This window comes from Halichoerus grypus, chromosome 15 (assembly GCF_964656455.1).
Source record: "Halichoerus grypus chromosome 15, mHalGry1.hap1.1, whole genome shotgun sequence".
Lineage (NCBI taxonomy): Eukaryota > Metazoa > Chordata > Mammalia > Carnivora > Phocidae > Halichoerus > Halichoerus grypus.
In genome coordinates, this window is record NC_135726.1 from 1,304,028 (window position 1) to 1,445,253 (window position 141,226).

Consider the following 141,226-nt stretch of genomic DNA (forward strand, 5'->3'; position numbering starts at 1 on the left):
CCCGGCCCACAGTGTCCCACTTGGCTGCTCCGACCACGGACCGCGACCCCCGGGGGCTGGAGCCTGCCGGCAGCCGGGGAGCCAGCAAAAGACTTGTCGGGGCCGCCGGTGTCCGTGGGCCATCGTGCGCCTCCCCAGCCGGTTCCCCGCCCAATCCCTCAGGTGAAACGCACCAAGGAAGCCTGAATTCACATTACAACATGAAATAGCACCAGAAATTCAGAGTAAAATTGCTGATACTTGCAGCGGAGAGCTCCTTGTGAGGAGGAAGGCTCTAGAAAGGGCATCGGCAGAGGCCATGGGACTAGGGATGGAGACCCGGCGACGGTGGGAGCCGGCTGGTGAGCAGCGTTCTCCACGTTCCCGACGGGAACCCAGTCCCCAGCGTTCAAGGTGCACCCAGCGTTCAAGGTGCACCGGAGACCAGCGTTTCTGTCAGCAGCCCGGACAGCAGCCGCCACCACCCCGCGGTCAGAGAAGCCTGGTGCGCCCTGGGGGCCCACAAACAGCTCTCACAGGGGACAGCCCTGCCCCCGCACGCGGCCTCGAAACCATTCCAGCAACAGCAGCAAGAAGACTAAGGGGAGCCTGCCGCCACCTGAGCGCAGACAGCCTCGGCTCGCTTCCCTGCTAGATGATGTGGGGGGAGCCCCGTGCAAACCTTCAGATGAGGCGTCTGTGGCCTACCACGCCTGGGCAATGGGGCACATGGGCCGGGGGCGGCCTGCTCTTCGAGTTCTGGTACCGAGAAAAGAGCTGCGTGGTCTCCAAGGGGCTCACCCTCACCTTCCATCTAGAAAGGGACTGCTGTCCACCCCAGGCCCTGCTCAAAGTATCGCAGTCACAGCCCTAACGCCAGACTCAGAGCGCTTGTGTAAGTCAGGCGAATCGCCACGTGGCCCCCGTCCAACACCCTCAGAGGACGGGGCTCGTCAGCATAAACAGGAGCCCCCGCGTGCCGGGCTGCTCCAAGCCCTGCTCCCAGGTACTCACTCGCGGCTATAAGTTACTCGGGAGGGTCCTTCTTTAACGGGATCTTGAAGCTGGTCAGTCTCTGCCCAAAGAGCTGGCTGAGGACGTCGTTCTGGGACGCGGCGGTCCTGCAGGCACGGGGGTCGGCAGGTTCAGCACCGTGGACAGCTCTGTCCCTCCTGGGGGGTCTGTGCAGGGGTCTCCCCTGGGGGCAGGCCTTGCCCTGCCCCTCCTTGCTGCGTCTGCAGTCCCCGTGGGTGTGTCTGGGGCCTGCCTGCCCTTGCTCCGAGTGCTGGGGTGGCATCGTGCTGTTCTGGCTACCGGGCCTGGCCTTGGTGGGGAGCACACGGCTGGGTGTCGCCTGCTTTCGGGGGGCCCGGGGCGGCTTTTCAGGGACCAACCGGGCTCTCCCCAAGCTCCCCACACTGTCACTCCTGCTTGGCCCCGGGGCCCGGCCCTTCCTTTTCTTCTCGCTGACCTCCCCGTCCTCCCTGGTGCCCGGGCTCCCTCGGGGCCCCTGGTCACCGGCTTCCCTTGGCCCCTTGGGAGAGCCCTTGGCTCGAGGAGGGTGCTTGTCTGGGGCGGGGCCCTGGCCTGGGCAGTTGGGCTTGGCTGGAGTGGTGGCCGTCTCACTCTGGAGCTGCCCGCTGGCCGGCTGGGGCTGGCTGCCCCCTGCTGTCTTGGTGCTGTGCCGTGGGCCTCCACCGCCCTGGGAGTTGGGGCTCGGCTTGGCTTTGAGGGTGGTGGGCTTCGGCCTGTCCTCAGTGCCATGGGCTAGCTGTCTGGGTGTCGGACTGGCCGCGACCTTCTTCGGTTGCACCGGGAACCTGGGAGCTTTGCTGGGGGTGAGCAAAGCCGACCTGTCCTTTGACGAACTCCGGCAGCCCCAAGGCTTGATGGCACTGCCCTTGTGGGAGGGGCCCCCTGTGCCCCCCTCAGGCACCGTGTGGCCTGTGGACACCTGCTTCTCCTTCTGGAGCAGGGAGGGGGCTTCCAGGCAATGGTCAGGGGCACTCGGGGTCCTGCGTTTCCCTGAGAATGGGCCAGTAGCCCTCTTTTCCTCTACATCTTGGCCTCTGGCCCCCGGCCGGGGCACAGACCCCCCCAGCGGGAGAGCCTGCTGGAGAAGAGGACCAGGGCTGCCCGGAGAAGCCTCACCTTCGGACCTCCCCAGGGCCCCATCCGACTTGTGGACGCCTTGGCCATCAGCGGAGGCTGCCGGGAAAGGAGACAGAGCTGGGGGCGGCAGTTCCTGGAGGTCAGAGGGCACGTCGCCCCCTGTGACCGGGTGGCCCACGGGCTCTACAGGCCTCTCCGGGGTCCTGGGCTGCCCCTTGGTCGTGCCAGGAGCCACCTCTGGGCAGGGCCGGAGCAGGGCTGCGAGTGACCCCTCGCTCTGGGGGGGGCTGCGGCCCCAGGACAGAGGCCCGTTGGCGCCGGGCGCCACCACCCTGCGCCGTTTGCTGGGCAGGGTGCCCTCGCGGGCCGGCGCCCTCTGGCCAGGGGCGCCAGGCCGCCGCACGCCGCGGAACGTGAAGGGCTGCTGCCCGCCCCGCAGGTGTTTGTCCATGTGGCGGTCGAACTGCTCCTTCTTGGCGAAGGTGTAGTTGCAGGAGCTGCAGACGAAGGAGCGCTTGCTGATGTGCGTGACGTCGGCACAGAGCTCACAGGCGTAGAGCGGGGTGTGCGGCAGCTCCAGTCCCCCCCGCACCCCGTGCGCCCCGCCCAGGTGCGCGCGCAGCGCCTGGGGCTCCGGGTAGACGCGCGGGCACTGGGGGCACAGGTAGACGCGCTGAGGGCTATGTACCGCCAGGTGGCGCTGCAGCTTGAAGGGTTTGGGGAACCGCTTTCCGCAGTGGTGGCAGTCCCGGGACGGGTCTTTGCAGCCCTGGTGCACGGGGAGGGCTTGCAGGAGCGGCTCGCTGCCGGAGCAGGGCTCCGGGGACAGGCTGGGGGACGTCTTGCAGGAGCCGCTGGGAAGACTGCGGTTCCCGCAGGCCGTCGGGCTGCTGTCAGCCAAAGCCCTGTCTGGTGAGTCGTGGGCAGGAACCTTGGGTTTCACCCTCTCCCTCTGGAAGTCCTTCCCAGGCCCTGGCCGTCTCCCGGACGCCTCTGCGGGGCCCCCGCCGGACTTGCCCATCGAGCGTTTGCCCCCACTGGGTCTGGACGCCTGTCCCGTGATGCTGCCCAGGAAGCGAGCGACACTTGGGCCCCCCTCCCAGTCCCCGAGGGGCCCTCGCGCCTGCCCCTTGCGGGCGAACCGCAGGGCGTGCTCCCGCAGGTGCTCGTTGTACATCCAGACGTCGGCGACCTCCCTCAGGCACATGCCGCAGGCCCAGCGCCCCGCCTTGCTCTGCACGTGCTTCTCCTGCAGGTGCTCCCGCAGCAGCTCGCGGGAGCCGAACCTGCGCTCCACACACATGTAGCAGGTGGGGGGTGGCGCGGGGCTGTGGGCCAGCTTGTGGAGGTCCAGCTCGCCCAGGCCGCCGAAGCGCTGGAAACACACCTTGCACTTGTAGGACGCCCTCCTGGCCTTGGCGTGCTGCTCCCTGCCCGGCGCCCCTCCTGCCCCGGCTGCACCCGCCACCCTTGGGCTCTGCGGCTCCTGGGGGCTCACCGTGGCCCCGAAGTCCAGGAAGCTCGCGCTGAGGACACCCACAGAGTCGTCACAGGGCGTCAGGAAGCACAGGTCTCGCACCTCCAGTTTGGCGCTGAGCATCTCAAGGTCCACGGTGTTCCCGGGAAGCCCGCTGTCGTAGCGTTCTTGTTCCAGGTCAGGGGGCTCTGGGCTCTTGTCTCCTAGAGAAGAGGCCATCCCTTCGGCGGGGGCCTGCAGGTCCAGGTCTCGCCAAGAGGCCGGGACCATGTGCAGTTCAGGAATGTTCTCTGACTGGTGGTCCTCGGCGTGGCGGGGGGGCACACCCTCCGCACAGTCCACCTCTGGGTCAGCCTCCAGGGCCCACAGGCTGGGGCTGGGGGCCCAGGGGTCAATGCCAGGCACCTTGCTGCTCAGGAAGCCCTCCAGCAGGAAGGACTCCGGCAGACCCGTGGCCTCGTCACCCCACGGGTCCTCGTGGGAGAGGCAGAGTGAGCCCGAGTCGCTGAGGTCTGTGGGCAGGCGGGTGGAGGCCAGCATGACGCTGCCCCCCACCTCGCCGTGGGGTTCCAGCGGGGGCGGGGCCCTCGGCTTTTTATAGCGCTTGCCGTAGACACGGGGGTTCTTCTTCCGAGTCAAGCGGTCGCCCAGAGGGAAGAGCTGCGAAAAGGAGGCTTCATCATCAAACACACTCAGAGGGTCCCCGAGACCCGGGCTGGGGGCTTCGGGAGTGGCGCCCGCATGCTCCTGGACCCCGACCTGCGCTTCTGGGTTGTGCAGGGGACTCGGGGGGCAGCTGCCAGTCTCCCGAGGGCCTGGGGGGCTTGCGGGGCGTCCGTGCCCCTCCCCGACTCCTTGCCCTGACCCGCTCTCTGCTGCTCTGCGGTCCCCTGCAGGCTCAGTCCCGGCTGCCCACGATAGCTCTTTATAGACATCCGATGTTCCGGCCTCCCTAGGTCCCCAGCACTCCCTGGCCACGGCTGTCTTCTGTCCCCCCGGCCCGTCTCCAGGAGCTGCCCACTGCATCCCCTCCGCACGGGCCATCCAATCCCCGGGTGACCTCTGTGCTGGCGTCTCCTCTGGGTCTGTGTCCACTGTGTTCTTCGTCACCGATGGCCAGGAGGCGTCGGCGTCCGGCTGGGCCCGCGCTGAGAGAGGGCCGCCTGGAGGCCCCGGGGGACTGGCGGTTGTGGTGGATGGACCCCGGCGGCTTCTGTCTGAAATCACACCTGGACAGACTGGAGGACTCCTCGCCTTCCGGAACCTTCTTGCTCTGGGCTTTCTGCCCTTCTCCTGCGACTTCCCCTCCGACTTGCTGGGGACGTCCTCGGGCGCCCTGCCCCGCCGCTGGCTGCCTCTTTTGTCTGCCTGTTTGGGACTGCGCTTGTCCCTCACCAGCCGGCCCTGCTTCCTGGGCTCTGCAGGCCTCATGTCCACTCCCAGCTCGCCCGGGCCTGGGGGGTGTGGCTCCCGGCTGGGGGAGCAGCCTAGGGTGTCCCCCGCACCCAGTCCCCTGGCCGTCTGAGGGCCTGACGCGTCCTCAGAAGCCTCTGCACCCCGGTCAGGACGCGGCCCAATGGCACAGCCGGGACCACTCTGCGCCTGCCTTGGCTTCTTCCCAGGTGCCCTGTGGCTTTCCTTCCCGGGGGGCTGGCACGCCTGGGGCCGGGGGCCGGGCGGGGTGGGGGGTCCCCTGTGCAGCCCGTGCTTCCTGGCTCTGTGGCGGCTCAGGCCCGGCCTGGAGCGGAAGGAGGCTGCGCACACTTCACAGGTCGCAGGCCGCCTGCCGGGGGCCCGGTCCTCCCGGGGGCTAATGTCTGTGGACACAGGCTTCTGTCTGGTGCCCTGCGGACTGAGGGGGTCCCTCTGGGGTGTGCAGTGAACAGTTCTGAGGCTCTGGGGGGAGCTGGGTCTGGAGTCCCGGGCTGTGCTCCTGGGAGATGGGGTTCTGCCCCGGCGGAGCTCTGTGGACGGGCAGGTGACGGCGGGGTCTGTGGTGTCAGCTCCAGGGGCCGTCATGGCTCCAGAGCGGCCGGCCCCTGCCTCGCGTTCCTGGCAGGCCCAGGAATCTGGCCCCGTGGGCCCCCATGTGGAAGGGTCAGCGGGCACAGCGGTGACACCCTGGCCTTCCCTGTTCCCTGGGGGGTCTGGGGAGGCGGGGCCCGTGGGCATCCTGCTGGGGCTGGTGTGGGGTGGGGCTCCCCCGCCGTGGCGGTCTGGATGGTTGACCCCGGGGCCTCTGACTGGCCCCGTGCCATCTGTGGTGGGAACGTCGGGCAGGGCAGGGGCATTCATGGTCCCTCTCGGGGAGGTGGGCCTCCCGGGGGGAGAACAGGTGACAGAGGCAGGACAGCTCCTTGGCTTCTCCTTTCTGGAACTCTCTAGAGGTCCTGACATGCTGCCTTCAGGGCGGTCCTCCCCCTGGGCAGGAGTGAAGACACTGATGAAGCCAGGCTGGCCCGAGGGAGGGTCCTGCAGGGGGCTGTGGTTCCCTAGGAGGGGGTGGTGAGCCAGGCTTTCCTTGAAGCCACAGGGGCTTGTCCTCAAAGATGGGGGAGCTGCTGCAGGTGGCCCGGCCCCAGTGTCTGTGCTGGCTGGGGTGCTGTCGGCCCTTTGCGGAGCGGACTGGGCAGGAGAAGGGGCTGGGAGGGGCTGCGGGCTGGCGGGATCCCCGCAGGACGGAGCGGCTGGCAGCAGCCCCCTCAGCCCACCCGAAGGTCCCGTAGGAGGGTCTTCCTGGGGCAGGGGCTCCAGGCTGAAGGGAATGGAGGTGGCTGCAGAAGCAGGCAAGGGGACACAGGTGGTCAGGTCCCCGATGGGGGGAGCAGGGCTGTCTCCAGCGAGCAGCGGCTGCTTCTCAAGGCCTGGGCTGGCCGCCTCCTCTGAAGTCCGGGCTTCAGGCCCATTTTGGATGTGGGCTGCTACCAAGGCCGGTACCGAAGATTCTGCATCAGGCGAGGTAGGGCTTGGGGTGGCCCAGGCCTCTTTTTGAAGGCCCAAGACAAGGCCGTTTCCCTGGAGCTGTCTCCTTAGCTGGTCCAGGGCAGTCTCAGCATCGGCACTGACCATGAGGAGGTTGTCCAGCCCCACTGGACTCCCCCACTTATCTGGCTGCAGTCTGCTGGCTCTGTCTTGGTCCTCGGGCTTCTCAGCCTGGCCGAGGGAGTCCAGATGTCCATCAGCCTCAGGCCCCAACTGACATCTGGCCGCTGCAGGGACGTCCTGGGTGGGGCTGCAGGCCACGTCCCCACCTTCCACGCTGTCCCCTTCTAGATCTGAGGGCTCACTGCACCGAGGGCTCTGGGTGTCAGCAGGTGGGGGCCCCTGTGAGCCCAGGGCGTCCTCTTCCTTCCCAGCTGCTCTGGCCACCAAGAGCTGCAGTTGACGGAGGGGGCTTGTGGCTGGGTCCTGGGGTCTCCTGCCAGGACTGCTGTTGGGCACGCAGGCAGGACTTGGGGAGGCCCCCACGGCTACAGACTCCTCATTACCCTTAAGGCCAGGGTCCCCCGCCCCAGCGTGGGGGAGGCCTGCTCCTTCTGGCTGGCCTGCCCTGCTTACAGAGTATCCTTTGGGGGCGTCGCTATGACTGATACCACAAGACGGGGTGGCCCCCTGAGGCACCAAGCCAGGTGCCAGATGGGCAAGTGGGCTGCCAAACGCTTCCCGCTCAGGGGGCTCTTGGCAGGGCCCACCTGCCTGTGAGCAGGGAGGCAGCAGCAGGGCGTGGCTTGGCTGCATCTTGGCAGCCCCGTTATTTTTCGGACGTAACGGCTCACGGCTTGGGCTGCACTTGACTAAGCTCCTCACGTGCAGTGGAGGCTTGAACAGCTCCCCAGAGCCGGGCAGAGAGACTTCCGCGTGGACCCTGCAGTCCCCTTCGGGCTTGGGGGGCCCTGTCTCCGAGACTCTGGCTCTCTGTACTGCTTGGAAGTTGCGGTCGGCCCCACTGAGGGTTCCGGGAGCCCCAGACGCCCCTTCTGAACACGCAGTGGGGGAAAGGGCTGCTTCTCCTGGGTGGGGGGAGGGCCACTCCTCCCGGGTGCTCCCTGGCCCCGCTTCCCTGGTGGCCACTGCTGTTTCTGCCCCTTCTGGGCATGGAGTCAACTCCCCAAGGCCGGTGAGGTCGGCCTCGGAGAAGGTGTCCCTGGGGGGCGAGGCGGCCTGGCGGGTGGACAGAAGGGCCCCTGTGCCCGCGTGCGTCCTGCCCACCTGCCCAGCCGCGCAAGGCAGTTCTGGGGCCTCGGGCACCCCTTTACTCTGCAGCTGACTCTCTAATTCGGCGACCAGTCTTTTGATTTCTAACTCATCTTCGGACAGGTTGCCCATAAAAGTGAGGCCACATTCGCTGAGCTTGCCAGGCAGAAATGGAGGGCTGGTGGCCACTGCCCTTTCCCCGGGGCACCTCCTACTGAACGCCTTTTCCCCCAGGAGGTCAGGAAGATGACCCATGTGGCTGGCCAACATTGGGGACTCCTCCAGCAGGGACCAGCTCTTGTTGGGCAGAAGCAGGGAGCATGGCAGCTCTAACTGGGGTCTCCTTGGGGGAGGGTCTGTGCACACCAACAGGGAGTGGGTGTCTCTGCTTCCAGACAGGCTGCTGTAGGCGGGCGGGTCAAATCTGCCCACAGGCAGCCCCGGGAAGAGTGGTGTGGACTCCAAAGTCAGCGGTGATTCGGCTTTGCTGGGGCCCCGGTGGGTGGCGTAGGGTGTACTCCTGGGTGGTTTTGGCTCGAGGGCATTGGTGTCCACACCGTCCTGGAGCAGGCGCGTGCCGCCGGCCGGCGGAGCATCTGGAGCTAAGGGCTTGGAGTAGAGGTCTTCTTGGAGACAGCCAGGCAGGTCTTTGGATCTGAGGAACAATTTGCTAGGGGGGCTGCTGTAGGGCTGGGGCCCCTTTCTGGCAAGTGGAACCCCCACAGGGTCTCCGTTAAGAAGAGCAGGGCCGCAGCCAAGATCAGGGGTCTTCAAAAAGAGGGCACCCGATTCAAGGTAGGCGGTGTCAGCGGCGTGAGTGACCGGCACCAGCAGCTCTCCTGGTGGGTAGGCAGGGGGGTCCTCTGTGTCCCGGGAGGTGGGTGGCTCCGTGCACTGGGTAGTGCCCGGCAGACTCTCATGGGACACCCGGGGGTCCTCTTTGCCTGGCTCCGGTGGCTCCGGGGCTGGGGGGCAGGGGCTCCCCTCCCTACAGGAGGCTGGAGAAGAGCTCGGAGCCTCTCTGGGGAGTTCTGTGGCATCTGGGGGGAGCTCCTCAGCAGTTCTGGGGTGCTTGGTCTCCCCGGGGGAGTCTAGTGCCAGACGGTTCTCCTCTGGGGTCTTGGCGCTGGCAGGAACCTGCAGGAGATGCTTGGAGGCTCCCTCCTCAGGGCTGGGGGAGCCCCCGACCTGGGTGGCTTCCTGCCGCACGACCGTCCTGGGTTTCTGCAGCCCCCCATCCTCCTTGGGACCTGGGGTCACGTCCACTTCCTTCCGCTTCGTGCCTCGGCGCCAGCGCCGGCAGCCCTGGCGGGGCCGGCCTCGGAGATGGGAGCCGTGCGGGTGCGGCCGCGAGCGGTCCTCCTCCTCGGACTCGGAGGCACAGGTGAGCTCTGGGAGCCCCTGCTCTGTGCTGCTGGGCGCCGGCCTCGAGGGTCCCAGGGGGAGGCGCTGGCCTGGCCGCCTGTGGTGCTTGTTCTTCTGCTGAACGATTTTGTGGATGAGCTCCTTGCTCCACGTGCCGCCCCGCAGCCTCCTCCTCCTGGAGTCCTGCCCCGGGGACAGGCGGAGGCGCTGCGAGCTCCTGGTCTCCGCTGGGAGGGCCTGTCTGGCAGGAGCTGCGAGGCTCCTGGCAGCCGGGGTCCTGAGGTCCCGGGGGCGGGGCAGGGGTGCCTCAGCCCCGGGGCCTTTCCTCCTTGGCCTCAGGCAAGCGGCTAGGGGGCCCTTCCGGCTCTTGGTGGAGCTGCAGGTGTCCAGATCTTTTTGCAACAACTTAAACCGCTTCCCTCTCCTCTGCTGGCTGGCCAGGCCAGCCCCGTCGGCCTCCGTGGGTGCTGGGCCCAGGGAGCGGGTTTTGGGCCGGCTGCGGGCCGGGCAGCCTGCATTCCCAGGGCGGGGGGCCTGGGGCTCCTGCAGGGCGGCCTTGCCCGGGAGCGGGGGCTGGGCTTTGTTCTCCGGCATTGTCCCCACCCTGGTCTTGGGGGGCTGCCCGGCACCAGGACCTCTGGGGCCCGAAGGCTCCTCGTCAGTGAAGACGTCGATAAAGCTGCTGTCGATCTCGGGGTTGTCCGACTGGTACCCCAGGCCGTTGAGCGCCTCGGTGATGAGGCTGTCCAGCTTGGCGTCGTCCTCCGGGTCTAGGTCCGCGGCAGGGAGGGGGAAGGGGGTGGTGGCCAGGCCGGGCAGGAAGCTGGTCCTCAGGGGGTCCTCTTTGCTGTCAGCCCGGAGGTCCCCACCTAACAGGAAGGGGCCCGTCTTGGGGTGGCTGAGCAGGCTGGGGTTCCCGCCAGCTGGGGCTTTGGGTGTAGCGGGGGGGCCGGGGAGGCCGTCCTTGGCCCTGGCCAGGAGCGCGCGGCAGAACTGCCGGTGGCCCAGGAAGGCGGCGAGACTGCTGTAGTTCTGGTCACACTGCCGGCAGGTGAGCAACACGTCCAGCTGGTCCAGGCTGGCGCTGCTCAGGGGGAAGTGGTGGGCGGGGTAAGGGGGCGGCTCCCGGGGGAAGCCCTCCAGCCCACCACCGCTGCCCACCTCGGGGCCTGAGCCTGCAAAGGGGGCCTCCTCTAGGCATTTGAAGGTGCCCTCGGCCCCCAGCCCCTCCGCGGCAGGGAAAGGGAAGGCTCCGGCGGGCTCTGGCTGGTAGTGCATGGGGACGGTGTGTGGGGGCTCGGGGGACGGGTAGGGGCTGCTGGTCTCTGGGGGGTGAGCGGGGCCGTGGAAGAAGGCGGGGGGCCCGCGTGGGCCGGGGGCCTGGCTCTCCTCTGAGCTGGGGTTGGCTGGGCTGCCGGATAGCGGGGACAGCGAGGAACAGGAGCTGTTGCTGGCCGTGTTGGTGGCAGGTGAGGGCAGCGGGGACTCGCAGGGAGAGGCGCCCACCACTCTGGGTGGGGGCAGGCCAGGGGTCGCCCGGGGTGAGACCTGGGACTGGGCCACCCCAAAGAACACGGGCTGGGCTCCGGGGTCCTTCAGCCTGTTGTAGGCAAACAGGCCCGGGGAGCCGCCACCGTGCCGGCCTGGGCTGTTTCTCAGAACAGCCACCTTCTCCACGGGCCCGGGAGTCTTGCCGGCAGCACCCAGGGCTCCCTGGCCGCCCCCCTGCCACTCGGGGGCCCCTGCGGGGAAAGGCAGCTGGCTCAGCACCTCCATGCAGTGGGGGCCGGGCCCGGTGGCTGGGAGCACCTGTGGCCAGGGCAGCGGGGGGCTCCGGGGGAGGCCAAGGCGCGGGCCCACGCTGGCCTGGCCTTCAAAGAAGGCGTTCCTGGTGGTGGCTGGGGGGCCCAGGGGAGGCGTGGGGTAAGGGGCTGCAGCAGGGTCCCACAGCTGGGGCAGTCTGGTAGGCAGGGGCCCTGGGGTGGCCAGCTCCGTGTCCAGAGACCCTGGGCTGGTCCCCACTCCGCTGGCCCCAGGGCTGCCATAGGTCTGCCCAGGAAAGTGCCTCTGTGACAGAGAGTTTGGGGGCCCCCTGGGGCTTCCCAGCCTGTCGTCGTGGGCCGAAGGCGGTCTCTCAGGGAGGGCTTTGGTCAGGCTCTTGTGCAAACTGTCTGGAAAGGTGGCTGTGCTCTCCGAGAAGGGGCTGGGGGCTGGGGGAGCAGCACCAGGTTGTGGAGGAGCACAGCCGAGGTCACTGGGGGTGTCAAGGCCGGGCCGGCCAGGGTAGCAGGCTGGCGGTTGGGGAGCAGGCCGGGCAGGCAGGGGGTAGCCTGTGCCCACTGCCTCCTCTGGCCATGCTCCCCTGGGCTGGCCGAAGGCAAACACCAGCGCTCTCTCCCCGTACTCGGGTGGGACTGTGTCCTCGGGGAACGGTTTCGGGCCGGGCCCATGCAGTGCCTGGAAGGGGTACTGGAAGGAGGCCGCCCTGGGGCCGTCCCCTTCGGGAAAGGGCTCCGGCTTGGCCGCAGGGACCTCGAATCTAGCACCTGGGAAGCTGTTCTCGACAGTGGGAGGCCAGCCGTCAGCCCCGCCGGCCTGGAATCCCGAGTAGGAGGCTGGCCTGCTGCCCAGGGGGGCCCTGAGGGGCGGGGGCCCGGAGGTGGCATTCGGTGAGGTATAGTCGGTGGAGGTAAAGCTGGAGGGGGTCTCCTGGAAGCACCTCTGGAAACTGAGCTCTTCTGGGGTAGGTGGGGCCTTCGCCTCTGGGGGCCCGGGGTCCTCGCCCTGTGGGCCCTCAGGAGTCTTGTCCAGAGTGGGTCTGGCCCTTGAGCCGGAGATGTTCAGATTATAGAGCTGCTGGGGGCTACCGTCTGCCCTGCGGGTCTGCTGAGTGACCGCCTGTGTGTGGCTCCTCCCCGGTGGGGCCCGGGGGCTGCCTCCCTTCCCCGGGGGGCTGCTCAGGGACTGGGTTCTCAGGAGCGGGGCCTTGGGCTCCACCTCCCCGGCCTGCCACGGCTGGGATTCTGGAGGCTCCACTGCCTGGGCCCTGCTGCCCGTGGCCTTGGCGGTCCTGCTGGCTGGGGCACCGTCCTCACCGGGGGGCTGGGCAGGGCCCCCCGTGCCACCCGCTGTTTGGCAAGGCTGCAGGTCTCGGGTCATGGTTGGGGGCGGTGCTTGGCGGGGCTGCTCCCCGGGCATGGCCCCTTCTTCTGGGCGCTGGGAGGACGTGGTGGTCTGAGGGGGCCCCTGGAGAAGCCTGTTCTCATGGTCCTGAATGGAGCCTGCAAGGAAAGCACAGGGTGAGGGGGGTGCTCTGGGGGCTGCACAGGAGCCCCTGCCCTAAGGGGAGGCTTCCCTTTGGGGCAGAGAGGGTCAGAGAAGACCCCTGGCTGCCCTCAAACCAGCCCTGCTAGGTCCCGGCCGGGCCACGAGTGGAAGGGCTCGTGTGACACATAAGCCCCCCGACCTGCAGAGCCCCCACAGCGGGGGCCATCGGCATGGCCTGAGAGAAACCCAGGGAGACTGGGGAACAGCCCAGGGAGGAGGATGGGGCCGCCTTCGCCTGCCTGGAGCTGTGGGAACTGAGGAGGTGAGGCTGTGCTCGCAAAGTCTGTCCCTGGCGCGGCTGGCCCTGCCTGGGGGACCCTCTGGTCAGCCCCCAGAGGGTGGGGCCTGCACATGCATTTCCAGGCAGCGCCAGGCTCCGCTGATGCCCCCTGCCTGTGCGTGGAGACCTGCCCAGGGGCTGCCCCACTGAGTAGGGGTGTCATGCCTGATTTGGGGCACAAGCGCCCCTCAGTCTCCTGGGAGGGTGCTGCCCCCAACCCCAGAGATCCCCCCATACCCCATCACCCTCCTAAGCAGCAGCCTCACCCCCTCCTCTGGCCTGCTGCCTGGGGCCCGTCCTCCACTCCCCTTTCCCTCTGGGACTGGGAGACCTTGCGGCAAAGGCTGACGTTTGTCAAATGAATCTGTGATGCTAAGAGTCGCACTGTGCTCCTTCTGAGCTCCGCTGTGGGCTGGGGCACTGAGCACTTTCTTTCAGGTCCTTCTGTTCTCGCGCTGGCTCGGGAGGCCAGAACTGGTACCACGAGCCCTGGGTGATGGGTGAGGAGTGGAGACAGGGGCCTCGGTGCTAGTGGGGGGCACTGGGTCCCTGGGATCCCCACAGGGCCCCATCTCCAGGCTGGGTGGTGCCACACACGGTCCACACACGTGCTCAGGGCCAGGACCCCGGTAGAGCCCCCTGCGCTCCAGAGCGGCGTGGCCTGGGGAGGGGGCAGGGCCCTCCTGGACGTTCCCAGCTCGGCCACTGACCTGCCACGTGACTGCCGGCAAGGCCCTCAGCGTCCCTGCCCCTGGGACATGGTCTCAGTGGAGCCCCCGGCTGGTGCAGAAGACATTGGTGGCTGTGCCCCAAGGGCAGAACGGGCCCCTTGAAGAATGTGTGCTGTTGGTGTGGTTTGCTGACTAGTTGTGTTTCCGCGGAGCCTGGGCCCCAGGTCTGGGGTCTTGCCCAGGTCTGGGGTCCTGCACACAGAGGCTCTCACAGCTGGGGGAAGGTCAGCTCCCACACCCTCGACCTTGTAGGGATGGTTCATGGTGACTCCCCCACCAGGTGGCCCTAAGGTTCAACGGTCACATAAGCTGGCTCGGTGCCTGGTACACGGGGGCACTCCCCAGGGCGGGCCGGCACCTCCCTGAGCCTCAGTTTCCCCTCTGTGCAGGTGCTTCCCAGAAGCTGCCTGGGGTCTGTGGCCCCCCAGGCTGCGGCACCACCTTGGAGCAGGGTGACCTGGGCAACCTATGTGGGTTTTTAAGGGGGAACAGAAGCTGCTGGCCCAACAGCCCACCTCCTTCGGGGCGCACGCATCACTATGAAGGCCAGCACCCCAAGCTCTGCTCAGAAGGCTCCCTCTGGGGCTCTGGGGAGGAGAGGGAATTATTACTCAAGATTCTGCCTTCCCTGTGGAAGGACCGTCCCAGCCTGTCCCCCTGCCAGCAGGCTTGGCCACACGGCTCGATGTGGCCACTAGATGTGAGCAGCAGAGACTCCTGCTACGGCCGGGCATGGACTGCATCCTGCTGCCTTTGCGGAGGCCGAGGTTGCACGCGGCGGCCAGGCTGCTCGGTCATCTCATGGCATCAGGGGGAGCAACCTGGAGAAGGTGGTAGTGGTTTGCTGGTGGGGGTGGCCAGCCTGGGGGCACTCGGGACACAGGCAGGGGCAGGGCGGCTTGGGGCCACGTAGAAAGGGTCCCGTGTCCTGGGAAGGGACCGAGGGAGCTGCGTCAGGTCACAAAGGGCAGCGTGGCCTCTGCAGGATGTGCAGTGGGGCCCGCGGTGAGCCGGCAGCCCACCTGGCCAAGGGTGGCCCTGCCCCTGTGCTCTCTGACCCAGGCCAGGGCAGCTCTCCAGGTACGCCCCCTGGCCGTCGACGACGGGGACACCCCCCAGCCGGAGCGTGGGCCCACTTCCAGGGTGGCGGCCCAGGAGCCAGCCCTGCCCCGACTCGGAGTGGAGGGGCTCTGGCCCGGGGGACCTCCCCTCCTGAGCTTCCCAGACAGCCCAAGGGCAGGACTCAGGCCGCCCCAGACCCAGGCCCAGGGCTTCAACTGCAAAGGGCCTCACAGCCCACGGGATCAGGTGTGTGGATGGGTAAGGGCCTCTGACCTCATGGGCCTTCCTCACAAGCCCCCGAGCCACTGGTCCCTGGGACACTGGTGCGGAGAAGGGGACGGGCCTGGGCCTCCCCATGGCTTCCAGAGATTTCCAGCGGGTGGCAGGTAAGGCCCCGCAGATCCAGGCTCCAAGCCGTGCCCCCCGGCAGGGGGAGCAGGTGGGGGGGGGCCAGTGGGCCCAGCGGCCCTGGCTCAGATCCCTGCCCCATGTTGGCATGCCACCAGCCTTGCTTAGCCTTGGTCTCTCCATCCGTGACCTAGAATCTTCTCAGAGAGTGAAATAAGCCAATACCTCTTCATAAGACATCTAGCAGAAAGTGTGTGCAAACCCACACATTTTCTGGTTAAAACCCTAACTGTTCCATCGCTGGCACAAGCGACATGCAATGAGGACATCGCAGAACGAGGGGCCGGTGTGCCAATGCCCTGCCGTCCACACCCCCTCCCGTGCCCAGGGCTGTGGTTTGAAGCCAGGGGCCAGCCCCCCACGGCGGGGTCCGGGGGAAGGTCCCTTGGGGAGGCAGCGGGCAGCCCTGTTACCGCAAAGTGGGGTGTAGCCGGCCGGGTGTGGTGGGGTGGGATCTGGGGCGGGGCCAAGGGCATCTCCGGAAGGCCCGAGGGACAGCCTGACCGCAGCCAGCTGTCCCCGGCTACGTACCTGGGGAGTCAGGCCGTCAGCTGGGTCGCCGTACAGGTGAATTTCCTGAGGAAGGAGGAGGTCTTGGCTGCCGAGAGAATGGAAAGCGTGTCAGGATCCATGTGGTGCGTGGCTGAGGAGGAGAGCCCCCCTCCCCGCCAGAGGAGCCCCCTGCCCAGCGCCGTGCAGAGCCTGCAGGGCTGCTACCAGGGTCGCAGCGAGATGGGTGAGCTTGAGGGGCTTGGCCCGGGGGTCCCTGCAGGGCTGGCGGTCAGCCACCTGCTTCCCCCCAAGGTTTGAGGAGTATTTTACATTTCCTTCTTTTTTTTTTTTTTTGAAGATTTTATTTATTTATTTGACAGAGAAAGACACAGTGAGAGAGGGAACACAAGCAGGGGGAGTGGGAGAGGGAGAAGCAGGCTCCCCGCAGAGCAGGGAGCCCGATGCGGGGCTCGATCCCAGGACCCTGGGAACATGACCTGAGCTGAAGGCAGACGCTTAACGACTGAGCCACCCAGGTGCCCCTACATTTCCTTCTGCTGTAAATGTGTGCATAGAGGACACATTCATGTGGTTCCCAAACCCGAGACGATGCTCCGAGGTCTGCAGAGAGAAGCCTCGTGCGGAGCCCGGCCCCGTGGGCCCTCTGCCCCAGTCCTGCGGGGTGAGCACTGAAGGCAGATTCTCGTGTCTCCTTCCAGAGTTTCTCGATGCAAATACCAGCAAATACGAGTATCACAACAAAGGATAGTCGGCTACGCTCATCGCTCCCTACTTCCCTTTTGCATTTAACACTGTGTTTTGGAGATCATTCCACGGGACTCCACAAAAATATTCCTGTCTGTCCGTCTGTCTGCTCCTCTCTCCACCCACACACAGCTACGGAATATTCCACGGGATGAAGGGACAGCTCCTTATGCATCCAGCACCGCCCCCCCATGGCCCCTGTAAACAGTAGGACGACAAACAGCCTGCAGGTGAGGCTTGCGGGGTAGAGTCTGAGGAGAGATGGGGGGTCAAAGGGCAAGTACATCTGTGATTTGGAGAGAAGCTGTCAGATCATGGGGATGATGGGCGTAAAATTCAGCCACAAATTCCTTGATTTCGCCTCCCTCCAAACGGTGGAGCCCAATCCCCTCCCCTTCAACGTGGGCTGGGCGTGGAGGCTGGCTAATGCACAGAATATGGGGGAAGGGAGGGTGTTTGGCTCTAGAAATTAGGTCATACGAAGCATTAGGATTCCGCCCTGCTCTCTGTCAGTCGCCCACTTGGGGGCCGCTGCCACCACGTTGCAGGACGCTCAGCAGCCCCGTGGACAGGCCCACGTGCGAGGCACTGAGGTCTCCCGCCCACAGCCACGGGAGCCGCCACCTTGGAAGTGGCTTCTCCAGCCCCGGTCGGGCCTCTAGACGAGCCTGCAGCCCCTGCCAACCTTCCAGTGCAACCGTGGGGAGCGCCTGAGCCTGCCCGCCCCGCGGAGCCGCTCCTGGACTCCTGACCTCGGAAACCGTGTGAGCTAGCAGACGGTGGCTGCTTTCAGCTGCCACGTGTCACAACGCACGCAGTGAAACGAGGGGATGAGAAGCCGGCCTGCTTGCGACCGTGCTCCCATGCTGGACACAGTGGCTCTGCACCGGGGCCCTCATCCCAGGGACCCCTTCCCCTCCCTGGGGGTGCCAAGCCTGTGGGCAGAGCTCAGCCACCCCGTCACCCTCTTTGCTTGGCCCTAGGATGGGGGCCAGACGTTCTGTCTGCAGGACCCAAGGGCACTCTCTGCCCACGGCCCCTGCAGGGGCTAGACGAACCGCCTCTGGGCCTGGACGGTGGGGCAGCGGGTGTGCCCAGGGTCTCGGGTTCCCGCCCCCACCTGGGCTGTTCGCAAGGCCCCTCAGTGCGCATGGGTGTGGGTTTCAGCGGGCCTGAGGCCCCTTTGAAGTCAGGAGATGCAATCCCTCCGATCCCAGGCTGCCCCAGGAGTGCGGGCACCTCCTTTTCCCTCAGAAACACTACCTGGCCCCTCTCGCTCTGGGTAACTCAAGACTGGGCGTGCCGGCTGGCTCTGGCCGGGGTGTGGGGCGGCAGCTCCTGCCGTAGGCCTGGGTTCCTGCACTCCCGGGGCCCCTCCGTGACCCCTCGATCCCCTGCACGGCGTCTAGCGTCTGCTCCTGCTTCCCCCCCCGCCCCAATCTGCCCTATTTCACTGTGGCCTCTCTGTCCGCCTAGAGCTCTCCTGTCCCTTCCTCCCGTGGCTGTTCCTCCTGAGACCCCTGCCCCGCCTTTGGTGCCCCCCTCGCTAATTTCCCACCTTCCTGGTTCCCACCCACGTGCAGGGAGACAGCGCGCTGGGTCAGCAGGGCCAGCCCGGACCTCTCCGGGACCGTCAGGGTCCTGACCTCAAGAGGCTGCTGACGCCCCATCATTCGTGCCGACCGGCATAGTGGGCACCTGCAGAGGTGGGCGCTTCCTGGGTCCTCTCCCGTTTGCTTCTTCCTCGAAGCCCTCCTGGTTGTGTGTGTATCCAACCAGGGAGATGCGGCTACTGAGGGTCTCCTTCGCGGTCCGGGCAGACCGTGCTCCCACGCCCTGGGCTGGCCTGTGCAATCAGGGTCCCGGGCTCCGACCTCCCGTGTGACCCTGTGCCTCCGGCCTGTTCCCCCAGCTGTACGTGAGGCTTTGTACCCAGCGAGTCCTCAGGCCTATGCTGGGTCTGTCTTCCAAGCCCAGTGACCCGGCCACGCGTGGGCCTGGGTCGGCACGGAAGCTCTGCTCCTCGCCCTGCGGCCCGGACAGGGAGCGATTTAACTCCTCCGCTGGGTTGCTTCTCCTGCCCCAGACACAGTACAAGGGGAAAGGGGCATCTGACTTCTGTCCCCTTGTCCTGGCCGGCGGGGGCAGCACGGTGGCCTCTGGAGGGCGGGGGCCTTTGGGAATGATGAGGGGTCGACGAGGGGGTGAGGGAGGGGCTGTGCCCGAGCGTGAGCCCCTCCCCGCTCCCCAGCCCAGCCCCCCGCCCGAGGCACCTGCCAGGGTCAGGACCAGCTGGGGGTCGGGGGTCAGGTGGGCCGGGATGCACCACGTGAGGTGACCAGCACGGGTTCAGGTGCTGTCTGCATTCCCTCCCGCACCAGCCCTCCCCACCGCGCCCTCAGCGCCAGAGAACCCACCAGAGAACCTGGCCCCACGCTCTGTGCTGCTTTCCTCACGTGGTCTCCAGGCTGCCCTGCGAGGCCTCTCCTCCCCTCACGGACGACAGACGGGACACTGAGGCACGCGAGGGGAGGCCTCTCACCCAGGTGGGGCAGCTGAGGGGGGCGCAGCCATGTGCGGGCATGCCGCCGGCCGGGACAGAACACGCGGGGGCTTAGGACGGGAGCGGGGTCCGGTGAAGGAACGCAGGGCCCGACGGACGGGGTAGGGTCTCTCAAGCACAGCGCCCGTCTGGGATGGGGGCTCCTGGCTCAGAGGTGCCCTGACCCCCGGTTCCAAGCTCGGCCTCTGGCTGCCTGCCCCCACCCCTGGCCCTGCCGGCCTCCCTGAGCGTGCACTGCTCCTGGCACGCCCCCCCCGTGACCGCTCCCCCCCACCCCGAGGCAGGGCAGCATTGGGGGGGCCTGGTGCCAGCTCTGCAGGGCGGGGAGGGCCGGAGGCTCTAGGTCCTCCGCTGGGAGCGCGGCCGGGCAGAGCCCGAGCAGTGCAGCCGTACCCACCATCTCCACGCCAAGGCCGTGGCACGTGGTGTTCGCCCCGCTCTCCGTGCCCGCCACGGCCTCGGTGCCCGTCGCACCCATCCCAGCCCCTGCCCCAGCCCGCCGAGCCGCCAGGTGTGCCCCGGATCCTGGGGGAGCTGAGTGCCGTGGCCTGAGCCACGCTGGGGCTCCCAGTCTGCAGCCGGGCTCTGGGCACTGTGGCATGGCTCCTAGTGACATTCCTTCTACCAACATTCTCCTTCCCTTTTCCTTCAAACGCTGCCGCTTTGCTTAAAGACTATCTGTTACCCCAGCGCTCAGATAACCCTGTGCAGGTGGAATTATATCTACGACGTGGCCCGGGGGTGCGCTTAAGAATACTGCGCAAATTATCAGCTGCATTTATCTTAATTACTTAGGGGAAAGTGAAGGCAGGCATTGCAAAGGGGCCAGGAAGCGTGTTTGTCCGCCTCATCGGGGTGCATATTTGAGATCCTTTAACAGCAGGCAGATAAGAAGAGCACGTGGGGAGAAGATGATGTCTTCGAAAATGACAGGGAGGGGGCTGGTGGGGCGGGGGGGCTCCCGCTTAAGGACGGGCCGTCGTCCACCCTGCAGCCCAGACAGGCCCCTCGCCTCGTCCTTTTGTTCCGCGAAGACCGGCACTGGGTGTGCGAACACACTTCCCGCCGCAGCTCCTCGCTCCCCGGACTTCAGGTGTCGGCCACCCGGCCAATGCCCACAGGCCACACCGAGCCTGGTGACCGAGCCGCTCACGCACCGCCGGCAGGAGACGGCCCCCCCCAGACACCACCCACCTTCCTCTGGGCGGGGCCGCAGACCTGATCCCCAGTGAGCTGGGAGCCCTGGGATCCCAGGCAGGGACGGGCAGGGTCCGGCCGACGTGTGTCGGGGCTGTGCTGGGCTGCAGAGTGGGGGCAGGGGGCCACAGGAGGAGACGGACACGGAGCCGGCTGTCCGTGTCCAGCCCGGCCCAGGGAACGCTCCCCGAGCCTGAGTGGCCTGGTCTGGCACATCCCGAGGGCCCGCGTGGTCTGGAACGCACTAGCCAGCCCAGCTAACCACCCACCTGGCATTAGGAGAGCTGCCGGAAATCAAAGGCGTGAGTCCCAGCCTGGTCACAACCCCGGCCAGAGGCTGTCCCCGACGTCTGTGTTGACGGGTGCCCTCTGGAACCCCGGGCACCAGCGGTCCCGGGTGGCAGGAGCCTGGCTGGCTCTCTAGGGACCTCGGTGCCCTCACCTGCAGGATGGGAGTGACCGCACACCGTCCCACACAGGCTGGGCAGGGCAGGGCTGCGGAGGGAGGCTGGGGAATTGAAAGTAAGAGAGGTGTGAAGTCCTTTGGAGGGCAACATGCTGGGGACCCAGTGGGAAAACTCTTCCGGGGGCTGCAGGGAATCCTGTGCCTTCACGCCCGAGCTCTGGGTTCAGGCGCCACATGCCTGAGAGATCTACACCCTGCACTGCCTAGATCTTCCTGCACTGTGCCCTCTGCCCTCACCCCCCCACCCTCCCCGGCACCTGCTTGCCCTCTGCCACCCTCCGCATCACCGCACACCAGGCGGGCTCCTGCCTCTGGCACCTGCACTGGCCATTCCCTTCCCAGGATAGGCCCCCTTTCCCTCCTCCCCTCGTCTAGCTCCAATGCCACCACCTCCAGGAAGTCCTCCCTGACCATGGAGCCAGCACAGCCACTGCCCGAGGTCACTCTCTGGCCCTCTGGGGCTTACTGCTGCCCCTACGCAGACCTCCACCGCAGGGAGCATGAGGATTGGGCTCCAGCCTGTTCTGCTGGCCGGGCTGGCTCAGCCCCCACTCTCAGGGTCCTGGGTCTGCCCAGCCTTCGGTTAACCTCTCTGGGTGCCTTGGAGAAGCTCTACAGTCCTCAGTCAGTCCGTCTGTGGGATGGGCCAGACCCCCCTCTCAGCACACGCAGGCCCATGTGTGCACACCCATAACCATGCACACACATGTCCCCGTGCACACACGGCCATACGTGTGAACAGTCACCAGCACGGACACACATATGGATTTATGCAAACGTGCACACACATGTCGCCGTGTGTTCTCACCAAGGCTGTGGAGGGGCTGCACACTCTCTGACTCTGGACCTCGTTCTTCTGGGAGGAGCCCGCGGGCAGGAGGCACAGCCCTGGGCCCCTCCAGCTCTGCCCTGGCACCCGAGGGCAGGGGTATCTGGGGGCAAGGCCGACACTCAGTTTGGGGGGTGCATCCTGCACCCTAAATGTTAACACTGTACCAAGCTCGGCCCCAGCACACTCTGGCCACCCCCTGACCTATTCCTTGGGACGTTCTTCTCCCCGGTGGAGAGGGACAGGGGACCATGGGGGTGGTGACAGCCAGGGTCTGCCATGCAGGGGTCACACTGGGATTTAGGGGCCCCAGGAAGCCGCCAGCCCAGCCGGGGGTGTATGGAGCCAAGTGTCCACTGTCCCAAAGCCGAGAGGCAGCTCACCCGGGGCAGGGCTTGCGAGGACATGCTAACAGCCAGCAGCAGGACTCGGGGATCCAGGGAAACCACTTTTTGAGGCTAAAGCGGGCGAGGCATCTTCTTGAGTGGCCTGGCGAGCAGCGTGGCCTCGTAATTCTAGAACAAGGATTTTTGGGCGCACCTAGTTTTCTGTGCTCACTTCACAGATGCACCTCAGAGAGGGCGCTGGCTTGCTGGAGGCCACACAGCAGCGAAGCCTGGGCTCCTGGAACCGGGGGCACCGAGCTCCTGGCCAGGGCAGTGCTCCAGTGATGCTCGAAGCAGCTGTGGGCAGGAGCTGGGGGCTGGAGGTAGGGTCCCTGCTCCTGGTCACCCCCCCACCCCCCCGAGAAGGGAAGACACCGCACTGGGTGCCGAGCAGCTGGTCTGGAGAAGGGCGGGCACCACACAGGCCTGCCTCCTGTTTGGGGGCTGCCAGCTTGATCAACCCCATCCGCACCAGCCAGGCAGGGAACGGCGGCTAGAGGGACCGGGATGGGCGGAAGCTGGGAGGTGGGGGTGGCTGGCCTCATCCTGGTGCCCTCCGTCCCCAGGGTGGACCCTGCACACACTATGGTTACAGACCCGAGGTTTCCGTGGCCTCTGTTGGGGCGGACACCCCCTCTTGGAGACCTGGCTCTCGGTCCTTCTTCACGACCCCTCATCATCGCCCCAGTGGGGGCAGGAAGCTCAGTGCCCCCAGCCTCCGCGGGCCTTGGTCCCCTGGGCTCAGGGTCCCACTGGGAAAACCCCCAAGGGTGTAGGGTGTTCAAAGCTTCCCGTGGCTCTGGCTTTTGGGGAAAGATTGTCATCGTCCTCCCGCAGACAACCCATTCACACGTGACTGTTCGTGATAAAAGTCCGTTGTTTGCCGTCCCTTTCTGGGCCCAGCACGAAGCCCCGCGTGCACTGACCACGCCTTCAGGGAGTGAGTGGTCTCCAGACCTTTGCTGCCGAGGGTGGGCAGAGGACCACCACCGGAGGGAGGGCGAGGCTGGGGCCCAGGGCATGCCTCGGGAAACTCGCAAGCTATCACCCCACCACCCCGTACCCCGACTGTAGCACAGAGATCAGGTCCCGGCGAGAGGAAGAGCAGAGCTGACCGCTGAGCCTGGAAGGAAAGGGCCCCTGGGGGCCAGCGTGCCTGGGGCTGGGCTCAGCTCCTGCTACCCGGGGCTCGGGGTGAGGTGCCTCGGGCCAGTCTTCCCTGCTTCCTGCCAGCCAGGGGGAGTGCCTTAGACCCATTTCACAGGTAAGGAAGCTGAGGCTTTGGGAGGTAAGTGAGCCAGCAGTCAGCTACGGGATTCCCACCGTGCGCCCCGACACCCCCAGCGAAGGCCGGGAAACCTTCTGATGTTTGGAAACTGAGCGAGGCCCCCACGGGAGCCCTCCTTCCCTCGCGTGCTGGGGATGTGGGGACGGTGGGGTTTAATGCGCTGTCTCCTGAGCGACAAGATGAATGAGCTTCCTTGGAGGCCCGGTGTCTGCGGTAATTACTCTCCCCTCAGGTTCCGGATCCTATCAGCCTCCTTTTTTAATTAAAAGATGGCCGTCCCGTCTGGGCTTTAATTTATCAGCGACGGACTCGCTCAGCTCCGCCTGCCGCCCGGCAGAAGCCAGAAGCAGACGTTCCCCGCCGCCGAAGCCACAGATGCGGGACTCTGGGTGGGGGTGGCGCCAGGGACGGAGGAGGTGGGGGAGGTGCGGGTAGGCCCCGGCTTGTGCTGCCCGCTGGCCTGTCTTCAGGAATGTCACCTGCTGGGGGCCCACCTGGTCTTGTCCACTGCCTCCCCCTCCGTGCTTGCTTGACCCCCGTGCCCTGTACCCACTCAGTCACGTGTCCCCGAAGACAGCGTGTCAGTCCCGGCACCTGCCTCGGGGTCCCTGGTACCCGAGACCCTGCCTGGACAGGGCTGAGACCACGTGTGTCTTCAAGGAGAGCCTGGGGGCCACCCTGCTGGTGCCCGCCACACGTGCAGGGTCCCGGCCGCACCAATGCCGGCCCTGCAGCTCTGAGCCCACGGCCATGGCCCCCACGAACCTGGCCCAGCCATGGGCTCTCTGACACCCCAGGAAAAGGCAGAAGTCCAGCTGTTGGGTGCAATCTGCCCATTTTCAACCTTACACTACAGACTCAAGTAAAACTAAATACCGTGTGGGCTGAAGCCGCCAGGGCCGGCCTGGGCCTGTGACGGGTCTCCAGGGACCCTTCTGTGGGCAGTGTCCATCCAGTCCAGGCTGTGCCAACCTCGGACGCCCTGCTCCCTCCCTCCCTCCCTCTAGGAACCTCAACCAAGCACCTCTGCCAGGCCCTGGGACATGACCACGCGTGGGGACACAGACGTCACGCCATGGGGCTGCCATCCCACTGAGCCCCATTCAGGGCCATCGGGCCTCCAGAACACAGGTGTCCTGACCCCATGGCTGGTGAAAGGCAGGCTGTGGCCTGGGAAGTTCTCAGGATTTCCGGAAGCCCCGTGGGTAGGGAAACCCTTTACTGGCAAAGGAGCTGTGGGTCCCCCACAGCAGGACTCAGGGAGCCTAAGCCCAGGTCACACCGCAGGCTGTGATACACACTCAGAGGGCGAGCTCAGGCCTGGGGCCACGGGGGCTGCGTGGCCAGGAGGGGCGGGCTGAGTGCTGTGGGCCTAAGGCAGCAGACAGGGTGCTCAAGCCTGTGGCCTCTGCCTCTCACCCCGACCCCGACCACCACTAACAGCATGCACCCCTGCCCCTTCCCTGCTCTGCCATCAGCTGGCCCACCTGGAAAGGGCCGCGTCCCTGTCTGGGGAGCACAGGGGCTGGCTGGGTCCCCAGGACCCTGAAGGGGAAGAGGGGGTCCGAGCAGTCACTGACACGGACGTCATCCTTGCTTTGCAGGGGAGGAAACTGAGTCACAGCGAGGTGGGGGACTTCCTTTCCCAGCACACTGACCTGAGCCCAGGGCACCTGGGGGGGGGGGGGACATCCACGGGCAGGAGCCTCCAACTCCAGCCATACTCTGGGGCCTCTGGCTGCAGGACCCAGGCGCAGCCCCCAGCCCCCAGCAGCCGCTACAGAGGGGCCCACTGCAGAGGGGCGGCTGGGAGCAGGGGCGCAGCTGAATGACAAGTCCCCGCTCTGCTGGCTTCAGAGGGTGCGCTGGCGGAGACCCCGCAGAAGGGCCCTCTCTCCCGGCTCTCTGGGTGTCTTGCTCTCATCAGTTGGAGACGAAGTAGGAAGAAGCAAGGCATGCTGCCAGGGGCTGGAACAGGCACCGTGGCCGTGTTTCTTGTTGGTAGCAGGTGGGGTGCCCAGTACAGGCATCCCCGCCCTTTGGCCTTGGAGGAGGTGGACTGAGAGCAGGCTGGCGGGGACCAGTGAGGGCCTGCAGGGGGGGCCCACCGGGGAGCCTGAGAGGCGCAATGGGGCTTGAGTCACCCAGCTGGGCCCCTCCCTGAATCAGGCGGGCGCCAGGGGGCGGTGGGCATGGGGACCTGCCTTACGGGGTCCCACCACCCCAGGCTCCTGGGGGCTTCTCATCCACTAGAGACCCGGGTCATCAGAGGCTCCTGAGTGGGGACAGCATCAGGTAGGGAAGGATGGGGTGGCACGCACCTGCTGCAGGTGTCTCAGCCCAGCCCAGGGGGGCCTGCCCTGGAGCCGAGCCTGCACCTCCTGCCGGTGGTGCCTGTTCCCAGGTTCCTGCCCCGGGCTGGCTCCGAGGAGGCGGGAGTCAGGGCGCTGTGTGCGCGCGCCCTGTGTGTGGGTGAACGTGCACATGCATGTGGGCACGCTCGGGCTGCGTGTGTGCGTGTGGTGGCCCCTCTGTCCCACTGCAGGCGTCCCAACGGGCAGGACACTGGGCTCTGCCGCTCCGAGGCCCTCGGGGGCCCTGACGGCTCGGGGCGCCATCACCTCTGGTTTCTTTCAAATCTGGGGTCACAGGTGGGGCTGGGGTGGCTGGGAACACTCTGAAAACAGGTAGAACTTTAGGTGCAGGTGTGGAATCCAGCTGTGTGGGTCATGACACCTCTGTCCACACCCCAGTGTCCCCCTGCAAACAATGGGGACCCCGACAGCACCTGCCACACAGGTTGTGGGGGATTTCAGTGAGATAGCGTGCGTCAGGGACTTCACTCCGGGCCGGACAGCTGGTGGACCCTCAGAGAGACGATGGTGGACTTGGACACAGAATGAAGCAGAACCAGCAACGCTGGGCAGCGGCAGCGAGGGGGACGGGGCGTTAGATGCCACTGCACGCCCCTCCCCAGCCTCTGTCCTCCTTTGCATCACGCGGAGCAGAGGGGCCCCGCCCACGGCCGCGTCACCCACTCTCGGCACGGACCAGCACCCCGGGGGTCTCCAGACGCAGCTATGCACGGGCCGGTGTGAGTGCACGCAGTGGACAGGAGGCCCAGGGCAGCTCTGTGCCAGCCAAGCCCCCACGGTCTCCATGCCACTCGGGCCTGCCACTCCCGGCCAGTCGCCAGCGCCCAGGCTCCGGGGCTCTGGGCGTCTGGAGGGGCTCGCGAGTACACACCACCCCCTCCCACGCTGCAGGCACACCTTGTTGGCCCTTTTCCCCCAAACAAAACGTGCACACCAGTTTTTATGTAAGAAGAAGGCTATAGGGCATGAAAGCACCCTGACACCCCAAAAGAGCATCGACGGAACTCGTGAGGACCCTGTGCCGGCCCCCGAGGCTCCTGCGGAGGGAGGGAGAGCGGCGCCTGCAGACGCCCACCCTGGATTAACGCGCAGCAGACCACGCGGTGCGGCCAGAGCTGCTGGCGGGCGAGCGCGGGAGGGTCTGCAAGTTCGCGGAGGGCGTGCGCCCGGCCTTCTCGCTTAAAGGTCGGTGTCTGGCCTGACGCAGAGCAGGGGATGCTTATAATGACAAGAATCCAAGAGCGGGTCTCTGCAGGCCTCGCGAGGCAGCCGGGCGGCGGTGGCGGGGTGGGGAGGAGGCTCTGCAGGGCACCTCTGGGAGGGCGTGAACCCAGGCTGGGGGACGGGGACTCTAGGGGTCACGGCGAGTGACCGCCCGCCCACCCCCACACAGCCACCCTGAGCCCTGAGCACCCCCCGATCCCCCGGCCCCCCGACCCCCGGGCGCACGGGGGCAGCTTCCTGGCCCGGGGCCATCGCAGGCCCGGCGGACACGGTGGCTCATGGCGGCGGCGAGGCGGCTCGCTCCGGGCCCTGTGGAAAGTTGTCCCTGGCTCCTGCCACCGTCCAGCTTTTCACATCTCAGCTGGTTTTAATTAGTTTCCTTCAAAGTCCCCCAAAGCAACAGAGCCACGTTAGCGCTCACCAGCAGCCAAGACGTTCCAGTGTGTGTGTGTTTGGGGGGCGGGGGCCGCAGAGGCCAGCTTGCCTTGCTGAGCGGCAGGGGCCTTTCTGCTTCTGGGGCCAAGGGCTGTGGGGCTGCTGGGCACTTCTGGCCTGGGCCCCGGGGCGGGCCGGCTCCGACCAGGAAGGACGCTGCGGCCCCATGGGGCCGGCTGGGAGGGGCTGGCCTTGACTGCCCGACACTCCCGACCTCGCCTGCATACTTCCTGGGGGGCCCGCAGCACCCCCATAGCCCTGGCTCTGCTCCCACTTACGGTTAGCAAAGTCTCATGCCTGCCAGCTGTGCCGGGGCCCGTGCCCACCCTCTTCCAGCGACAGTCCCCGCAGGCCTCGAGGGGCTGGATGAGACCCCAGGAGGCAGGAGCTGGGGGTGGCTGTCGGGGGCGCCCCAGCCTGTTCATGCTCCCCTCCCCCCACCACGGCCGTTTCCTGGTGGCATCCGGGCCACAGCACGGAGGCCTCCCTCAGGTTTCCAACAGAAGCATGGGTATTTTCGTGGACTTCTGTGATTTTAAAAACAGCCTGAGGCCACACCAGACACACATGCTGAGTGGATGTGACCAGGGAGCTGCCAGCTTGCAGCCCCCTCCTGCGTGGGGCTGCACCCCAAGGTTCAGGGCTTGAGTCTTCCTGCTCAGCCCCGTCCCCACCCTGGGGCCACCACTGCAGCTGCCAATGGTCCTCTGGTGGTGGACATCCGTTTCTTGCCTGTCCAGCACCCCTCTCCCTGTTTCTGGCAATGGTGACTTGGGTGTGCTGTGGGGAGCACCCCTCCCCTCCTCTCTGTCCATGTGGTTCCAGTGGGATGACTCTCCCCTTCCCAGTAGACCGGACTCCTGCCACTGTTGGTGCACCTGGATCTAGCTATGCCTGACACATGCCCTGTGTTGCCCCATTTTGAGCCAAATGGTCTCCGTTTGCTTAACCTATTTTGAGTGGAGTTCTGTCCCCCTGTGACCAATACATCCTCATATGGGGGCTCACAGGTGACTCTGCCGGGCATCGGTCTTGTCCTCGGCCGGCAGCTGGCTGTCCTGAGGGGCCTGACCCACCCTGTGACTTGCTTTTTCACCTTTCTCCTCACGTGCCCGCTTGGGCTCAGCTCTGTCCCAGTGGTCGGTGCCTCCCTCCGGCTGCTCCTCTCTGTCCCCCACCCTGCCACTCAGAAGGGAGGAGCCCCCCGTGAGCACATGTGTGCATGGACTCGAAGCAACCATCCTGCACCAGAGGTTTCCAAAGTTTTCTACACTTGATCCTAGCCCAAGTTTTCTAAGGCCTCCGGGTCTTCCCATGAGAACTGGCACAGATGACGTCCACGCTCCGGGGACCGTCGCTTCCAGCGGCTCAGCTACGGCGGGCCTTCCTGACCTTCCCTTCCTCGCCTGCCAAGAGGGCCTCACAGAATGGGACTGAAAAGGGATACAGCCACAGGGAAGGCCTCAAATTCACTCTCGCTTCAATTAAAAAAGCCAACGACTCATTCGCACTGGTAACTCATTACTACACTCTTTGAAACACCCAACTACTGACCACCGGCTTGTCCCTGGAGGGCCAGCTACTTTTCTGGAAGTCTTTGCCGGCAGTATGATCTGGCATCTGGGATTTGCTTTTAAAAATGCTGCAAGAGTAAGGGCAGGGCTACGAAATGCACTCAGAGCGGTTTGCACGACTATCAACTCTCCGGTGTTGGAGAAAAACCCAGGGTGACTGCTAAGCCATATGGGGTGTCGGACCACGCCCCGGGGTTGCCCTGCTGGACAGGCGCACCCACGCGCACCACCGCCCCGGCCTCGGGATGGCCTCGCCCCTGGGCTCTGTGCTTCTCTCCTAGACTCCTGCATTCCGCCCGTCCTCCTCCCCCTCCAAGGGTCTGGACCTTGTAAAAGTTGAAAGTGTCCCGATCCATACATATCTCCCACATATTTGACCTCTGGTATGTGTGGCTGGGTGTTGGCATTCACAGTTTTATCTTCCTAGGCTGAGCTGGCCTTTTTTATGGGGTGTTTCTGTTCCATGCAGGCTGGTCAGATGAGAGAATCAGCAGACCCCAGCAAAGCCTGACTGGCCGCGTGACCCTGGCTTAGCCCCCGGCTGCCCTCCCCAGCTTGTGTCCCTACCAGGGGGAGAACCGGGTGAGGGAGACAAATGGGGGTGTACTTGGACAGAGAGCTCCCAGGAACTGGAGGAGAGGTACTCAGAGGCATGCATGGGGCCTGGCCCCTCTCTGTGCCCCCAGCTCCTGGCAGAGATAGTCCTCGTGTGGGCTTAGAGAAAGTAGGCAACCGTGGAGGCCTGGAGCACAGGCACTGGCCCAGAGGAAACTGAGGCTCTGCTGGGATGCACAATGTCTGTCTCCACGCGGCCCTTCGAACTCGACATGCTCATGTAGCAGGCTCTCGCCACTGCAGTGTCCCTTCACTGTCTCCTTGTCTTCTTCCCTCATGACATTTCTATGACTTCATCATCCAGCAACAGGTGCAGGGCCTGCTCATGACCTCAGGGTCCTCCACACACCTGTTCACCTGGATTAATGGCCTCCTGTGTTAGATAGGAAGCTCCTGGGGGACAGAGCCTAGTTTGACAGGTACACAGTTGTGTCTCAGCCTGGCACACTGCCTGGAAAACATAGTCATCCATCCATCCATCCATCCATCCATCCATCCCTCCATCCACCAACCTATCCATCCATCCATCCATCCACCCACCCACCCACCTATCCATCTATCTATCCATCCATCCATCAATCCATCCATCTACCATCCATTCACCCCTCCACCACCTACCCATCCACCCATCCATCTACTCATCCATCCATCTATCCATCCATCCATCCATCCATCCATCCATCCACCCTCCTACCCTACCCACCCATTCACCCATCGATCCATTGTCAGGACTGGAATTTGGGTCGTGCGGTCTTAACTGCTATACTTTAGCCCCCGGCTCACTGCAGGGCTAAGGAAGCAAAATCTTGCAGTAAGCAACTGCCCCACCATGTAACCCTCATTACCCTGAAAGAGGACCTGACATGAGTGGAGTGGGTGGCCCCGGTGCCCACGGCACTAGCACCAACAGCCTCTGTCCCATGGCTAGAAGAAGGGACAAGTTGTCCCCTCCCCTGGGCTTATTCCCAGTCAGCCTGGGGTCCTGTGGGAGGAGGGACCTTATGCAGCCAACTGAGTCTGGATCCCTTTTCTGCTTGAGCTTCTGTAGGGCCCCAGGGCCATGCAGGCCAGAGCGGAGGCTAGGGGTTGGGGAGCCAGACTTGACCCACGACACGGCCTGTCCTCCCCCTAGAGTAGATGCTCCTCCATCCCCTAGAAGGAGACACTGGCCTGCTGTCTCTGGGCCGCTTCCTGTCCCCTGTCCTGTCCCTGGCTGCCTTCCCTGGGCCTGTTCAACTGTGCTGGGGTCCTGCAAGACACTCCCATGCTGCCCTGAGAACAGAGCTGATTGCTAACTCACTGAACAGGCAGAGCGGCTGGCCTAGGACTTCCAGAGGCACAGCCCCCCAGCTCCCCTCCGCCTCTGACTAGAGACCCCACGGGGTAGCCCGCAGCCGACCCCTGGCTGAGCCAGCCCAAGGCCTGTCACTGCTGCCGTCCTCACAGCGAGGCTGATCTGATCGGAGGCTGGTCCCTCCGAGGAGGCTCTGGAAGGCAGGTGCAAGCACAGTGTTCGTAAGGAGCCCGGCAGCTTGTAAGGACCACTGTGTTCCTTCCTGGCCTGGCCCACAGCCGCGGCCCGGCCCAGCTGCAAATGCTCTGTGAGCCGCAGAAGTCACCCTAAAAGGTGACTTTTAGGGTGACTCACCCTAAAAGGTCTGAGCCTGCCAACAGGGGCCTCAGTTTCCCCATCTGGACAACGGTGCTGCCATCCGTGGTGGCTGACTGCAGCAGAGGCTTCGAGCTGCCAGGTCCAGGAGGAAGCTGGGATGCCCACCCGAGCTGCCAGGTCCAGGAGGAAGCTGGGATGCCCACCCGAGTTCACCCAGCAGATTTCGCTCAGCTGTCTCGTGGAGTGGGGTCACAAGGATGCTGAGGCTCAAAGGTCATGCTGCAGGCTGGGGAAGAATCAGAACTGGATGCACCTACCCCAAAGGTCAGGCTCTCCCCCTGGCACCCCCCTCCCCTTCCACCATGAGGGCCAACGTCTCGCGCTCCCCACTGATGGCCACGCGGGCAGGTGCGGGTGACGAGCAGCTCACCCTGACCCTCTCTTCCCACCACCTGGTTGATTGTCATGCTAATCCGAGAGGCTGGCAGGATGATGTAATCCCCTTCTCCTCAATGGGAAACTGAAGGCCAGAGAGGTGCAGAGACTTGTCTGCGGCCACACAGCTCAGTGGGTCAGGGCCCACCATGCTTGTGTCATTCCTGGGCCAATGGGGGGCCTGGAGTGTGACCCCTGCCTTCCGGGTGCCCTGTCCCGGGGTCTAAGGGCTCCTGCTGGCCTGTAGGCACCGCCTGGCCCTCCTCCTCGGGTGGCCCTGGGCAGAGTCCTGTGGCCGGGCACTAAACGAGACGGGGGCGGGGGTCAGGCTGTCAGCACGGTGAGTGATGTTCTCATCACCTGCTTTGTCCTTGGACCCATGAAAATGACCACTTTGCGGTGGGGAAGGGTCACGGGTCCGATCTGGCCGTCCGCTCACAGGGCCCACCCTGGATGTTCCGGCTGAGCAAGAGGTCCAGATCCAAGTTCCTCTGCGAAAGTGCCGTCTCCCCCCCCGGGGTGCCGTCCGCCTGCCTGCCCTGCAGCTCCCCGGACTTCGCATCCATGTCCTGAGCACAGGGCCAGCGTGGGACACGAGGGGCAGGAGGACCCAGACTGCCACTCCCCACTGCTGGTCACGGTGAAGAGCCAGACATCACAGAGGGGTCCTTCCGACAGCACAGCCGGGAGGCTGGGATCAAAGGCCCCATCCGGGGAAGCAGAGGGATAGCTTCTTCCAGCATTTTCTTTATTTGCCTGTAGAAAGCACTTTCTGAGGCTTTTGTTTTGTCTTCTCGGACCCGGCTTTGTCCAGTGTGATGGGTGCGGCACCCACTCCACATGGATGCACGGCCCCGCGCAGCGACAGGGCGCCTCTGACCTGTGACTGAGGGTCCGGGCCCAGCCTGTCTGGGACAAGAGAGGCCTGAGGTCGTCCTGGGTGGGTTCCCAACAGCTACAGACACTGAAACCTGGGCTCAGATGTCCAGAAGGATTCCTGCCGAGGAGAATCCATCCTCTATCACCTCACTGACCACCGACATACCAACCTACCAGCTCTCCGCTATCTGTCTCACAGATTCTACTCAGTACCCACATAAATGCTTGGATTCGTATTTATTTGTTGGGGCAAAGATTACCGACATAAGAAGATGCACAGCTCTGCTCTCCCAGACCCCTGAAAACCCTGAATTTTGCCAGCTCAGTATCCCTCCTACTTTACCCCAACCTTCCCCAACAGCTGGGAGGGGGCCAGCAGACCCACATGACAAAGGGACACAGAATGGGGGAGAGGGAAAGAAGGGTGGGCCCGTAGGACCCTGCGTCCATCCCAGGGCCATGAGGACTGGGGGAGCCGCGGGCATGGATCCACCAAGGAGAGGCTTCCCTGGCACATCTTGCTGGTGTGGCAGGCGGGAGAGACGCCCGAGCCGTGGGGACCATTTTGCCACCCTCAGGAGGGTCTCCCGAGAGAGGTGCTGATGCAAAGGAAGGCATGGAGAGAGCCTGACTCCTGAGGCCCTGTCTGGAAACCTGGATCCAGCAGCGCCTGAAGCCCACTTATTATTCCACAGGCTTTTCAGTCCCACCAGCCAGTAGATCCCTTTTGTGCTGGGTGACTTGTGTTTCTGTCACTTCTGAGACATCCAAAGCACAAGGACAGGTAGAAGAGAGCAGACGGCCAAGCTACCAGTGGGGTTACGAGGACAAAGGACCCAGAGTGGGGGCGGGAGGCGGGAACTGGAAATGTTGTAGGGGTGCTGGGTATTTCTGGGGGCAACCGCCCCGTGCAGGCCTGACTCCCCCAAAGGCCCCCAGGAGCCACACATGCCTGCGGCACATGACTGGCCAGGGAAGAGGCGGCCGAGGTCGCCACGGACAGCCCAGGCTCATGACCTTCAGGGACCTGTGTCTAGCGGGGAGTCACGGGGCCATCTGAACGCGGTGAGCATTCCTGACCCACTGGGGCCACTTGGCAGGACAGACACACGACAAGGTCCTGGCGCTGGGGGCACGTGTGTGGACTGCGGCTGGCACCGGGCTGGGGGGCAACCAAACGCAGGGGAGGAAAGACTTTAGGTTCGCAAATTGGGGTTCAAGCCCTCCTCGGGGTGCTGGGTGTGCACCTCGGAGCCTCCACTCACAATGTCCTAGCGTCATCTACACAGAGGGGTCCTGTGGGAATCACTCCAGGGAACTGGGCACAGTCCCAGCACGGTGCCTGGCCCACGGTGCCTAGGGGTGGCTGGCAACAGGCTGAACACGCCATTTACACGCTATACACACGTACATACAGTCACGTAGTTGGTATGAGTTACATACACGGCGGCACTCGTAACATGTAGCATGATACACTCACGTGTACAACGTTTACATATACAACACATAGGCTTGCGTTCTAGATGTGCGAATCCGCCGACCTCCCGCCCTGCCCCCCCGGCCTGCTGTCCCCGATCACAACACAAACCCCCCCACAACTTCCTGAGGCCCGCCTACAGAGTCTGTCGCCAGGTAGCGGGGTGCCGGGGCCGATTCACGCCCGGGGGCGCCCAGAGCAGCCAAGCTGCCCACACCACGGTGTGGCAGTGACGCCCGGGTCCCAGGGTGGAGAGGCCGATGGGTGCAAAGCCGTCCCGGGGAGCAGGGAGGGAGTCCAGGACAGGACGGGGGCTTGGGTGCCCTGGGATGGGCCGGGAGCCTGTGGGGACCATGAGGACAGAGAGCACGTGTGATCCCCGAGTGCCGAGTTCCCGCAGACACTGTGTTTCTCGTTCAGTCGCTCACTGGACACACACATCTCCTGGACTCCGGGGCCACAAAAGGAGCAGGCCTGGCCGGTTCCAGGAGCTCGCCGGCCAGTGGGGGAGATGCCCGCATGACCCGAGGGAGCGCTGCGCAGACGTGGGGCGTCCTGACTCCCCGCAGGCTGCCCCGGGTGCTTGCCACGCCGTGATGCCCCATGCCGGCGAACCCGCCCCGCCTTCAACACCGAGTCCAAAAGGTACAGAGCGTCTCCCTGATAATTCCCACAAATGCAGACTACATGCTGGGATGAAGCATTCTGTTATGTCGGTTAAAGAAACTGTATCACGAAATTCACGGCCCCTCTTTCTTTTCCACATGCAGCCACTGAAAAGTCTGACATGACCCCATGACTTGCATCCTGTTTCTCTTGACGGCGCTGGTGTACAGTGAGCCCCTTCCTGCCGAGGTCCCACGGCTGCCTGCACTTAGGGGCCCTGCCACTCTTCCTGAGGGCACGTGCCCCAGACGCCTGGGGGCCAGAAGGCTGGGGATGCCGCATCCACTCCGCCTTCTGGTGGAACAATGTCTGTCGGCGGACACCGGTCCTGGCCCCTGGTGAGCAAAGCATTTTCAGGCTGATCGCCAGACACACAGGCCCTCATCCCTGTCCTGGGAGGCAGGACAGGTGGGGAGACCGAGGCTGGAGGAGGTGTGGAAGTACCATGACAAAGCCCCATGCCTATCCGCAGACTCTCGCCCTGAGCCCCTCCTCGGGCCCGACATGTCGGGGTCTCTGGGTCCCCGTGGGGCTTAGCTCAGAGCCGCCTGGGTAAATTCCAGTTTTGCTCTTTTACTCAACAGGCTCTGGGGGACACGGCACAAGAGGGCCTCAGGCCTCAGGGCACAGGCCCAGGTGCCCACTGCCCAACAGCAGGCAGGCCCCTCCGGCAGCTTCTGAGACTTTAATTATTCCCCAGGCACCGGCCCGGCATAAATACAGCCTAGACATCCAAGAAAAGCACGCTGCCGGCATGGGGAGCCTTTCCCAGTGCTAAATGCAGCCTGGGCGCTGGGGAGGTCGGCGAGCGTGCTCAGATAACAGTCGGATTCCGCAGGCCCTGAGCTGACCCTGGATCGGGCACGCTCCCACTCACCGGGAGTGACCGCCGTGGCCAGGCCCAGAGGGCCGCCGGCTGTCTTTCTTCCGCTGGGAGGGCACTCCAGGGTGGGGAGCAGGAATGCATGTGGGCCGGTCCGAGTTTAGCATGTATTTATAAATGGGCACAGCTGCCAGCTGAGTGGTACCCTGGAGGTCAGCTTCCTGCCAGGTCCTGCAGCCAGATGTTTTCCTGAGATTGCAGAGAGATTGCTCCACCCACGCATGCCCGAAGTCAGCCCACATCGACGCTCGAGGCCGCTCTGTGCCTGGGCCTGGCCAGGCTCCAGAAACTCGGAGAGGACAGGCACTCCAGGGACGTGAGACGTGGCCCCCCCCCACCACAGGGTGGATTTTGGAAGGAGCAAGGAGGGGAGGGGACCGTGCTGCCTTAGGAGGGAAGCCCTCTCCGAGGAAAGGCAGGGCAGTATCCGAGGTGGGTTTTGAGGGACGGTTAGGAGTTTTCGAGACATCCCAAGGAGCACGGGCAGTGCTTTGGAGGTGAGCTGCCACCCTGTGTGCCCGGTGCACGGCATATGGGGAAGAATACACGAGAGTCCCATAGGGTCTTGAACTTCCATGCGGACAAGGTTGCGGGGGGAGCGTGCAGGTCCCAGCCCCCCCCCCCCACCATTGGTTCTGATCCAGCAGGGCTGGGAGAGGCAGGGAGTCTGATCTGGGGCCACTGACCCCAGTCTAAGAAACCGAGGCTCAGGGAAGGAAGAGTAGTCTGGAGGGGCTTCCTGGAGGACGTGGGGGAAAGGGGCAGGGAGGTGGAATCTGCGAGGGGTGGGTGCCAGGGACTCCAGTGAGGGCCACCCAGACACCAAGGGTGCACGGTGGCCACGCACACACGTGGACACTGAGTGCTCGCACGTGGCTGGTTGGAACCAAGACTCCAATTAAATATAAAACGCACTCCAGGTCTCAAGAAGCTAGACTGACCCCCTTGATTGTAGAAGGAATACACATTGGAAGGACGGTAGTTTGGATATAACGTATTGCATGAAATGAATTTCATCTGAACTTTCAAGATTGCCTGTGCACCTTGCCATCATGGCTTGCGCTGTGTCATATTATAGTATGGCACGACACACGTGCACACACACACACACACCAGATGTACACACATGTGTCCACACGTGTCCGTGCACGCAGGCATGCTCACTCACACTCACACACTTCCCGGCTCTCATGGCCACGCACTGCGAAATGCCGGGACAAGGGAAAGCTCTGGGCTCTGGCTTTCTGGGTCCCGGTCAGCCCTGCACAGAGCCGGCCACGGGCGGGTTCTCTGGCCCTCTGGATGGATTCTTCCTGGCGGGGCCGGGGGCTGTGCCCAGGCCCTAGGGCTCCAGGGACAGGCTGGTCCCCCCCCCCCATACCTGTTTCCTCACCTATAAAGCGGCTACAGCAGCCCTGCCTTTGCAGCTGAGGGAGACCGCGTGCAGCTGCTCGGCCACCGGCAAGTGCCCGCCTGCCCACTGCCGTGCCCACTGGCCCCGGACGGCCGCGTGGGGAGTGCTGACCGTCCCGGGGCTGGGGACCCCACAGCCCCCTGCAGACTCTGGCCAGGGACCTCACAAGGGCGTCATCCTCTCCTTAGCTGCTCTCCCACAGGCCCCCCTCCAGCTTGTGTTGCCGCGTCAGTACGCGGGCGGTGGGTGTGGGTCCCGGCTCTGGCTCGCAGAGTGCTGTGATGGACGCGGGCTGCTTCACCGTGCCCTTCTCCCCCCAGAGAAGGGCTGGCCAGACCCGTGCCGCCTCCTGGCCTCCCCGGGTCTTGCTCTCCTCTTCTTGGGGTCGGCCCCGGGGACGCGCTGCTCCCCACCTCCTAGTCTTGCCTAGTCCCACCAGATGCCCTTCTTGGAGGCACCTGTCTGAGCCTTGCCACCATTCCCCAGGTGCTATGTGCTTAGTGACTGCCTCTCCCGCCCCCCAGCCCCGGGCACCACCAGCCAGACCACGAGCTCCTGCAGGGGAACAGCGGCGTGGCCCATTCCCAGCGGCCCCAAGGCCTGGAGCACAGCCTGGCCCCGGAGTGGCCTTCTGCAGGTGACCCCCCGACGCGTGCAGGAAGCACAGGGGGTGCCCAGCTCTGTGGCTATCCTGGGGAGGACGCCATCTCCTCTGCCTCGGAGCGTGCGTTGTGCGTGGCTAAGGAGCGGTCAGCCTGCCCTGGGGGGACACTGAGCCCCAGCCCCGATCCCTCTGATGCGGTTGTGCCAATGGGAGACTCCTCTCAGCAAGAGCCAGCCTGGGACTGCCCAGGGCAGAGAGCCCCCCACCCCCACACCCAGCGGGAGTTGGGGAAGGTGTGCGCACTCTTGCCCTGCATCCGGTTAGGCGGCCTGGCTTGAACCCCCGAGCCCTCGGGCAGCTCCCTACTGGGTGCGCTTCGGGTGATGTCTTCACCTCTCTGGGGTAAGGGCTGTGGATCCCGCTAGTGGCTGGCTATGTCCATTCTGATCGTGCATTCCGGAACCGTGGAAATAGCCATAGGACAGGCTCGGGGTGCCCTGCCACTCTGGGGCAGGCCGGAGCTAAAACCCCACGGATCACCTGCCCTCAGGGAGTGCAGCTGGGGCCTCCTGGATCAGTGTCCCCGAACGGTGCAGTGTGCTATCGTCCTGGGAAAAGGCCATAGGTCCCTTTGGGGAAGGCTGGGAGAACGATGAACAGTGGAAGTTTCTGGACGTGCAGCAGGGCCCTGCCCTGAGGGCGCCGTGAGGAGGGCAGCAGGGAACGTGTGTGCAGAGCTCAGCATGCACTAAGAGCCCAGGAGAAGCCTCAGGGGAGGGCAGGGGTGAGAGGGCAGAGCCTCCCTCAAGACAGTCCCCGAGGCTGCGACTGCCGCGCTCTCTGCCTCGACTTCCCCATCTGTGTGCTCGCGGCTCTGGAGCCCGAGCAGAGGTCGCATCCGGGGTCCCACTTCCCAGCTGTGTGACCCTGAGCCAGCGCCTCCCTGTCCTGGCATCCTCGAGCACAGCAAGGGGGTAGAGAGGCCCCCATAGCCTTACTCGCTGGCGCAGACGGGAAATGGTGCAGCTGGGGACGGGGACAGTGACCGTGGAGCCCGGAGGCCCACTCCCAGACTCGGTCCTCGAGAAACTCCAACGCACGCCCCACGGAGACGTGTTCCCAGGGCTCACAGCAGCACCGTCACCACAGCCGGAAGTCCGTCCCCATGGCCAGAAGTCCATCGGCAGATGATGGGCACACGATCTGTGGTCCAGTCACACCACGGAATATCACTCAGCCATAAGAAGGAAGGAGGCCCCGGGGCAGGTTCCACCGTGGACGCCCCGCGGCGGCAACGCTACGAGGAGCGAAGTCAGGCAGCCACAAATACCATGTGATTTCATTCATGTGAAATGTCCTGAATAGGCAAATCCACAGAGGCAGAAAGGAGATTCGTGGTTTCCAGGGCTGGGGCAGGCCCGGGGGGGTGACCGCCAGAGGGAGCACAGCGTTTCTTTTTGGGGGGATGGAAGTGCTTGCACACCCGTGTGAACACACTACAAACCACGGAACCCTGCACTTATGCTCTGTGAACTCGGCTCAAACCTGGGAGGTCCCTGCCGAGTCGGGCTGATCTAGGACACGGGATGCCCACCGGCCTCTGCCGAGGGAACAGTTCCTTCAGTACTGGGACCCGGTCCGGCTCCCTCGCCCCATCCAGCCAGGGTCTTGGCATCTCCGCGCTGACCACCCCCTGTCCCCCGCCCCAGGGAAGCCCCCCTCCACCGTGTCCCTAGAGGGCAGCGCCCGGCCAGCCACATGCAGGGCTGGGAGGGGCAGCCCTGTTTACCCACGGCCACCTTGGCCCGGCAGTCCCGGAGGAATGTGGGGAAGGCAACGGTCACATCTGCAGACGGCATCGGTACCCGGGCTGCCAGAAGCCTCAATGGCCGTTCATGAATGTGGATTTTGTTTGGCTTGTTTGGCTGGGATGCGGGCCCTGCGAGCAGCCCTGAGTCAGGACAGAGGCTGTGAGCAGGCGGCCAGGGATGGAATGTCCCCGTCCTGCCCTGGCTCCAGCCCGCCTATCGGGAGAGGCCAAGCAGCGAGGAGGGGGCTGCCGTCGTGGGCGCCCACCTGTCCACTCACGCACTCACTCACGCACATGCAGCCTCCATCCCTGGCTGGCCACGGTCTCTGGGGTCCAGGCGTGCCTGGAAGGGCGTCACAGCCAGAGAGTGGGACCTGACCGAGGGCTCTGAGGGCCCCCCAAGCCCACGTTGCTTTCCCTCAAGGGTCTTGTCCACCCTCACCTGGAGTGGAGAGCGTCCATGGGGGACGGAGAAGGGGCTTGCATTGAGCACTGGGTGACGGGGAGAACAGGTGGGCAGGGGCCTGGGACCACCATTTCAGGAATGGGAAGCAAACCCCAGAGCCCCCTAGACAAGGCCTGCCTCCCCACCTCCATCTTCAGGCTCTGCCCACAGTCATGCCCGGAACTCAGATTTGGAACTCTCCCTCCCAAAGCCGGCTCTATTTAAACAAGGATGTAATTCTCAGAGACCACCTCGATCCCAACAGGAGCTGAGATGAGTAATGAGCAGGAAACCTATAGTTTACGCCGGGGTCACAGCCCCCAGACTCCCGCCAATGCAGTCGCTGACCTCACTTTCTGGTGGTTGGGAAGCAGGACCAGAAACCGCAGGGCAGCGCGAGGGGGCGGGGCCGGCAGGCTTTGATGAACATCTGAAGGCAGGAGCTCACGGTGCTAAGCACGGCCGGCCCCAGCCCCCAGCAGCCCTAGGTGGGTCCCTGCCTGGCCTGCCACCCTCCTTCCTAGCCCTCTCCAAAGTTGGCTTGACGCACCTGGACCAACGGAGGGTCTACAAGAGTGACACTGACCCCGAATGATCCCGAGGAGTCTTGGAGGCTTGGCAGCCCCTGATAAGGGAGGAGGGGATCCCAGGTCAGAACTGACAGATGTCTCAGTCTCTGGCCTCTGGGGGGCAGCTTCCAGCGAGCACACATGACGTCTTGGGACCAGGACAGTGGTCCACGTACAGCACGTATGTCTGAAGTGGGGCCACCACTCCTGCTTCGGGGACTTCTGGGCAGCTCCCTGGGTGGACAGAGCCCCACGCTGGGCTGGGGCCTGCGGAGCAGAGCATGGGCTGGTGGCCCCCGTGCAGTGACCAGCCTCAACGTACAGGCCCACTTTTCCTTCCACCCAGGGAGATGGTGGGACCAAAGCACAAGACTGCAATCAGTTCTCGAGGACAGTATCTGCCGCCCCGGCCACAGCTGCCAAGACAGATGGTGAGGATACGCTAGCAAGGGAGAGGCCGAAGACACGGCCCTTGGCACCCACAAAGCCGTCCGTCTCCACGCTCACCCCCTCCATCCTACGTCCTCCACCATGCCCAGGCTGGTCTCCAACATGAACTGAGCCGATTCTACCCGAGAATCCCGCGAGTCCCCCAGCGCGTGTGTGCGGAGTGTTGCTGTATCTGGCTCAGCGGGGACGGGGCGCTGGATGGGTGTTGTCCGGTGGAGGGACGGGAATGCCCACACAACCAAAGGCGGGGTGCCGGAGGGGCTGAGGCCAGAGCAGACAGAGGGCAGTTCTGATGGGGTGGGGGACCACGTGCCATGGCAAGGAGGGGGCTGGCCGCTGGAGATGGGAGACAGGCCACTGGGTATGCAGGGCAGGAGGAGAAAGGGGAACAGCATCCCAAGAGAGGACCCTGAGGACTGTCACTGGGGAGGGGAATGGGGTGGGGTGGTGGCCAGCCTGGAGGGCAGGGCTCTAGCTTTAGCGCTGCCTGCAGTGGGTGAGACGGTGGGCTGCTCCCACCCTGCCAAGTCGCCACCCTCCTGCACACATCTAGAATGAACCGAGGTGGAGGTGGGCCGGCCGGCTGGGGTGAGCCCCTCACTGGGGGAGAAGTCGCAAGGGCAGCCTCCAGCAGGACCCGGGCTGCGCGACCATGCCCTACAACGCCCTCCCTCCTGGACTTGTGGCTGGTGCCGTGCACCCTTCCTGGCCCTTTGTACCTGCAGAGCGCTTCCCACAGGCCCCGTGGGGTCTCCCCAGCTGCGCGGGCAGGAACCACAGCAGCTCATACCGCGTTAGGCCTGTGCGGCAGGGACCCTGTACCTCAGCACCCCCCGGTTCTTGTGAGGTCTCCCCATTCTCCCGATGGAGAAATCAAGCTCAGGGACATTGGTGACTTGCCCACACAGCTCCTGGGCAGCTGCTTCCGCAGCCTGCCCGCTTCACCACTACACCTTCCCCAAACTCTGAGCCCCTCATTTTGGATGAGGAAGCAGACGGGTAACTGAATCTCAGGAACAGTCAAAGCCCGGAGGAAGGTGGGGGTGGGGCTTGGCTTGGAAGTCTCCGGGCTCTGGAGGAATCCACAGTGTGAACTGATGTCAAGAAGCACATGTGTCTTTGGCACCATCAATGGTGGCGAGGTTCCAGAATACAGGAGGTGGGAACAGGTCTCTGCTTCCAGGCCACCCTTGTGTTCTGTAAATGGGAAGCCGGGGAAGAGACCCCCTGACTTTCTCCCAGGGAGAGAGGCAGGACGGTGCCTAACCTGGAATGTCAAGTCAGAAAAGGCGCAGGACCTGACAAGATTAGGCTTCAAGGGGACATAATCCCTCTATTAACATTCTCCAAAGGCAACCGTGTGTAAGCGTTAGCCCGATGTGCCGTGCGCTGCTCAGGATGACAGGACCAGAGTCCACGGCCACCACAGGTAGGAGGCTTGTCCCTCAACCTACAACAGAGCCTTGTCCTAACCTTCAGCCTATTCCAGGGGTGGGACCGTGGGACAGGCTGCTGCGATAGGGAGTGAGGTCCCCATTGCTGCGGGTATTCAAGCAGAGTCAGTCACCTGGATGCAGGGTCTGGTGGAGAACGGAGCACTGATGAGGGAGTTGAAGAACCTCTGAGTTCTCTTTGACCCTGAATTCCCGGCACTTGCTGGCTTCCACACTGCCGCTGGATACAGCCACACCCTCTCCCATGCTCCCTAGGCCACGATGCTATAGGGGCCGTGGGCTCCCCTCAAGGAGCCCAGCTTCCCTTCTGGCCTCAAACGCACTCCTGCCTCTCCCCACTCCCAGGTGAGGCTCTTGGCATGCTCTGCCCTGTGGTTCTGGAACCTGCCAGGCCGGGCACATGGCACATGGGGGCATGCCCTCTTCCCTGGACACCTCAGGGGTGGCCCTTCCAAACACCGTGACCCTGCCCCAGCTTCCCCTGGCCCTCCGGCTGACACTATCCTCGCATTTTACCTGTTTATCGTGTTTGTTATCAAGGAGGCAGGGGTCTTTGCTGGGTTGTGGGCTCCTAGGACAGTGTGGGGCACAGAGAGGACTCCATACACATTTGTTCAACCAACAGGCAGCCTTGGACTGGAGTCTGTGTGACAGAATGGAGAGAGGCCAGCAGCCCCTGCTGCTCACTAGCTGTGCAGCTTTGGCCCAGTCACTCAACCTCTCTGATCCTCAGTTTCTTCATCCACAATATGGGGTACCATCTATCTCATGATAGGAGGTTTCCACACAATAACACGTGGCACAGTCCCTACACCGTCCAGGGCACTGCTCAAGCGCCGGTCTGGAAGGAGTTAATGGCCTCAGCCACCGCCAGGGCACAGGAGGCCAGTCCAAGCGAAGCCCAGTCTGTCCCTGCGACCCGCTGCCTCCTTGGCCCAGGGTGCAGGGGCAGGGTCTGGGTGACCGCGGGAAGTCCCCGCGAGCCCGGCCGGCCTTCCCTTCCGGCCGCCGCCGCGCGGCGCCGCGTCCCCACGGGTCCCTCCGGCCCGACTCCCTAGGCGCGCCCAGCCGGCCAGGGGCGCGGGCCGGGTGTGGGCGCCGCGTGGCCTCCCCGCAGGCGCGCAGCGGCGCGGAACCCCCGGCCGCCCCAAAGACCCACCCTGGCCCGCGCGCTGCCTCCGCTGCCGCCTTGCCAACTCTCGCCCGGGCAAGTGCCCGGGGCCGCACGCCCGGGGGCAGCGCGGAGGAGGCGGCCGGCCGGCCTGGGGGCGGGGGGGCCCAGCTGCTCCGGTCCGCAATGAATGAGCCGGCCAGCGGCCGCGCGCGCCCCCGCCCCGGCCCTGCTCCCCGGAGGCCCGGCTTTCCGGAGGCCCGGCTCGGCGGCCCTGGCGGGTACGCAGCTGCGGGTACTCGGGCTGCACTTTGCAAAGTGCTCCGCGGAGCTGGCCCGGGCTCTGCAAGCCGCGCTGGGCAGGGCGGAGGCCGGCCTCGAAGCGCCGCGGCCCCCGCCGAGCCCCCGGCGCGCCCTGGCGTTGGCGGCGCGGCGCGTCCCCGGCCCGCGAGCGGGGTCGGGGGCGCGGGGAGGGTCGTCCGGCCCTGCCGGGGCGCGCCGCCGAGGGCGCCCGGGACGTGGCGGGTCGCGGGCAGCCAGGTGACCCGCCGCGCAAGCCCCGGTCCCTGCGCCACTACCCAGGCGCCGCGCGGCCACACTCACCTCCCGCTCCGAGGGCCCCGCTCCTTTCGCCGCGCTGGCGGACACGATCGAGCTCCCGGCACGGCCGCGGCGGCCCCGGCGCTCTGGGCGCGGAGGGCAGTCCTCATCCCGACCGCAGGCCGCCCGGGCCGCGCAGACGGGCCGCCCGCCGGGCACCGAGCCGCCCCGCCGCCGCTGCGCCGCGCTCTGCCCCTGCGGGCGGGGTGGGGAGAGGAGGGGAGCAGCCTCCACCCGCTTCCCAGGTCGGGCCGCGCGCGGGGGCCAATCCTCGCGAACACGCTCCCGGCAGCGGCGGCGGCTGGGTGCTCCGGAGGGCCCTCCGCCCAGCCCTGGGCAGCGCGCACGGGTCGGCCCCCCGGCACAGCCGGCTTCAGTTACAAACTTCCACCCCCCCTGCCCCCCAGCTATTTTTAGCAGCGCTCTTCCTAGGTGTTTGTTTCATGGGATGCACTCTAGTGATGGGGTCCCTGGTGGGAAAGGTATGGCGCCACCATATCAGTGCTCGTGCCCCCTGGCCAGCCCACCCCAAACTGGTAGCGCTCTGCTGCTCGGATGCACGCGCTGGATTCAGCACTATTTTCAGATCTGTGGGCCTAAGTGTATCCATGTGGTTTTCAATAGCTCCTCCATCCCCACCCCCTCCGGGCCTCCCTCTCCAGCCCTTCCGAGGTGCCAACACCCTTGTGCTTCTGCAGGGAGGATGGGGGGGGGGGGCATGCCACAACCTTCACCTGGCACCTGCCTGGAGAACTTCCGAGGTCCTCCAGGTTAGCACCTGGAGGGCAGCCTCGGAGGAGATGCTCCTGTCTGGAAGGTGGGAGTTGATGTTCCTTAGATCCTTAGTGCCTTTGCTCTGGGTGCCCTGGCCCAGCCCCAGGCCTGTCACAGACGGGCCCGGTGAATTCTGGAACACAGATGCCGGGGGGCTGGAACCATGCGCGCCCCAGAGCGGGAGGGTCCCTGCATGTCATCCGTCCCATGGTTTCCTTCACAGATGAGGACATCAAGGTCCAGAGAAGGCAAGACATCTTCCCAAGGCCACACAGCTCAGGGCACGGGGCTCGTGTGGGTCCCTTCAAGGTCAGGGGGCATCCACTGAGAGCAGCAGTCCTCTCTTCTCCACTTCAGACAACCCCTGGGCACGGATGCCCGAGCCTCTGAGAAGTGAAATTGTGTGTTGGGGGGGGGGGGGCAGGGCAGGTCTTCACTTTGTAGAAAGGCATCCCTTCAGAACTGGTCCTTTGAACAATGTCCCCTGAGAGCCTTGCAAGCATGCTTTAACTTACCCAAGTTCAAATTTCACACCCCCTTAGGAACACCTTTATCATGTAAAGCAAGGTATGGGTGACTCACAGGGCCTTTGGCCCAGAGTCCTGCACACGGGCTTGGAAGGGGGCGAATGGCCTGCTCCCCGCCCCGCCCGAGGCATTATGGTCTGCATCAGCCCGTGGGGCTCTGAGCTCTCCACCTACAATTTATGATAAGCTAAAATACACTGCGTATCAAAGTCAATTTTCCCGTGGCTTTTCGTTACAGCATCGGAAGGAGGTTCCAGAAATCCCTGCTGGTGGACTTGAGACGTTGAATTGAACAAGGGGTAAGGGATCCAGAGGCCCCCGCTGCCCGGTCCTGCTTGGCACTCAGAAAGCCCAAGCCTCAGCTCACATTTCCGGGGCATCATTCTGGGCCTCCGGGTCCTGGGATCTCCTTCTCCATGGAAATCGGCACAGGAAGGGGCTAAGAACCCCCCTCAATTTAATCGGTATTTCAATCAAGTTGGTTTCCTAAAGTTTCTAGCGTGGGGGTCCCCTGGCTCAGACCAAGTTCCCAGATGGTATTTGCTTCCCTAGCCTTCCCACCGGGCCTCTTCTTGTTTCTAAGGAAGTCCACGGTTTCAGAACCATGTGTGTGTGTGTCTGTGCGTCTGTGTGTCCAGCCCCTGGTGCACCTGAACACCCCTCGGTAGGAGGGCCGGCAGAGGCCTCAGTGCGACGCCCACGGCCACACTCGGAAGAGCGGCTGGCTCTGCCCCCCTGGGCCAGGCGCTGAGTGCATGAGCCTGACAGCCCTAGGAGGTGGGCTTTGCACTTCCCATCTCCCAAGGCGGTTCTGAATACGCCTCTCCTGCCTCAGGGCCAGTCCGACAGAGCTGGGGGCTTAGCCGTCCGGCTGGCGACCACAACAGCCCCTGAGCTCCTGCTCCAAGCCTCTAGGCCCACCTGCTTAGTAGAACCCAGCAATTCTCAGTTGGTGTGACTGTGCTCCCCCCCCCCCCCCCCCGCCCAGGGGACATTTGGCAATGTCTGGAGACAGTTTTGGCTGTCACAACCATGGAGGCTACAATGGCATGTACCAGGCGGAAACCAGAGAGGCTGCTAGATCTCCTACAATGCACAGGACGGCCTCATGACAAAGAATTATCTGGCCCCAAATGTCAGTAATAGACAGGGGCGGTGGTCTCGTGGGGGTGGACCCCAGCAGTCCCCAGGCCTACTGCAGACAGCACCTTACCCTCCTCCCCATTCCCAAAGCCTGACAATAAGCTTCGTCCACCCCTTGCGGGAGGACCTGCTCCCTGGGAGACACGTGTACGGGGAGCCGTGGAGGTGGCACGGGCGGGCGGGGTCCTGCCCAGGGGAGTGCCTGCTCCTTTGCTCTGGGAAGTAACAGAGCTGGAAACGGGCCCCTGGGCCAAATCTCACTCTCCACCAGCACGGGTGCTGACTCAACTTGCCCAAAGTCACAGCTCTCCCTCCCTAGCCAAGCCCCCTTGCCGCCTGGGGCCCGCCACCCACCACTAGCTGCTCTCAAGGGGGCAGAGGCTCCCCGGGCCCCTGCGCGTGCTGGGAAAGCCAGTCAGCGCTCCTGAGTCATCCCCTTGACTTTTGCCTGATGTCAAAATGAAACCACGTCCTCAAAGCCAGAGCAGGGGTGGGAGGAGTGAGAAGCGTCCGGCAAATTCCAGGGCCATAGTGTCACATGGTGCTCCAGCTTGACTCTGACAGCGCCTTGGCACTGGACACCCATCCGTCCAGATGGCCTCACACCTTGAAATCCACGTCCTGCCCCTGCCCTGCGTGCGGGTCCACACCAGACCTAGTGGGATGCCTGAGGCCAAGACCCGTGTCCCTGGGAGACCGGACCTCTGACCTGGGATGTGGCATATGGTGGATGTTTACACCCTCCTGGAGTTTTTGTGGCAAGTTTGACCTGCGGTCTTGTGGGCTCCCTCAGGCTCCTTAGCCCCATTTGCCAGACAGGGAAACTGAGGCTGGAGGAGGCAGGGAATCCATCCTGAGGACCCAGGGGTCAGTGGCACAGCCCATTCTGGGCCCTGGACAGCTGTTCCTGTGCCTGCTGACTCCTCACCGAGCCCAGGTCAAGGGTATGGCCTTGAGGGGCTGCGGGGCCCCTGACCCCGGGGTCCCTGCTTCCGCCTCACAGAGGCTGCTCCCTGGGTGTCTTGGCTGATGGATGGGGGGTGTGGGGGGGCCTTGTCACATTGAGCCGCCCTTCAGCACAGCTGTCAGCAAATAGGGAAGCACATGGGACCCGAGACCTTTCCAGGAACGAGAGACCCGGCCCCTCCAGAGCTCATCTGTGCATCTGTCCCCGATGACTGAAAACTGGGCTCCAGGAACTCGTGTCAGGAACACAAGCAATGCTGGCAGAACTCACCAAGTAGCCCGACGACTCGGAGGGCCTGGTCTCTGACCCCCACTTCCTGCTAGCTGTGTGTCCTTGGGTAAGTCAGCAACCTCTCTGGGTTTCTGCTCCCCCACCCAAGAGTTGGCAGGAGTGATAGCCACTGCTCAGGGAGAATCGAGAATCCAGGAGGGCAGTGCTGGCCCCCCAGGCACGATGAGGCAGCCCCCGCTCCTTCTGATGGTGGCTGGGGGTCCCTGGGGGGTATCAGGGAAGCTGGACACGAGAGCAGGGTCCGAGGGAGGAGGGGCGAGCGACCCTACGATGCCAGGGCATGTCCTACGGCAGACGCTGTCCAGCCCTGACACCCCCCTGTACCCCCCAGCCCCCGGGTCTAGGACCTCAGAAAAAACCCTACAGGCTCCAGAGCGCAGAAAGGAACAGACACATGGAAATGAATAAATTGTTACCTACCGAGGGCACAGCATCAGCTCCCACGTGGCCACACATAAGACCCTGTGCATTTTCAGGGGTCTGTGGCCGTGGGGGTGGCAGATGTGAGGGGAGGGAGGGAGGAGGCGGGAGGGAGGGAGTGAGGCTGGGTGAGTGGCGGTGGGTGGGGCCAGAGCCCAGAGAACCCTTCGAAGGAGACATTCCAGACTGACGGTGGCGCATGACTCAGATCCTAGCCGATGCTTTCTGTCCTTGTCTTCCTTTCTTCCAAATGGCCCCATTTGTGAGCAAAAAGGGAGACAGAAGGGTGCCCTTCCTGCGGAGGGTCTCCCCCTGCCCCCCGCCACGTGCCACCAACACCTACCCGCTTTCCCACATGTGGGCCAGCCAAGGCCATGGGACCCAAGGACTGGCAGAGGGTCTGGGCATGCAGAACTTCCTAGAGCCCACAGCCCACCTCATTCCCCTTTCCGGGATCAGCTCCTCTGCCTCCAGGAAGCCCTCCCTGCCCTACACACTGGCTCAGGACGCCTGTGTTTCCTGAGCTCCTCCCAGCAGGGCCACGGGGCAGCTGGTGGCCCGGGTCCAATCCCCAACTCTGCCATCTGCCAGCCATGGGGCCTGAGCCTCAGTCTCCCTCTCTGGGCTTGTAACTCAAGACTCATTCGTGAAAGTGCTAGGACCCACGGGCAGCGTTGCGCCTCCCGACACTCAGCACAGCATCCTGGACTCTGCCTCTTGCAGGCCTTCAATATGGGAATCCTTCTAATGAAAGGAAAACAGAGGCAGTGGGGGCTGGCCCGGCCGCGGGAACCCGAGCCAGAGCCCGGTGTATGAATGGGCCCTTTCATGGGGTGGCTGCAGAGTGAGGGCCCGGGATGGAGAGATTCGTGAGCGGCCCAAGGAATGGCAGTGCCCGGGGCAGGCCCGGGGCAGGAAGGAGGAGGAGGACAGCGGCCTTCAGCTCCGGCCTTGGGGCCTCGGGGCTCAGCCTCCTCCCGCCCTGTGCCCCGGACGCCCCCGACACCGAGCCCGGCTGCAGGAAAGGAGCCAGCTGTCCTGGTCCAAATGCCACTGTCCTTGTTTTTTTCCTATAATTATGTCTCCAAGGGATAACTACAAATTTACATTTTGCTCAGCTTGGTCATTTATTCGGAGCCCGTGAGGAAGGGCCCGCTGTAAAAGGCGCATTGATGTGTGTTTTCGTGTTGCTCGGGGTGACTGGCTGAGGCTGCGGACACAACCGGCCCTTGTAGCAGGCCCGGCTCAGCGAACAGCGTGCCCTCACCACCTGGGCCTGGGTAAACGCCTCCGCTCCACCCGCTGTGAATGACTTCAGTGTGCAGAGCTTTCTTTTTCCATACCTGGCCACTGAAACTTCCAACATTCTTCTAGAAAAAATGTGGCAAGGTTCCCTGGGATCATTTTCTCTCCAAATGGCTTATCCATCCCGCTCGGCCCCAAACTCAAGCCAGCTCTTCTTCCATTTAGCGACATTAAAGAAGCATGGCGCCTCTGTCTCTGCCACCTGCCGCACCGGCCTCACGGCCGGCGTCGTGGCGATGGGGGCAAGTGATCAGACGTCTGCGAGTCTCTGGCGGGGCGTCGGTAGGCCGACGGCCCCGGGATGTCCGGCCTGCAGAGGCGAGCGGGGGAGGGCCCCATCTGGGCGTAGAACTGGCGGGTCTGGGTCGGAACCAGCCCACTGAGCCCGGTCCTGCTCTGGACATCAGTAGACATTTGGGCAGCCCTGGGTCTGAGCACAGGCTGTCTTTGATGCCCTCCCACCCCTGCCAGGCACCCCAGGCTGCAGCTGTCTCCCCCGGGGTGGGGCCGGAAAGAACACCTCCTCCAGGAGGACACCAATGCCAGGACAGGAGGCGACAACCATTGGTAGGTGGGCTGACCTCGAGTCCATGTGTGCGCCAGTGTGTTTATCAGTGTGAGCGTATTTGTGTGTGTGTGCCAGTGTGTTTGTCAGCATGAGCGTGTGTACGCAAGTACTTGCATGTGCATGTGTGCCAGTGTATTTATCAGTGTGAGCGTGTGTCAGTGTGGGTGTACATCTGTGTTCACATGCGTGTGAGAGTATGCGTGAGACTGCATGTATGTCTGCATGCACGCACACATGAGTGTGTCAATGTGTGTGCATGTGTGTGCACACACGCGAGTGTCAGTGTGTGCTCGTGTGTGTGCACACACGTGTGTCAGCGTGTGCGCATGTGTGTGCACACGTGTCAGTGTGTGCATGTGTGTCAGCGTGTGCGCATGTATGTGTGTGCGCACACGTGTGTCAGTGTATGCACATGTATGTGTGCACACATGTGTCAGCGTGTGCACGTGTCTGTGTCAGTGTGTGCGCATGTATGAGTGTGCACACACGTGAGTGTATGTCAGCGTGTGCACATGTATGTGTGCACACACGTGTATCAGCGTGTGCGCATGTATGTGTGTGCACACACGTGAGTGTATCAGCATTGTGCATGCATGTGTGCGCACACACGTGTCAGCGTGTGCATGTGTATGTGTGCACACGTGTCAGCGTGTGTGCATGTATGTGCGTGCACATGTGTCAGTGTGCGCATGTGCACACACGTATGTATCAGCGTGTGCACATGTATGTGTGCACACGTGTCAGCGTGTGCATGCGTGTGCATGAGTGCACACACGTGAGTGTATGGGTCAGCGTGTGCGCATGCATATGCGTGTGTGTTCACATCGACTGCTTCTGGGGTTCAGGATTCATGAGCCAGAGGCAGGAGCTCCGTCCCGCTCACTGTGCACGCTCGGTGCCCGCACCAGGGTTGGTCACAGAAGACTCCCATTTGTGGAGTAAGTGAATGAACAAGAGCTAGGGGACGGCCGGAAGGAATCCCATGGGCAATGATGAGGCTGAGGCCGGTGTGTCACCGCTGTTTCTCCAGGGTGCGGGCTCCAGCAGCTGCAGGACCCATGGCCCCTGGCAGCCTCAGGAGGTAAATGTTCAGCCCTCGGAGCCCCCCAAGCTGTGCGGGGTTGGGCTTGTTTGAGACGCAGCATAGCGAGATCTGGGTTCACAGCCCCGCAGGCCTTGGCGAGGGGCCTTCCCACCCTGTGCTTCAGTTTCCCAGTCCCTGTCCCTGGAGGCCTGTTGGGGTATTGACGGCCAGCACCACGCACTCAGAATCTAATGGATGCTAGCTCTTAGAACCACTATCCGTATGTTTCCTGGGTGACTTATTTTCTCCTTCACGTGTCCCCACACCTCCACGTTGGTCATGACTTATTCATCATCAGAACAGTCCTGAGACAGACAGCCTCTGCCCACCTCCAGCATGTGGCCCCATCCTTCCCACGACCTACACCAACTGCGTCTCCTGGTGGGGGCCCCACCTCCTGCCTCTGTCCCCCAGCAGGTGCTCAGCACATGGGCAAGTGAGAGCGCAGGGTCCCCGCCCCATAGACCCCCTGTCACAACAGCCAGAGAAGAGCACTTTGTCTCCTGCATCGTCCCTAGCCCTTGCTGCGTGTTCAGCCCTCACTCAGCCAGGATGCAGGGGCCGCCGGGGGGGGACATATACTCCCATGTGGGGCTAGACGATCTCCTGGATGCTTGTTTTATTTTGTGACGTTAGCAAGAACACAGACACGCACCTACAAAATCTCTATACTTTCCTAAAGGAAACCACACTCATCCCATTACGCCCCATCCCCTCCAGGGGCAGCGGCAGGAGGAACGTTGAAGGGCAGAATTGTGACTCAGACCCCGCTCCATCCCAGCACTCAGGGCAGACAGTACCCCTCAAGCAGTGTGCTCCCACCTCCCAGTCTTCACCGTGCTCCCGGGCGGCCTTTCCACAGATGGGAGTGGGCACCTGATGCCTGGTCACATCGGGGCCGCGGCCACACCCGGCCAGGGCGCTGGGAAGGACTGTAAGCAGCCTCCGGCGAACTCGGGGATGCCGAGCTCCACATGGCTGCCCGCGCCCACGGAGCTGGTGTTATAGCGCACACGGGGTCTGGGCAAGGGCGGAGAGTACTCTCGGCACCCTGGGCTGTCTGGGCTCTTGCTGTCAGCTGTTTACTTAGAGCAGAGACAATATTTATGCCCCATGTACGCAGGCTCTGGAACACGGAGGTGCTTCTCCACTGCCAGGCCCGCGCACAAGAGCTTGCCTCCAGGCCACGGACGCGGCTGCTGAGACCCAGCAGTGCTGAGCCCGGTCACGCACGGTCATTTGTGTGGGAACTGCAAACGTGGGTTAGTGTCAGAAACAGAACTGCGTCCTTCCCACTGCAGAAATGTCCATGAGCACCACAGGTGGTCCTTCTAGAACACGGACTTTGTCACGTCATGCTCTGTCATCAGCCCCCGTGGGTTCCTAGTACCCACAGGATGACTCAAGGCCTTTCCCCACCAGGCCCCGAGCTACCTTCCCGGTTCAGGGCCTGTTCCTCCTCCTTGGCGTCTCTGCCTTCCCCGCCTCGACTCCGGCCTCGCTGAACTGCTCCACGTCACCCTAAATGCCCCTCAGTCCCCCACGCCTCGCTAACCCTGCACTGGTTTCTCCCTCCTGCCCACCTCGCCAGCCTAGCACACTCCTATTCATCCTCCAAGACGAACTCAGAAGCCACCTCCTCGATGAGGCTGTTGTGGAGACGCTAAGGGAGTGGCACACATACATCCCGCTGTCTCCTGCACCTGTCTCCTGTCTGTGTGGCCATCTCCTGTGCTGGACCTGGGATGCCGGGTCCTCCTCATTTCCATATGCCGCACACCTCAGATGGTGCCCGACCCCATGCGGGGCTCCCTGCACTGCTGACGGCCTAAATCTGTCCTTCCAACCCTCACCACATGCGCTTCTCTTGGACACTTGAGGCCCTTTCTCTCTTTTGAGCCTGCTCCAGATGCCGCCTCCAGGGAGCATTCTGGGCTTAAGACTGGTATGACCACATGACACAGGCAGTTTTCAGCACCTGAGAATGTGGGGGCCAGAAAGACTCTTGCGGGGGGAGTCTGGTCCAGATCTTTCATTCTACAGATGAAAAAACTGAGGCCCAGGGAGGGACAGCTTGGCACACAAGTACAGTCAGACGAGCTCCTGGGGGGCTTCACATTTTATGTTGATGCCAAGGAGACAAGAAGGCCCTCTGTGTGGGCTCCCCACCCACCCCGGCCAGGGAGAGTACCGCCAGCTCATCCTGCTGATGAGTTTGACCACCAGCCCCACCCCATCTTGCTCTGCTCCCTTCCGAGGTGTCTGCTTCATGTTACTTCCCCGCAATCCTGTGACACATTCCCACTGTCACAGGGAGACACCCCACGTGCTGTACACCAGTGAGCCCCTGCATCTCTGGCAAGGTGTGACTGTGAGCAGCGGGGGAGGCTGCCCTGTGCTTGCTAGTTGCACAACTTTGGGAAACTCATTTCTTGTCTGAGCTCCAGGTCGTTCCTGTGACAACTGGAGGTAATATATAGAAACTAACTCACACAGTTGTCACGATGATTCAATAGAAGGATGTGTGTAAAGTGCTTAAGAGAGTGACACAGAGCCAGTGGACTGCCACCATGTTATGTGATGAGAGTTATGGTGGTGAGGATGGTGAGGGTGATGATGAGGATGGTGAGGGTGATGATGAAGATGGTGATGATGGTGTTGATGGTGGTGAGGATGGTGGTGATGGTGGTGATGGTGGTGATGGTGGTGATGATGGTGTTGGTGGTGGGGATGATGGTTATGAGGGTGATGATGGTGATGGTGAGGATGGTGGTGATGGTGGTGATGATGATGGTGTTGGTGGTGGGGATGATGGTTATGAGGGTGATGATGGTGATGGTGAGGATGGTGGTGATGGTGGTGATGATGATGGTGTTGGTGGTGGGGATGATGGTTATGAGGGTGATGATGGTGATGGTGAGGATGGTGGTGATGGTGATGCTGATGCTGATGGTGGTGGTGATGGAGAGGATGGTGGTGATGATGGTGGTGATGCTGATGGTGGTGGTGATGGTGGAGGGTGATGATAATGATGGCGATGGTTAGGATGGTGATAATGGTGGTGCTGATGTTTTTACTACTCCCAAATTCTCTCCTTCAAAGAATGCTCCTATTTCTGCCTTCCTTGCTTACAACAGAACTTCACAGGGGTGCTAAGTTCTGGCTGGTGGCAGGTATGGGTGTGTGCATGAGGGCAGAGAGCTCAACAGCAGGAACAGACTGGGCCCCCATGTTCTGAGTGACACTGGCTCCGTTGCTTCCCCTCCTGGGGTCTGGCTTCCCCAGCTGTGAAATCACGGGATTGAACTAGTAATACCTACAGGGTTCTTCTGGGGCTAAGGTTTTCTAAATATCGCCTTTTTTTATAACAACAAGTGGTTTTTCAGGAGTCCTCATCCCTCCTTCAGACATTTGTATTTTTTGCCTTTGCTTCAACAAAGCCTATCCTGGTCATGCCTTCACCCAGACATCTAGCCACAAATCGGCATTTGACACGTGCAGAGACACATCCATACAAGGCTACTTCTCTGTGCGTGTGCGTGCACATCCAGCAGACTCCGGACATCCCACTGTACCTATACTGACGCCTCCAAGAACCCCAAAATAAGCATAGCAAATGCATCGACTTCACCTAGAGTAAGCAGTCCAGCTCCAGAGTGGGTGCTGGGCGGCTGGCTGGGCTCACTCATAGTTAAACAACCTAGAAAAGTGGGAACCAGGAGCTCCAAATCCCACAAGCCAAGCCTGCTCCAAGGGTGAGGGTGAATCCATGTGGGCCATGATGCAGCTTCCCAACAAGGAATGAGAAGATGCGGATTTGCACTCTGCCTCCAGTGGTGTGACCGGAGACTGAGCCAACCACCCCAGCCCTTGGAGCTTGGGCTTCCCCATCTGGCATGTGGGGACGGTCAGTCCTGCCTGGCCTCTCTCGCAAGGTTATTAGGAGGGGCATACTCCTGAATGTGTGCCAAGCCCTTTGAACGGCCAAGTCCCGTGTGTGAGGCTGATTGCACATGTGTGTGGCTGCGTGTGGATTTCAGGATAAATGAGTGTCTCTAATCCTGGACCTTCTGCCTCGGGCATGTTAGGGTTGAATGGGATATGACGTTGCCCAGTGCGTGCACATAGGAAGAGCTTTGTGAATTCTCCTTCCTCTTCCTCATCCCCACCTTCTCCTTCTCATTATTGTTATTGCTATTCTACACAGGGCAAAGAACACAGTTTTCTTAAAAGGTAGAAGGGGGCCGGTGATGTCTTCAAATGGACATAAGCAGTTTCCAGCTCACTCTGGAGCAGGTGCTCTAGAACATTCTCTAAGCCGGGGGGGGGGGGGGGGGGAAGAAGCCCCACCCAGTGCTGCTCTACAGGCAGGTGTTGGGGGGGAGGGCTGGGAGCCTGGTGTGGCTTCCCCCAAGGGACGTTTGTCTCGCCCCGGCCTGTCTTCCTGCGGCTGATGCCCCGAGTATGCTGGCCCTCTGAAGGGCTATGTCAGCCGGAATGAGCGGAGGATCCGGGTGCCTGAGAACATGCAGTCACAAGGGTCACAGGGCCTCCCAGAGCAGGACACAAGGGTCATTATGCTGACCTGGCCCCAGTCCCAAGTGATGGCATTTTTTTTTTTTTTTTGAAGCAGGGACTAGATGTTTGGATGGCACAGATGCACATGATTGGAGTGGCCCTAGGAGCTGGGGACAAGCCTGCAGGTTCTTGGCTGGGCTGGTCTGCACCCGGGAGGCCACACAGATAGGCCTCGGGCGCTGAGTGCCCTGCAGACCAGCTTGCAGAACGGACATGTCTCCAGCTGTGGTTGCAGGTCATCGGATTTGGAGGGAAGTGAACTCCCAGGGGGCTGAGGTCAGAGGAGGGGCTGGATCTGCAGCACCTTGAGTCTTGGTTCTGAGGCTGCTTAGCTGTGGGACCCTGGGCGAGCCACTCCATCTCCAGAGAAAAAGGAATGAGCAGAGTACAGGAGGACTTGGGGTTCCGGGGGGGTCCTGTGGAACCAACAATCTAGCCTTGGTGATCTGGGGCACACTTTGAACTCCCTGGACCTAGTCTCCTCCTCAGGGTGACCTGGGTGACTATTGCCACCTCTCAAGGAGGGCTGAGGACATGTGGGACAAGGCAGGGGAGGGCTATGCACAGAGCCTTGGCTCTGCAGACACCTGGGGACACTGTTCCCAGTGCTGGGACGCAGCCAAGAAGGGGAAAGGTCATCCCAGTCCTCACATGCTGTTCTCCCCAGTGTCCACTCCCTTCTCTCCTGGAGGGGGGTGGAGACCCGGGAGGGGTGTGGTCACCTGAGAGCTGGGGTCTCGTGTCTCCTCTCTGAGTCCCTCCCAGCCCCAACAGAGCAGCTCCCAAGAGATCTGTCATCTTTTTCCGTCCACTAGGAGAGAAGCACTGTGTCATGGGTCAAGTTGTATCCCCTATACGACATGGTCAAGCCTACCCCCCGTAACTGTGGATGTGGCCTTATTTGGAAATTGGGTCTTTGCAGATGTGATCAGGTTAAATGAGGTCACAGTGGACTAGGATGGGCCCTGATCCGGTGACCGGGGTCCTTCCAGAAGAGGGCTTAGGACGGAGACTCAGGGAGAAAGGCCACATGACATGGAGGCAGAGACTGGAGCCCAGACTGGGGCCCTCAGAGGCTGGGGGAGGAGGAAGGACCCTCCCCAGAGCCTTCGGAGGGAGCACAGCCCTGTGACACCTTAATTTTGGGCTTCTGGCCTCCAGACTGGGAGACGATACGTTTCTGTTCTTCCCGACCCACCCAATCTGTGGTTCTTTGTTCGGGCCGCGCTGGGAGACTGCGGTGCCCAGGGGTGAGAAGGGGCGGGCGACGGCAGCGGCGCACGCTGGCCAGCAGTGCCCATCGAGATGAGACGTCGTAGGACATAAGACGATACGCTCTGCTCAGCAAATTGCCAAGGATGCTCAAGGCAGGCCAGGATGTGGGACACGGAGAACTCACACCCTGCTATTTTCTGGGACGTTCTTCCATTTCGTGAATTCGTCCCGAGATCCCCACCGCGCTCGGCGGTATCGGAGGTGGGAGCAGTGTGGGCGAGTGCCCCCAGGACCAGCGCTTTAGCTGGATATGCGGGAGCCCAGAGCGCCAGGGGACCGCCCTGCTGCCGTCCCAGGAGCTCGCTCCTGACGCATCGAGGGTGAAAGCCGGTTACAAGAGGCATCGGCTCTCCTGGGACGGTAACGAAAAGAAATGCACACTCCTGGGGACGGGGTGCCTGCCGGACAGTGAGCAGCAGGGCCTCTGGGCCCTTAAATCAAGGGTAATTTGGAAATTTCCTGGTTTGGGTTTGGCTGTAGTTTCCAAACTTTGCACGAAGAACGGGTATTACTTTTGAAACAGGGAAACGATGCGATTACAAGCAGCGGCTTTAGCCCAGCCAGCACCTGGGCAGGTGGGGAGGAGGGACCCCGGGACAGGACGGAGCAGGCAGCGTGGCTTCCGCGGGCGGGCGCAGTGGGAGCAGGTCGCTGTGACTAGCCTGAGCTTCCAGAAGTGGGGGCCGAGGCTGAGCTTCACTGGGCCTCCCACGACTGGCGTCTGCCCAGCCCCGTGACAGCCTGCTCTGTCATCTGAGATGGGGTGGTGGGGCAGCGTCGCCCCGTGGAATCGTCGTGAGGACATCCACATGCTTCAGGAGAGCAATGTGAGCGCAAGCTGTGGCATTAGCTTTCCAGCAGCAGACGAAGGGCAGGGCTCAGAGAGGCCAAGGGAATTGTCCAAGGTCACACAGCGATGGGCAGGGACTGTCAGTAAACCCTGCTGTGTCCGATTTCCATTCCCACGTTCTTGCCGCATGGCTCACTGCCTCTCGTGGCCCCTGGCCTGCTGGGCAGCCCCCGCTGGAGACCCTGGGCCAGCACCACGCTGATCAGAGAACCACCCGAGCAGACTCATTTCAGCCTTCCTGCCGAGGAATACAGAGGAGCCCAGGGAAGAAACAACAGGCCTTGGTCCAAAGGAGTGGATTTGCATGTCATTTGCTTGTCCCTTGTACACCAGGCAGGGATGTGATCCCTTGATGCGTGGGGGCAGGGCATGGCCGGGCAGGTGGGCTCTGGTGTGATTCAGCCAGGGACCCTTGAGGTCAGCTGACGTGTGTGTGGGATGCATGTCACAGGCTGTGTGTGTGCTCCCGGGTCCTCGCCACCAGCCTGGAGCCAGCCAGGATGGGGTCCTCTTGGTGGAAGTGCCACCAAGGCTCAGAAGGCTGGATGACTTGTCTGTGGGCACCTTGCTTCAGGAGAGACGCCTGTGCTGGGCATCTGACCTACCTGGGGGAAGGGCTCATTCCTAGGTGGCAGCTAGAGGTCAGCCTGAAGCCGGGCCACCCCTCACCGTCCCCCAAGGAGGAGAATGGAGATGACCAGCCCTCTGATTCCAGAAGCAGTGCAAGGGCCATGCTTCCCCTGGCTGCCCCCCCCCCCCCCATGACTGAGCTCCGTCCTCAGAGAAGGCGAGCCCCGAGGGCATCCCAAGGCCTGCAGAGAGAAACAAGAGAGCTGCCCTGCCTTCTGTCTGAGGTGGGGGCAGGGGCCGTGTCCAGTCTCCAGAAGAGCCCTCTGCAGCCTCCCACGCGGGGTCTGGTCTCCTCCTCACGCCCCTCTCCTGGGTTCCATCGAGGCTGTGACTGGCTCTGTCCAGAAAGGCCCAGGACCTTGATGCCAAATCCCCTGGCTGGGGCAGAAGGAGGGCGAGCTGAGCAGGTTTGTTTGTGTTTGATATAAGTGCTGGATTGTTCTCTCTGCCCTCCTCAGCTATTATGCGGAGGCAAGTCCTAAAATAATATTGCATTTCCTCTCTCATAATTTGGAGGGAGGATGCTCATCCGGAATTGAGCTGGATGGGGGTGCTTTCATGTGCGGGCACCGGGGACTTGCGCTCACCCCGTTCCCCAAGTCTGCCGGTGTGGGGGCTGCTCTGGGAGAGGGCTGCTTTTGTTCTTAATAAATAAGTCTTTGGGAAAGCTGGTTTCTTCATCAGATTGTTCAGCGTTCTGGATGGAGCCCTGAGCCCCGGACCCCAGAGACCAGAGCCAGTGACTGGCTGGCGACCAAGTGTGAGTCTGGCTCATGAAGGCGCCCCTGGGAGATGGCGGTGCCTGGCGCATAGTGGGTGGTCAGCACACACTCAGGATCGATTCCAGCACAAAGAGCACTCACACAGCGCTCTCTTCTCTGGCCACAGGTCGACTGCTTTGATTTCTAAATGCCTGTTCTCCTTTATCAGAGCGGCCAGGGTGCATGCTTCCTCTGAAGTCCTCAGAGCCCTTCTGTATTTGCTGTCCTGGCAGGTGTTCCAGTGCCCTGAGCATGGGGGGGGAGGGGCAGAGGCCATTCTTCATGGGCTTCCTGGTGGAGATGAAGCACAGGCTTCCATGCCACTTGGACCCTGTTCAAATCCCAGCTCCACCTCTCCTTCTGGGACCTTCGGCCTGGAGTCTCCTGTGCCTTGATTTCTTCACCTATAAAATGGACTCAAAATGCTGACTATCATGAGGAATGAGATGAGATGGCACAGGTCCCAACATCTCACTACACGATGCTACTCGTATTCAAATGAAGAACGTGGTATGTAGCTGGAGCTTAATATGCTAATTTCTTTCATTTACTCCACAGACATTTGCTGAGCACTGACTGTACATCAGGCCCTATGGTAGGCACCAACGGCACACAAAGAAGAAATGGATCTTGTCCTCAAGTGAAACAATATGATGGCGGTGATGGTGGTGGTGATGGTGGTGATGGTGATGATGATAATGGTGATGATGGTGATGATGGTGGTGATGATGGTGACGATGGTGGTGATGATGATGGTGGTGATGGTGATGATGGTGGTGATGACGGTGATGGTGATGATGGTGGTGATGATGGTGATGATGGTGGTGATGGTGGTGATAATGGTGGTGGTGATGGTGATGATGATGGTGGTGATGATGGTGTTGATGGTGGTGATGGTGATGATGATAATGGTGATGATGGTTATGATGATGGTGGTGATGATGGTGATGGTGGTGATGGTGGTGATAATGGTGGTGGTGATGGTGATGATGATGGTGGTGATGATGGTGTTGATGGTGGTGATGGTGATGATGATAATGGTGATGATGGTTATGATGATGGTGGTGATGATGGTGATGATGGTGGTGATGGTGGTGATAATGGTGGTGGTGATGGTGATGATGGTGATGGCGATGATGGTGGTGATGATGATAGTGAATTGTACCTCTCCACACCAAGACACATCTACCTGGAACTTGTAACTGTGACCTTATTTTGAAAACGGTCTTTGCAGATATAATCAAGCAGGATCTCCAGCTGTGATAACTCTGGTTGTTTGTTACAGCATCCACAGGACATTCATATACTGCCTGAGGTGGTAGTGATGATAATGAGTTGGGTTGTCTCGAGTGCAAACCACGTGCCAGGCTGTTGGGCTGTATATGCTGTCAAGTTCTACTCCCTATAAGGATTCTGAGGGAGGCAGAATTATCCCTATCCCACAGATACAGCCGTCCAGGAACAGTGAGGAGGAATCAGCTGCCCACAATGACTATATGGATATGGAGGAACTGGGATCTGAACCCAGCAGCCCAACTCCATTCTCCTTGTGATGGTGTGTGTGGTGGTGCCCCTCTGCTGTGAAAGTTAAATGGAACCCTCATTTCCCCTCACTTGCCCTGAACACAGCTCTTATTTGTCAAGAATTAGAAGGGTGGTGGAGGACATTAACAACCAAGCTCAGCCCGAAAGTCAAACCAGATCCTTGGTGTTGATGGCTCATGGCCAGGACCCTCTGGTGGCAAGCAACACAAAACCTAGCCCAAATGGACCAAAGCTAGAAAGGGAATGTTTGGCTCATGTAATAGGAAAGCCCACTGGCAGTCCTGGCCTCTTGCTGGCTGCTTCCTCCCCTGGTGGTAGCGAGATAGGCACCACAATGCCAGCATCAAGCCCTCCTGGTTCTGGCCCAGTGGCAATGGGTGTCTGATCCTCCTCCAACAGCCCTAGAGTACATAGTCACCGCCTGCAAGTGGGTCACGTGCCAATCATGGTGGCCAGGGGGACCGATGCTCTGATTAGATGGGCTGAACTGTAGGCCCACCCCTGGAGGTCAGGACCATCTTGACCTCTGTAAGATAAATAGAGCAACATAAGCCAGAAAAGAAGGCAGGCTGGATGCTGAGGGTTAAAAACTCAACAAATATCCAATACATAGGCATGGTTTCCACTCTGCAGATAAGAAAATAGAAGTCTGGAGATCTGCCCAAGATTACTCAGCTAACACTCAGCAGGGTGGGGGCCTGAGTCAGAGATCCCCAAACAGTGCTATTTCAATGTCTCCAAAAACAATTGGAACATGAAATTTAAGGATCAATGCCATTTGTGGGGCGCCTTGGTGGCTCAGTCGGTTCAGCATCTGCCTTCGGCTCAGGTCATGATCCCAGGGTCCTGGGATCGAGCCCCGCATCAGGCTCCCTGCTCTGCGGGAAGCCTGCTTCTCCCTCTCCCTCTGCCTGCCGCTCTGCCTGCTTGTGCTCACTCTCCTCTCTCTCTGTCAAATAAATAAATTAATTAAATTAAAAAAAAGAATGAATGCCATTTGAAACATCACAAAACATCAAGTACCTAGGAATAAACTAATGAAATATATGTAAGACCTTTACACAGAACACTGCATAACACCACTGAGAGAACTTAAATAACCAAATAAATGTTGGAATATACCATGTCCATGGATTGGGAGACTCACTTGCATAAAGATGTCAATTCTTTCCAAAGTAATCTATGGATTAAATGCAATTCCAATCAAAATCCTAGCAGGTTTCTTGAAATCAACAAGCTGATTCTAAGATTTATGTGGAAATGTAAAGGAACAAATATAATGGAATGCAGAGTTTCTAAAACAGGTCACTCACAATGTCCAGGGTACAATCCAAAATTACTTGACACATGAAAAACATGACACTTTCTCAAGAGAGAAGACAACCAACGGAGGCCAACCCTGATGTGGTCCAGGTGTCGGAATCAGAAGATGAGGATTTCCACGGAGCTATTTCACTATGCTCAAGAACATTAAAGGCATTATGTTTGTAATAAGTGAAAGGACAGAAGATCTCAAAAGAGAAATAAAAACTATAAAAAGGAAGTAGTTTTTCCTCCTCCAACAGCCCTAGAGTACATAGTCACTGCCTACAAGTGGGTCACATGCCAATCATGCCAACCTAAAGAAAGCTTCCAAGAATTCTACATGACCACCCCTATACCTCCACCTGCTCCTGCTTCTACAATGAAATATTTCAAATTAAATAGTTTCTATTGGTTTATGTTTAAGTTCACTGATTTTTTAGTGATTCTAGAACTACAAATTCTAGAACTAGAAAAATACAATGTGTGAAATATTCTAGGACTAAGAATTCTAGAACTAAAAAAAAATACAATTGTGAAATAAAAAAAATTCACTAGATTTTCACAGGGAATTCACAGAAGAATGGATACGACAGAGAGAAAAATCAGTGAACTTAAACATAAACCAATAGAAACTATTTAATTTCAAAGCAGAGAGCAAAGATTGAAATTAAAATTAATGGAGCCTCAGGGATCTACAAGACAATATCAAAAGGTCTACCATGTGTGCAATTGGAGTCACGGAGGAGAGGAAGGTAAGAATGGGGCAAGGAAAGTATTTGGACCAACAACAGCTGAAAATTTCCCCACTCTGGTCAAGGACATAGGTTTATAGATTTAGGAAACTCACTGGACCCCAAGCAAGAGGAATACAATGAAATGTACACTTAGGTATATCATAGTCAAACTTCTGAAAACCAAAGATACAGGCAAAATCTTGAAAGCAACCAAAAGCAAATGGCTTTCCCCTCACTTGCCCTGAACACAGCTCTTATTTGTCAAGAATTAGAAGGGTGGTGGAAATCTAGGAAATAATGATCCCAAATGACACGGAATTCTCATTAAACGCAATAAAATCTAGAAGACAGTAGAACGTCTTTAAAGTGCTACAATGAAAATAAAAAACTGTCAACCCCAAATTTTATATCCAGCAAAAATACCCTTCAAGAATGAAGATGAAGTAAAGACATTTCAGTATGGAATGCATCAGCAGCTGACCTGTGTTAGGAGAAATATTAATAAAGTTCTTGAGACTGAAGGGAAATAGGTGGCAATTCAGATTTCTGGAAGGAAGAGAGGGAATCAGGAATGGTGGATGTGTGGATGGACTGTTGTGAGGGTGGGAGCACAGCTCTCCCCAGAGTTCTGTAATCCTATGCGGATCCTTAAATTTACACAATTCCATTAGTAATCTTACCAGGAGTTTCGTTGTTGTTAGAGATTGACAAAATGATTCTAAAACTGATTTGAGAATGCAAAGAACCAGAATATCCAAAGCAACATCGAAAAATAAGAGCAAAGCTGAGCAGTCAATCCTAGGTAAATTCAAGACTTGGCATCCTAAAACATCAGAAGCCAGGCAGCAGGGTCCCCATGTAGCAGGTGGACAGAACAGAACCCACACGTCAGGGACAGACCCACATTGATGTGGTTATTTCATTTTTAATGAACGGTGCTGCATAACAGGATGTCTACACCCCAAATCAATCCAAGATAGACTGCAGGCCTGAAGGTAAAGGCTAAAACTCTAACGCTTTAAAAATAAAACTTAGATGAGGGTCTTCACAACTTGGGGGGCTGATGAACGTTTCCTAGGATATAAAAAGCAATACAATAAACGAAAAATATTTATAAGTTAGGTTTCAACAAAATTAAAAACAAAAACCATCATTAGGAAAATGAAGACGCAAGCCGCAGACTGAGAGAAAATATTTGCAAAACATGTATCTGATGAAGGACTAGTAGCCAGGATACATAAAGAGCTTGAACAAAAGCTTTTAAAAATGGGCAAACAGTTGGAACAGATCCTCACAGAAGAAGATATACTCACGGCTAGGACGCACATGGGAAGGGGCCCACATCCGTTGCCAACAGGTAAATGAAAACCACTCTGATTCACTTCTCCAATCTTTCCCACCAGAGAGGAGTTTTGCTTGTTAGATCTCTGTGTAAGTGGAACCCTGCAGGACGTTGTCTCCGTGGATGGCCCGCGGGCATGAGGGCACCGTCTGGGGCTCCGTATCTTGACAGGTTTTGGCTTATGTTCATTGGAATGCACTAAATGGCAGCCCTAAGATCTGTGCATTGCATTGTGTGTAGAGTTTGCAGGAAGAGGGAATAAAGAGCCATAAGAAAAGCTGGCCTCTAGGAAATGATGCATGAGTGAAGTGTCTTGGGCAATGTACACCATCTCTGCACCTTATTTCAAAATGCATCAAAAAAATAAGATGGGTCGATGGATTTATAGAGGCAGAGATGTAGAAAGAAGCAAGTGTGCTCAGTGTTAATTGTAGGAGCAGGTGGAGGTATAGGGGTGGTCCTGTAGAATTCTTGGGAGCTTTCTTTAGGTTTGAATATTTTCATAATCAAATGTTGGGGGAAGAAAAGAAGAAACAACATAAGCCACAGAGTTAGACAACATATTTGCAAAGCTTTTTCCAACAAAGAGCTCGTATCCAGAGAGTGTTTTTAAATACCTCTACAATCAGGGGCGCCTGGGTGAGTCGTTAAGCGTCTGCCTTCGGCTCAGGTCATGATCTCAGGGTCCTGGGATCGAGCCCCTCATTGGGCTCCCTACTCTGCAGGAAGCCTGCTTCTCCCTCTCCCACTCCCCCTGCTTGTGTTCCCTCTCTCACTGTGTCTCTCTCTGTCAAATGAATAAATAAAATATTAAAAAAAAAAACCTCTAAAATCAGTAAGAAAAAGACAACCGCATCAGAGACGATGAGGCGAGGGTGAGCAGACGCTTCTCGAGAGATCCTGGTGGCCCACAAGTTCCAAGGACCGTCATTGTCCTTAGTCAACAGTGGGGTGTCAATGACAACACACTATGTCCTTTCACACACAAATCAGAATGACAATGAGAAAAAGCAATGAAGCAAAGCACAAGGATGGGTGGTACCAAATGCTGGCTGGGGACAGAGCCATGGGAATGCATGGGCTTGGTGGGTAGAAATGTGGCTCGCTGCAAATGCTCCGAGCGTGTGCTCGGCGGCATGTAAGTAGGCTGAGCATACGCCCACCCAATGACCCTGGGCAGTCCTGCCGATGTGGGTGTGCCCGCGAGCACCACAGACATGTTTAAGAACGTTCATGGCAGGGGAAGTCATAAGAGCCCGAAACTGGAAACAACCCAAATCCTCACCAATGGCAGAATGGGTAATAAAACGTGGTACCTTCACACAATGGGACATGATATACCCCAAGATGTGGCTCAGTCTCACATACTGCTAGTTTAAAAAAAAGCCAGACACAAAGGACCACATTCTGAATGATCTCATGGATATAAAATTCAAATCTTGAGCCTGACCCCTGGTGATGGAGGGCAAATGGTGGGTCCTAGTGGGTAACTCTAGGGAGTGTCCTGGCTGGGAGGATTCGGGGGTGCTGGAATGTCTGGATCTTGGTAACTGTCACATGGACGGGTGGGTTCACTTTGTACACATTCGGGGTGTGCGGTTTTCTGTGTATAAGTGATTCTACAGTATCCGTAATGTGCTCCCTTCATGGTGCGCTGCCTGAGATGGCCCTGGGAGGCCAGCAGGAAGGCCAGCCTCACTCTGGTGCGCGGACCATCCAACTGGTGGAGTCCTGCAGGTCAGAGGTCTGAGCCCCCAGGCCGGGTCTGTTTACTTAGCCGGGCCTTACAACACCGCTTCTGTTCTTCCTGGGCTGACATCAGGCACGGCAGGGCAGGCACCAGGGCCGGGGGCAGCATGGATCCCAGCCTGCAAGGAGCCTGCTCTAGGTGTCCGAGCATGTACGTGCGATCTCCTCCTTCCCTCCCTGTCTTCAGTTCCCTCCGGGCAAAGTCTGCTGCCCCGGGGGTGATGAAGGCTACAGGGTGGGGAGCAGCTTCTTGTTTCCACCCATCTGCTCCCACAGACTCTGGTCTTCACCACCCGCTCCCTCCTGCCTTCCTGTCTACACCTCTCGGCCCGAGTCGCTCACTTAATAACTAACACAGTTTGGGAAACATTTAAAGCACGTTGCACATTTTTTTCATTGCACAAGCAACAAAAGGATTAATTGAATCATGATCTCCCATAAATGTGGATGGGAAATAAAATAACTCCGCACAGCCTCAAAATAGACTTGGCGTGCTTTTAAGCTGAGTTGTAGCTAACTCCAACCAAATACGCCTGCTTCCTTACCTTCTCAGCTACTGCCTCTGAGCCCAGAGCCACCCTGTGCACACCTCAGAGCTCAGGGCTGGAAGAGTCCTCGGGCCAACCTCCATGTCCCTGCTGCTGCCACTGAGGCCCTGGGACAGGACGGGGCTCCTGAGCGCAGGGCTGAGCTGAGACTAACCAGGGCTCAGGGCCTGTCCCCTGCAGGTGGGGGAGGAGCTGTGCTCCCCCCTGTGCGGGCTGCGGTGGCTGCAGTCCTGCCTCCGGTCGCTTTGGAAGCTCCTTACACCATCTGGTCCTCACAGCCTCTGATAGGACTGCACAGTCCCATCTCTGTCACACCCCAGAAAGAGCACAGGGCTGTCCCCCAGTACCCCCGCACTGCCCTGGGGACACGCCCAGCCTTCCCCACCGCCCACCTGCTGGGACAGGACAGCGTGGGGAGCACTCACCCACCCAGGAGCAGCCCAGCCCGAGGCTTCTAGGGGCTCTGCAGGGAAGGCTGGATGCCCACCATGCACAGGAGATGCCAAGAACAAGCACAATTCCATCCCCATTTCACATCAGAGCAAACTGAACTTCTAGAAGGCTCTCTGGTACCTGCCCAAGCTTGCACAGCTATTAGCAAGACAGTGGGACTCAGCAAAATTCCCACCCCTGGCCTGGTGTTTCTCTCCCCATCTCCACCGAGCTGGACATGGCTCCTGCCTGGAGGAGTCCCAGACCGCCAGCAGAGATGGGGAGTCCGCCTGGCTGTCACCGCACGTGGGCTGGTCGGGGCCACAGGGCTACAGAGGAGGGGGCAGCTCCCTTCCTCCACGTCGCTTCCTTCATTCACCTGGCCTCTCCCTCACTTGGCCCTCCCCAAAATTCTGATCTGAATCCACTGGCAGCTGGCGGAAAATGATGATGATGGTAATGACGAGAATAATTCTGTGTATACATGCATACATCCACACAGGTACACACACAAGTGCACACTGACACAGGTACACACACGCTCACTGACATAGGTACACACACAAGTGCACACTGACACAGGTACACACATGCACACACACAGACTGACACAGGTACACACGCACACACATGCACACACATGCACACTGACACAGGTACACACATGCACACACACACTGACACAGGTATGCACACTGACACAGGTACACACACGCAGACTGACACAGGTACACACATGCACACTGACACAGGTACACACATGCACACACACGTGCACACTGACACAGGTACACACACACAGACTGACACAGGTACACACGCACACACATGCACACTGACACAGGTACACACATGCACACACACACTGACACAGGTATGCACACTGACACAGGTACACACACGCAGACTGACACAGGTACACACATGCACACACACATGCACACTGACACAGGTACACACGCACACACTGACACAGATACACACATGCACACTGACACAGGTACACACATGCACGCACACTGACACAGGTACACAGACGCACACATGCACACACGGACACTGACACAGGTACACATGCACACACAGACGCACACTGACACAGGTACACACATGCACACACGCACACTGACACAGGTACACACATGCACACACACGCACACTGACACAGGTACACACATGCACACACACATGCACACTGACACAGGTACACACGCACACACATGCACACTGACGCAGATACACATGCACACACATGCACACTGACACAGGTACACACATGCACACACATGCACACTGACAGGTACACACATGCACACACACACACTGACACAGGTACACACATGCACACACACACGCACACTGACACAGGTACACACATGTACACACACACCGACACAGGTACACACATGCACACACGCACACCGACGCAGGTACACACACGCACACACATGCACACTGACACAGGTACACACATGCACTCACACACGCACACCGACACAGGTACACACATGCACACACACACGTAATCAAGAGCAGCTTTTTCATGGTTGATCGAATCCTGACACTGCCCTACAAATGGGGGCTCTGCTTATTCCCTTTCCTTGGAAGCCCACCGAGGCTCAGAGAGCATAATGCACAAGGTCACACACAGCACAGGTCTGACCCTGGAGCCTCTGATCCCAAGTACTCCACTCCAACTCCGACCCACAGCTCCCACATTAGAGGCCCTGCAGATGGGCAGGGTAGGGCACAGGTTCTCAGGGCTTGCAAGGCCCTGAGACTCAGGGAGAAGCCCCTGCTTGGGGAACCCAGACATGAGTCGTGTGTGTGAGGGAATCAAGCATATGAATCAGATGTTCGTGAAGACACACAGATCTATAAATGGAGCAGAGAGGGCTTCCTGGTCATTTGGCTGACATTTGAAAGAGCTTATAAAGACCATTGATCCTAGCTTGTAGGGTGCTGTCTCTCCAGGAGAGGTGTGGGCCATTCTGCCTGGAAGGAAACCAGAGACCTCACAAGGACAAGGGCTTTTCCTCCTGAGGCCTGACTTTGCCAGACTTTGTGGAGGACCCACCTGGCATGCGATGACCCTCTAAGAAGCAGCTGGTAAGGGCGTGCCTACAGGCCAGAGCCTTGTTCTTGTCCTCTCTAGGAATTCCTGCTCACCCGGTAGGTCCAGCCTGAACACCTCCTCAGGCATCCCCTCCTACCTGCACATGATGCACCTGCTCATGGTGGTGTGGAGCGATCATAATGCTGCAGAGGGTGTGGCCCCGCAGTCTCTCTCCTCTGCATGACCCCACACCCCTGGAGGGCAGGCCTGTCCTGGTCCTCTGCAGGCCTCCCATGTCCCACTCATGGGACACACTCCTGCCCGGACTCACAGCTGGGGCAACCTGAGGATTCCCCACCTGTGAAGTGGGTTTTGTAGCTGGCCCACCTTGCAGGCTGGGCACAGGCCAGGCAGGCTGCAATCTTGAGCTCAGTGGCAGCTACCCTGAGGGTGCAGGAGCCCAAGGTGCTGACTGTTTTCTCCTGTTCAGCTCAGTCCTCCGGGCTGGGCACAGAGCCAACGGGAAAGTGGACATGCAGCTGCTTCACCCAGGAGAGCGGCTGCACATAGGGAGCGACCCGTGCTGCAGAGGTGGGAGTGGAGGGGACGTAAGGACCTCCCCCATTTCAGTTTCTGTGTGGTGCAGCAGGGGAAACCGAGGCCCCTAAAGTCGGGGGGTTACTCAGGATCACACTGCTGGAGCTGTAGGGAGAAACCAGATGGCCCAGCTCTTGAGAGCTATGGGCCATGGGTCTGTTCAGTGTGCACTGTGGATGCCATGGAGGCGGTGAGATGCTCCCACTGCACAGCGGAGAAGCAGGCTCGGTGGGACCGGGGGACCAGCAGCTCACTGGGTGGGTGCAGGTGGGGTCGGCACCCAGCTCCGTCCAGCGCCCCGTACCCCCCCCACCCACACTCGCACACCTGAGATCTGTGGGAAACAGGGCTGTGTGTCCACATTCCCTGCATATCACGGGGGGGGGGGGGGCGGAGATAAGGACCTGGGGGAGATAAGCCAGGCTGGAACTTGGATGGGAAAGTCTTCCCAGCCCCCAGGTGCCTTCGTTCGGTCCCTGGACTTGACTCATCTCCAGCTCTCCCCTGGCAGCACTCCGCTCTGGTCTCAGCTGCCCATCAAATGCGGGAACAGTAGTGCTAAGAGGCCCCTCTGAAGTTGGCAGAGGTGGTTCTAGGACACAGAAGAAGCAGCTTGCGGAGCCTCGTCCCCGTGGGAGGCTGGAAATAGAAATCAGATTCATAGGGGTTTAGATAAATTAGTGCACACTAATAGCAGCTGCTATTCCATCTGTGCCAAGGAGCCCGGCACAGCTTCGAGCCCTTCACACGCGTCCTCCTATTTAATCCTCGCAACGTCGCTCTCAATGAGACTCCTCATCCCACTCTGGGAGGGACGCCGGCTGTGGATGGCTTGTGTGGCTCACCCGAGGCTGTGTGGCTGGTAAGGAACAAAACAAGGACTTGATCCAGCTCCATCTGGTTGCAGAGATGAGCTCGTAACCACTGTGCAGACTGCCGGTGCCCCCGGTCTGTGTTCGCACCAGCCTCTCCACTTCAGACTCTCATCCTGGGCTCCAGAGGACCTCACAGAGCTTCCGGGAAGCCAGAACATGAAGTACTGCCCCTCTCGTCTCTCTTTCTGTCCTCATAGGGGAGCTGTGGACAAGAACTTGGACGCCAGCAGGACCTGCTGTCCTCATGCAGGGCTCCAGATCTCCACCCGCCCCTGCCCCAGGGCTGCGTTTCTCTCCACAGAGGAGACCTCTCTGGGGCGGAGGCATCACGGGGAGCTGCTTTGGTTTCTCAGTCATCCCTTCATTTGTTCAACAACTGGATCCCCAAGCATTTATGGAGTGCCTACTGTGTGCTGAGCACTGTCCTAGAAGGTGCTCAGAAGAGCTCAAAAGGAGGAACAATGAAGATCAGAGAAGACACAAATGAATGGAGAAAGACAACAAGGGAGCCCAGCTAAACTTGCAGCTGTGCTGTTGAGAAGATAAAGTAACCTCCTTCAGCTACACTAAGAAAAAAGAGAGAAGACCCAAATAATTAAAAGCAGAAATTAGCCAACTCCACAGGCATCCAGAGATTGGACAATTATATGCCTGCAAAATGATCAATCTGGAAGAAGTGGGTACATTCCTTGAAACACACAAACTCCCGAGACTGACTCATGAAGAAACAGAAAATCTGAACAGACCAGTAATGAGTGCGAAGATGAAAGAGCAATCAAAAACCTCACAGCACAGAAGAGCCCAGGGCCAGAAAGACAGCTCCACTGGTGGATTCCACCAAACATTTAAAGTAAAATTTGATATCTATCTTTTTCAACTCCTACAAAAAGTTGCAGAGAAGGGAACACTCCCAAACTGGTTTCACAAGCCAGCTTCCATCAGGCTCATACCCAAGCCAGTCAAGGACACCACGAGAAAACTACAGACCAATATCCCTGAAGAAAACATGCAAAAATCCCCAGCTGAATACTAGCACACTGAACTCAACAGCACATTGAAAGGATCATACACCATGAGCAAGTGGGATCCATCTCTGGGACGCAAGGATGGTTCAATCTGTGCAAATCCACCAGTGTGATGCACCACACTAATGGGATGAAGGATAGAAATGACATGATGGTCTCAACAAATACAGAAGAAGCACTTGGCAAAATTCAACATTCTTTCAGGATAAAAATACTCAACAAACTAAGTAAAGGATCGTATCTCAATGTAGTAAAGCCCATATATGACAAGGTCACAGCTAGCTCATCACTCAAGTGTGATGAGAACTCTAAGATCGGGAACAAGATGATGGGGCCCACTCTCACCATGTGTATGCGACCGAGTGCTGGAAATCCTGGCCTGAGCAATTAGGCAAGAAAAATAAATAAAAATCATTAATATTGGAAAGGAATAAATGAAATCATCTCTGTGTACATATGACATGATCTTATATATGGAAAATCCTAAAGACTCTGCCAAACAACTGTTAGAACTAATAAATAAACTCAATAAGTTTCCAAGATACAAATTCAACATACAAATGCCAATTGTGTTTCTATACACTAACAATAAACTATCTAAAAAAGATATTAGGGAAATAATTCCATTTATAATAGCTTCGAAAAGAATGAAATATTGACAAATATATTTAAACAAGGAAGTGAAAACTATCTGTACACCGATGAAAGAAATTGAAGACACAAATAAATGGAAAGATACCCTGTGTACGTGGATGGGAAGAATTAAAGCGTCTATTTTAATATGTTAAAATGCCTATACTACCCAAAGCAATCTACAGATTCAATGCAATCCCTAGAAAAATTTCAATGGTATTTTTCACAGAAATAGAAAAAAATCCTAAAATTCATACGGAACCACAAAAGACCCCAAATACACAGCAACTTTGAGAAAGAAGAACAAAGCCGGCAGCATCACATTTCCTAGTTTCAAACTATATTATGAAACTTCAGTCATCAAAACAGTATGGTTCTGGCGTGTAAACAGACACATAGACCATGGAACAGAATAGAGAGCCCAGAAATAAAGACACGCATACACTGTCAACGAATCTTCAACAAGGTGCCAGGAATACACGACGGAGGAGAGACAGTCTTGTCAACAGATGGTGTCGGGGAAGTGGACAGCCACGCACAGAAGAATAAAATCAGGCCCTTATCTGATGCCGTCCACAACAATCAACCTAAAATGGATGAAAGACTTAAATATATGATGTGAAATCATAAACATTCTAGAAGGAAACAGAGGGGAAACTCTCCCTGATATTGGTCTTGGCAATGACTTTTTTGGATCTGACATCAAAAGCACAGGCAACAAGAGCAAAAATAAACCTACTGTGACCACCTCTAACTAAGAAGCTTCTGTACAGCAAAGGAAAGAATCAACGACATGAAAAGACAACCTGCAGAAGGGGGAGAAAATCTTTGCAAGCTGTCCATCTGATCAGGGGTTAATATACTAAAAATATAATGAACCCAGACAACTCAATAGCAAAAAACCCCCAAACCAAAAACAATCCAATTAAGCAGTGAGCAAAGCACCCAAGAGACATTTTCCCAACGACATACCAAGTCGTTTTCCTGCTGATGAGTGACATCATGCACTTTTCCGTACACCTGGGTACGGAAAAGTGCATGATGTCACTCATCAGCAGGAAAACGACTTCAAAACCACGATCAGCTGTCTCCTCGAACCGGCTTTAGAATGGCTGTTATCAAGGAGACAAGGGGTAAGAGGTGTCGGCAAGGGCGTGGAGACCCCGTGCTCTGTGGGTGGGAATGCACCGTGGGAAGAGTCAAACATGAAACCCAGAACTGCGGTATGATCCAGCAATCCCACTTCCAGCCATAGAGTCAGTGGGATGAACACAGGATCCTAGAGGTATCTGCACCCCATGCTCCCTGCAGCGCTGCGCCCTGTCGCCGAGATGGGGACCAGCCTGAGTGCCCGCTGATGAGCAGGCGGGTAACGACGATGCGGTATTTACACAAGGCGGTATTACTCAGACGTGAAAGGAGGGAAACCCTACCATTTGCTGTCTCCATACCTCGATGGACCTGGAGGGCATTATGCTATGTAAGTAAGCCAGACACAGGACAAATACTGCACAATCCCACTTATATGTAACATCTATAAAAGTCAAACTCATGGAAACAGGAAAACGGTGGTTGTCTGGGGCCGGGGGAGGGAGAAGTGGGGAGGCTTTGGACAAAGGTTCCAAAGTACCAGGGACAGGATGGAGAAGCTCCGGGGACTCGTGGTGACCACAGTGAACAACGCTGTCCTGCGTACTTGGAGTGGGTCTTACGTATTCTCACTCCAAAAAGCAGGTAAACACGTGAGGAGGCAATCGAGAGGTTACTGAGCTTGGTCGGGGGTGCTGTCTCGCAGTGCATCTGTGTACCAGAGCATCATGGGATACGCCTGAACTATCAACCACGGCCATGCATCGTCCTCCCTGAGAACACAGCCACCGTCCCGGGGGGACGCTGAGCAAGCAGACAGCACGTAGCCTGGGACGGCCTGGTAGCTCTCTGGGGCTGTCCTAACAAATTACAACAAACTTTATAAATTGATTCCCTCACAGTTCCAGAAGCCCAGAGTCTGAAATCTGGATATGGGCAGGTCCCAGTTCTTGGGGGCCCAGGCGTCCCTCTATAGCCGTTTCTCCCGGGCATCTCTGTGTCCTCTCCTCGTCTAACAAAAAATACCAGCCGTTGAACGTAGGGCCCACTCTAATCCAATACGGCCTCCTTTAGATCCTTAACTAATTCCACTGCAAAAAACCCATTTCCGGCAGGCAGGGAAGGCCTCTCCCAGGCCACAGGGTTGTGTTGTTAAGGCCTGAGTGAAAGAAGAGGGTGCCTTGTGGAGGGCACAGCCTGTGCAAAGGTCCTGAGGCAGGAACCTGCTGGTGGCTTTGAACAACGTGCAGGAGGCCACTGGGGGCTGAGGGGGTCAGTGGGGCTGACTCACTGACTTCTTGGTCACGGGTCTTCTCGGTCACCATCACAAGAGGAATGATGTCGGTCTGCATTCCGAGTGAGGCACGAAGAAGCCATCTGTGGTTTTTGACCAGAGGAGGACCCAGTCAGCGTGGGCTCTAAGAGGTTAGGGTCCCTGTCAGAGGAGGACCCAGTCAGCGTGGGCTCTAAGAGGTTAGGGTCCCTGTCAGAGGAGGACCCAGTCGGCGTGGCTCTAAGAGGTTAGGGTCCCTGTCAGAGGAGGACCCAGTCGGCGTGGCTCTAAGAGGTTAGGGTCCCTGTCAGAGGAGGACCCAGTCGGCGTGGCTCTAAGAGGTTAGGGTCCCTGTCAGAGGAGGACCCAGTCGGCGTGGGCTCTAAGAGGTTAGGGTCCCTGTCAGAGGAGGACCCAGTCGGCGTGGCTCTAAGAGGTTAGGGTCCCTGTCAGAGGAGGACCCAGTCGGCGTGGGCTCTAAGAGGTTAGGGTCCCTGTCAGAGGAGGACCCAGTCGGCGTGGGCTCTAAGAAGTTAGGGTCCCTGTCAGAGGAGGACCCAGTCGGCGTGGCTCTAAGAGGTTAGGGTCCCTGTCAGAGGAGGACCCAGTCGGCGTGGCTCTAAGAGGTTAGGGTCCCTGTCAGAGGAGGACCCAGTCGGCGTGGGCTCTAAGAGGTTAGGGTCCCTGTGGCTGCTCGTGGAGCTACTGGGAGGGTGACATCCTGAATGAGGAGGCCCAGCCGCGGAAAACCCCTCTGCCTTCAGATTTGGGACCTCGAGCATGTACACCGTGGGCCTGACTGCTGGTTAGGTGACCTGGCATTTCCTGGCCATCCCCATCCCCTCCTAGAGCTCCTGGACCTGCAGCCTGCTCGCCAGAACTTCCTCCTGCTCTGCACGGTCTCAGGTTGCCTGGCTCGAAGCCTGGCTTCCCTCTGGCCAGCAACTTTGGCCCTCCTCCTCGCCAAGCCCTCGCCAGGACAGCCCTCGAATCCCGAGGCCTAAAAACCAGCACCAGTCTAACTCCGCAGGCTGGGCTGGCCCCTCATCCCCACAGAAAGCCGCTGCAGGCAAGGGCTGGAGGGCCCGGCTCTCTAGGAAGTGCCATGGGTCAGCGCCACACTGTGGGGCCGGGCGGTCACCAGAGCTGGGACGCCAGGGGAGGCCAGCTCTGGATGTCTTCCTGTGATAGCAAACTGCCCAGAGAGGGAGGAAGACGGGGCAAAGCCCCTCAGGGATGGGGCCGCTGCCAGCCGGGGAGGCGAGGGGCTCATTTCCATCATGGGCTACACTCAGTGCCACATGCGGATCACACAGCCCTTCCAGCGATGCCCTGCTGTGGTCCCTGTGGTCCATGTGATGAGCCTGGGGCCAGGTGCCCGAAGACCCCCACTGCTGTCCTGGCAGGAGCTCCGGCCCCCGTGCCTGCTCGTGTCCCGGGGCGGGGGGAGCCCCGCCTGGCCCTCGGGAGATGCCGAGGACAGTCTCCGCTTCGGCAGCACGCTCCAGGCGACGGTGAACATAGATTGTGTAGACGGTTGCTGGAGCTACAAAGTTTTAATTTGCCATTGCCCTATGTCTGCGTGAGCTGTATCACTGCCGGAAGACACAGGTGGGAGAACTTCCCACTGTTACCGATCGTCGAGGAGCTGCACGACCCATCGGCATTAGATTCACTTGCAGGCCATGGGACCGGCGCCTCTACCTAGTTCCAGAACTTCGTCTTGTCACCACGCAAGTAAACCCCAAACCGTCAGCAGGGAATCTCTGCACCTCCTGCCCCAGGCCCTGGTAACCGTGGACCTGCCTGTTCTGGACATTTCATATACACAAATCACACAGCGCGTGGCCTTTGGCGGCTGGCTTCTTGCACTTCATATTAGGTTTTCGAGGCTCAGCGCATGTCAGAGCTCAATAACATTTCATTGTACAGACCGGCCACGTTTTGTTTGTCCATCATCCCCCAGATGACCCAGGTCGGAAATGCCCTTGTGGACATCCAAATAGGATGTCAGAGCGAGCACAGACTCCCCGGCGCACATGGGCGGAGCACGCGGACCCCAGCCCCTGGGCGCTCCCCAGCGGAAGGCCTCTGACAGCCCCTGCGCCTCCCCCAGCCCGGAGCTGCACGCAGGTGGACTCCCCGCAGAGAGTGCTGTGTCCAGCACAAAGACGGCCTGCCGGCCTCTGTAAACGCTGACCCGGTGTCAGCACGTGTCCCTGGCCTCCCCAAGGGGAAAGCGGAACATCAGCCCCCATCTGCACACACGTGCCCTCAGGGTCAGGGCCTTCCCGAGGCCTTGTTCTTTGATTTAAGGTTTTTTGACAACAATCCCCCAGACTCCAGGGAGGAAGCCAAGTGAGCCTGAGGGGCAGAGAGGGATCCGGGGAAAACCACCATCTCCATGGAGCCTGGGGTGGGGGGGGGGTGCAGGGGCGACTGAGGCCCGGGGCAGCGCAGCCATGCGCTAAGGGGTGCCCAGGACCCGCGGCGGGGAGGGCGGCGGTCTGGCCTTGGGCTCCCCCATTTCCGGTGCACTGTGCTATCTGGGCCCCTCGGAGGCCTGGGTGTGCGTGAGGTCAGGGGGAGCTCATGGCAAGTGCCTGCCACCCTCTGGTCTGCGTGCCCGGAGCGGTGGCCTCGCTGAATGCCCACCACGAGGGTCGGCCTGCTGCTACCCACAGACGACAAGGAAACCGGGGCCCAGGAAGGTGGGGACATTTGTCCAAGGTCACACAGCCGAGGCAGGTGTGCCTGGGTTTCCGGCAGATAAAGCAACAGGCACGGGTTCTCGAGCCATTCCGGAAGTCAGAAGTCCAAAGTCAGGCTCACGGATCTGCCTGACATGAAGGCGCGGGTGGGGCAGGTTCCTTCTGGAGGCTCTGGGGGCTGCGGGGGGCGGGGAGCCATTCCTCTGCCTCCTCCAGCTTCCGGAGGCACCGCGTCCCTGGCTCGTGGCCCTGTGTGGCTCCGACCCTGGCCTCCATCCTCACGTGTCCTTGACCCTGACCCTCTTGCCTCCCCCGGGGGAACCCCATGATGACACCGCGCACCCCCCCCGGCCCTGTGGGACTGTCTCAGCGTCTTCACTCAAGTCCCTTTGCCATGACAGCGCACACATCCACAGGCTCCGGAGCGGCCATCCCACAGGAGGGAAACTGAGGCTCAGAGAGGCCAGGCGAGCTGCCCAGCGCAGCTGGTGGGTGGCTGGGCTGAGGTCCGAGAGGTGGTGGGCTGCCCGGCGAGGGGGCGACGGGGGAGGTCGGGGGGCGGGCAGGGAGGCCGCCCTCGGGTGGGAGAGTGGGAGCGGGCAGCCACGGTTGTGGAGGCAGATTTGGAGGGGCCGTGGCTGGCTGTCTTCTCTTCCAGTGCAGAAAGTATTTTTCCTGCAGTAACTAAAGCAGCCTTGTGTTTATACTGTCAGCCTATGGTGGGGGTGACAGGAGGGAACCATCTGGAATATGGGGTTTGCTAGGGAGAGGCCAGCTGCGGGGAGGGGCCCTGCTGGCTTCTGTGAGCGGGGGTCCCCCCGGGGCGTGGGGAGTGGAGGGGTGCGTGGGTCCACGGGTGGTGTGTGCCACTGGGTCGGAAAGCACCCAGCGCCTGGCCTTTGTGCCGGTCCTTCTCTGGGACACCCAGGCCCTGCCTCTCCCAGCCTCAGTTTCCCCATCTGTCCGCTGGGGGCGTGCACAGCTGACGGGCTGTGTATCTGGGATCGAGATGTTGGCAAAAGGGAGGAGAGTGGCTGCCTTGCTCCTTTTTCCAGATTGCTGGAAGCTTCCTCCGCCTTCTGGCCGCGGCTGTGCGGGCCCTGCAGCATCTGGGGGCCTTCAGGTCTTTCCAAGTGAAGTGATGGAAACCGGGCTCAGAGCTGACCGTCTGCCCGGGGCCCACAGCTGGGAGGCGAGAGCTGGTGGGCTCACACCCCAGCCTCCCTGGGCTAGCCCTGCCCTCGTGAAAGGCCCGTGTGTACACGCATGTACCCATGCACATGCCCACCTGGGAGGCTAGTGTCCGTGTGACCCCTCCCACAGATCCGGGGTCTGCTGAGAGGTCCCAGGTCAGGCAGGACAGCTTGCAAGGCCCCCCTCCATCCACCCCAGGTCCTGAACCCCAAACAGTGCCCTCAGGAGGCCCCCCTGGATCCCGCTCACTTGGGCGGGGCCCTGGGTGCTGGAGAGGGCCCCTGGCTGGGGTCAGCACCCCGGCTCCTGCATTCAGCTCGGGTCTGTCCCTCCCCCATCTGACCGGTCCTTTGGGACAGGGTTTGCCCCTCACTCACTGTCCCAGGGCAGGGCTGCTGATCCCTGCCTTCATTGGCCACAGCCTGGCCCAGGTGTGAGGGAAATAGCAAGTCTTGGCAGGATGGCGGGTGGGGTGGTACCCCCAACGGATGTGTCCACGTCCTACTTCCCAGACCTGTCATTGTGCCTGTACCTGGAAATAGGGTCTTTGCTGATGTGATCAGGTGAAGATGAGGTCCTACTAGGGTAGAGTGGGCCCTGAATTCAATGACTGGTGTCCTAGGAAGAAGAGCAGGTTAGGACATGGAAGAGAGGCCACGTGAAGACAGGGTAGAGACTGGAGGGACGTGGCCAAAACCCAGGGACGCCCGGAGCCCCCAGAAGCCGGATGAGGCGGGAAGGACTCTCCCGTGGAGCCCCCCGGAGGGAGTGTGGCCCAGCCCAGCCTGGATCTCAGCCTCCGGCCTCCACACTGGGAGGATAGAGATTCCTATTGTCTCAGCCCCGTCTGTGGGGTTGTTATCGAAGCCTCAGGACACTCCTACAGGTGTGTGTGCAGGGGCTGGCCGGCCCTCCTGGGGAGAATTGCTCATACCTCCTGCCCTCTGGGACCAAATCCAGATCCACACTCCAGCAGGCCAGGCTGGCCCAGCGATGGCCGCGCCTGGCAGGGAGCGTGGCAGGTCTGTTCGGGCCCCTGGGATCGGCAGTGATGCTGGCCTATCTCTCTGGGAAGCACGAGGGGGTCTGTGGCCCTCCAACGTGCTGCTCTTCCAGCCTCTTCACGGGGACCGGAACAAACCCACTGGTCCCCAGAGCCCAGGGCCGGGGGCTGTGCCTTGGAGTGGAGGGCGCGTGAGCCGAGATTGGAAGTCAAGAAGGGGAGGAACGGGATGTGTGGAGCCCCAGCGGCCAGAGAGGGCGGGGCGGCCCTCATTTCTTCTTGGAAGTGCAGACCCTGTCCCTGCCTTGGGGGTTCGTCCTGGCTGTGAGAGGTGACACTGCAGAGGGCCCGGGTCAGCTCAGGCTGGGGAGGTCCTGGCAGGCTGGTGCAGTGTCCCAGAGCACCGTGCCAGGGCCAGAAGCCTGTGATCTGGGGCCAGCAGACCAGGCAGCGGACCCCCGCTCCCTGCCTGGTTCCTTGGGGCAGGAGCCGGGGTGGGCACATCATCTGGAGAAGTGCACCTGGGACGGAGTCAAGAATCCCTGTCCCCAGAGACGTGAGCCGGGCAGCAGTGATGGAAGAGTAGAAATGGAATCAAAATCCCTTTTTAATACTTTCGGCTGCTAAGTTCAGCACTTTAGCCAGAAATCTGAGCAGAGTACTCACACTGTGGCTCCTTCCAAAACCCCACCTTTCATGCTCCCCAGCGCCCCAGAAGCCCTGGGAAGGGGAGACACCATCTTCCTCCCATCCTTCCGGGGTGGCCTGGCCAGGTCTTGGGGGGACACTGGACTGGGGAGCACAGCAAGGCCGCGGTGGTTAGGGAAGAACAGGCCAGGCCAGGTGAGCAGAGGTAAAGTCAGGAGGGGTACCACCAGGCCTGTGGGGTGGGAGCGGGTGAGTGACACCCCTGCGAGGGCAGGCGGGGGTGGGCGGGCTGGCAGCATCCCTCCAAAAAGCTCTCTTGCGGAATCCGCCTTCCTTCTAGGCCCTGGGAGCTTCATCAGCACACGAGGAAATTGAGCCAATGTTCTAGGAAGCCTCTTGGAAAATGACCCTTAAGTGCATCGCAATCCCAAGGTTCTTCGTGAATTTGCAAGAAACAGGCTGCGCAGGGGTCCCCATGGGGGCCGAGGGAGGTGACAGCGGCCCACGGGACCGAGCTTGAGTTGTGCAACGGCGGCCCGGAGGGGTCGTGGGACCGCCGTGCCTGCAGCCACTCAGTACAAGGGGGGCCTGGGGCCACCAGGGGAGTCGTGTGCCCCAGTCACTGTGACGCGACCACTGGGGAGCCCAACTCAGGGCTCCTCACTCCTCGTCCCCCCCCCCACCATGGGTGCCAGGCTTGCAATGAAAAAGTGGAACCCATGACCTGACCTCAGCTGTGTACGCTGGACCGGAAGGTTAGATTTTTCAGCAGAGATGCACGCCTTCCTCCCCAGCCTCTGGGGTAGGACTGGATGCTGTCCTTGGCCAATAACACGTGGGTGGGCAGGATGATGCGTGAGTTCCGAGCCCAGGACTCTAAGAAGCAGCTGCATGTCTGCTCACCCTTGGGCGCTCCTGACCTTGGCCAGGACAGGAGCAAGCCCGCGCAGCCCACGGACTGAGAAGATGCGGGCAGACTGGAAGTGACCCACAGCCCGGAGCCACGTTCAGCCGAGAGCCACGTTCTGCAGATCACAGTCCCGGTCAGATGCATCACAACAGACCCAAAGACGAGTGAGCGAGAAGAAACGGTCATTGCCGTATGTCACTGAGATTTTCGTGCTTGCTTGTTACCCAGCCAGAGCTGACAGACAGAGACTGAAAGCTGGTCAAGACAAGAGTGTGTGAGGAGAGAGGGCGGTTAAAATCTGCAGAGCGCTTCCTGCCCACCGGGCGCTTACAACGGTGATCTGATTTTATCTCCTTGCTTAAAATTAAATTTATTTACTTTTTCAAAAAACAGCTTGCCCACTTCTTTATCTTGGTGCAGCTACTCCCCCGTTTGAGACCGGGGGAGTCAGCTCAGGTTGGGGAAGTGAGCTGCTCAAGGCCACCAAGAGCAGAGCTGGGGTCTGAGCCCATGCTTGTGTCCCCCGAGTGTACGTGCGCAGCCGTCCAGCGCGGCAGCCGCTAGCTACCCATGGCTATTCGAATTTAACTGATTAAAGTAGATAAAGCTACAAATTTGATTCTTCTCTCACACCAGGCACTCTTCAAGCGCTCGAAGGCCTCCTGTGGCCGGTGGCCGCGTACCAGACTGCACGCACATGCGGCAGTCCCGGTGCCCCAGGGAGTTCGCTGTGTGGGCATGGACTCAGGCCAGCCATCTGGACGCCTGGGAGGGCCCATGGGCCGGCGCGGCCCCAGCCACCGTGTGCTCCGTGGCCTCCACGTCAGCTCACAGCCCCCTCAGGCTTGTCACCTGCAGGACAGGTGAGGCGGAAGAGGGGTGGTCTTCTCTTGAGAAGCGATGAGAGCGGGTCACCGCTTCACAGACATGGCTGACCCTTGGGGATGTTGGGGCCACACGTTCAAAGTCTAGACTGTTCTGGGAAATCCCAGAGACTGGGTGATGGAGACAGGATGACGGAGGGGTGGTACAGGGGCCTCAAGCCACCTGGGTCCAGGGGCTGAGGTGTGGGTGCGAGGGGATGTGGTTTGGGGGGAAGCCCCTGGCCCAGCTTGGCCTCACCACTGGGATGCGGACACACGTCCACAAAAGCCATCCTTGAGGCCTTCAGAAGCCCCTCCCCAGAGCCCAGATGCTTTGGGGGTACCTTCTGGCTGCATCCCAGACCCGTCATGGCCTGTGGAGAGCTGTCCCCACGTTCCTCACCACTGTGATCACAGAGGCCCAGAGAGGGTGTGGGCACCATCTGAGGGGCACACAGCGGCCAGAGGCAGAACCCACACACGGTCTGAACCCCCAGTGCCAACGTGCCCCTCCTCACACTGATCCCACACCCGGGCTGGGCGGCTCACGGACTTCGGTTCTGCGGGGGGCCTACCTCGGCCCGTGTGCCAGACACTCTTCCCAAGCCCCGGCTCCTCAATAAACATGTACTTTCTGCGCAGTTCTGGCTTTCCTGAGAAGTCGCAAGCAGGGCGCCGAGACCCCCACAGGCCCTCCCCCAGCTCCCTGCTGTTCCCGCCCAGCGTGGCGTGCAGTGCGTCTGCCAGGGCCGTGCTCACCCTTCCTGCCCTTCCCTGAATGCCCTTTGTCTACCCCAGCAGCACGGCTGGGGTGCTTGCGGCCGCCGTGTCTGCTTCCAGGCCCCTCGGCGGACAGCCAGCAAGCATGCACGTGCACACACACACACACACGCGTGTGCTGACGGCGTCTGCACGCAAGTCTACACCCACTTCCTTCTCCGTGTCAGCTGCACACACGATCACACGGATGCTGTGAGTCCTACCGAGGAGGCGCGGACCCTCCCGGGCTTTTCTGCGGCCTGCCCCCCGGCAGTGAGGCCCCGGCTGCCTGTCTGCAACCCACGCGCACACTTGTTCAGCCCAGGGACGCCAAGAGCAGTGACTTCACCAGCCAGAGAACGAGCTTCACGCATGTCCCTGGTCCGGTAGAAACACTGCTCTCCGGTCTCAGGGGTCAGCACCTCCCCAGATCAAGAACCCCTTTTCGGGAACCAGGGAACGGAGGCCCTCGCTGGGAGGAGCCGGTCTCCTGCGTCAGGCCTGAGTCCACTCAGCCGGGGGCCCCAGCATGGTGTCCCGGGAAGCTGACAGTGCTGGCCCCCCATGCCCGTGCCCCGGCCACCTCACACACCTCCTGACCTGCCCTGGGCAGTGGGGACGCCGGACAGCTGTCTACTGGACTCGTTGGAGGCTGGGGCTTGGGCCCCAGCGCTGCCTGCCTCACGGCCTCTCCAGGTGCGGCGGGCACGGTTCCTGCCAGGGTCCCCAGCCAGCGCATGTGTCTCCCTGTGAGACTGCACGCAGGGACGTGGGGCAGGGCTGGCCACACCAGGCATCGTCTTCCTACCCGGAGCGCTGTGCAGGGAGGGGTCCTGGTTGGGAGCCCTCCCTCCCCGCCTCCTGTGGTCCCCTCCTGAATTCCTTGCTCTCTCCTGGGCCAGTCGCGTCTCAGTGTGGGGGCTCTGAGGTCAGCTCCTGCACTGTCAGGGTCTGTGTCCTCCCCAGCTCCTTGTTTCTCCAGCTGGACGTCCCCGATGTCTCCATGTCCACATGTCCACCCTGAGCCAACCCAACCCCCTCCTGCCCTCCCAGCAGCCCCTTGCCCCTGGCACTGCCCTGTCCCTGGTCCCTGCGCCCCCCACCTGGCTCCCCGCTGGCTCTCACTCAGCAGCCCTCCGTCCCCACACGCACCCCCGTGCCCCTGCGAGCCGATCCCCCACCCCAGCACAGGGCAACGTCCAACATTGTGTCCATCCCCAGATGTGCTGCCCTCTGGCCTGCCGCCGTTTTGAACCCCCAACTCTGTTCTGTCTGTGCCGTGTCCGCGGAAAGGAGCGAAGAACATGCTAGAATGTAGGGCGGGGCGTGTGGGTTATGTCAGGGCCCTGAGGGAGGCTTGCTTTGAGGGAGGAAGCTGGAGGGGCCAGGGTAAATCCCCCACCCGCGCCCCAGGCTGCTCCTTCCAAGTCTGTCAGGAAAAATAAGATCCCTCCACAAACACGTTCCCTCCCCAGCTTTGGATCGCCCACTCCTCCTCGTGTGAGGCGGCAGGAAGCTCAGAGGAAGGAAACGTGCTCTTCTGGCCGAATTGGTTTCTCCGTGCATCATCCCCAGGGCCCTGCCGCCGGAGAGGCTGGAGGCAGCAAGGGCCGAGGCGGGACCAGGACGGCGAGAGGCATGTCCAAGTCTCCCCAACCCTGCGGATGAGGGTCCCTGGAACTGCCCCCAGATCCTGGGCAGGGCGGGCCCTTCGTGAGGTGCCAGCAGCCCCTGACCCGGAACCCAGAATCCCGGCCCCGGCTCTGCCGTGACCTTCCACATGGCCCAGGTGAGTCACTGTCCCTCCTTAGGCCTCAGGAGCCCTGTGGTGGTCAGAAGATGCCTAGAATGTTCTGTAGACAGGCCCTAGAAATGGCGTTCTCATAGGGGTAGGCGCGAGTCTCTATGCCAGCCTAGAACCAAGAAGGAGCAATGAACCGGGGCCCTATTTGCCATTTCCTGTCCACTTGCTCCTTCCTCCAGGAAGCCTTCCTGGGCTACTCCCTGGCTGCCGGGGGCTGCCGGCATGCTCCCACTGCTGCACACATACATTATCTCCAGCATGGAACCTCTGTCACCCCATGCCCGGCACAGGGCTCACACCTGGACGTCGGCTGTGAGAACGAGCTACCTGGATGCGCTACCGGGCCAGACGGTGTATCCACACCCACGTGCCGGGCAGGCGCCAGATGCCATCACGGCCCCTCTCCCTGGGCCTACAGACTCCACGTGGGGCTGGAGCAGTGCACTCGCTCTCAGGGAAGGGAAGTCCTGGGTCCTTCACCCCCATGGTTGCCTTGGAGGCAGGAAAGGGCTCCTTTTAACCATCTGTGACTTCGCTTCTGGCCACCTGGCCCTGGGTCAATGGTGGGGTCCCTGCCTGGGGGCTTGGAGCGGGCGGTCGCGGATGACAGTGAACAAGGAGAGCTGGCACTGTGTGTCAGGCAGGAGGTGAGGGGTGTGGGCGCTACACGAGCTGGTGGGCAGACGTGCAGAGGGGATAGCCCGAAGCCCGTGTTCTATACGGCCTGGGAGCTAGGCATGGTTTTTACATTTTTCAAGGATTGTTAAAAAAAAAAAGAGAGACAGAGGCCATATGTGTCCTGCAAAGCTTAAAAGATTTACCATTCTTTGGCCTTTTACAGGAAAATTTGCAACCTCTAGGATGGAGGAAGGGACTGGGCAGTCAGGCCACGGGGGAGAGGGCCTCGGGTGGAGGCCAGCAGCCCTGCAGCTGTGCTCACTGGCCTGGACACCGGTCCCCACCCCTCCCAGGCCCTGGTCTCTCTGGAGGGTCCCACCTCCCCTCCCCCACTTCTAGATCCCGGTCTCTCTGGAGGGTTCCCCCCGTCCCCACCCAGGCCCTGGTCTCTCTGGAAGGGTCTGGTCTCCTGTGAGAGAAGATGCTCGAGTGAGGAGCAACCAAGGCAGTGTTCAGAGAGGGTCAGAGAGGGTTGGGACGGTACTGAGGAAGCAGGGCCCCAAACACCTTCCGGAACATGGCCTTCCTCAGGGCTGAAACAGAGCCACTGCCGCTGTCCGCTGAATAGCGGATCGACTGTGGGATGGCTGAACGCTGTCGGCAGCACCCATAATTCCCTGGAAGCCAGTGTGGAACCTCGTGGGCTTACAGCCTGCTCTCCTGCTTACAATCTAGAACAATTCTGGTCCACTCTGTGTCTCCCAGAAGGTGGTCCCTAGGACCCCAGATAAAGCCTGTCGATGGCTTTATACCCTCTTCTTCCTGGCTGACAGTGGAAGGAGTCTGGCCGCTGAGCCCCCCGTGCTGGAGGCCCCAGGGGGATGGGCCAGCCCCAGCCCCGGCTGCCGCCTGTCTTGCACGCGAAGCCATCTTGGACCCTCCAGAGCAGCCCGTGGGCCCCTGACCACCACGGAGTGACCTCTGTCACCACCACCTGAAGGGCTCCCAGTCCCTCCTGCCTGGGGAATGCTCCGTTTTGGGGTAGCTGTTACGTAGCAGTGAACCCAGCCTATGCTGGACCGCCGGCCCCCCTCCTTTGCTGCGTGTGGAGGCAGGGACCGAGCCATGTGCGGATGACCTGTCCCCGGCACTGACCTGAGACCAAAACCACATCGCATGCAATATTTAACATTGTGGCTCTTCAGAAATGGCTCCAGGTGCCGATTTCCCACAGGCAGAAATGTGCTGGCTTCACCGCAGAGGGGGCCCCAACGGCGCCCCTATAATCCGGCTGTGTGGCTCTCCTTTCGGGTTTGCCTAAGAAAACACAGCTGCATCCACCCCCAGCCCTGGCCCCCATAGGGGGCACCGCCCGGGGGCTGGGATGTTCGTCCTCGGCAGCAGCGGCTGGGCGCTGGCCGGGGAGGCAAGAGGGGACGCGGGGAGGGGCTGAGGGCTGAGCAGACGGGCCTGGGCGAGCACTTTGTAAAGGGACCGGCCGGCACCAGGCATCGTCGTTAGCAGAGGCCGCACAGCCCAAGCTGATGACTTTGCCAGGACGGTGCTGAGCGAAGCCACAGACGAGCAGGGAGGCCCAGAGGGCAGGGAGGCTGCTGGCCACCAGGCTCTGCTCCCGCTGCAGGCCGCGCCCCCACGCAAGCAAGCACAGACAGCGGCGGAAGCACGTCGGTGTCCCTGCACCTGGCCGCCGGCTGGCCTGGTTGAGCTGGGAGATGCAGGCTGGAGCCGTCCCGGGCAGGGGGCAGAGTCCTGGGGTCCAGGGAGCTCAGGCCTGGGCCTCTGGGCGGACCATGCTCCCTGGCACCCCCGTGGCCTCCCCCCTACGATTCACATCCACCCAGGACCTGTGAGTATGGCATTCTTGACGAATCAGGTCTTTGCTGATGGAATTCAGTTAAGACGAGGTCACGCTGGAGTAGGGTGGCCCCGAGCCCATGATGGGTGTCCTCACAAGAAGGCACAACAGAGGAGAGGCCGTGGGAGATGGGCACAGACTGGCCACACGCCAAGGCCCTCCAGGGACTACAGTCAACGCCAGAAGCTGGAAGCGACGCAAGGAAGGACCCCCGCTTCTGAGTCCAGAAGTGGGAGAGGACACAGCATACGTGTTACATCGGGACCAAGACACAAAGTAAAACGGGAGGGCGGGTGGCTCAGAGACCCCGCCCCCCGGGCTCTCGGCCACTCCGTCTTGCTGAGGGAGACGCCCCCCAAGTGGTCCCAGGAGTGTGCTGCAGGCGGCCTGTCAGGGGTCAAAGGCCACACGGTGACACGTGAGCGAGCCGGAGGCTGGGTTCTGCTTCCTAGGACCGAGGGCCCCGGTATCTGCCGAAGCCGCTCCCACACTGCGCCCTCTGCGTGGAGGCTGTGGCTGGCCCAGCCCAGCTCAGAAAACCCTGGCCTTCACCACGGCCATGGGAACGGACATCCCGCCGCCAGCCAACTGAAGAGGGACGCTTACGACGGGGCGAGCGGAACAGAGTGGGCGAGGCTGCGAGCTGGGGCAGACGTCCTGACCCAGGGACTCGGCCCCGGGGCACCGGTGAGGCTGCAGGAGCCTGATGAAGGAGGAGGAGGCCACACACTCAGGCAGAATGGCAGCTGTTGGAGGACCAGGGGACCCCTCAGGCCCGCCACGCGGTCGCCGACTCTGGGCGGCCCCCGGGCGCTGGGAGCGCCGGCCTCCACATCCTGCGGGCTCCGGGCCCGGCTGCCTCTGCACGCTCGGCAGGGCTTCCGGCCCTAGGACTTCTCAGGGCTGGTGGACCCCCAGGTCGCTCTGCACCTCGGAGCGTCCCAAGACTGGATGCGGCCATTCCCCCCCGCTGAGCGAGCTGACCGCCCTGCAAGTGTCCTGAGGCCGTCGAGGGAAAGGACCATGAACTTAGCAACTCGAAGCAACGGAAGCTTATCTGCTCATGGTTCTGGAGGCCACAATCTAAACCCCAGCTGTTGCCGGGCCGCGCTCCCTCCAGGGGCTCCAGGGGAGGGTCCCTCCTGCCCCTCCTCGCAGTTGGGGTGCCAGTGTTCCTGGGTTTGCAGCCACGTCGTTCTACCTCTGCCTCCTTTTGTGTCTGTGTCTCAGGCTCCTCTCTGCCTGCCTCTTAGGACACCAGCCATTGGAGTTAGGGCCACCTCGATTCAGATCCTTACCTTCATCACATCTGCAAAGACCCTCTTCCCAACCGAAGGCCCCTGCTGAGGCTCTCTGCGGACAGGCGTCCAGGGGCTCCACCCAGTCCCCCTGCAGGTCAGGGTCACCGCTCCCGGCTCTGTGGGCTATGCACGCCCGAGCTCCTTGCGTGGTGCTGCTGGTCATCTGCTAAGGCGCGTCTCCTCCAGCAGGTGTTGGCCCTGTGTTTACTCCCCTCACCCCCCAGAACTGATTGCGGGGCCTGGCACAGAGGGGCCCAAGGTAACGTGTGTTGAGCTGAGCGGACACCGTCACGGTTCCCAGCAGGTCCCACGTGAGTGACATTTCACACTCCACCGGCCCAACAGCACCACCAACCTCACCCAGTGTCAGGCCTCCTCCGGGCTGCTGGGCCTTTGACCCGTCTTCCTTCCAACGCGTCCCCAAAGGCGACGCCTGTCGCCTCCCTGTGGCTAGGGGGAGCTGCGGTTGGTATAAACCATCGGGAACTAGGGGAGCAGACCTGCAGGTATTTAAACGCCTTGACCCGGGATCCCACCTGGAGAAGTGGACCACGGATGGAGAATCCCAAGAGAATCCCAAGCTCATGGGACCACGTGGCTGCAGCGTTCTTCACAAGAGCAAAACCCAACAGCATCTGGGTGAGGGCGGGCTCTTCAGGCAGCCCGCGACGTCTCGAAGGCCTTTCATGACCGGGCCGGGACGTGGCCGGAGACGTGTGTGCGGTGGGCACGGCTGCCAGGCATGTGCGTGAGGGCGAGAGCAGGGCGCCGTGGGACGTCCAGGGGAGCCAGCCCCACGTCATGACAGTGACGTCTTCAGTCTCCTAGGAAGAGGGGTGATGTAGTGACAGAGCAAAGCCGCTCAGATGTCCACTGCTTCCCCTTCACACACGCACCAAAACCACCTCCAAGCTCACGCTGATCGCCCACTGCCACGCACCCTCCTGCTCGGCACCTGCAGCGGGTTGGAGGAACAGAAGCTCTTCCTCCCGGAAGGCGGGCAGCACAGCTGAGAGGGTCAGGCAGAAGCACCCTTTTCCCGTCATGTCTCTATCCCAGCGTCCATCAGACTGGAAAGAAGTGCCCCGAGTTCCTAACCATTGCCCCATGTCACCCAGGGACCCTTCTTCTGTGACCAGCAAATCGAGAGCCCTCTCTGAGCTGGCTGTGCCCACTGGTCTCCAGAACTGGGCAATGAGGTCTCTCCCAGGTGGATGGTGGACATGAGGACACCCCTTTTGCCAGAGTGTGGCCAGGGGCGTGACGTAAGCCCAGCCGGGCTCCTCCCACTGAGGCTCACAGCCAAGTTGCCAAAGGGTAGCAGTAGAAAGGGTGATGGTAGCTCATCTGGGTGGGCATCACCTGCTGGGAGCATTAACCCAGGGGCTCTGAGGGCATGGGAGGGGCTGCGGGCTAGGAGGCAGGACCCCTGGGTCTTGGGTGCCCAGACTGCAGGGACAACCTGAGCCCTTAGTCTTCTCATCTGTGGAATGGGGTAACAGTACCTACATCGAAGATGGTTTGAGCACATCCTCCACGGGAGAACCTTTGAAGTTGTGGAGCGATGGTCCTGGGCACTTGGTATTGGAGAGGATCCCGCCATCCCTTCCTCCAGTCTGCCCCTTCTCAATGCACATGCCACGGAGTTCAGCAGGGAGGTCTTGCCTCATCCCCTTAAGTGGCGCCTTCCCGCTGCCACCCCCTACAGCATGCCCCTGATGACTGCCTATGGTCAGTGCACAGAAGGGGTTTGTCCTACTGAATGGCCATTGTGGGCAACCTGGATTCAAAACCAGAGCAGGACCCAATGCCAGCCCCAGGCGAAGCTTGTGAGGACTGTAAGGCGGTGCCCCAGCATGGAGGTGCTCGTGCAGCCATGAAAGCCATCAGGGCTGGGCAGAGTGTGCGCCAAGAGCTGCATCAGGGGTTCCCACGGGCGTTTCTGGGCCCCAGGCTCTCCGGCCAGCCCCCCACACGGACGGCGTCACCCTCCTGCAATGAGCCGCAGCATTCTTGGACACCACACTGAAACCCGACCCTGTAATACCTCCTGGGACGGCGCATTTGGAATGCTGTTCCCTATGACTCATTTTCCATCCTTCATCTGTCAGAAAATGCAGTTTTGTTTGTTTCTGAAATACTCTTTCAGTGGCTTTGCCGATGACAATCAAACACCAAGGAAGGGATGGCAAGAGCCCCATCCCCTGTGCCTGCTCCCAAGGCCATGAAGACAGTAGTTTGCTGAAAGGGACTCTGGAGCTCCAAAGGCCCATGCAGGGGGAGGGCCCATGGTCAAGGGGCCAGAGCTAGACCCAGCTCCAGGGGACAAGGTGCTGCCAGTCTGGACCTCTGTCTTCCTGTGAACAAAGAGGGGACTGTCCCCAGGCCTGGGACCTGAGGTTCTAGGACTCATGGGTGTCTCCATAGAGGGAAATGTGAATGATGGTGATGATGATGGTGATGGTGGTGATGGTGATGATGATGATGATGGTGATGATGGTGGTGATGATGGTGATGGTGGTGGTGATGGTGATGGTGGTGATGGTGGTGATGATGGTGGTGATGGTGATGGTGGTGCTGATGGTGATGGTGGTGAGGTGATGATGGTGATGATGGTGATGGTGGTGGTGGTGGTGGTGATGGTGGAGGGTGATGATAATGATGGTGATGATGATGATGGTGATGATGGTGATGGTGATGGTGGTGGTGATGGTGATGGTGGTGATGGTGGTGGTAATGGTGATGGTGGTGATGGTGGTGATGATGGTGATTTTGGTGATGGTGATGATGGTGATGGTGGTGCTGATGGTGATGGTGGTGAGGTGATGATGGTGATGATGGTGGTGGTGGTGGTAATGGTGGAGGGTGATGATAATGATGGTGGTGGTGATGGTGATGGAGGTGATGGTGGTGATGGTGGTGGTGGTGGTGGTGATGGTGGTGATGGTGATGATGGTGATAATTATGATAATGGTGGTGACGGTGGTGGTGATGGTGACAGTGGTGATAGTGATGGTGGTGATGGTGATGGTGATGATGGTGATGATGGTGATGGTGGTGGTGGTGGTGGTGGTGATGGTGGTGATGGTGATGATGGTGGTGATGGTGGTGGTGGTGGTGGTGATGGTGGAGGGTGATGATAATGATGGTGATGGTGGTGATGCTGGTGATGGAGGTGATGGTGGTGATGGTGGTGGTGGTGGTGGTGATGGTGGTGATGGTGATGGTGATGATGGTGATAATTGTGATAATGGTGGTGATGGTGGTGGTGATGGTGACAGTGGTGGTGATGGTGATGGTGGTGATAGTGGTGATGGTGATTATGGTGATGATGGTGATGATGGTGGTGATGGTGGTGGTGGTGGTGGTGGTGGTGGTGGTGGTGGTGATGGTGGTGGTGGTGGTGGTGATGGTGGTGGTGATGGTGATGATGATGGTGGTGGTGGTGATGGTGATGATGATAATGATGATGGTGGTGCTGATGGTGATGATGATGGTGGTGGTGGTGATGGTGATGATGGTGATGATGATGGTGGTGCTGATGGTGATGATGATGATGATGATGGTGATGATGGTGATGATGGTGATGAATTGGCCTGGCCTCAGGGGTCCTGGGAGGAGGACCTTCAGCCCCCAGCCCACATGCAGCCACTCTTTGGACACAGAACCAGAGGTCGCTACCCCTGTGATAAGGTGGCTGCCAAGGTACCATCTGGTTCTCCATATTTTTCTCAGGAAAACTCAAAGTGCCCCATTGACTGATGGTGTGGTTTCGCAGGCAGCTCACGAGGCCTCACTGAAACCCTCCCAAGCCCCCAGGCACTGCAATGGGAAGGTGCTGTGGTACCTGGGAAGGTCCGCCTCTCAGCCAGGCTGCCAGCCCAGGATTCCTGTCCCGACAGCTGTCACTTGGGCATTTCTCTGCTGCTTCCCTGCCTGCATGGGAGGGACATCCAAGAGATCTCATTCCCATCATTTCTCTGGGGGCCGGCCTCCTGTTGACCTTGCAGACGTGTCTCCACATCCTGGCTGCCTCAGGGCCAACAGTGATGCCCGTCCGTCTGCATGTGGACCATCTCCCAGCTCTTGGAATGTTCTTGTCAGTTTAGAAGCAGCTATGGTCCCTTTGAAAAGAAAATGGCCGCCAGTTGTCCAAAATACCAGCCCCTCCTGGGACGAGGTCACAAGCCAGGAGTCTTCTAAGAGATGTCAGCACTCATGGAGCAGGATCCGGGTTTTCCTGTGGCAGGGTAGGCTGTCCAGAAGCAGCTGACAGAGCCACCCGAGGGCTGCCCGGAGGCGGTGCCCTGAGTGAGGGGACGGGAACCCGGGTGGCCTGGGAAGGCCTTCCAACAATCAACAACCACTCTGCCACCTGCTCTGGGGAAACCGCTGCCAGACAGGATGGTGCCGACTTGGGAGGGGCCTGGGATCCGGCTGAGGCGGGTCCATGCTCCTCACTCAGCTGGTCTGAGCAGCCCGGCCCCGAGCCTCTGGTCAGCATGCAAAGTGCTGGGCACCGGCTGAAGGGCAGGAAAGAGACCTGGCGCAGTCTACAAGTAATGAGGCCCTTGGAGGCAAACTGTAGCCCCAAAGTCTCGTGGGCCAGAGTCCCCTTTGGGGCCCCCGTGGAGCCCTCCTGCAAGAGGCACCTGGGGTCTTGTCTTTTGGCCTCGGGTCACGCCCCCAGTTAGGAGGGCGATGTTGCCCTTGGTGTGGGCTCCAACCCCACGGAGACCTGGCCATGCAGACCTGGACGCAGCTGGCCTCTGAGGGCATCAGCGGGACGGACACAGGGACAGACCGACTCTGGCTCCTCGTGTCCTGGGATGTGGAGCTGCAGCCCACCCCTCTGAGCACCCCACGCCCCACACTCAGGACCTGCTTCTGCGCTCGGGGCTCTCCCACAGGCCACCCGGCCACCTACCCAGCAAAATGAGAAGCTGACGCAGGCTAGAAATTCCTAAATTCTTTGAATTCCCTCCTTCTAGCAGAATTCGTAGTTATTTTGCCAAAACAAAGAGTGGAAGGGAGGGTGTGACCTCCCGCATCACCTGGCCTGGACGCCCCCGGGCTGGACGCCTTGTACCCACCCCTGGCCCTGGGGCGGAGGCAGCGCGTCGGTGCCTGTCTGACACCCGCCAGAGCCGTGCTCCTCTACAGGGAAGCACGCGGCGGGGTGGGGGGGTGGGGTGGGCAGAGGCTTCTCTGCCACCAAGTGAAACCCTGTCAGCAGTTTCGGCCTTATCATCATTGTTCTTTCAGTTTGTATAATTTTTGAAACCTCGAATGCCCGCTGATGGTGTGAGCATTCAGGAAGGCAGGGCTGCCTGGGGCCGTAATGCCGGGCCACGGCCACGGGCCCTCCAGGAGGGGCACAGGCAGGAGGCCCAGGGGTCTGCACCTGCCATCGCCCCGGGAGTCCCAGGAAAGGGCGCGCCGGGGAAACAGCCCCACGACCTGCCAGAAATGAGCAATCGTGTGGTTTTTACTTATAATTTTTTTTGTTTATTATTGAGGTATAATTCACAGACTGTCAAACTCCCCCTTTCCAAGTGCACAATTCAGTGGTTTTCAACACACTCATGTGCAACCATCACGGCTATGGAAATCCAGAACTTTTCCGTCATCCAGAGGGGCCCCCCCCCATTAGCACTCGGGCCCATCCCATTCCCCAGCCCCTGGCAACCACTGATCTGCTTTGTGTTTCTGTGGGTTTGACTCTGACCCTTCATGGGAACGGGACCCTACCACGTGTGGTCCTGCGGGTTTGACTCTGACCCTTCAGCGGAACAGGACCCTACCACATGTGGTCCTTTCTGACTGGCCTCTATCTCATGGCATGATGTTTCGGAGGCTCATCCGCGCTCTGGCCTGTGTCAGGCTTCCTTCCTTTATACGGCTGAATAGTATTCTGCAGAGTGGATACGCTATGTTTTGTTTACCGTTGGTTAGTGGACCTTGGGGTCATTCTTGGTTTTCAGCCTGTGATGTGCTTTGAAAGCATGCTGGGTGGGCTCTGAACCCCCTCCGGACTTGGGTGGGCTTCCCCCCTGTGGACCCCATGACATTTTACACACCAATGTTGTCTAAGAGTTTTTTCCTTGACTCTGTGCAACAGCTGAGAGAGTAATATTTTCAATGAGAACCAAGGTCCAGCCAGAGTGATGAACCTTCCACCTCGTCTGGGACCGGGGGTTCCTGGGGTACAGGTGCCGTTGGGGGCCCCATCCTGGGACCCGTGAGTGCTCCCCTCTGAGGACCACGGGGACAGACCCCTGGCATCCCCTCTCTGAACGCCTGAGTTCGCTCTTCTGACCTGCCCCCCCATGCCCCAGCTGCCTCCACCCAGCTGTGCCACGCCGGGGCACCTCCAGGATGACCCCCCTGGGTCTGGACAAGCGATTAGGGATGGGACTGAATCACATCACGTGCATCTCCCTTCTTCTCTGCCGGCTGTTGCCACGCCTGCCCCCGTGCTCACCAGGCCTGCCCCACTAGCGGCCCTCCACGAGCTCTGCAAAGCTGAGGGGGCAGAGCCCAGGGGACGGGCCAGGCATCTGGAGCTCCAGCACCGTCCTGCCACAGTTCTGCCCCACCCGGGTCACAGACAGTGGTGGCTGTGCCACGGCCTGGCTCCCGTGGCTTCAGTGGCTCCCTGTGATTGGCAGGATCGGCTCCTGTGCAGACTCCGGGCCCCATCACCAGGGTTTCGGATCGGGGGCAGGGGCAGGGGCAGAGGCAGAGCCCAGACACTTGCATTTGAACAAAACACAGGACGCTTGGAGGCGGGAGGTCTCTGAGCTTCCTGGGAAGGCCGCTGCTACAGGCGGCAGCTGGACCGGCAGTTAGAGGAGGCCCCGCCGCGGTGGGCCCTCCCTTCTCCTGCATGCCCTCCACACCCATCACCTTGTCTGGGAAGTTCTCTCCTTCGGGAGGCCTTGCCTCTCCTCCGCGCGTCTCCGTTCCAGCCGAAACGCACCAGTGCTCACTCTGGCTGGGAGGGAGCCCTCACTGGGCGCGGGCCAGCACCCCTGCCGGCCCCAGCTCCCCAGGCTTCTTTCCCTCATCTGGTGCCCACCACCTGGTGGTCGTCGTAGGAGTAACTGCAGCTGTCACTGAGGGAGTGTGGTGCGACCGCTGCCCATGCTCTCCTTCTAGAACTTTCCCTGGGCCCTGGCCCAGAGGAGGAGTCCACCTCCCAGTTTTCCCAGCCACCTGATGCAGCATGTGCCTGGTTCTGGTCAGTGCGCGGAAGGGATGTGTGCGACACCAGGTGCTGTCCTCCTCTGCCTGCATCTGGATTTTGGGGAGTGGAGAAGAGCTGTGATGGCAGGAGCTGAGCAGTTATCTTGCACCAGGAGATAAAGCCAGGGGTTGCAGAAACAAGAGCATCAGGGAGGACCAGGGTCCAGGACACCTTGTAGACGCTGTGCTGGGCCTAGGCTGTTCAGCAGAACAAGTCAACTGCTGCTCACGTGCTGGGGCTGGAGATGTTTGTTTCAGCAGCAAGACCTTCCCATTTACTGACCTGGCCAGGCCCTGGGCAGTGGGCACATGCAATGTTTTCTCAGGGGCTATGAAAAAGGCATTACCATGATTCCCACTTCTTCATGGGTAAGGAAGTGGATGTTCAGAGAAGTTACATGGCTTAGCCAAGGTCAGTGTTGCTGGCAGGATGGGAACTTTCTCCTTTTAAAAGACATTTTAAATAATCTTTAAAATCAGGACAGAGTATGCATACAGAAAGGAGCACACTTCCTTTGGCGTCCACTCGGCTCATTGTACCAAGTGAGAAGCAGGAGGTGCCAAGCCTCCAGGATGCCCGCGCTGCCCTGCAGTGCCCTTCCCTGCCCTGCAGTGCCCTTCCCTGCCCTGGGACCTCCCTTCCCTGGGACCTCCTTGCTGGCTTCTCACACCGCAGGGTCCCCGACGTCCTCTCGACACGGGGACCATGGAGTCACACCGTGTGCAGGTGCTCCCGGGGCGGCACGTCTCCACTGATGTGTAACTCCCCGAGAGGGGACGCCCTGGGCTGGCAGGTGGGGTTTGGGGCCATGATGAATCGTCAGGGACACCCGATGCTGAGCGTGGTGCCCACGCCCGGTCTAAACGGCTATTCCAAGCTGTGGTCCTGAGGCTGTGTGGGCGAGCGCCAGCGATTTCCGGAAGGAAACCCCAAACCCACACCTGACTGTGGTGCTGCGTCCTCCCTGTGGGTCTTCAGAAGGTGTGTGAGGAAGGCGGGCGGGAGCAATGCGAGAACAGAGGGGAAGACAGGAGGAGTGCACTCGGTGCCATGACTCAGCCTTGAGTCATGCAGGACGCATCTCGCTCTGCCCAGACGGCCCCCTCCCACGCCAGCCATCCCGTTTTGATAACGGCACCTGGCGTGGCCCTGGCTGGCCCCAGGACATCAGATGTGAATGCTCAGCTCCCACAAAGGCCTGGCCCCGCCTCACCCCCCACGGATGCCCCTCAAGTGACCAAGAACAACGGCCAGTTCTCCCCACATCGCAGACGGGGGCTGTCCCCGGCCGAGAGGCATGGAAGAGCCTGACCCAGCCAGGTGGGGGAAGGGTCCCAGCAGGGACCCGCCAACAGCCATGGTGGTCTCCAGCTCAGTCTCAGCCCCGGCACTCTCCCTGCTTGTGGATGGAATCCCCGTTTTGTCCACAGGTCACACTCCACGCAGCCCAGGCATGGTGTGACGGGAGGGCAGGCCCGTCAGGTGCCCCATCAGCAGCTGAGGAGGGGACCCCCAATCACAGCCATCCTGTCTCCTGAACTAACCCTGGGAAGTCTTGAACTGTCTACTCAGAATGCCCTGTTCCATGGACAAAGCCTCCTTCAGGGTCAGGCCACCTGCAAAGGGGCTGCCCACTGTCCCCCTGACCCCCCCGCTCAGGCCCCCGTGGTGGGATGGACACAGCACTAGAGAGGAGCGTGGGCCCCGGAGAGCAGGACGACACCAGGGAGGGGAAATGCACCACATGCAGTCGGCCTTGTGGGGTCATGGCGTGGGCTGTGGCGTCATACCAGAGGGCGTGGGGACAGAGAGACAAGCGGGGGTGGGGGGCTGGGGGTGGGGATTAGAGCTTCATGGGGATGCAGCTCCAGTTTGGGGAGATGAGAAGGTTCTGGAAGTGGATGGCGTGGTGGTTACACAATAACGTGAATGTACCTCATGCCCCTGAACTGACCCCGAGAAATCACTAAGATGGTTCATTTTCTGCTACGTGGACTTTATCAAAGAAAACCAAACCCCAAACACTCCGTGACGGGTTCTCTGTTGAGTCCTCTCCATGAGCCACAATTCTAGCTGGGAGAGTGGGACCCAGGGTGTCAGGGGAGGGGTGAGTACGAGCAGGAAGGCCCTGTCCCCTGGGGCCCCGGCGCGTGGCAGGTGGCCCTGTGGCACGTGACACGCGGTCCCAGCAGCCCCGGGCCAGCACCGGCTGGGAGCTGTGTGCACGGGGAGCCAGGGAAGCACTCGCCACTAACACGGAGACGTGGACGCAGACCCTAGTTCCACAGCCGACTCAGCTGTTGGAGCGCCTTAGGGTCGGGAGGTGACAGGACGAAGGGACCTCATGTGCTGAGTCACTGCCCAGCATCAGCACTACTGACCTCTGCTCCTGTCCGTGTCATCAGGGTGGTCATGGCCTGGCTGGACGGACAGGGTTGTGCGTGGGGGATGGAGACGCAAGGCTCGTCTGGGGGTGGCGCCGGCCGGGAGCCCTCGTGTGTCATGCAGTAGCTGCTGCTCCTGCCATCACATCGCCCTTCCCACAGGCATCAGAGCCACAGAGCGTCGGGGTCACGGGGATGGAGATGAGCGACCTGTGTCCGGGTGCAGCACATGTGCTAAGGGCAGTGGGCGATGGGGCCCGGCTGCTGCCTGGGGGTCCTGGCCTCGGGGTGCAGGCGAGCCTCCCCCACGGGGCTCACACTCCAGCGAGGCTCTCCTGGGCCAGCAGGGAGGCCATGGCAGGGAGGCCGTCCCTCGTGCCCTCCTGCCACCACCCAGAGGGCTGGTGGGTCTGCTGCATAGACACCTCCCCGGCCGACACTGAGTGTCCGTGGGCAGTGCTGCCCGGGCCTGGGGAGCTGCTCCCTGGGAGGCCGTGGCCGTCCCGTGGCTGGCTGCTGTGGCACCATGCTTTCTGCTAGTGCCATTTCCTGTTTCCACTGTGACGAGGGACTTGACTGGACTGGAGATGACACTCATCCCAGACCATCACTGTTGGGCCCAGGCCTGCCGGCTGGAGGGGCTGCTTCGGCAGGTGCTGGGGGCGCCCGGGCACGGGCGCTGGGGTCCGAGCCTAGGGTGACCCCTGGGGGTACCTCTGTGCCCCTGCTCGCATCCCCTCCGGGCACCCTCAGAGGCCACCAGCTGGTCCTGGGGTGGAGACAAGCCCGGAAAACATCCCCATTGAACAAAACACCAGGCCCATGTCCCCTCCCTGACCCTTGTTCAGAGAGTGGACACGGGGCTGGGAGTCTGGCCACGAGTGAGCCCTGGGAAGCCCTGTCAAGACATTTTGCACGAGTCCACCCACACCTGGTGGCCACGCCCCGGCAGGCTTCGGTGGCAGCGGCGTCTCTCCCAGCGGGCTCCGAGTCACCCACTCAGGGAGGCTTTGGGACTCCCCGCCTGTGGTGTCGGCGGACACGGCAGGAACAGGGCACCGGCGGGCCGCCTGGGACGGGCTGCTGGGAAGCTGCCCCTGGGAGGCGGTCAGGGCGGGGCCGTGGCCGCCGGACCCTCTGGCACATCGACCACTCTCAGCCGGTTCTGACTCGCGTGCGTGACAACGTGCTTAGCTGGGACCCAAAGTTCTCCTGGCGGCAGGGGACACACTCAGGAAGCCACGTTTCCGGGGCGGGGCTAGCGGCTGGCAGGTGGAGCGCCGCGGGGCACCAGGTCCAGCCCGGTCCCTGTCTCTTATAGGTGAGGAAGCTGGAGCTTGGGGCAGGAGGAGGGCCGGGCCTGGCACAGGACCAAAAGTGCCAGGCACCCCCCTGCCACCGGCAGAGCTCGGGACGGGCCAGCGGCCAGCCGGACGTAGCCCCGCGTTCACCCGTGCTCTCCCACGGAGGGGCACGTGGGGCCTCCGTCCCCTTCCATCAGCCTTCTGGACTTGACCAAAACAGAGTGGCAGAAGTGACCTGTCTAGGCCCAGGCTGGAGAAACTGGCGGCTCCCCGTTCCGCCTCCTGGGGTCCTGGCCACACCCCGGGGGAGACCCAGGCAGAGGCCCCAGCAGCCAGCACCGCATGCCCGCCCAGCTGTGGGGCGCCGTCTTGCAAGTGGATCCTGTGACCCCCATCCGGCTGCTCCCTCCAGGCCCTGCCCAAGCCCAGACTGGTGAGAAGCGAAGAACCCTTGCTGTTGTGAGCCAGTATGACTCAGGCTGGTTTGTCAGGCGGCCACACAGGCCCCAGTGCCAAGATCACGGGGCCCATCGAGGCTCCATCATGCTAGCTGTGTGACCCGGGGCAATTTCCTGCCCTCTCTGTGCCTCACCGTCGTCACTGGTTGGATGGAAACAAGAGTTTGCTTTGCAGGCGGGGGGGACTGAGTGGGGGAGTGTGGACAGGGGTCTGGCGTGTGCTGGGGGCAGAGCAGGCCCGTCCTTGTGCATGACCGTTACCGCCACGGGCAGGGGCTGGCACCGCAAGTCCTCCCCTTGGCAACGTGCACAGGTGAGTGAGCGGGCGGGAGAGCCCCGCTTCTCCACGAGGTGCGGCGGCTGCCGATCTGCCCCGCTGTCCCATGTTCTTCGGGCCGCGCGGGTGGCAGGGGCCTCCTGCCCACAAAGGCTCCCCCGTGGCTGGCCCGGCGCCCCCTGCTGCTGTGAGACACTGGCAGTTCCCCCAACACAGTGTGGAGCGGGTCCGAGGGACATGGTCGCCAGCCTTTCAGGTGCCCTGGTTAAGCGGCTACCACTTCAGGTCGTGACAGGGCTCTCCTGACCCACGGCAAGGGGCCTTGCCCGTTCGTGTGGGGGCGGGTGTATGTGCACAGAGCACAGCTATGACAGCGGAGCAGAAGCAGGCGGCCTCAGCCCCCAGTCGCTTGGCACTCCACAGTTTACGAGGACCCGGGGGACCCGGCACTCCACAGTTTACGAGGACCCGGGGGACCCGGCACTCCACAGTTTACAAGGACTCGGGGGACCCGGCACCTCACAGTTTACAGAGGACTCGGGGGATCCGGCACTCCACAGTTTATGAGGACTCGGAGGACCCGGCACTCCACAGTTTATGAGGACCCGGGGGACCCGGCACTCCACAGTTTACAGAGGACCCGGGGGACCCGGCACTCTACAGTTTCCGAGAACCCGGGGACCCGGCACTCCACAGTTTCCGAGGACCCGGGGGACCCGGCACTTCCACAGTTTACAGAGGACCCGGGGGACCCGGCACTCCACAGTTTATGAGGACTCGGGGGACCCGGCACTCCACAGTTTATGAGGACCCGGGGGACCCGGCACTCCACAGTTTACAGAGGACCCGGGGGACCCGGCACTCCACAGTTTATGAGGACCCGGGGGACCCGGCACTTCCACAGTTTCCGAGGACCCAGGGGCCGTCCCTGCTGAGCCCCCCAGAGAGCCTGGGGGCCGGCTGTGTGGAGTCTGAGAGGGCAGGTGGTCACTTAGCCAGGCACCTGCTTGCACAGCGCGGAGGGGCTGCTGTGCCCACGTCGAGACGAGGCTGAAGCCCCGCTCGGCCCCAGCTACAATGGCGGCTAAGAGCTGCACGGCCGTGGCCAGGTGGCCCGTCCGGTGGTCCCGTCCTCACAGGGACACTGGCCCTGGGAGCTGAGCCTCCTCTCCTGGGCGCCGCCCAGAGTCGCTGGGTTCTGGGCCTCGCGCTCCTGGGCCCACGTCTGTCACACCCACGCTCCCAGGGTGGGGGCCGCCGACGCTTAGCTCACCTCCACGCCATGGAGCTGGGGCCACAGAGAGGTGGTGGCCGGGTCCCTGGGACTGGTGGCCTCTGCCCACCCCACACAAACCCTCCCCGTAAACATGCCCCCAGCATAAGTGGACTGGCCCCGGATGCGCCTGCCCTCTGGGGCCAGAACCACGGAGAAAGCCGCGGGAGGCTTTGAGAGCCCAGAACACAGTGTGAGAGGGCAGGGCAGCGGATGACCACGGCTCCCCGCAGCTGGCCTCACGAGCCACCGCTCGTGGGACGTGGACGGCTGCAGCAGACACTGGCCCAGGTCCGCCTGAGACTGACCGTGGCAACCAGGGCAAGTCACTTCTTCCTGGGCTTGGTTTTCTGGGGTCAACGTGGGTGGGGGGCTCCAGGACCCAGCTCTGAAGTCCTAGGGCCCCGTCTGTGCAGGACACGCCACCTGGAAGCTGGGAAGGAGAGGCCAGGGCGTGGGGAAGGGCAGAGGGCTTGCGGCCTGCCCGCCTGCCGGCTCCATCCTGGCCCACGGGGCGCAGTGGTCAGGGCTGTGTCAGCCTGACAAAGCTGTCGTCCCCACTCATCTGGGTGTTGCTGTGAAGTGTCTGGGACGTGGGTAACCTCCAGCATCCGGCGACCCTGAGAGATGCCGTGCCACGTGTGGGTGGGCCTTGTCCAATCAGCTGAAGGAGTTAAGAACAAACACCAAGGTTTCCCCGCGGTGAAGAAACCCTGCCTCCAGGCTGCAGCATCAGCTCCTGTCGGAGGCTGCTGCCTGCCCTGTGATCTGGGACCTGCAGGGACACAAGCCTGGTCCCTGTGACTTCCTGTGGTGACGGCTGGGGTTGCCCAGGGTCCTGTGGGGCATGGAGGGGCTCCTGTCCTTCTCCACCATAAATAATTCTGCCCGGAACATCTTCTAGCACGTTCCTTTTCCTCTTCTGTGCAGTGAGGACTTTTTAGCAGTAAAGACTAGCAATGATGGTACCATCTGTCTCTAGAGGATTTTTTATGTTTCTCTATCAAGCAAAAGCCTTGAGAGGGACAGTCTCAGAGCGGCCTTCTGCCTCTGACCCTTGACCCCTGGCACAAATTCTGGGCTGCAGATCTTCAGTGCTCCCATCTGCAGGGCAGGAATGGCCCCGTGCCCCGTGGAGGCTGCCGGAAAGCTCCGTGCCAGGAAGCTGTTATCCCAGCAGTGTCCAGACAGACCCGGGGTGCTGACACTAACGAGGGGCAGGGCTCATAAGGAGGGGCTGACATAGTGTCCGGGAGGGGGCGGTTGGAGCATGTGACAAGGAGGGACTGAGTGCGTCTGGGCAGGGTGACCGCACCACCTCTGGTCGGAGCTGGAGGGGGTACGGGCAATCCCCGGGGGCACAGGTGTGGCCGGGACTGGCTGGTGAGTGGGCCTAGGCCCTCCCTCTCCAGGCGGGTCACCTCCCTTGGGAGGCTTCAGAAGGCCGGTCGTCCTCCCTGGACACGGCTCTGCCCAAGGGGACTCCCTCACTGTCCTTCAGGTCCACGGGGTCCCATGTGTACCCCATTGAGAGAACACGGGGGTCCAGTCCCGCCGTCTCTAAGCCCCCCCATCTGAGTTGAGGCCAACAGGACATGGGCCCCCAGTGTGGGTTACTAGGTGGATCGGGCCTGCCCATACACCTCACCTGGTGGGGACAGCAAGCCCCGCCTCCCTGAGCCACCTGCCCCAGGCACGCCCCACCCCCGAAGGTTGAGGACCACCTGGCACCACAGAGTGGGAGGCTGTCAGCCGGCAGGAAGATGAGGCCATGTGCTCGCCCTGTCTGGATGCCCGTAGCTCCTCTATCCCTATGCCTGCCGGCAGCTGGAACCCAAATCCAGCATCCCAGCACCCAAGGTAGGACGCGGTTGTGGGCCCTCAAAAAACCCCAGAGGACTCCCCGCCACCCCACCCAAGCCTGACAACAAACAGCTCGGCTCAGCCGTGAGCCTGCCGGAAGCACCAGGGGCCGGGCTGGTTCGGCACCCACATGCCCACACGTCCAATCTCCCCCGTAGACCTGGGCTCCCTCAAAGATCACTGTATCCCTGGGCTTTGCTCGGCTGGTATCTGCATGTCCCTCCCAGCCTCGGTGAGGTGACCGCGTGAGCGCCCTGACTGGTGCCGACACGGAACCTGGGCAGGGCTCCCCTCAGGCGCGGTCCCTCCAGAGGTGGCCGCTGCACGCTTCTCCAAACAGTCATATCAGACGCTCCTTCGGCACAACTCAGAGAGGCTGGTGCTGCCCCGTCTGCCACACAGCGGGGGGACGCAAGTCCAGGGAGCCGGGGGACAGGCCCAGGCATCTCCTTTCTGAGAACGGAACACAAGCGGGCCCACTCCCGGATGCTCCCACCACCTGCCAGCACGACCACGGCATCTCAACTTCCGAAAGGGCTCAGGGAGAAGGTCACCAGCTTGCACGATGCTGTTTCTAGTCCCAAAGCCCATGAGGAGGGCCGCTGCCTGGCGAGGCTCCTCCCTGCTCCCCCGGATGGCCTGAGAGCATCAGGCAGAGCGGGGCTGGGGGGGAGCTGGAGTGTCCTTATCCTTGACAGGGGGGCAGTGGTAACTCTATGGAACGTCCCCCTGCTCGGCCCAGCAGCTCTGGGAGGCCAAGGGAACCAGCTCAGATGGAGGTGGCTGCCAGCCGGCCACCCAGACCCCCAGGGGCTGCAGCTGAACTTCCGGGGGGGAAGGTCCCTCTCGTCACATGGGGACATGCCTTTGATGCGGGAATCTGTGGTCAATCCCTCGTGATGAGGGGCCTGCACACTGGGCACGGGGCTGGGACGGCCACGGGATTAGGCGGGGAAGGAAGAGCCCTGCTTACCAGCTCCCAGGCAGTCCCACCGTGTGGGCAGTCATGGCAAGCACCCCGCGGCAGCTCACAAAATCTGGGCTCCCCACCACCCAGAGAAGAGGCGGCTCAGTTCGGAGACAGGCCGGGCTCAGCGGCTCAGAAAATAGGAGGAAGTATGGTGAATCCTTAAATGGAACCAGATGGGCTTTGGGAGATAAAGGGAGATTTCTGGAAAGTTCCTGTGAGTTCCTGGGGACTGGGGTAATGGTCAGTGAGGACAAGTTGGGAAAATATTCACATAGACTTCCTGAGGTTGCAAAGATGTGCAGCGGGGAATCAGTGGGAAAAACAAGAGCCTGCACAGGGTGGGGGCCAGGGAGCGGCTAGCACAATGCGGGGCCGCGGCGAGGGGACATCGGCGCAGGCGCCCCCGCTCACTGCACGCCTGGAGTCAGAGGACAGCAATGTCTGCACCAGGGTACGGGGTGCGTGGGGGAGACCCTGGGTTGGTGTGCTCCTCCCTCTGCTTCAAGGGGATGCAAATGTCCTCCAGCCGCCCTCTCCTGAGGGCTCCACCCTGTGCCGGTGGGTGTGCAAAGGGGACACGGTACTGGGGGTGAAGCAGACAAACACGCAGACCCTCTAAATCCACACTTCACACACGGGAACAGCGAACAACATGCCAGGGGTTGTGGGTGCCCTGCCGTGGGGAGAAGGAAGAAGTCTCCCCACAGAGAAGGTGATGACTGGCTGGGGCTGTGACATATGAGTAGGAGTTTGTCAGGCTGGAGGAGCGCACGGGGACTGCGCCTCCATTCTCTGCTCCTGCTGACCAGAAGAGGTGACATTCTGTTGATGTGTCCTACTGATTGCTAAGGGGCCAGGTCAGCCCGTGAGGAAAGGGCTTCAGCCCTGGTGGATTTGATCCTCTCAGACTGTGAGCAAGGGGCAGAGTCCATGTCGCCACTCTCCTAAATTCTCCGTCCCACTAACCCATTACTCTGCCCAAACCCACCATCCAAGGTCTATTCATTTGGGTTTTGTGTTGCGCCCTCCCAGCCTGGCTGTGGAGGAAGGCTCAGGCCAGAGGCTCTGAGTTCGGGGCTTGGACGCGTGATGGACTGGAGTTTTTTGTGCAAGTATGTCTTCTGTGGAGAGGTTCCAGCTTTCAGCAGGCTCCCAGCATGACAGGGAATGAGGCGTTCCGTTAACACGCGTGTTCTGTGTCGCTGGTTGAGGTGACGGCGCTCTGGCCTGCTACTGGGGGCGTTCCGTGTCTGTCCATGTCGCCATCGTGGGCCACAGCCCCTGAACTCGCGTTCTCCCTGTCTCTTGGATGAGCGAAGACGGGGGCTGAGACTGGAAGGGCCACCAAGGAGAGCTGGGAACGAAGCGGCTGGCCCGGCCCCTGCCCGCTCCAGTCAGGACGGTGGACTTACAAACAAGACAAAACTGCCCTGGAGATTCTGGTGGGAAGGACAGATGGGGGCTTTCAGGCTGGGGGGCCCCGGGGTGTCCATCTCTGCCTTCTGTGGCCACAGGAAAGCCTGAGAGCCTCCTGGCCCCTCCTGGGTCCTCTGTACAGTCACCTGGTCACTCTCTTGGTCACAGGAAGGAATGGAAGCTTCCGTCTCCTGGTTGAGGGGTGAGCACCGCCCCGCAGGGTCCAGCCAGGACTCAGGCACACAAGTGGCCAAGATGGTGGGGTGGCAGTGGTCACTGCCTGCTGGGTCTGTGGCCGTGGGCAGCTGGGCAGCTAACCGTCCCCTTTGGTTCTCTGTCGCCTTGCACCCGTGGGCCTCAGGTTTGTCTGTCTGCGATGGCGCGGCAGCCCCCACCCCACGGGGCTGGGAGGTGAAAGGGGCTGTGTTTCGGGCAATGAAAGGAACTGACCTTTCAGTTTTAACTCATTATTGGAGAAAGGCTCTCCGGGTCTCCCCCAAATCTCCCAAAGGATCATTTGGCTATAAAGTCCCATTTCTGATTCGATGCAATCCCTATCACAATCCCAGCTGACGTTTTTTTGCCAAAATTGCCAAGTTGATCCTAAATCTCATAGGGAAATGCGAGGGACCCAGAAGAGCGAAAACAATCTTGGAAAAGAAGGGCAACGCTGGAAGACTCACGTGTCCCAATTTCAAGATGAACTAAAAGCCATGGTAGCCGTGACGGTGTGGGTGACACGGGCGAATGGGACGGAATGGGGAGTCCAGAGGAAAACGCTCACATTTACAGTCAAGAGATTTTTGGCAAGGCGGCCTGGAGACTCAGTGGGGCGCGAGCAGGCCAACGAAGCTGAACCCCTACCTCACACCACACACAAAAATTAACAGAAGGGCCACTCAGATGAAAGCACGAGACTCTTGGGGAAAAGCAGTAATAAACCTTGGTGGTCTTGAGTTAGGCAATGATTTCTCAGCTCTGACCCCAAAAGCACCAATGACAAAAGAAAAAAAATAGATAAAAGGGACTTCATCAAAATAACACTTGTGTGCTGCAAATGTTGTCACCAAGAATGTAAAAAGGCAACCCCCAGATCCTCTACCTGAGCAGGGACTCGGATCCAGAATATATAAAGAACTCTTACGACTCAAAGATAAAAACGCAGAAAATCCAATGAAAAACTGGGCAAATGATCTCAGTAGACATTTCCCCAAAGAAGGTGTGCAAACGGCCAATCAGCACATGGGAAGATGCTCAACATCACTAGTCCTGGGCAAAGGGAACCCACGGGGAGACCCCAGCTCACACCCACCGGCACCACTAGTGGTGAAGTGACAGAGATCAAGTGGGGGTGGGACGCAGGGCAGTTGGAGCCCTCGTCCCGCGGGCCCGTGTGAAGGGACGCCACCTCCCCGGAGGACAGCCTGACCGCTCCTCACGATGTCACTTCCGCTCCGAGGTGTGTGCCGCAGAGAACCAAAGACCCACATGCACGGAAACACTCGCACGTGAACGTGCACAGCGGCATGACTCACCACAGCCGAAAAGCGGATGCACCCCAGACGTCCAGTGGCGCACGAAGGCACAAACTCATCGCGGTGCATCCGGACAAGGAGGTATGTCGTGGCCTGCATGCGGTGCTAACTCGCGCACAGCACGGAAGAGCAGGCTCGAACACACGCTAACGGAACGCAGCCAGCCGCAGAGGCCCCCTGCTAGGGAGCCGCGTTTCCGTAAAGGCTGAAGCCCACGGAATCCCCGAGCGCCGCAGAGGGTTCTGGGGCCGGGCGGGCGTGCCACAGGACACAACCACTAAAGGGAAGGGAGTGTCTTTCTGGAGCGACGGGAGCGTTCTGGAGTTCCACGGTGCTGCTGGCTGGGCAGTTCCGTGAACACACGAAAACCCACTGACCTGTGCATTCTGAAAGGTTAATTTTATGGCATGTGAATTCTAAGTAAAGCCGTTTGAAAAAAATTTCACATCTTCTCCCCTCTCCCTACCGTCTGGCTGCCGCGGGGACAGAGCAAAGATAGGAGCTGGAGTCCCCCAAAACCCGTTTCTGGAGCAAAGATCCTGATGCTGGCTGGGGTCCCGGGGTCGCCTTGTCTGCCTGGCCTGGAGGCCGGAGAGCGATGCTCATGCAAAGGCATCTCTCCACCAGGAGCAGGGCAGTTCCCCGATGTCGTCAGCAAGCCTGGCAAGAGCGGACGCCACCTCCCGTTGGACCCACACGCCGTCCCGGGAGGTGGACGTGGCTCCTGAGAGGAGGTGCGGGATGTGACAAGCTTCCAGTGACAGGGACCCCGTGTCTGCCTGCAGGAGGCTGGCGCTCCGGTCGGAGCAGGAGCGGGGGAGAAGTCAGCCCGCAGCGGACGGGAGCTGTGGTCCTGCTGGAGGTGTCCCCCTGGGAGGAGGGGGAGGAGGGGGCTGAGCCTGACGCCCAGAGATCCTTCCGACCGTGTGGAGCAGACACTTTCTTCCGATGCTTCCAGGAAGCAGGTGCGCCGTCCCGGCCGTGAGGCTCGGGGCAGCAGGGCAGCGGGGCTGCTACGGGCCAGTGCAGGGGGTCTGGGCAGCGGGGCACACAGGACCGGCAGAGACTGGGGTACAGGGACCCCGCTGCACAGACAGCACTCCCCAAAGTGCAGAGCAGGAGAGCACACGCCTGCAAGGCCTCAGCCGCCCGCTCCACAGAACCTGTGTGATGAAGCTGGTGGGAGGTGGTCAGTGTGCCCGGGGATGTGAATTTTTTTTATTATTTTTTTTTAATTTTAAATAAACTCTAGCCCATACATGGGGTTCAGACTCACGATCCTGAGATCAAGAGTTGCATGCTCGACCCACTGAGCCATCCAGGCACCCTGAGGATGTGAATTTTTTCTTTAAGATTATTTATGAGAGAGAGAGAGAGAGAGAGAGAGAGAGAGAGAGCACGAGCTGGGGGAGGAACAGAGGGAGGAGCTGACTCTCCACTGAGCGTGGAACCTGACGCAGGGCTCTATCCCTCGACCCTGAGATCACGACCTGAGCCGAAACCGACAGTGCCACCCAGGCGCCCCAAATTTTGACTTCACTTTGTTGTAATTGCTTAAATGTAAGTAGCCACACGTGGCCGGGGGCAGCTCTGGACAGCTCTGACAACAGGCCCTGGACCCCAAGTCCTCCGACAGAACTTCAGGCTTTATAATCAGGCCCCAGGCTCACGGGGATTAAAGTGTTGGCTTGATAGCGACCAAGGGAATAAGGAGACTCACTGTTTACCCATCAGGCTGGAGTCAGGACAAACAATGTGGAGGCCAGCGGGCCACGCCATGCTAGGGACGGGGGGCTCGGGGCCCCAAACCCCTTCTCGTACCACTGCTCTGGGATGACTGCTAAGCCTCCCCTTGGTGGCACCCCATGGCAGCCAGCTCCAACCCAGGGCAGACTCAGACACCACGGAGCTGAACGGGGAGGGTGGAGTCTGGGGTCTGGGGAGTGGGCAGACAGGGGGGCCCGAGGACAGGGCCAGGGCCCCCACCGTCCACAGAAAGCCTGAGCCTGGAAAGAGAAGAGCGGCCCAGCCCCTCCTGTCCTGATGTCCGTCCATCTCACCCAGCAAGCATCTGCGAGCACCTTCTGCATGCACAGCCCCCCCCCCCCCCCCCCCCGTCCTCCAGAAGGACAGTGACGCCTTCCCGACCGCAGAGCCCAGGAGCATAGACAGCTGTGAGCAGAGGGAGGTGGCGGGACGCGCTCTCCTTGTCAGGGAAGAAAGCCGGAAGCCCGAGTGCCGGGAAGCCAGCAGGGTGGGCCACACAGACTCAGCCAAGGGAAGCAACCGCTGAAAAAGATTTTTTAGGACATACGAAGCACCACATTTAAATATATTTGCTCTTAGAAAAACAAAAAAGGAATGAACTTTATCTTGAGAGACTCTGTCAGCCAGATTCAGAGATGAAATATTTTTACCATTAATACCGTCTGGGTGCATACGTAACTGTTGTGCAAGGGCCTGGGGCCTACCTTGGCAGCAGCAAGGATAGTGGGTCAGACGGCACGCGGCCAGACCTCCGTCCCACCCTTCCGACGCCCGCCCTGCTGTCGGTGACATCCTGGGTCTCCTGTCACCAGGAAGACTGGGACCCCTCCCGCTCAAGATCTCCGTGCTCTCCGTGGGTCCCGTGGGGAGAAACCACGTGTGAGCTGGGCTTGTCCACGCCCCAGTGGAGGCTTCTCTGAGCCTCAGTTTCCCTGTCTTTAAAATGGGCACAACTGCTCTCTCATCACCTGCACTATTGTGAGGACAAGGGCCTGGAAGGAGCCGGGGAGCTTGGACTGTCACCCTGACGATAATCCCCCACCTGGGATGCTGAGCCCTGAGCAAGACCTGGAGGGGTTGGGGGGGCAGGGGGTAGACCCATTTCCCACTGACCCTTCCTTGCCAGGGACGCCCGAGGGGATGCCACACTGACCCGAAGCCAACCCCCCAAGAGGTTCCTCCGACGGCTCCTGGGATTCCTGACCCCCAGACCCTCCACGTGCTGCACGCAGATGCGTTCTGGAAGAATGACCAGCCTGGACGTGGGCAATGCCTGTGTCCCCCACCCCAACTGAGTCTCTCGTGTAAGACATGCTCCCCATGGCTTTGTTCCAATGAGCGCTCTTGGGGTCACCGTGGAGGCCGCCATGGGCTGGGACTTCATAAGGCAGGCCACAGAAGACTTGTCTGTGAAGTGTTCCCAAGGACGCCGGCCCTCCTTGCCACGGGCACACCCAACCAGGGCCAACCGCCAAAGCGCCTGTGTGTGCAAGGCCCTGCGGCACCCTCGAGCGCTGTCGAGATTCGCCAAAGGACGCGCACCCTCTGCCCTGCGTGGGTTCTGGCTCAACCGAAGAAGAGAAGGCCTTGTGTCTGGAATGCCCGAGGCCAAGGCCGGTGAGGCGACGGGCTTGTGCGGGCACCTGGCTCTGAGCTTGGGTCCAGCCCTGGACACGTCTGCCCACCGTCTCTGTAGACGGTGGAACATTCGTCCAGGAGGATCAGCAGCCTTGTGGAAATTAAAGAGGCCTCAGGGCCAAAGGGGGTCATCCGGCCGCAGTGGGGAGACAGTCCAGTTCTTTTCCCAGGTCAAACAACACAGGTGTAATGGAGCTCCAAACAGAGCTTCCTGGGCGGGTCCCGGGCAGCAGAGGGCCCCTCTGGGAATGCAGTGGGGACACCTGTCTCCGCAGGCCGGGAGGGGAGGCCCGAGGTGTCAGTCACGTCGGGTGCTTGGAGGGCCCACCCCTGGAGGAAGCCCCCCCATGGGCAGCTGACGCTCAGGGAGTAGAAGCCACGGTCCAGAGGCCCTCCCTCAAAGCTGAGGGCGTGAGGCGGGGCTGTGGGGGAGCCCGAGGCTCCCCACGCTGGGCACTGTGGCCGGGCCGGTGGTGGGTCAGAGGACGGTCAAGTCCTGCTTACAGGTATGGTTTTAAAAGACTTGGACCTTTTACAAATCTGAAGCCACGGAGAAGGATCGGCTTTCTGGGCGGCAGGGCCCGCGTGCCCCCAGCACCCTGAGCTCACCCCCCTCCCTCTCCTTCCATCTGCTCAGAGCAGGACCTCGCTCCCGGGTGCTAAGCCGAAGCAGAGGTGCAGGCGGGAGGTCAGGCGCGACCTCGTCCGACAGCTTTGGCTCCAGCTTGCTGCGTGCTGTGGGAGGGGCAAGGGCCCAAGGGAGGCCCGAGACCCCAGGGCCACACGTGGAGGCACACAGGAACACGCTCAGGAGAAGCCGCGGGAAGAGTGGGCGTGGATGGCAGGAGGGGCAGTCGTGCAGGGGCCGTCACCCCCCCAGGTGCCTGCAAAGCACTCAGGCGTCTTGATGGCACCTGCAAGCGCCCCATGTGCCCGCAGACCGTCGGCAAGACCAGGGACCCGCCCACCAGCCGCCAGCACCTGGCCCACCCCTCCCCCTCGCCGGCCCCTCCTTGGCCAGCTGGCCTGCAAGTGCACCGAGCACAGGGTTCCTCGGAGTACGGCCCCCACGCGTGGGAGGGCGCCTGGGGGCTGGGGCCGCCGCGGGCCCGAGACAGACAGGCGGCTGTTTGCTGAGAATCAGTTTGGAGACACCCTTGCTCCACAGTAGCGTTTCCGCGTCTGACCCGACCGGCACCAAATGCCACCCCCCCGCCCCGTCCGAACAGCGGCACTGCCGAGCCGCATGGCAGCTGACGTCCTGCTCCCGCCCCACGCAGCTGGGGCCTGCCTGCGCCCCTGGGCCCTGGGAGCAGCCAGCAGATGGCCTGCTCGGGGGCCTGAGGGCTGCGGCAACCATCAGGGTCCTGCGGCCCGAGGAAGGGAGGTTGTGAAGGCGCCGCCAGACGGGGCCACTTCCTGCCCTCGAGAGGCAATATCCTCTGCAGAGCAGAGCCCGAGGTGAGGCTTAGCAAGCCCAGGCTGACTGCATGCGGGACGCGGGACGCGCCAGACGTCATCTGTGCAGTGACAGCAGACTCCGTATCCACGGCCGGGTCCTGCGTGCCGGGAGAACGGGCGGTCACGGCTGCGTCTGCACCAGCTCTCTCCTGGAGAAATGTATCTCTTGGCACAAGCCCTCCCAGCGCACAGAGTGCAGTGACGGACAAGGGGGACCGCCAGTCCTCGTCCGGGCCCCTCCCTGTGTGCGTCTGCCGTGTGTGCCTGGGACACGGGAGCCTGCGCCGCGAACCGAGGCTCTCGGGTGGCAACTCTGTTCACAGCCCACAAGCAACGGCGCCGTCACAGCCGACCCGTTAGCAGAGGCGCATCTAAAGCCAGGGGCATCCTCCACGGGCCTCAGCCCTGCTGATCCCTGGGCCGAGGGGCTCTCGCTGTCCCTGTGTCCCGGGATGACCCCACCGGCTTGGGTTGTGCTTGATGGGAAATCGTTCTTCAGTGATTACAAGGACCTGCTGTTTACCCTTAAAACATAGCCCCCCCCCCAGTCCCCGTTTTCTCTGTGATGCCCATAGTGTTGGGAGATCTGAGTAAGTGACCTTTGGTGTACATTTACTCATTCACCTCCTCCCTTGCTCTTTCCCTGGATAGACAGGTATTTATTAAGGACTGGTCTGCAAAGACGGCTAAGGCCCAGGTTAAGGGGCTTCTGGTCCTTTGAGAGGAAGCAGGTGTTTCTTTTTAGCTCCTGGACCCCAAGAGGCCCTGGGGAAGGGAGTCAGGTCACCAGGAAAGGCTTTGTGGGTGGGTGGCCTCTTCCTTCAAAGAACATGCCGTTCAGTAATGCAAGTTTGTGTGTCTTGTCTGTGTCCTTGACTGGACTGGGAGTTCTGGAGGCAGGGATCACAGACCAGCACAGTCCTGGGCAAAAAGCATTTGATGGGCATTGAATAATTGGGTTTGCAGTATGGCACAAAAGGCCAAACTTACACTCCCTAACCATAGGGGAAGCAGGGAGACAGCACTACGCAAGTATCTGTAGAAGGAAGAAGGGAAGGAAGGGAGGCTCCATCCAACGACTCATCCACCCATCTATCCACCCATCAACATATCCATCTATCCATCCCTCCACCCACACACCCAGCCACGTATTCACTCATCCATCTAATTATCCATCCATTGATCAATACATCATTCCATCCACACATCCATCTATCCATCCGTCCGTCCATCCATCCGTCCATCCATCCAACCATCCATCTGTCCATCCATCCAAACATCCAACCATCCAACCATCCGCCCATCCATCCATCCATCTAACCATCCATACATATATTAATACATCCACTCATTGACCGACCCACCAATCCACCAGTTGATCTATCAGTTGCTGATCAATCTGTCGATCAATCCCCCATCCATCTACCCAACCACAGGCTTCAGTCAATGCAGGAGAATGGAAGGGAAGTGGGATTCATGTTTCTGGCTGCTAGTAGGGCCCCTGCCATTGATCTCATCATTCTGTATGAAGGATGAGGACCCTGGGCTGGAACTGTCTGGATTGCTCTTCAGAAGGCCTGTCTAGTGGACCAGAGAATTCAAGTTCAGCTAAGTTTGGATGCAAATCAAATTTCACTAGAAAAACACGTTTTCTAATAGGCTGGAGGTGCTGATATATGGGAACATGGCCTAGGGTCGTGACCAGAGAGCCCTGGACACTTGCCGGACACCGTGTGGCCAGTCTGTGGAGGAGCGCACTCGGTAGCGGGTCTGGCCTCTCAAGCAGGTGCACCAAGGTCCAAGGGCTGCCGCCTGCCCGCACATCAACCCGCACATCCAGCATCCCATTCCCTCCTGTCCCTGCCTTCCCTCGAGTGCGATGCAGGGTCCGGCCCTTCACTGTTGCTTGCCCGCTGCGCTTTCCAGGCAGGCGCTCCAGACTTCCCACTGTAGCCCTGGGAGGCGGTTCGATCAGCCCCTTGCACCGAGCGGAGAGCGGAGGCCCAGAGAGGCTGCTTCTCATTCTGGGATTCGTGCAGAGACGCCTGCTCGGGCCTCACCACCTGGCGCCCGGCCTGCTGTTACTTCACTCACTCACTCCCTCACTCATTCGTTCCCTCATTCCCCAGACGGGGACTGAAAACCCGTGAGGTGCCGAGCCCTGTGCGAGACCAGGGCACCCGTGGCGGCTCAGCCTGGGGGTGGGGGTGGCGGTGGCCAAACAGGAACCTGTCTCTCCGTGCACCCTGGGAGCTGGGAGTGTTTACGTTCTCACCATTTATTACAGTGAAGTCATACATGAAAGGATAGAGCCCTAAAATGTTTAAGAATCCCTCAGGAAGAGAAGGACTCAGTCTTGAATGTGCTGCGGTTCTAGGCTTTGAACTGAACCCCACTAGCTCCCTGTGTGAGGCCGAGCACAGCCCCAAAACGTCACGGCCCCGCCGCAGCCCTGGGGTGACAGGTCAAGGGAGGGGCATCACCTGCCATGCAGGAACATCTTCCAACATCCACCCCTTTTCTGCAAAAAAATGTATTTTATCCCCCCTTGTGGGCACAGTTCAAGAGGAAGTGGGACACAGCCAAGAGACAATGGTGAGATCAAGAGCACAGGAAATTTTGCCTTTCATCTGAAAACTCATCAGCTGCGGAGGAAATGCGAAGCTGAGGCTCAGAGCGCATATGAATTCCTGCTGGCGAGAAGGAGCCCGTGGCCGCGGTCCCCGTCACGGGAAATGCCTCATCTGTCTGGGCTGGGGTCACCCCGTCAACGGCCATCCCGTGTCCACCGCTGCCGTCTGAGCTCCAGGGCAGTGCCTGGAGGCTGTGACGTGGGAACACACGGTCCCCGGACGGGGTGCTGCCCCCACCCCACATTCCGAGATGTCCCAGGCTCCGGGCACTCAGGAATGCCCATGGCCTTCAACGACAGAGTGAGTTTTCTTGGTCAGAGAAAGCAGTTTCCCGGGAGGCGGTGTTGCAAGGGATCCCCTCCCCCACCATATAAAGCATGCAACCCGCGTGTGGTTTGGAAGGCTGCGTTTTTGGTCCACAGAGCCCGACGTGAAGTGTGCCGGCTCGGGCACTTCTAGCATGTGTTACCAGGATCCCGCGGCGCACGGACCGAGGGAGAGCCGGGCACACGCCGGCCCGCACGCGCCTCTCTCTGGAGTCTGACGCCGGCAGCAAGGCCCCAGCTCCATGACTCTCTCAGGCCAGCTCTTGTCTCTGCCTCAGTTTCTTCACTTGTAAAGGACTACAGTAATACTGGTCCCTTTGTGTCTCTGTCACCTATGGAGACTAAGGCTCCTCGGACGGTAGTCCCTGCCCCAGGAGGGACAGGGAGCAGGAAGTCAGGACTCCCAGGCTGGGTCCTCGCTGGACAGTCTCTGGGTCTCCGTCTCTCCCTCTACATGACAGGGGTTATGTGGGGTGGCATCAAGGGTCCCTCCCAGCTCCAGTATCCGTGGATTCTCCTTGATGCAAGCTTGTTTTTGAATCATCGTGGAGTCCTCCAACATACATAATAGTTGCTCAAGAAACGTGTGCTGAATTCATGAATAAATGCAAGTGTACGTGCCAAAGGAGTAATGCAGATAGTAAGTATTGTAAGGGTTACAAGAAAGAAGCGATGGCTTGGGACTGAGGAGGCTGGGAAGGCTTCCTGGAGGAGGTGGTAGTTGAATTTAGCCTCTAGACTGATAAAGTTTGGATGGGTGTAGGGAGAGGAGATAATGTTCTAGGCAAGAGAAGTGGAGTGAACAAAGGCGCACATGATGAGTCAAACACAGGTCCAGCCACCAAGGGGCCTGAGCGACAGAGGAGAATAAACACGTTTGAAGACAGGCCCCTTCTGCTCAGGAGGCTACTGGGGGCACACTCCAGGAACACCAGGAAGTAAAGCAAAGTGAATGATGGATCTCGGAAGCAGGGGATCCAATGGGAGAGCAAGGTGGGGACCCTCCCCGGGAAGATGCGGGGATAAGGCTCCCAGAGCATCACCCGGGCACCGGGCAGAGAGGACAGCCTGTCAAGGCGTGCAGCAGAAAGCTCCAGAAGAGACTTCTTCACGGGATGAGATGGAACATGGTCTGAGGTGCTCAAGGGTGTTGAGAGGGGACCCCCACGACTGGGAGGGAGTTGGGTTCGAGTTAGCGATCAGTGCACAGGAAAGCAAGCCAGCCAACCCCCACCAACCAACACAAACCCAAGACACGCATAACACAGGGTGTAATAACGACCAGGAAAGACCTGACCAAGCACGGCCACGAATCGTGGCTGCGTGAGCATCAGGACATCTGCAGTGCCGTGGACTTCACCGGGGGCTGCAGGAGGGTGGAGATCAAACACATGGTGTCTAAATCGGAACTTCAAGAGGTAGTAATCCATGGACATTCCCAGTAATACGGTGACAGGGACCACGAGAATCAGCTCCACAAATTGAGCGTAATCACGCGAGGACGGGAAATGGTGCTGGGGGAGGGGACACGATTTCTCATCGAAGCCTTACAGGGTTCTTTCCTGGCCTAAATGATGGGTGTTTATAACTGCAGCAAGAAGGTGAACTAAATAAAAGGTGGGATTTGCCACCATTTCGTTAAAGAACAGAGGAGGGTTCACACAGCCCCTGCCGCTGCGTGGCGCCTGGGGCCAGGGCTGCCCCCTGGTGGGTGTGGACAGCAGTGCAGCCCCTGGAAGCGCGGGCGTGGCTGGCGCGTTGTGCACGCGCGTCCTCTGTACGCAGCATCCACGAGCACGCTTGCACCTGGACACGCCCTCGCACGGCGGGGGCTCGGGGTGAGCCTGGCGGCTTTGCCGGCAACGGTGACACACGGGGAGCTCCCCCGTATCCACGGGTGGGAGGACGGGTCAACAGACTGGGGCTCACACAATGGGCAGCACACAGCCTCACGGAAGAAACAACATCCATGCGATGAAGCGAGGCCCGGGATGAGACACCCCGGATGACCCATGCTCGCACCCTGCAGCAAGGACCTGGGGCTCAGGGACACCGTCTGCTGGCGAATCCAAAGAGAGCAAGAGAACAGGAAGAGCATTAGGAGTGAGGCTACCACCCGGGGCAAAGCTGGGGGCGGGCACGTCCCAAGGAGCCACAATGGGCTGGTGGTGGCTGTGTCTTGGCCGGGCGAGGGGGCGCTGGTGGGCGCACAGCTCTCCTGGCTTTGCGTGTATTCCCCTGAATGCGGCAAACACACCATAACAGGATGGGGAAAGGACGGGCAGGCCACGGGCCTTCTGGCAGCCTGTGCCACGGACCACATTGGGGGCATTGCAGGCAGCATGGAGGGCGTGAGGGCATTTCCTCATTCCTTCCCGAGATCAGAGCAGCTCACCTGGGCGTCGGGCGAGAGATGCCACGTCCTTGGTGCAGACATGGCATCCCCTCCCGCACCTGCTCGAGACAAAGCGCCAGCAGGGGCCCAGGCCAGGTGTGGGGGGACAGCCATCTGCAGCCCCCAGGTGCCCAGCAGCCCAGGGAGGTAGCGGGGGCTGGTTCCTGGGGGAGGTTTCAGCAAATACGCAGGTGCAGAAACCACCTGGGGGTTGAGACCACCGATAACATCAGATTTTGGGAACCAGGACCACAATCTGGGACTCAAGGAGCACGTCCACTGTGCCACGCAGGGAAGCACCACGGAATCCTTGGTCCTAACCTGTAAAGGGTTCTGTGGGGAAGGACAGGGGAGCATCTGGGGACCTGTGGCTTGCAGGAGTTCACCCATGTTAGGACAGACAGGACGAGCGAAACCCCCGAGGACCAAAGGCACGGCCATGGCAGAAGAATCACATCCCTGGCCGACTGACCGGGACCGCCAGGGGTTAATGTGGGTAGACAGTTCCAACATAGAAAGGAAATGCTGGTATCCCAGAATGCACGTCCCCCGCGGGCCGAGCTAGCGACATGGGACGCAGGGCCTGACAGTCAGCAGGAGCCTCTGCACCTGTCACATCAGCTGTCTGCCGCAGACACACCTGCAGCCCCCCAACACTCAGCCCCGCCCCGGGAGAAGCAGCTGCCTGGCCTCGGCTCCGACCACAGGAGTGCTTCAGGGATGGGCACCTGGCCCTTGCCCCCAGCCCTGGGTGGTGGGGACTCATGGGAGCCCCAGCAAAGCTCGGGGGCAGGTCGGGGGAACCACACCCTGAAGGCACTGTTTGGCCTTCGAGTCAGAAATGCTGAAGGAATGGCACGGCAGATGCACAGATTTACCACCACAGCCCACGCTGCCCGTCACAAGGTTGTCTGCCTCGCCACCCCTCTATCTGCCTGTCGATCCTTCTAAGTCTGGTACATTTCAAAGGAAGGGCAGACGACCATATGTACCCGCCCCGAACGCTCCAGCACTCGGGCCAGTAACTAGAGTTCAGTATCTGCTTAGGGCTTCCTTTTAGGGGAAATTCATCCGTGGTGAGGTGCACACATTGTAAGTGTACCAGTCAGTGGGTCTGAGAAAGGCGCCGGTGTGGATCAAACCCTGCCGGGATGGGGATGGCTTCCGGCGCTCAGGACAGGGCCCGCGCCCCCAGCCCCTCACACAGCCAGCCACTCGCGCACCACTCAGCGTTCGCTCCAATAAATGTCAAAGGCTAACAGACCATTTGTGCAGCCGCGTCCCAAATCCTTAGAAACGAGAAGATGAGTCGGCAAGTCTCCGACATGACACGCTGGCCACGGTCCTGGTGGAATCGCACTGGCCCTGCTCGCGCCCTTTAAGCTAAATGTCAAGGTGCTTTGGATCCTGCCTACCTGCCCGGAAGTAGCACACCCCGGGTCACCCCGCGCCCCCTGGAAAACCTTTCTGGGGATGGGGTTTCACAGATGCAGGAAACAGCCGCTGCGTCCCCCTGGGGACCCCGAGATGTGGCTGCAGCAGGGACCCCACTGTTGTGGGCAGGAAACCTTACACACTTACGGTCAGGTGCTTTCTCCTGTGCTTTGCCTCTGCCACACGTAGCCACGAGGACCAGCTTGCCGAGAAGGGTCTCGGGTTGGAAGCTGGCGTCTGGCCGGGTGCTGGCCGGGTGCTCCACTCAGACCTCGCCACACCCCCACCTCTTACAGGGGCTCAATGTTCCCACAGCATCTTCAGCAGGGTGGACCTCAGGACATGACTCCCTTCCCAAGGGAAACTGAAAGCTGGGGGCCAAGGGCCAAGCGTGCGACAGGTGACACTGGCAGGCTCCTCCCGCCTCTGCCCAGAGACGACCCTGGGGCTTCTCGACAGAGCACCAGGGGACTGCACCCCGCGTTCAGGTCCAGCTTCCGATGTGACCCCCCTGGCTCAGCCTGGGGTTCAGGGTAAAAATGCAGACCCAGAGTCACTATTTCTAACCCGTGTCTATTGTCCACTACACTCACCCAGCCCTGCCTTCCGCCCCCTGCGTACAGAGCCAGCAGGCCTCTGCGCCATGCCCATCAGTCACCTTGGACCTGGAGGATGACCATTTCCCACCCTCGGTGCATTCTGAGACCCACTCAAATGTCTGGTCACACCTCTTAGTCCGTGACCACCCCAAAGTGTGCACTGACGTCAGCTCCACACCGACCGCGCGCCGACGTCCACACGGACTAACCCACGGACCTGCGTCAGCTCCACACTGACCGCGCGCCGACGTCCACACGGATTAACCCACGGACCCGCGTCAGCTCCACACCGACCGCGCGCCGACGTCCACACGGACAAACCCACGGACCCGCGTCAGCTCCACACCGACCGCGCGCCGACGTCCACACGGACTAACCCACGGACCCGCGTCAGCTCCACACCGACCGCGCGCCGACGTCCACACGGACTAACCCACGGACCCGCGTCAGCTCCACACCGACCGCGCGCCGACGTCCACACGGACTAACCCACGGACCCGCGTCAGCTCCACACCGACCGCGCGCCGACGTCCACACGGACAAATCCACGGACCCGCGTCAGCTCCACACCGACCGCGCGCCGACGTCCACACGGACTAACCCACGGACCCGCGTCAGCTCCACACCGACCGCGCGCCGACGTCCACACGGACAAACCCACGGACCCGCGTCAGCTCCACACCGACCGCGCGCCGACGTCCACACGGACTAACCCACGGACCCGCGTCAGCTCCACACCGACCGCGCGCCGACGTCCACACGGACTAACCCACAGAACCATGTCAGCTCCACACCGACCACGTGCTGACGTCCACACATACTAACCCACGGACCCGCGTCAGCTCCACACTGACCACGTGCTGACGTCCACACAGACTAACCCACAGAACCATGTCAGCTCCACACTGACCGCGCGCCGACGCCCACACAGACTAACCCACAGAACCATGTCAGCTCCACACTGACCACGTGCTGATGTCCACACAGACTAACCCACGGACCCGCGTCAGCTCCACACTGACCATGAGCCAACGCTGGTGCAGCTCTCACTGTGCACAGTATAACAACAAGTGTCAGTAAAATAAGCAGCATGTGGCACCAAATCAAACTGCAGAGAAGAGGCCACTCCTTACCTTTGTGATCCCTGGTCACAGCTGCAACTTCCGTGGGTCACTGTCCTCACAGCTCTCTCAGCCACCAGTAGACTCTGTGGATTAGAAGTGAGTGTTTAGATGGAAAACCCTACACAGCAGCACCAGGGCCTGCCAGCCTCCGAGCCACCACACTCCAGGCTCAGGCGCAGAGGGACAGGGCCCTGCTGGACGGCTCTCCCCACGGGTCACCCTCTCTGAGCCCATCCCAGCTCCAGGTCGACGACCCAGCAGTGTTCACTTTTCCCTCCACAGTGCCACTGTCACCTGCAGACACCTGCAGGCAGAAGCGTCGCCTGCAGGCACAGCTTGATCAGGCTGCTCTGGGCCTTCCTTCTTTTTCTCACCCAAGTACTTGGGTAGAAATCTAATGTGCTCTGTGGTCACTCATGGCATCCCCGGGAGGAGGGGTGTCCCTGTCTGCCCCCATCACCACGGGCATCCACTCGCTGCCATGTGTGGGGCCCCCTGCCCCAGGGGGGGCTCCTCTGCAGGCTTCTGTGAGTGGACCCTAGTCCATGTTGGCCTCTGCTTGTGGCCAGCCCTCATGTCTCCTTCCTCCAGGACTCTGTGTCTCATGCCAGACCCCCTGGCCAGCAGCTATACTCTGGGCGCCTCCCAGGGTCTCCCCCCGACCCCCCCGGTTGGTCCTCTGTTAGCTTGCTCATCCTCTTTTCTTGCCGGACAGCCAGACAGTGAAAGTGGCAAGAACCTGGATGCCAACCGGACACTTGGTCCCCACCCACAGTCCCAGGAGGCTTCAAGGAGGGGGAGGATCAACACTGAGACAAATACCCATTTGGAACCTGCACGGAAATCAGAGTCAAGAGCCCGTGTTCCATCCCAGCCTCTGGGCGGGCTTCCAGGGAGCTGGCTCTCACCCGCCTTTCGGAGCCTCCGGCTGCCCACTTAGGATGCCAACACAAGGGCCGTGCTGGCCTCCCTCCCAGGATGGCCACCGGAGGAAGGATGCTGTGGGGGCTCGAGAAGTTCCGCGGTGGTGGCTCTAGGAGCCTCCCCAGCCCTGGCTGCAGGTGTGTTGCAAGATGCCGTCCCCTCCTGCGTCCTCCCCAGCACCCGTGTGCGAACAGACTCTCTCTGATCTGAAGTGGCCCCGGAGACTTGGTCCGGGCTTGGTCTTCAGGCCTCAGCCGTGTCCTCACAAAGCGGGTGGGTCTATCCTCCCCGGGTACTCACGGCTCCCTCCGCCCTCCAGTTGATCTGGAATCACTCGACTGTCAGCAAAACAGAAAAAACAGCAGCTTTCGGAGCCCAAATACAGCGCGGGCTCCCAACTCATCTGCTGCCTAGTTCAGAGTCCCCAGGCCGCCGTGGCCTGTGGGGACATCTGGGCCCTATCACACCAGGGCCTAGACCTCAAGAGAGGGCACGCAGCTCTTGGAGAACCCCTGCCTCACTCTTTATTTTAACTCTCTCCATCGGAGGGCGCTGGTGTGCGTGCGTGCGTGCATCTGTAAACAGCCTGGCTGTTTGCACCGGGCCTGGCGGTGCCCTGTACGCCAGCTTCCCGCAGAGCCGGCCTGGAACCTGTCGGGCCCAGGAAGATGTGCTCTCCATCCGTGGTGGTGAGGGAAGACCAAGGGCAACGTGGCGAGTCTTCTGCAAAGCCGCAGCCTGTATTCTATGAGAGCCCTTCCGTGGGGAGACGTTCCCGCGTGTAACGGACACGCAGACGAGTGAGTGCCCAGCACACTGAGTTGCCACATGCTGAGCGCCCCACGGAGGCACAGGCCGCCCCCAGCCAGGCCACCACCTGATGGGCGCAGAGTGGGGTGCTCAGCGGGGCAAGTGCTCTTGGTGCAATTGGAGTGGCTTCCGTCATTCAACTGTATGCTTAGGAGAGTCGTCATATTTTTATTTATTTATTTTAGATGGAGAGAGAGCATGAGTGGGAGGGAAGGACAGAGGGAGAGAATCTCAAGCAGACTCCCTGCTGAGCGCAGAGCCCCGCTTAGGGCTCGATCCCACAACCCCGAGATCACGACCTGGGCCAAAACCAAGAGTCAGACCCTTAACCGACTGTGCCACCCAGGTGCCCCAATATCTTTATTTATAGTTGTGGCAAAATATACATAGCATAAAATTTACCATCCTAACCATTTTTAGGGGGTAGAGTGGGTGGCATTAAGTGCGTTCACGACGCTGTGCAGCTGTCCCCGCCGATGGCCCCCACGGCCCGACTTTTGAGCTCATAAAACCGACGCTCTGTCCCCGTCATGCACTCCTCCCCACTTCCACCATCTACTCCCTGCGTCTACGAATCTGACTCCTCTGGCAACCTCGTGTGCATGGAATCCCATAGCGTTTGTCCCGTTGTGGCGGCCGATCTCCCTGCCATGATGTCCTCAGGTTTGGAGGTCCCTTCCTTTTTAGGGCTGAGAAATGTCCCACCGTGGGTAGCTCGTTCTGCTGACCCGCACTTCCCTCGATGGACACGGGGGCTTCCCCCTGTTGGCTGTTGTGAATTAGGAGGCTGTGAATGTGGGTGTGCAAATAGGGGAACCTGCTTTCACTTCTCATGGGGGTGCACCCAGGGGTGTAACTGCGGGACCGTGCCCAACAGCAGGGCGCGAGGGCATGCTTCTGTCTCCCAACAGTGCCATCCTGATGGGGGTGAGCGGGGGTCTCACGGTGCTTTTTATTTGTGTCTCCCTGATGCAGAGAGACATGGAGCCTCTTTCCGTGTGCAGGATTTTCCCGTGTCTGTGTGCAGATTCTATTGTGCGAACACAGTTCACCTGTCCGTTTATCGATGAGCATACGGGCAGTGTCCAGCTCGGCACTGCGAGCAGAAGCATTCCCCCCCAGGAGTGGAATGGCCGGGCCGTGGACAGGGAAGGCGGATAGCTTCCTGGTTCACACCCCCTGCCCCGCGTGCATACCTCTTCCACATCTCCACGTCCCCTGGATGCTCGGCACGGCCGAGTCACCCCAGACCTCCTGGTGAGCGGACGGTGTGTCTCATGGGGGTTTTCATTACATTTCCTGAGGGCTAATAGACGGAGCACCTTTTCCTACATTTACTATTTGTTTGGATTTCTTCTCTGTGAGATGTACGTTCAACACTTTTGCTCGTTTTTCTCTTGGGGTGTTTATCTTTTCCTAGAAACGTGTGTTGTGCATAACGGCCCTCTGTTGGATGAGCGTGTGTCGAGGAGACGCCGTTAGGGCCGGAGCCTCCATGGTCTTTCCGCGAAGGCTGTTCTTTCCCTAACACATCCTCATGCCCATTGTACCTGATAGCTTCCAGTAGCGACCTCATTCACTCGTTCACCCACGATCGCGAGCCTGGGCCGCATCTAGAGCCTAAACCTGCCCCTGCCGTGCCCCCTCCCCGGGCTTAGTCACGGCCCGGCCAGGCGCGCGGCTTCCCCCAGGCCGCCCGCCCTGCACGCACAGCGTTCCCAGGCCGCGTGCCGCGCACCCGGGCCTGTGCGGGGTCCCGCTGCCCTGCCGTCCCTGCAGCGGACGCCACCCGAGCCCCTCGCCCGCCCTCATGACCAGCCACGCCCGTACCCGCGTCCCCACGTGCTCCATCCAAGCTGTAACAGCAGCGAGACCACAGGGCCCACTCTTAGTAACCACGGCCAAGACGACAGTGGTTTGCGTTGCTGAGCTCTGCGGGAAGCCAGCCCTGGAACGGGATGGGCTAGGCAGTGTCTCACGGACTCCTAACAACCCCGTGAAGCCGGTTCTGTTTTTATCCCCCTCTTACTGATGAGGGCCCCTGGGGCTCAGAGAGGCAAAGCAGCTCGCCCTGAGCCACACAGCAAGTCAGTGACAGCGCGGATTCCAACCCTGGACAGGGACCATGCCTGAACGGCCGAAAACCGCAACAGAGGAGCCCAGGAATGCGTGAAGGCTCAGGCAGCAGCCGCCATCTCAGAGCCAGAGGGCTCCGCAGTCAGCCTCTGCACAGGCCTCCCAACACGACACGGCCCACCCAGCAACCGGCTCTCCTTCCTGGGAAGGAACGGTAAGAAGGAGCAGGCAAACGTCAGGAGAAACCTAACGAGCCGAGGCGCACAGCCATGCACACTCTCCCTAGTGCTTCGGGTATTTGGCATCTGGGTGCAACTGAGACACGTCGGGTCATCTAAGTGTCCGTAGAGGCCGGCGAGCAGTCACGGTGACAAACAGGCCCCTTGGGGAGCTGCTCAGACGCCTGGACCCTTGTCGGTTCCCATGTCGGCTCACTCTGCAGGCACGGGAGGCTCGTGCTCACTTGGGGCCTGAGGGCGGCATCTGGGGCTGTCTGTCTGTCCCCGTCACAGGACACGTCTGTGCTGGGGAAGGAGCTGCAGCCAGGCGGGGGCACGGGGAGTGTGAGGAGGTGGGGGTATGAGCCCCAGGTCGGGCTGGGGAGGCCCTTGTCCTGCCAGGCCTCGGCATCCCCCAGGGTAGAAAGTTCTGGGGGCTGCGGGAAGTTTTGCAAACGAGGCACAGTTCTGTTTGTCGTCACATCAATGCGGGGTTTCCCAGACAGGAGAACAAAACGTCAGGGGCTGCAGAGCCTACGAGTCTAATCTGAGGCTAGGAGGCGGCAGGGAGGGCACACCCCCTGCACTCTGCTGTCCTCTGGGCAGCCCCCACCTGCTGCCGGCCGCCCTGGGCTTTCGGACATGAAGGAAGGCGGCACCCTAGCCTGGGAGTCTGCAATCTCGAGCAGCCTGCTGGCTGTGCCGGGTGTTGGGCCCCGTGGGGCGCGCCCCAGCCCGCCCTTGCAGGGAACCCCCTGGCTCTGGAACTCCCGTGAGGGAGCAGCAGCCTGGAGACACACCCCAAGCACTGTTGGCAGCCCCTCCCCAAATAGAAGCGGGAACCCGTAACCCTTGCCTCATCTCTGCCGTCTGGAGCGCGGAGGTAGCTGGAGGCCACGGGTCCAGAGCCACAGATCGCTGCCCAAAGCTCCCTGGGGGGCGGGGAGAGGGGCAGAAACCAGAGGCAGACACGGGCCTGTGGGTGGGTGCTTGCGGGGGCGGAACCCTCCCGCGGGGACTCATGGGCACGTCAGGACGGGCCTCGGCAGAACCGAGACCTCGTCTTGCGTGTCAGCTAGCCACAGAAGCACCTGATAGAGCGAGGATCAGGGAATGTGGGAAGCGGAGCGGCTGACCCAGAGCACTGTGCTCCCGGTGTTGATTCACAGCACAACCTGGCCGTCTGGGGAAGGCCCTGGCCTCCGAGCTCCGAGCTCCTCAGCAGGCTGTGCCTCGTGGCTCCCACCAGCGGCCAGGGAGCAGGTCCCGCGCCAGATGTGGAGCGTTCTTTCCTGGCATCCCTAGCGCGACCCCAGACCTGGGCGTCCCCACTCCCTGCACAGACGAGGCCGAGAGAACCGCTCGCGAGGCTGTGGCCCATCAGAGGCCGCACAGAAGGCTGTCTCTTCCGCCCGATGCCTCATCCATCCAGAGGGGCACTGGGTGGCAGCGCCAGGGGAGGGACAAGACAGCACCTCCTGGATGGGTGCAGGGACTGGGGGCCCCAAACAGACATGGGGAAGAGGGACTGCAGGGTCTGGCGCCAGCTCCACCTGACCCCTCACCCCAGCACCTCGACTGAGGGAGCATGGCCCCAGAGGGCAGCACCGTGACCTTCTCCTGATGCTCACGCGGGGAGTTCCTCAAATATCAACCCACACATGCATGCATGCGACATGCACGCACACACACACGTGAACATCTGCGTGCGCACATGCACGCACACACACATGAACATCTTGCGTGCACACGCACCCACACACATGAATGTACACACACATGCACTCGCACACATGTGAACGTCCGCATGCGCACATGCACACGCACACACTTGACCGTCCGTGCGCACACATGCACTCACACATGAACATTTGTGCGCACCCATGCACTCACACACGTGAACGTCCGCATGCGCACATGCACACGCACACACTTGACCGTCCGTGCGCACACATGCACTCACACACATGAACGTCTGTGAGCACACAGGCACTCACACACGTGAACGTCCGCGCGCACACATGCACACGCACACACTTGACCGGCCGTGCGCACACATGCACTCACACACGTGAACGTCTGCGCGCGCACATTCCCTCACACACACGTGAACGTCTGCACGCGCACATTCACTCACACACACTTGTGAACATCTGCGCGTGCACATGCACTTGCACGCACACGTGAACATCCGCACACGCACATGCACTCACACGTGAACGTCCACGCGTGCACACGCACTTGCACACACGTGAACGTCCACGCACATTCACTCACACACGAACATCCGCGCGTGCACGTGCACTTGCACACACACGTGAACATCCGCGCGTCACATGCACTCGCACACACACGTGAACATCTGCGTGCACATGCACTTGCACACACACGTGAACGTCTGTGCACGCACATTCACTCACACACGTGAACATCTGCACGTGCACATGCACACACACGTGAACGTCCACGCACACACATTCACTCACATACACGTGAACATCTGCGCGTGCACGTGCACTTGCACACACACGTGAACATCCGCACGTGCACATGCACACACACGTGAACGTCCGCGCATGCACATTCACTCACACACACGCGAATGTCCGCGCGTGCACGTGCACTCACACACACACAAACATCCGCGCGTGCACGTGCACTCGCACACACACGCGAACGTCCGCGTGCACACGCACGCACGCACATTTTGTCACAGGGACCCTGCCCCCACAAGAGACGCAGCATGCTTTCTGCAGGCACTCCTCAGCCTCCCGCCTTTGTGCGGGGCTCCGGCCTGCTCTCCCCAGGGTCCCACTGGGGCACGGACGGCGCTGGGACCCAGGCGTGGGGCTGTGTGGGGCTGCCCCGTTCACTGCTGCGGGCAAGGAGGAGGCTCCCGAATTACCGAATGCCAAGAATCCCACCAAGCCTACTGGGGGCCCAGCGTCGCAGGACTCCAGACAGGGTCCCAGGGGCGGGGGCAGAGCCCGGGCCCGAGATGGGGTGAGCTCAGGAAGCAGGGTTGCTCACCAGAACTCTGTGGGGAGGGGGTCCTTAACATATAGATTCCAGGTTCCGGCTTGACTTGGTGAGGCAAGCTACTGAAGGCGCCGGCCCAGGGATCTGCATTTCTTCAACCTCCTCAGTGGTCCAGGGTCATGCTTTGAGAAACACACTTCAGTCAGGACCCAAAAAGTAGGGTGCCCTGAGTGTGGGGGACCTGAGGGTGGGGGCCCGAGGACGGGGACCCGAGGGTAGGAGACAGTATGCTGGCTGTTCCTTTCCCAGGGGGCCCATCATGATGGGCTGGAGGGTGGGCTCTCCTCTCCGGAGGGTCAGGGCTGCTCGGAGCAGGGGACTGCCCTCGGCTGTGGGCACTGGCTAGGAACCATGTTTAGAGCCATGGTTCTCCAAATGGGGTCCCGGCACCAACAGCACCAGCCCCCTGGGAGCTTGCTGGAAGTGGGAGCAGGCCCCAGAACTGCCCCCAGGTCAGGGGCTCCAGGGCCAGCCATGGTCTGTGAGTCCTCACGCCCTCAAGGGCACTGACCGAGCTGGAGTCTCTGGACGTGGGTGTCAGGGCGCAGAGAAGAGGACGTCTGCTGAGCCTCCTGGCCTCGGGGGTGCGGGTGGTGGGGGGTGCGTGTCCCTCCTGCACGCGGTCGGCAGTGGGGCTGATTGGGAGGGCCCCAAGCAGCTTTATCCTGGAGCGACGGCCTCCGTCTCCATGGAGGCTGGCTGGCTACGCTGGTCAGAACTTATCCAAGAGCACTGTTAAGATCTGGGATTTCAAATCTGTGTGTTCACTTTGCCTCCAGAGAAGAAAAAGAACCACTAACAGATGCCAACTCTGGCCGATGATATTCACGCAGAAGAATCTGGGGGAGAAGCGCACTGACGTCTGCGACTTACTTAAAAACGCATCCAGGCATTCCCAGACCCTAAGTCTTGGTTTCTAGGAAACATCATGCCGAGGGGAACTGGGGGTGGAGAACGCGGGTCCCAGGGCTGGGGCAGGGAGAGGGGAGGATGGGCCCGGGCACCCGCGTCGGCAGCAGCATGGCACACAGGATGCAGTGACCCAAGCGTTGGTCCCGGTAGGAGACAAGCAGGTCACCCGAGGGGCAGGCGGGTGGCCCCTCTTTATGGTAGCATGCCGAGGAACGGATGCAGAAGTGACTTAAACACTGCATCCCACAGGAAGGTGGGGTGAGGGGTTGGCGGGTGGACAGAGTGACATGAGACAGACAACAGGGACAGCCGACGCTACAGCCCAGCGGTGATGGGAGAAGCAGGTGGTGGGCGCGTGGGTGTTCAAGGCACAAATCTTCCAGGTGGTCTGTAAACACTGAGGAAAGACGAAGGTAAGGATGAGGATTGGGACGAACACGTGAGCCACGGTGGGAATCCAGCGAGGCTGGGGGGTGAGGACTCCTCGGTGCGACATTTGCCTCCAGATGGTCCCCGCTGCTCGGTCCCCAGCACAGAGGCCCTCGTGGGCTTTAAGTCGTTGGGGGGCAGACTGCTCAGCATCTCAGGTCGGGGCTCGGGGGGGGCTCTGTGCCCGGGAATCCAATAAAACCCAGGACCACTGGAGCCCCGGGACGCGCGCCCCCTCGCCCCGCCGGGCTGAGAGGACCCGACAGAGCCCTGGACAGTCACTGTGCCCCCCTCCTTCCCACCAGAGCCTCAACGATTATCCGACAAAATGGCAACCTCTCCAAGAATGGAGGCGGCAAACCGGTTACAAGGCACCCTGAACGCCCACAAACCCGCCACAGAGCTGAGCGGGGCCGTTCGTCGGCCGGCCACACCAGCACAGCAACACCGGCAAGAGCCAGAGTCGGCAGGTGGGGAGCTCGCCAAGGTCGGGGCCCCAGATGGAGACCCAGAAAATCCAGACAAACTGTCCTCGGAGTGAGGCACGGAGTCCACGGCAGGGATGGAAGGCAGGCTGGCCAGGCAGCAGGCGGCCAAGGGCTCCCCGTTCCCGGAGTGGCGCCCATGCCCCCCTCTCTGAGTCCCCGTGACCTGCATCACCGCTCCATCCCCGCCAGCCCACCCCACATCCAGCGGGTGGTCACTCCCACACCCCCGTCCCGGGAAGGACCCGGGGCTTCCTCCCGAAGGCAGGGCTGCCCAGCACCTCTCCTTCTGTGGGGGGGCACAGCTCTGAGCCCTGGAAGCCAGGCCTGCGATCCGCTGGTTTTCTCTCCTCTCCCCTTGGGCTTGAAGCCCAGCGGTCAGTTTGGTTTAAATTATTTGGCACTGCCATTTCCTCCCCTGGCTTTCTCTAACGAGCCGGGAGGGTCTGAGGGTCCCACGAAGCTGGTGCGGCCGCCACGCGGTGGGGACGAGGTCCCGGATGCAGGGGGCGGCACCCAACCTACGCCTCCAAAGGCCACAGCCCCCAGGCTCTGCGGAGGCCGGACGGGAGGCGCCCCTGCCTCCTGTGGGCCCATGCCCACCTCCGCCCCTCTGTCCACCTCTCAGCCTGTGAGCGCAGCGGCGCTTCCCTGCCATCCCCTCGGCCTCGCGCTCCAGCGTCTGCGGTCTGGTGCCGTGCGGAGAGGGCAGATGCCGGCCGGTCACCGTTTCCCCTGCGGCGGCACGAGGACAGCGGAGTTCATGCCTGGGTGCTCTGTGTCAGCTTTCAAAAACGACACGCTGCTTAGAAGCTTTTGGCTGGAGAAACCAGGTCAGCAAACCCCGTGTGTTCTTTGCAAAGTGAGACTGCGCCCCTGACCCATCATCCCACATCCTGCACCTTCTGGATGAGCGGCTGGTTGACGGGCGTGGGCCTCGTACATGCTGCTGTGCTTACCTGAACCTGGAGTTAACAGATATCCCCTTAAAACATAAAAAGCACCTAGCATCGTGGTGGATAACAGCACGGGAGGAACGGGGGGGAAGGGTGTGAGCAGAGGGTCCACGGAAGTGTCTCCACACTCAGAAGCAGGTGCTCACCTCGCTGCTCATGGAAGAGCTGCAAATACTGAGCTGAGCTATGCGTCCGCGGTGGTGGGCACAGTGCGCGTGAGCAGACGACAGGCCCAGGGACCAGCGAGCGGAACGGGGACATGGGAGCAGTGAGCCGCGTGGCATCAGGCCAACCGAGCTTTGCACAAGTGCAGAGGGTCACACACAAAATGTACAATGCAAACGTGGGCGCCAAGAGCACCTCTACGAAAGAAGAAAAACAATTATACTGGGTTTTATCAAATCTTAAAAATTTGCTCTGTGAAAGGCGCTATTAACATAATGGAAAGACAAGCCACCGCCCAAGAGAAAATATCTGCAGATCATATTTCTGATAAAGGCCTTGTTTCTAGAAGATATAAAGAACACTTAAATCTCAACAGTGAGGAAACAAACGAGCCAATTAAAATTGGCAACAGATCTGAGGAGACACTTGACCAAAGAGCTACAGATGCCACATGAAAAAGATGCTCAACGTCATCCGTCCGTAGGAAGACGCCACTTACAGAAGGCAGATACCACGGTGCACGCATCAGCGCGGCTGGGCCCTCGCTCACTGCTGGGGGGACGGCAGAAAGCCGCGGCGCCTCGAAGGCAGTCTGGCCGTGCCTTAAACAGCCAAGCACAGACGTACCCCACGACCCGGGCCTTGCACTTCTAGGTACCTAATCTCATAAACGGAAAACTTGTGTTCAGACAAAAGCTCGTATGTGAACGTTCCTGGCAGCTTTATATGCCATCGCCCCAAACAAAAGGTACCCAAGAGGTCCTTCTCCAGGTTCACGGAGACGAGCTTGGTGCATCCGCACGATGGAACGGTATCCCGTGACAGGTGTGAGCTCTTGACTCATGACACGGATGAGTCCGAAACGCACTTTGCTAACTGAAAGGAGCCAGACCCCAAATGCTGTGTATTGTATGATTCCGTTCCTATGACACGTGGAAACGCAGAATGGCAGGGCCAGAAACCAGGCTGGTGACAGCCCGGGGCCGGCGGCGGGGGTGACCAGTGGCCGACTACAGAGACAGGCAGCGGGGTGTTGTGGGGGACTCAGTGGTGCTGGGGTGGTGGACACGTGACTCCAAGTATCTGTCCCCCGGAGAACGTTATGTTCACAGAGACTGAACTTCAATGTATGCAAATTAAAAATGAACCAACCAGGATGGCGGGGGATCCCAGGAGGGGCCGCGGACGGTGCCCAGAGAACCTGGCTGTGTTATGGACACTCACACACCCTCCCTGAGTGGGGCGGGGAAGAGAGGAGGGACCTGAGTCACCGTGGAAACGGACACTAAAGGCTGGACGCTCACACTGGCAAAGGACTGACCATGCACCGAGACTGTGGCTGGTAGATCGTTTCCCAAGGGGACAGCAGTTAGCCTTCCTCCTGTTCTGGGCGGCCGTGGGGTCGGACGAGGCAGGAAGCGGTGGTGCGTGGAGGAGCCGTGTGTCTCCCTGTTGGAGTGGGAGGCCGAGGTCACGTCTCTGCACACCGGAGAGACACCGCGCAGTGCACGACCGCTGTTGGCTGTCCGCGTGGCGGCCCGTGAACTGGGCTGGGTGGGTCCCGTGGCCCCACTGCACAGACAGGAAGACAGAGGCTCAGAGCTCAAGCAGGACTCCGGCTGCCCCGGGGCATGAGGCGGGCGGGTGTGTGGGGCGCTCCCCCAGAGCACGGGGTCCCAGAGGTCCTGGGCGTGTCTGCTGTGTTCCCGGAGTACTTGGATCCTCCTCCTTGGGCCCTTTCCTCCTTCTTGGGAGGATATTGGGTCTCAGAGCCAAAGCGGCGAAGTCACACGTGGGGGTTGTTGGAGGACAGAGCTGGTGACTCAGCCGCACGAGAGGGATGGGGTGCTTCCAGACCGGGCAGGGGATGGCCCATGGGGGCCAGCTCCTCACTGCCCCGCTGGGGTGTGAGACAGCGCCTCTGTGTCCCGCAGGGACGGAGGGCGCGGAGGTCTCTCCCCAGCCCTCCTCTCCCTCCACGCTTGGGCCGCTGAGTGGTTAGTGTGGGAGGAAAGCCTTGCTTGGTGAGCGAAGGAGGAAGGACAGGGAGACTGTGGCTCGTGGAGTACCCACCTCCCATGAGCCCACCAGAAACACGGCCCAGCGGCCCTGGGCCTGGCTTCCCACTCAACCGGAGTCCAGATCTCTCCCCAGCACCCCTGCCCCACCCCCCGATCTCACGCTGTGAGTTATGTGTTCAGGCTCCCTGGGCAGGAAGGGTGCTGGGGTCCTGCCAGAGCCCAGCAGGTCTGCCCGTCCGAGCTCTGCCTGGCTCCCTGCAGCCCTGGCTCTGGGACCTGTTCTCGGGGGGCCCCCCTCTGTTTCAGCCTCCCTGTCCATCGGCTACGCCCGCTGATGGGGTACAGGCCACACGACGGATGCCATGGTGCCCCTGTCCACTTCCCTCCGTGAGCTCTGAGGCGACTTCCAGCTGCTGACAGCATGATAGCCGAGCTCCTGAGGAGGGCGGGGCCTCTGCCCCAACAGGTGTGTGCCCACCTGCCCAGCAGGCCCACCTCCTCCCTCTGCCCTGCCATCCTCCAGGTGACAGCCTCAAAGGTCTGTCTGCTCAGACACTTTTCAGCGAGTAGGACCCGGGCCAAGTGCCGCCCCTCTGGGAAGACAGGGCAGGAGTTCTTCCTACTTCTCTACGGGACCCCTAGGACCCTGCAGCTGTCTGGCAGAGACTGGCCAGAGATAGGTGTGCAATGCGCTGCTGCTGAGTAAGCCGGGGAGGCCGCGGGCAGTGGGGATAACCGGCAGCCGGGAACCCCAAATCTCCGTGACCTCAGGGGCAAAACAGGGCAGCCAGCCCTCCACGCACAGGAGCTTTGACATGGGTCCTTCAGAGACATGAGTCCCTTACATGGTCCTGATTGGTTCTCTCCATTTTAGAAGACCGGGTTCTCTTAGGGGCCACACCTGCGTTTTCGTGGACAGCGGTGCTCCAGCTGTCTCTTAGGAAACACATGGTCCTCGACCAAGAAATCCAGCCCAGTTACGTGGGCCGGAGCCTGGCCGCGCGGGGCTCTGTGCCGGTCACGCCACCACATGGCGCAGATCTCTTGCCAGAAGTCTCTGTTTTATTGGACTCTGAATAATTTCCCAAGATAAACCCCCGAGAGTTTCCGTGTAAGCACTTAGGCCTTTGTTTATGAGAATCTTTGATCCCCTACGAGTGTTTAGAACCCCCTGAAGCTTCCTCCTGCCTCCACCGCTCTCAGGAGCTCAGCTGGGCGGTGAGGTCATCGGCTTGTCCTTGGTCTTGGGGGATCCAGGTCCCCAAGAGAGAACCCCCAGCGGCAGGAGGGGCCCCTAGGGGAGCCCAGAGGCTCGTAGCTGCCCTTCTAGAGCAGAAGTCTGCCCCGGGCGCTGCACAGTGCCCTCCACCCGCACGATGCACTTTTCAACCCCGCCTGGCCTTCCAGCGGCAGCTCAGGATGAGGTTCTGCTCCCGCTGCCCCCACGAAAGCCCAGCCGCTTGAGTTTGGGGCACCTGCCTTCTCAGCCCCAAACCTGTGTGACTGGCTCCCAGACGCCCTAGCCCTCGGCTCCTCTTGGTGACCAGCTGCCCTTCCCACTTTGGGTAACGTTTTCTCCAAAAGCCTTTGGAGAAGACCCAGTTCTGCTATTTCAGGTTGTTTTGCTTCCAGCACAGATTTCCATTTGGTTACCGCCGGGGTGGAAAAGGCCTTCTTCACTGGATTCCCGCAATCCCAAGATTCCCACTCCTTAAATAAAGCCGGGTGCGGTTTGGGGCAGAAATAGCCTATATGATCCAGAAGAATGCGAGGGTGGGCGGTTGTGTGTGGCTGGAAATGCTGACACGGGGCTGAGGGGGCCCAGCCCGGCGGGGGTGGGGGGCGGGGGTACGAGATGAGCACTTGGATGTGCACACCAGCCCTGGCCACGCGGGAAGCTGGTTCGGGAGGAGCCTGCATCCAGCTTCTGCACTGCGGTTCTCCGGGGTGTGAGGGCTTCCCCTGGCCCAGGGAGCAGACAGCCCCCAAGTCCTTAGACACCGACTGCCTTCACGGCCCCCTTTCCAACCCACACGGAGCCTCCCAGAAAGGGCCGCCGTCCGGAGATCGAGGAGTTCTGCACTCCCTCTTGGCTCCCTGCCTCCCTCCAGCAGCCCCAGGAATGGGGGAATGGGGCAGGCCCCTGGCAGCCCGCACCCCACGCACAGAAAAGCTGCTTCCCAGTGGCAGGAAGCAGGGAGGGCTGGAGGGGGCGGCCTGCAGGCCTTCCCTGTGCTTTCCACCCTGTCGAAATCAGTCTCAAGGCCAGGACTGTGGTCTGACTCTAGCCACACCTATGGGGTAGGCTCATGGCTCCAAGAGGAAGAATCTCGGGGTGACCTTGTGGCAGGTCGTTCGTGGGCCGGACGTGTCCTCTCCAAATGCCTGTAACTCACACATGAGGTGAGGGGTCAGCCCTGGAGCAGGGGGGCTTAGCCACGCCCCAAGATGGGGTTCGGGGCACACCTGCCAGGGCGAGGGAGAGGGAAGCGTGAGGGTGGGTCGGCCTCGGGTGTGGGGCTTTTCTCACCAGGGAAAAGGAGCCCGTGCACCACGGACCTTTCCGGACTCCCTGCTCCTGCCGGCTGGAGAGAGGCTCCCGTCACCCCCACCCCCTCCACTGCCGTGGCCCCACCCAAAACGCTGTTTCCCCTGCAGCATGCTCTAACCTGGGAAGGCCCCTCCCAGCTCACGGGACCAGGAAGCCCCTGCAGGCAGGCAGGACACCCTGGCCCAAGACGCCTGTCTTCAGCTCAGTCCCGACGCAGACCGCCTCTTCCGGCTTCTGGAGGCCGTAGGCAACTCTCCAATTTGCCTCTGTCTGCAGGGCCTTCTCGCCCCGAGTCCTCCTGTCTCACTCAGGGGGGCCCTGAAGCCCACCCAGGGGAAGGCAACTGGTGGGGGGGGCACTGTGCTTGGGGACCCTGGAGACTTGGTTCGAGAAGGTGCAAACCAGCAAGCTCGGAGGAGTCAGGGATGAGAGGACAGAGGAGCCTGTGCCAAGGGTGTGGCTGTCATCCTGGGCGTCACGGGGATCCTGGGGGGCATGGGGGATCCTGGGGGGCATAGGGACCCTGGGGGGCATGGGGGATCCTGGGGGGCATAGGGACCCTGGGGGGCATGGGGGATCCTGGGGGGCATAGGGACCCTGGGGGGCATGGGGGATCCTGGGGGGCATAGGGACCCTGGGGGTCACAAGGATCCTGGGGATCCTGGGGCACGGGGACCCCGGGAGTCATGGGGACCTGGGGGGCACAGGATCCTGGGGGGCACAGGGAACAAGAAGCCTGGGGTCATCTTGGGGGTCTGGGGAGCAGAGTTCTTTGGAGGCAGGAGGGTCCCCAGCTGCTGTGGCCTGGGGGCAGATTTGGGGCCAGGGCTCCAGAGCCCTGGTGTTCCAAGTTCCAAGAGTATTTCCTCACCAGATGAACAAAAGACCACAACTTTCAAGCTGTGGAGGAGAAAGCATGCAGATATCTACATCTATAAAGGCTCCAAAGTGGAAAAACCTGTTGTTTTTCCTGAAAGCAGCTCGGATAGAAACAATGGCGGTTTTGTTTCACGGAGTCTCTGAGAAATCTGGCTGTTTACTTGCCCTGGCTGGCTTCCTGGTGGGAGAGGGCCCGGTGCGGGGCAGGGAGGTGGGGGGGACCGAGATGCCGGACAGGGCTCCCTGCATCCCGCAGCGCCCGCACACCTCTGCAGTGGCCTCCCCGGAAAGGCTCAGAATTCCCTCTGCATCAGCCAGTGGGTGGCCACGAGGCCTGAACCCAAACAACTTTCTTCCCAAGACTTTCTTCTGCTTTGTGGGCATGATGTTTTTTTCTTTTTAAGTTTGCTTAAAGAGGAAGAAACAAATATGCCATTCTCCGGTCCTTCAAAGGGGTGAGTTAGGTTGGGTGGAAAAGGAACGGCTCCGTCATCCCCGAGGACAAGTGCTCCTGGAACCTGGACGTGGCGGGCGTGTGCTCATGCTCAGGCGCGTGTGCTTGGCCTGCGTCTCTGCTCACCACCATCACTGTTAACCCATCTCCAAGTTCCTACGACAAGCAGAGGGCTCCTGCCAAAGGCTAGTGCTTAGCATCCCCCAAGCGTGCTCTACCCTGGAGGAAGTCTGCCCTCCCGCGTGACTGATGTTTCAAGCCCAGAACCTCGAATGAACTCGGACCCCTTCTGGGCTGGACCTCCTCCAGCCAATGGCTCTGGGGCCCCGGCCATGAAAGCTGATCGTGATGAAGGATGGAGCCCCAGGCAGCGAGGGGAGGCGGTCTGCCCTGCTGAGCTGTGCTGTTGTGGAAGCTGTCCCTCCCCTGCCAGGAAACCTTCCTTGAACAAAATAATTAAACATCATCCACATCATGGTCTTGAACCCCTTCTCTGTGACCCAATAATTCAGATCTTGATGATGTTCCCCCAAAGGTAAAACACAGTGGTATTCCTGAATACACAACCACACACACAATCTTTGTCTCTTGTTTGTCCCCCCCAAAACTGTCAACGTCTATCTCCATTGGTCTGTACTAGGTTCTCTTAAAATAACCTGTGGTTGGGGCGATGGCGTATCTAGTCATTTCAGGAGTTGCCTTATGCTCCAAAGAGGGCACCAGTGCCCTTGTGTCATCTGAGGACGGGGATCAGAGAGTGCACGCTGAGACGGAAGCTTCTGGGCCATCAGTCTGTTATTCTGGACTCAAGAAGGGACTTCTAGGGCCTTCCCTGGCGTCTTACACAATGTTCAGTTTCCAGAAAGCCATGCTCAGCCTGGCCCTATGGTTTGGGATTCCTTTCCTGATCAGCTGGGGAACTCTGTCCGAGTTATTTAACTGCTCCAAACCTTACCTGCCACAGAAATGGCACTTCTCTGTGGCGTTGTGGAGATCAACCGGGAGAACACAAAGGAGGCATGCAGACAATGCTGTGTGCACAAGGAGTGTCAGGTGGTATTTAATCATCGTCATTGTCGTGTTCCTTCCCCTCGGGACTGCACCTGGTTTCACACCATATTCTCAGTGTTTGGACGCACAGCTGCTGCTTGATAAGTATTTGAAAAATGAGTAAGACAACATGTACAGCCTGCCCATTGGCAAGAGCCACCCACAACTCAGCTGTGAATGACAAGTTGTTTCGGATTGCTTGGGGCTGATGTTCCAATTTGGGGCTTCTCTCCACTACCAGTCCCTAACAACCTGAGAACAGGGCCCATATCTCTATGTCTCAAGGAGCTGATGCAGAATTCTGTGTTGAAACTATAAAACACTACTGAAAGAAATTAAAGAGAACCTAAATAAAGGGAGAGATATACCATGTTGATGGATTCCAATGCTCAAAGCCATCATGATGTCGATCTTCCCCCAAATTTATCTACAGATTCAAAGCAGCCCAATCAAAATCCTGGATGACTTTGGGGAAAAATTGATAAGGTATTCCTAATAGTTATATGGAAATGCAAAGGATCTAGAATAGCCAAAGGATCTTACAAAAGAACAACTTGGAAGAGCTACACTGACTTTAAGTCTCACTATAAATCTATAGTAATCAACAAACCATTGTGTTGGAGTATGGGTAGGCAAGCAGTTCAATACCAGAATAAAGAATCCAGAAATAAAACACACACACACACACACACACACACACACACACACACACACACAACTGATTGATCTTTTCAAAAGGTGTCATGACAACCCAATGGAGAAAGGAGTCTTTTCAACAAATGGTGCTGGGACAATTGGACATCCAGATGAAAGAAAGTGAATCTCTACCTCACTGTGCACATAAATTTTAATTTGCAATGTACTGAAGACTTAACAGAGAGAGAGAGAGAGAGAGAGAGAGAGACAGACGCAGACAGGGAGACGGACACAGAGGGTGTGGATGGCGAGATCATGGGGGCGAGATCATGGGGGCAGGAGCAGAAGGAAACCAACTCAAGACACAGTACCGCAGAGAGAGGGGCACAGCCTCAGACCCGCTCTCTTGCTGTCACAGGTAGCTGTGCCCCTGGGCACCTGTTTCCTTGTGCATACCATGCAGGAGCTGAGATACATGACCTCGAAGGTTCCCAGCTCCCAAGTTCTCCTACACTGAGTTCACCCCCACGTTCCAACAACACCCTCTCTGTCATGTCAGTTAGCCTGCCTGTATATTCCAATGGACATTCAGTTTTATAAATTTTATGTAAAAAAATTAATTGGAGAGAATTTTAAGAGGATTATGACCCTGAAACTAGAGCAGTCCTGAGGGTGCCACCGGATCCAAGAATGCCTACTCAAAGCTGTCATCAGACGCAGATGCCCTTGACTCACTTTCTACATTTGCCCCTTTCTGGCCCAATTCATCCATGAAATTTTTTCTTGGTAATTTCCATAGTGTCTTCTCAATGCCTCTCCATGTCTCAGCAAAGTTCACTCTTTGAGGAAAGTGCTTTCTTTGTCCCCAAGAAGTGGCCAGTTATGTTTCTCTTCTGTGCATGCCACTGGCCCACGAGCCCCTGGGGTCTAACACTGAGGGCAGCCGACTATCCAGATGGCAGCTTTGTTGCTCTGGGGAGACAAGCGTGTAGTGCCCTTAACATGGACATTTCAAAAAAAAGTTCTGGTACATTCTCCTGCCTTGGGCTTTCCAAATGAGCATTTATTCTAGGCTATTATATGGCTTAATCTCCAAACTTCTTGAGTGGTTTGATGAGGAATTTGTGGAACATGTCTGGTGAAGGCACTTCAACCACTGCAGTGGTCATAGTTCACAAATGTGGACCCCAATGGACGATCTGCTCCGGGGGCCACGTGTGATTGCCTTGAATTGACTTGCCTGGGCCAGGAGAGGGGTCCCCAACCATTGGCTTCCCCAAGCGTCTCTCCACCTTCATCAGTTTCTGTCGTGGGTTGAGGGGCCACTGATTTCTCTGGGAAGCAACACAGCCCTCCTGCTCTTGGTGACAAGGTTCCGTGAAGCCGGTCCCACGGGTCAACCAACACGGGCAGGGATGCTGTTTGCTGAACATGCAGGGGTGAGAGTCAACTAATGGAGAGCAAGGGAGGAGGCTCTGCATGTCCCCTCAGGGGCATCACAGATGTGCTTGCACACCCTCACTCTTGCCCTGGGAGGGTACTGGCCTTAGCTATGGGGTTAGGACACCCAGTCCAGGCTGACCTTCCAACTGTGTGGTTCACATGCTTGCTAGCCTTAGGAGGCCCATGCGCATGACCACTGGATACATCCACTGGATATGAGAGAGGAGAGTGATCCTTTCAGCTACGTCATGGAAAAAGCAATCCAGGCACACTCACTCATTCATTCATTCACTCATTCATTCCCTCCCTCCCTCATTCATTCCTTCACTTGCTCACTCACTCCTTCACCATGTCACCTCTATCCTTTGAACATGTTGCTCTCTCTCCCTACAACAGTGGTTCTCAAAGTGAGGCTCTGGACCTGCAGCCCCAGCATCACTGGGAACTCATTAGAAATGTGACTTAGAAGCTTGGGGGCTGACCACCCATCTGTGCTTTGATGTACCCTTGGGCAGACTCTAACATACTGTCTGCTCACCTTCACCAGTGCTCTCCTCTCAGATCTTGCCATGACTACCTGCTCCCTAGCCCCTCATGCCTCCTCCACCATGATACTTGTCACTCCTGTTTCTGCTTGTCTCTCAAGGTAAATCCTGAGGAAGGAACCCACACCCAGCACAGTAGGTGCACAACAAATGTGCAATGAATGAAGAAATGCATGAGGGAAAGAGTGAGAGAATTCGGATCGCACCGTATCTTTGCTGGGGTTAGAGCTGGTGTTATGTGCTCTCAGTCCATCATGGGAGGCAGAGAAGAAATGGATGGGGCCCTTGTGGGCCACAGGGCGAGGGCTGATGGCTGCAGGGTGGATGCTCTGGGAACACCCGCTGACCCTTCCATGTCCTGTGATGTTTGCACAGTGCCTGGACAGGCACTTCCTAACTGCTTTCATTGGGTGAGCCAAAGCAACCATTCTGGCTGCTGGAGGATGTTCAAGTGACATGTGGCTGCTCCAGCCCTAGCCTCTGTGGTCAGGTCAGGCTGCCATTGTCACTGGGGCACATGGCTTCTGTCCTTCCTCACTGCTCTTTGTTTTAGAGTCCATGCTTGGATGGATGATTCCCAGAGCAGCTCTGATCCAGGGTAAACAAGCCTTGTCTGCCATGACAATCTAGAGAAATGGCCTAAAAATAGGCCAGGAGGCTTGACTCATGGAGGAGGGGGGCTTGGGGTCCAGAATTCCCCTCTCTGGGGATGACTTACTTGGGCTTGTGGAGGATGAGGAAGGTGACTGTCATGCGGTGACTCATTTGGGAACTCTTGGAAGCCTTTGATTTCTCCCGGGCAGCTGACCTCCCAGCCTCGGGACACATCTCCAGGACCCGCAGAGGGGACGGTAGCAGGGGCTGTGGGAGGACATAATCCAGAGTGGGAAAGGCCAAGCGCTGACACATCCTCTCCCCCACTCTTCTGGGCCATGAGAAATGGTACTGCATCCACAGCCAGAGACCGGTCACGGTCTTCCTGCCACTTACTCATTCTTACATCCCAAAGTCTGCGCTTGTGTCTGCCCCGGGTTCCCTGGGCTGCAGGGAGCCTCTGCTGATCCCAGAGGGACACCCACATCAGGAAGGGTGGCAGTCCCCTCAGAACACACCGCTCTTCCTTTGCTCCCTCGCACAGTGAGACTCTCCATGAAGCCAGTGACATCACTTAGAGACAAAATGCATGTGAATGGAAGGCAAATCTAGTCTTCTGGTAAGTTGTTGGATTGGTTCATGGTCTTCCCTTTAGCAGTGATGTATTGGTGAGGATATCTTCCTCTCATTGGTAGTGAACTCCAAGTGTTCTGAGGATGGCCAGTTTCTCTGCTTTCCCATATCATGGACTTTCTGACCCACACCACTGGCCACATAACATGGCCTGGTTGTCATAGTTAGGTGACTGCTTTATGTTCATCCACCCAACCATCCATCCATCCACTCATCCATCAACCCACTTATCCATTCATCCATCTACGTACCCATGCACAACCATGTATCCATCCACTCAGGCACCCACCCATCCACCCATCCATCCATCCACTCAACCACCCACACATCCATCAACCAATCTATCCACTCACCCACGATTCATCCATCCATACCCTCATCTACCCATCCAACCAAAAACACATACAAGGCAGCTACTCTTCGCCACTTTCTATACCTGCACTGGGAACACAGGGTTGAATGAGATATTCTGTTCCCTATGCTCTCCTGGAACACAGGCTGGATGAGATGTGTCTCTCTCCTGGAGAAGTGCAGTCCTTGGGTGGTCCATCAGCAAACAGCTGCAGAGCAGGGGACCAGAGCCAAGTGTGAACATAACTGAAGGGCACCCACTCTTGCTGGAGGGACTGAAGGAAACTTCCAGAAGGGGTTATATATGTCTTGCATCCTAAACGAAGTCAGAAG

General features: G+C 60.4%; 1 protein-coding gene across 1 annotated transcript; it reads right to left on the bottom strand.

Annotated features, from left to right (window-relative positions):
• Nucleotides 1–1,006: 1,006 nt before the first annotated feature.
• ZNF469 (zinc finger protein 469) lies at nt 1,007–43,694 on the bottom strand. Its single transcript, XM_036087559.2, has 3 exons — nt 43,557–43,694; nt 15,467–15,533; nt 1,007–12,408 (listed from the first exon to the last, which is right to left on the bottom strand). Exon 3 carries the CDS (start codon nt 12,323–12,325, stop codon nt 1,007–1,009), a length of 11,319 nt encoding a protein of 3,772 aa, XP_035943452.2. The 5' UTR covers nt 12,326–12,408; nt 15,467–15,533; nt 43,557–43,694.
• Nucleotides 43,695–141,226: the final 97,532 nt, after the last annotated feature.

Bases quoted from the DNA above. Each gene is read 5' to 3' on its own strand.
- ZNF469 (XM_036087559.2), bottom strand. From the start codon at position 12,325: ATGCCCGGGGAGCAGCCCCGCCAAGCACCGCCCCCAACCATGACCCGA.